General features: G+C 34.4%; 15 protein-coding genes, 2 non-coding genes and 1 pseudogene across 24 annotated transcripts; 11 read left to right on the top strand and 7 right to left on the bottom strand.

The window, feature by feature from the left end:
* Positions 1-675, top strand: part of LOC117915076 — a 1079-nt pseudogene extending 404 nt beyond the window's left edge.
* A 1586-nt stretch (positions 676-2261) lies between these two features.
* On the top strand, positions 2262-8898 carry LOC117913663 (E3 ubiquitin-protein ligase RGLG2-like). 6 transcript variants are annotated; one of them, XM_034828713.1, is made up of 14 exons: positions 2314-2332; positions 2602-2661; positions 3147-3489; positions 6118-6202; positions 6287-6427; positions 6527-6640; positions 6745-6842; positions 7120-7199; positions 7268-7373; positions 7475-7602; positions 7693-7876; positions 8047-8103; positions 8205-8376; positions 8487-8898. In XM_034828713.1, exons 3-13 carry the CDS (start codon positions 3238-3240, stop codon positions 8286-8288), a joined length of 1329 nt encoding a protein of 442 aa, XP_034684604.1. In that variant the 5' UTR covers positions 2314-2332; positions 2602-2661; positions 3147-3237; the 3' UTR covers positions 8289-8376; positions 8487-8898. The 6 variants fall into 6 exon arrangements, with proteins under 6 accessions (XP_034684629.1, XP_034684604.1, XP_034684595.1 ...); XM_034828704.1 differs by lacking the exon at positions 2314-2332 and adding an exon at positions 2345-2480; XM_034828738.1 differs by lacking the exon at positions 2602-2661 and having other exon boundaries at positions 2262-2332.
* Positions 8899-9024: 126 nt separating this feature from the next.
* Positions 9025-21925, bottom strand: LOC117913639 (protein GLE1). The gene is made up of 15 exons (XM_034828671.1): positions 21683-21925; positions 21362-21532; positions 21106-21261; positions 20644-20755; positions 19561-19709; positions 19052-19220; positions 17229-17469; positions 16887-16996; positions 12150-12220; positions 11171-11252; positions 10995-11075; positions 10358-10441; positions 9954-10085; positions 9648-9770; positions 9025-9560 (listed from the first exon to the last, which is right to left on the bottom strand). Coding segments are annotated over exons 1-15 (1989 nt in total). The 5' UTR covers positions 21685-21925; the 3' UTR covers positions 9025-9254.
* Positions 21926-28568: 6643 nt separating this feature from the next.
* Positions 28569-31370, top strand: LOC117913645 (glycosyl hydrolase 5 family protein-like). Its single transcript, XM_034828681.1, has 3 exons — positions 28569-29019; positions 29829-30597; positions 30684-31370. The coding sequence occupies exons 1-3, from the start codon at positions 28615-28617 to the stop codon at positions 31166-31168; spliced, it is 1659 nt and encodes a 552-aa protein (XP_034684572.1). The 5' UTR covers positions 28569-28614; the 3' UTR covers positions 31169-31370.
* Positions 31371-31868: 498 nt separating this feature from the next.
* On the bottom strand, positions 31869-38509 carry LOC117913693 (proteasome subunit beta type-7-A). The gene is made up of 9 exons (XM_034828753.1): positions 38405-38509; positions 37833-37985; positions 34251-34392; positions 34014-34110; positions 33844-33913; positions 33647-33751; positions 33305-33403; positions 33095-33182; positions 31869-32128 (listed from the first exon to the last, which is right to left on the bottom strand). Exons 2-9 carry the CDS (start codon positions 37974-37976, stop codon positions 32052-32054), a joined length of 822 nt encoding a protein of 273 aa, XP_034684644.1. The 5' UTR covers positions 37977-37985; positions 38405-38509; the 3' UTR covers positions 31869-32051.
* A 10109-nt stretch (positions 38510-48618) lies between these two features.
* LOC117913653 (cytochrome P450 86B1-like) lies at positions 48619-50483 on the bottom strand. Its single transcript, XM_034828693.1, has one exon. The coding sequence runs from the start codon at positions 50405-50407 to the stop codon at positions 48827-48829; it is 1581 nt and encodes a 526-aa protein (XP_034684584.1). The 5' UTR covers positions 50408-50483; the 3' UTR covers positions 48619-48826.
* A 7090-nt stretch (positions 50484-57573) lies between these two features.
* On the top strand, positions 57574-61118 carry LOC117913621 (protein SIEVE ELEMENT OCCLUSION C). 3 transcript variants are annotated; one of them, XM_034828651.1, is made up of 7 exons: positions 57574-57788; positions 58415-58522; positions 58593-59032; positions 59235-59347; positions 59429-59556; positions 59778-60266; positions 60348-61118. In XM_034828651.1, the coding sequence occupies exons 1-7, from the start codon at positions 57615-57617 to the stop codon at positions 60969-60971; spliced, it is 2076 nt and encodes a 691-aa protein (XP_034684542.1). In that variant the 5' UTR covers positions 57574-57614; the 3' UTR covers positions 60972-61118. The 3 variants fall into 3 exon arrangements, with proteins under 3 accessions (XP_034684542.1, XP_034684534.1, XP_034684550.1); XM_034828643.1 differs by having other exon boundaries at positions 58593-59038; XM_034828659.1 differs by lacking the exon at positions 57574-57788 and having other exon boundaries at positions 58443-58517; positions 58593-59038.
* Positions 61119-81706: 20588 nt separating this feature from the next.
* Positions 81707-85460, top strand: LOC117904794 (protein SIEVE ELEMENT OCCLUSION B-like). The gene is made up of 7 exons (XM_034817592.1): positions 81707-81969; positions 82051-82158; positions 82421-82869; positions 83204-83313; positions 83459-83601; positions 83852-84343; positions 84667-85460. Exons 1-7 carry the CDS (start codon positions 81745-81747, stop codon positions 85282-85284), a joined length of 2145 nt encoding a protein of 714 aa, XP_034673483.1. The 5' UTR covers positions 81707-81744; the 3' UTR covers positions 85285-85460.
* Positions 85461-86145: 685 nt separating this feature from the next.
* Positions 86146-87186, top strand: LOC117915065 (protein SIEVE ELEMENT OCCLUSION B-like). The gene is made up of 3 exons (XM_034830634.1): positions 86146-86364; positions 86480-86581; positions 86911-87186. Exons 1-3 carry the CDS (start codon positions 86146-86148, stop codon positions 87184-87186), a joined length of 597 nt encoding a protein of 198 aa, XP_034686525.1.
* On the top strand, positions 86484-89736 carry LOC117910616 (protein SIEVE ELEMENT OCCLUSION B-like). The gene is made up of 6 exons (XM_034824747.1): positions 86484-86581; positions 86911-87349; positions 87697-87806; positions 88056-88198; positions 88315-88809; positions 88954-89736. The coding sequence occupies exons 2-6, from the start codon at positions 87228-87230 to the stop codon at positions 89578-89580; spliced, it is 1497 nt and encodes a 498-aa protein (XP_034680638.1). The 5' UTR covers positions 86484-86581; positions 86911-87227; the 3' UTR covers positions 89581-89736.
* A 108-nt stretch (positions 89737-89844) lies between these two features.
* Positions 89845-89990, bottom strand: LOC117926324. Its single transcript, XR_004653110.1, has one exon. It is a non-coding gene; the product is annotated as a small nucleolar RNA snoR137 (small nucleolar RNA).
* A 512-nt stretch (positions 89991-90502) lies between these two features.
* TRNAT-UGU lies at positions 90503-90574 on the top strand. The gene has a single exon. It is a non-coding gene; the product is annotated as a tRNA-Thr (tRNA).
* Positions 90575-94214: 3640 nt separating this feature from the next.
* LOC117909164 lies at positions 94215-97792 on the top strand. Its single transcript, XM_034823108.1, has 2 exons — positions 94215-94707; positions 97774-97792. Exon 1 carries the CDS (start codon positions 94291-94293, stop codon positions 94702-94704), a length of 414 nt encoding a protein of 137 aa, XP_034678999.1. The 5' UTR covers positions 94215-94290; the 3' UTR covers positions 94705-94707; positions 97774-97792.
* Positions 97793-108944: 11152 nt separating this feature from the next.
* LOC117910953 (protein JINGUBANG) lies at positions 108945-110504 on the bottom strand. The gene has a single exon (XM_034825129.1). It carries the CDS (start codon positions 110430-110432, stop codon positions 109134-109136), a length of 1299 nt encoding a protein of 432 aa, XP_034681020.1. The 5' UTR covers positions 110433-110504; the 3' UTR covers positions 108945-109133.
* A 3521-nt stretch (positions 110505-114025) lies between these two features.
* On the bottom strand, positions 114026-119031 carry LOC117912944 (ABC transporter B family member 15-like). The gene is made up of 8 exons (XM_034827763.1): positions 118849-119031; positions 118604-118658; positions 118004-118188; positions 117468-117925; positions 116663-117203; positions 115419-116577; positions 114638-115295; positions 114026-114542 (listed from the first exon to the last, which is right to left on the bottom strand). The coding sequence occupies exons 1-8, from the start codon at positions 119029-119031 to the stop codon at positions 114167-114169; spliced, it is 3615 nt and encodes a 1204-aa protein (XP_034683654.1). The 3' UTR covers positions 114026-114166.
* Positions 119032-121858: 2827 nt separating this feature from the next.
* Positions 121859-122782, top strand: LOC117926109. Its single transcript, XM_034845190.1, has 2 exons — positions 121859-122039; positions 122468-122782. Exons 1-2 carry the CDS (start codon positions 121935-121937, stop codon positions 122552-122554), a joined length of 192 nt encoding a protein of 63 aa, XP_034701081.1. The 5' UTR covers positions 121859-121934; the 3' UTR covers positions 122555-122782.
* Positions 122783-122958: 176 nt separating this feature from the next.
* LOC117926099 (vignain-like) lies at positions 122959-128446 on the top strand. The gene is made up of 4 exons (XM_034845184.1): positions 122959-127224; positions 127424-127659; positions 127750-127890; positions 128026-128446. The coding sequence occupies exons 1-4, from the start codon at positions 126777-126779 to the stop codon at positions 128278-128280; spliced, it is 1080 nt and encodes a 359-aa protein (XP_034701075.1). The 5' UTR covers positions 122959-126776; the 3' UTR covers positions 128281-128446.
* A 2736-nt stretch (positions 128447-131182) lies between these two features.
* On the bottom strand, positions 131183-134149 carry LOC117915031 (protein terminal ear1 homolog). Its single transcript, XM_034830583.1, has 6 exons — positions 133699-134149; positions 133477-133638; positions 132505-133189; positions 132247-132366; positions 131957-132098; positions 131183-131791 (listed from the first exon to the last, which is right to left on the bottom strand). Exons 1-6 carry the CDS (start codon positions 134147-134149, stop codon positions 131432-131434), a joined length of 1920 nt encoding a protein of 639 aa, XP_034686474.1. The 3' UTR covers positions 131183-131431.
* Between the last annotated feature and the right edge of the window lie 7956 nt (positions 134150-142105).

The following is a 142105-nucleotide window of genomic DNA, read 5'->3' as shown; positions in this document are numbered from 1 at the left end:
TTGGCTTGGAGAAAAGAGTTCGGAGCAGATGACGTCGCTGAGGAGGACCTGGGGTTTAAGGAGCTCGAAGGTGTTGTGGCTTACATGCACGGGTACGACAGAGAAGAACACCCATTTTGCTACAACGCCTATGGGGTTTTCAAAGACAAGGATATGTACGAGGGAATCTTCGGGGACGAAGAGAAGTTCAAGAAGTTCCTGAGGTGGAGAGTTCAAGTACTAGTCCTCGAGAGAGGCATCAAACTTCTGCATTTCAAGCCCGGTGGTGTTAACTCCATCATTCAGGTGACTGATCTCAAAGACATGCCCAAAAGAGAGCTCAGGGTCGCTTCCAACCAGATCCTCTCTCTCTTCCAAGATAATTATCCAGAAATGGTTGCCCGGAAGATTTTCATCAACGTCCCCTGGTACTTCAGCATCTTGTATTCAATGTTCAGTCCGTTCCTGACCCAACGAACCAAGAGCAAGTTTGTGATCTCTAAGGAAGGAAATGTTGCAGAAACCCTTTACAAGTTCATAAGCCCAGAGGATGTGTCGGTGCAGTACGGCGGGCTGAGTAGACCCAGTGATTTGCAAAATGGCCCCACCAGCCCCTTTATATCGTTCCCACTTCTGCATGCAGGCATGGCTCTCTTTCTGTTTTATTTTGAGAGACACGTGGCTTTCCTTCGCTAAGATTTCACAATTTCATATCACTCGTCTGAAGATATAAATATAAATTTATTAACATAAATATATTTATTTAAATTAAGTTTAAATAGAAAAATTAAAACACAGAATAAAAATATTCAAAAAATGATTTTTAAATCATACAATAATTTTTTAAAAATAAAAAATTAGTTCTCATATGAAAATTTTAAAAATTAATTAAATTTTTAACATTATTTTTTTATATTAAAACATATGTTCACAACAATTCAATAATTCAATCTTCTGGAGTATTCAAATATTATTTTTGAAATTCACATTACATTAAAGAATTTTAAAAAAATGCAGAAATACTAATGTGAAGCCAAGGTGTAATTTGGAAGCGTTTTTGAAAATGATTTTAAAAAGCAATATTTAAGAAGAGTTCCTAAAAACTATTTTTTGATGTTTTATAAAATAAAAGTTGATTTATGAATTAAAATATTCTCAACTTATTTTCTAATAAATATATTTTTAAAAATATTTTTTTCTATTTTCCATATATATAATTATTTTTTGGAACGGATTTTAGAAAACAACTTAAAACAACTATTATTCTTGGAAAACACTTTCAATTTTTTGGTTTTAAGAATAAAAAATTATTTTTATATTTTTTAATTATCAAACATGTTTCTTATTTTTTTTATTTTGAAAAACAAAAAAGTAATAATAAAATAAAATCTAATTCTATCATGTACAGCGTTGACATGATCCATTTTGGTGTATTAAGAAAATTCATTTAGTTAAGTTTTCTTAACAAATATTTTAGAAAACAAAATACTAACATATTAAAATTGGTACATGTCACACTTGGAAATTTAGGTCATGGAAAATATATATTGAAACTTGAGTCATTGAACAAAATAACAAAACATAAAGATATTAAAAAACAATGGATTTTTTATAAGAGTACGATCATAAATTTCTTACTTGATTTTATTTTTATTTTTATATTTTTTAAATCGTCTCTGGAAGATACGATTTATTACTTCTTAATTTTTTTATTTTTTTTAAATTGTCTTTTAATTTTTTTTATTTTTTGAAAATCATTTGGAGACGATTTCTCATTTGATTTTTTTTTTTTTAAAATCATTTTTTGAAAAGACGAATTTTCAATTTCAATTTATTTCCACTCTTCTTGGACAAAACTATAATAGATTTGAAATTATCTTTTTTATTACTATAATTTAAAAATTATTTTTTGAACCTATCATACTCTTATAAAAAATCTTGTAAACAACAAAAACTTATATATCATTCGTTTATATGGAAAGTGATGTGGTAGGTCTAAAGTCTTATAATATTGATTGCTGATGGAAAAGTATCATCCAATATAATGTACCGATTCCACGACTCTACTCTACCTACCCCACGTGATGCGAACATACGGAGAGAAACAGACAGAGCCGTCACAAGTACTGTTCCCAGAAGATTCGGTGGTGGGCCGGTGCCGTGACGGGGCATTCTCCGGGCATCCCTCTTTTTTAATTTCAAATGACTCGACTCCAACTCGATCCGTTCGAAAAAGAAAAAGATATTATTAGATCAAAAGCTCAATTATGAAACAGTTTTAAAAAGCAGTGAAAAGCTGGCAAGGAGGGTTCAGCTCCACTCAAGGAAGCTTCCCAGAAGCACTGATTTTGAGGTCGTGCCCGCCCTTATCGGTTCTCATTTAAATCACATTGACTTGGTGCTGACAAGTTCACACTTCCGACCAGATTTTCGCTTGTTTTCTATTTAACATTTTCCTTCCTTTCCCGGTAACCAAACGGAGCGGATACAGTCGATGTGATGTCAGTGACAAAACCATGGCTTTTGCTTTAGTATCCAGGCCCGCCGTTCCGTGATTTCATTTGGCTTCGCTACTATTTGATTATTATTAATCTGTGTATTATCATTATTATTTGTATACAGATGCTGAAAATCGGAAGAGTTGTTGTTGACCAGCCCTATTCAGCTTTTCTTGCGCATTAGGTTACGTATATGATTCACGTTTTTACTAATCTTTAGCAAAACAAACAAAGGCATTGCGTGCTGGGAAGCCACTTGGCCAGCCCTAATAATTCTGTAACATCTTCTTCAATAGCTTTCTTTCTATGAACAATCCACTTGTCAACGTTTCTCAGAAGGTCGGCAGTCATTGAATGGGTCAACTAGACAACTACGCCGCCTCTTTTATTATTAGTCTTTGTTTTCATATTCAGTTTTTTACCTGGAAATTTTCCGCTTGAATCCTAATTCAGCCGTCAACCATTCCATGCTGATATCTCCCTCACTCCGTTTATATACATCTGTGTAATTCTTCATCTTCCCCAATTTCCCGAGTCATATATTCTACAGAAATCCGAGAAAATTTTTCGAATTTTGGTATTTTATGACAATCAAATTTACTCCACATACATTTTTCTTTTAAATTCCTGTAATTGGTGTGTTGAAATTCGATTTGATTTGGAGTGCAGGGGAGATCATCCAAGTGGTTTTGATTGATAGAGTGAGTTAATATTGAGGTGTGTGGAATTGGGAAGGAGTTGTGCAGAGATTGCATAGGTGATGGGAGGGAAAAGTTCGAAAGGGCGGAGTGGGAGACAATATCCGTCGTTTGAATCGTCTTCATTCAACAACCATGGTTACTCACAGTCACAGCCTTATGAGGAGGCCTATCCAGCCCAGCCATACTACACGCCGCAGCACCACAGCCCTCCTCCACCTCGCTACTACAGCGGTGCTCAAACCCCTCACCGGCACGCCCAATTGGACCGGCGTTACTCCAGGATAGCTGATAATTATAATAGCTTGGATCAGGTTAGACCTATACGCCTTCTCTTATTATTATTAAGAAATATTTGGTTAATTGGGGTGAAATAATCCGCTTCTTAGAAATCTAAGGCTATGTTTGGTTCCCGGAAAGTACAAAGGAAAGAAAAAAAATGCTAAGGAAAATGATTTTCTTATGTTTGGTTGTCCAATGAAAAATATCAAAGAAAATCAAATATAATTAAAACTAATTAAAAACTTATGTATTTTTAAATTATTTAATCTTTATATTGATGAGTTAAAATAAATAAAATGAGTTTGAAGTAACAAAAAAAATAATTTATCAACTTTTAATCTATTTTTTTATTTTCCTTCACTTTTTCTTTCCTTTTACTTTTTCTTTGTATTTTCTTTCCCTCGCATTTTCCCTCAAATTTTCTGGGAACCAAACATAGCCTAAGGCTATGTTAGTTCTGTTTTTAAGAACTATTTTTTGTTCTTGGAAACAGAAAACACAAAAATCTTGTTTGGGAAAGGGGGTATATTTTTGTTTTTTTTTTGTGTTTTCCTGTTCTCAAAAACCACTTTTTTTATAACAATAAAAAAATATTTTCATTGTTTTTCACCGTTTTCATTTTTCAAAAAACTTTTCTTAAAAACTATTCTCAAAAATTATTTTTCAGAACAGTTTTAAAAAATAACAACCAAACAGGTCCTAACCATTTTCATTTTTTTTTTTAAAAAAAAGTAACTCATTTTTGACATAAATGATATTTTTTATTTTAAATATTTATATATAAGTTTTAAAAGAAATAATTAATTTCACAAGAAAATAATAAGAACATTTTTGTTCAAATGATGTCAAAAAAAAAAAATATTTGATTAAATTTCAAAAATTAAATTTTGAGAGACCCTTTTAATCAAATTACCCTATTATTAATATGTTGACATAAAAATGGAAGCAAACTATTTACGTATACCTTTTTTTCTTTTCCCTTTAATTCTTTTATCGGTTGATTTTATTGAAATAGCTTATGATTTAAAACAATTTTAATATAAAAATTAGAAAAATATTTAAAAATAAATTTAAATAGCTTATGAAATGTGTTTTTTATGTTTAGATATGTTTTTTTAAAAGTCGATCTGATTTCATTTTCGTGTGGGAATCCATAAAGGATATTTTAAATATGATTTGATAATTGAGTTAAATATTTTACTATTTGATATTAATTATATATCAAATTTTGGATTTTTTATCTTAAACACGTATTTGGTTTCGCATCCTTTACGCTATAAAAATCTTGAAGGACAAGTGTCCTGATTTATTTTCTTTCTAACATAAACCATCATTTCAATAAATTTTGATAACACCCTTTTTTAATCTATCCATCTTTTTTTCTTAATCTTAAACTTTACGTGTAAGTACATAGTTTCATTTGTTTTAACTTTCTTGTTCTCAAACTATTAAGCAATTCCTTACCTTTTTTTTTTTTACTAATGAAAAACAATTTGAGAGAATCGAGGTATGTTGTAATATTGATTTTGAAACAATTTCTTTTTACTAATGATAAAAAAATAAAAATAAAACTATTATGTATTTTTTAAAAAAAATTGATGGATAATGGAGGAATAGGAATGACAGTGTAGTGAGTTTTTTCATATGCTCGACATATTTGAAATTTAAATAAATTGATTATAATGAATTTAATTTTTTTTAAAAAACCTAAAATGGGTCAAAATTGATTTAAATATTACCTTATTCCATTCTATCTAAATTATATATAAAATTAATTTTTTTTTAGTATTAAAATAATTATAATAATTTTTTTTAATAAAATAAGTTATAAAAATTATAATATTTTAATTATTTATAAAATATATTTATTTTAATGTAATTGAAAATTTTTAAAAATATATTTTATTTTATTTTTTTGAAAAAAATTAAACGAATTGGACTCGACCCATTTAATTTTTTTTAATGGGATAGAACCCATCCTGTTGCCATCCTGTCGGGAGCGGCCGTTCCACCTCCCATAGCGTAGCAGCATGAGAGCGCCAATCACAACCTTCTGTCCCCTCTTTGCCCTTTTTCCTTTTTTCATATATATATATATAATGTGTTAAGGGTTTTCAAACTAAAAATGATGAGAAGGGACTAAGAAGAAAGGATGAAAGAATTTGTTAGCCGGTGATTTCGTCATTTCACAGGAAGCGCAATTTTGTAAGAAGAGCAAGGGAAGTTGTACTTGTACTCTCTATACGACCCACCGTTTTTGATATAAAAAAAAAAAGAAAAAAGAAAAAAAAGAAGAGAAGTGCAATGACCATATTGTTCTTTTCTTCCCCTTATCGATGATTCCCTTCTTCCTAAGGCAAATAACATGAAGACAATATTTCATAATTACTTTTATTTGAAAAAAAAGGTGGAGTGTGTGTCTAACCATGGGGAGTACAAACAAAACAAGTTGTATGAACTTGGCAATTCTCACTTTCTTCTTCTCATCCACAAATTTTTAAGCTTCCCTTTGTATGATGTCCTTGCCTGCTTCAAGCTCTGACCTTATTTTGTGATATGCCTACACATCCTACCGTAGGAAATTCAACTTATCTTTTACCTTCATAATAAGCTTTAGCTATTCATCATTCTATATAAGTACTGAAGATGATCACCCACAGGTTACTGCTGCTCTTGCTCAAGCTGGCCTAGAGTCTTCTAACCTCATTGTTGGTATTGACTTCACCAAGAGTAATGAGTGGACAGGTTTGATCCCATCTGCATTCTTGTAAGTTACAACTTCTTCAATTGCCTTATCATGGAAATTGCTGAACTTTTATTGGAAATCAGGTTCCAGGTCATTCAATAGGAAGAGCTTACATCACATTGGAAGGGGTCAAAATCCATATGAGCAAGCAATAAGTATTATTGGGAAGACCTTATCTGCATTTGATGAGGATAACTTGATTCCCTGCTTTGGATTTGGAGATGGTAATCTCATTTAGAGCATCACCTTAAGTTATTTATTTAGAGTTTACCATCACAATTGTGGAAAATTGGAAATCAATTTTTTCTCACATCTCATTGCAGCCTCAACACACGATCAAGATATCTTCAGTTTCTACCAGGACGAGAGGCCCTGTAATGGATTTGAAGAAGTGCTGATGAGATACAGAGAATTGGTTCCCAGCCTTCGACTTGCAGGTTCTGCTTATATTGATTCTATCTACTTGGCTATTCATTGGATATGGTGCTTTGGAAATTTAGCAGTTAGTTCTTACAGCAAAGGTTTGTTTTTCTTATTGCAGGACCCACCTCTTTTGCACCCATCATTGAAATGGCCTCGACCATTGTTGAGAAAAGTGGTGGCCAATACCATGTTTTGCTGATAATAGCTGATGGACAGGTAATTCAGTTCTGGACCAAATTTTATCTATATAGGTTTTGCAAGCATCATAAAATATATAGTTCATTTCAACTCTGTTCAAATTAGATGTCAGGAACAAAAATAAAAACTATGTTCATAAGAGCATTTGATGGTCTTCTTTAATAACAAATCCCCCAACTCTGTCCCCCTCGCCAGTTAAAAATATACATCTTTCGATACTAGAGAACAATAATCGTGTGTCCATCCTTGGCTGCAACATGGAGTTGTGACTGACTGAGGTTTTCTGCTGCCTTAGGTGACACGAAGCGTTGATACACAGCATGGCCAGCTCAGCTCTCAAGAGCAAAAGACGATCGATGCAATTGTAAAAGCAAGGTAGGTATTCATAACTCGTTTGCTTTTGATTGTCAATCCACATTCTTATACGCTTGTTTTAATTGCAGTAAGTACCCCTTGTCAATAATTTTGGTTGGGGTTGGAGATGGGCCTTGGGATGTGATGAGGGAGTTCGATGACAACATCCCTGCTCGTGCCTTCGATAATTTCCAGGTAAGGGATTGTCATTGTCATTGTCATGTACATACTAGGTGCCATGTTCCTATATTCAAACATACTAAATTCGGAAGGACTGTTTTGCTTTGTCTTGTTAGTTCGTGAATTTTACAGAAATTATGTCAAAGAATGTTGATTCATCGAGAACACAGACAGAGTTTGCTCTTGCAGCCTTGATGGAAATTCCTTCCCAATATAAAGCAACTATTGATCTCAATACACTGGGGTAATGATTGAATCTTGTTTTTTGATGTTTCTGCAGGCTCTTAGTTATTCAAATCTAACTGGCTATATTTTCTGTTTATTCATCAAGCAGTGTAAGGAGAGGGAATGCTCCTACTAGGGTTCCTCTCCCCCCACCCCAGTATGGAACACCTTCTTTCAGCAGCAGCTCGAAACCTTACCACTCAAACAGTTTCCAAAAAAGCGTTGAGTCTTATCCTGAAGATGAGGCAACAGTCAGCACAGGCCCATCTTCTAATTCTCTTTATGATAACAAGGTATATAGACTTGCTCCCCAAATATGGCTATGCTTCATTTTCTCTTATCTACTTCATGTGGTTATCAGTAAGACAGTAACCAAATCTATGTAGCTGTCATTTGAATCTATTTGAAGAGAAGTGATCTTCTTTCTCTTTATCAATTACTTATTTGGTTTGAACTTGGACAGGTTTGCCCCATTTGTCTCAGTAATCCAAAGGATATGGCTTTTGGTTGTGGTCATCAGGTAAACTACTTTCCATGTGTTAACTATTTCTTCATGCCCTGAGGTCCAAGGATGACACTATGCTGACCACCTAGAAATTTTCCTTTTCTTTAAACTGGCAGACTTGCTGTGAGTGTGGAGTAGACCTCAATTCATGCCCCATTTGCCGAAGCCCGATCCAGACTAGAATAAAGCTGTATCAATAAGCTGTTGTGTTCATGTCCTTAGATCCCCCTGCTCTCAGATTGGAACTCTATTTGTCCTGGCAAATGCTCGCCAAATGCCAAAGTCAAGGTCTGCAATGGCACAGTTATTCATTTGCTATTATTACTATTAATACTTTTTGTTTTGAAAAATTAAAATTTATTAAATAGATATAGGTTAACTTTTTCTGTGATTTACAGGGATGTTTTGCAACTTGGTGAAGGTGCATTTTGGCCTGGGACATGAACTCCTACTGAAGAGTTACTGTAACACTACTAGCTTTGTATGTATATATATATGAAACGTGATGCCTCGATGGAAGGAGAAATTCCTCAGAGATTTATCAACCATGACCTTCAGAAGACCGAGGATCCCCCATACAATTACACCCTTCATTAGGAGAAGACTGTTTGGATTGGATTGCATTTTGCGTGGACAGAGGCATTTTGTATTTTTTTTTTCTTTTTTGTTCATTCTTTTATTGGTTTGTATTGAAGCCCTTTTCCCCCCTCTTTGAAATGACGATAGTTTGCAGTGTGTGTATAGCACAAATTTGTTTGCATTGTTTTGAATTTGATGTACAAGAACGCATTAAGGTTTTGGATTATTAAATGCAGCACGCCTCCTTGATGTTAGATGTGGGCTGGTAAAGTTATAAATACTTACTATACCTAAAAAATAAACAGTAGTATTCTAGTATTCAGCTCAATCCTTACATTAAACGAACAGACAGTTTAATTCCAGTTCAATAAAGAAAAATTATGAACAACAATTATACTGGAGCACAATGTATTCATTGCTGGAGATTCAAATTTGATTTCCTTTCTTCCGTTTTTCTTGGTTTACTGTCTTTTTGTTTAGTAGTATGTCATTTGCACTAGGTGACTTGCTCTTCATACAAATCCAATACATTGGAAATTCCCTTTTTTGTTAAAAAAAAGCTATAATTTAATTTTAGCTGTTAGTCATCAGTAGTATGATGAATAACGATAGGAACCCGAGTAATTCGATGGATGATGATAGGAATCTGGGTAGTCTAGCTCAGGCACCATAGAACCCGATAATAAAGAACCCTGCATCCTCCATCCTTCTGGTTCCTGAAGGAACTCGTTTTTTTCCACATAGTACTGAATATTTCCAATGACTTGCTTCAACTTCGGTTCTTTTACTTTCTCTGCTTGTGCTTTAAGTGCAACCAGAAAGTTGCCAGAGATGACCTTTAGTATCTTCCTGAACTGAGATCTGTACTTTCGAAAGAGAGCAAAGCCTGCCACCTGGGGAATGCAGAAATGTTTTAATTCTGTGGTATTTGAAAATCAGTTCAAATGGCTAAACTATAATAAGTTTCTATGTTGGCTTACTTGCAGGAACACCTCAAGCGCAACTGCGGTATATACATTGGCAGGGAGAGCATTTAAGAACCTTGCCAGCCATGCCCAACCTTCCTTTAGACCATGTGGGTTTTGAACGCCATCAGCTTCAGTCTGCCAAAACAAACCATCTTAATCTCCTGCTAGGGTTTTAAAAAGTTAAAAGATGCATGGAGTAAGTGGGACAACAAATCTCATGATGGAGAAAGTAGATTATAAAAAATAAAATTCAGTTTCAGCATAGAGAAAACTAGGGCCCTCAAATTCATTCAGTGCATAGTATGATAGTAACAAAACCTGAACCAGTGCCGCATATAATTTCATGTAACATGCCAGTCGTTTCAAATAATCTTCAGTTCTTTCAATTTTCCCATTTTCTTCTCGATAGCCAATCATTTTGTAGTAATCCTCTTTCGATTTGAATGCTGACTGAAGAAGCAAGAAAGGTTTTAGAATCTATGCAAGCAGTGACACCAGTAACAATAAAAAGCATGACACCCATCTAAATCTTTCTGAACCTTCACTTTGCATGGCTTGTCCATGCAAGGGTTAACTGATCATGGAAACATAAGGATATTCCAGGAGGCAAGTTTTGTCAAATTCAATTAATATCCAAGGCACAATAAATTGTTCCCTCAGATGGCATGTCCCCACAGAGCATTAATGAAGAATGGCTGGTGAGAGTTGAAAATTTGAGTCACCTTTGAGTAATCTATATGCTTTGGCACAGTATATATGCAAACTCGATGTAATTCAGCAAGAAGAAGATCCATTGCATATGGAACCTGATTCATAAATTAAAGATACATGCAACTCATTAGAATAAACCCAAGAACACCAGTGGTATGAGACACATTTAGATAACATATATGCTTTTTCATAGGCATGACACATTTAAATAATATACATAATTATGTTGTGTACAAGGGCAGCAGCTTGGGAGGGCTACCCACCAACCTAACCAATGACCTAACAGGTATTTTCAGACTAAACAATTGGAGATTGACTCTTGAGTCAATGCTTTAGTACCCCAACCAGCAATGCCAGTATATGGATATAACTTCCCTAAATAGTGTCTACATCCTGTATGATACCAAATAGACTTCTTTTGTAAATACATACATTGTGTGTTTGTATAAAATGACATGAATGATGACCTAATATCTACTTCTCCAATTACTGCAATGTTATTAACTTCAAATGATCCAAGAAATCATGAAATCCTGCTTAATATTAGACACTGCAGATAATTCTCCCCCATTCCAAACCCCACAGACAACCCCTTTGTGCTGACAATTAAGGAGGAAAAAAAAAAGGGAAGTATGAACAACATTGTACCTGTGAAGTAACAAAAACAATGACATGACCACATGCATAAGTAACCTTACTAGGCTGATCCACTTCAAAGTAGGAAACAACCTGCAGTATCAAAAAATTGGAATTGCATATAAACATACTATCAACATGCAGTGGGAGTGAAAAAATGTGATTCCAGACCAAACAATAGACAATACCTTCTTCACAAATATTGCAACATTGATTGGTTGAGGGCAAAGAGGATCGTTGAAAATCTTAATTAGTTCATTCCCTTTTGTTCTGCAGAAAGTAGATCAATAGTAGAAGTTGCATTAATATGTACAAGTATTTCAACATAAATTGGAAGTATTGAAAAGAAATGTTTCAGAGATGTGGTCATGTCAAACTTATGCAAATTGAGAAACCAAAACTGAGAACAAGTGTAAAAAATATTAACAAACTTATCTTCTTAAATCATGTTATAAGGGCTAATTTGAAAGTTGTGAGATAGTTATTCTTATTGGTTGAGTACCCATGGCCTATTGATTTTAGAAACTACCACAACCCTCATTTCAGCGAGTACAAAGTCACAGAAATAGGGCGTAAAATCACACACATAAAAGAGAATCACCTCAAATCAAGAAAGAACTCATGTGCCTCCTTCCTAGTTTCCAACAATGTTTTTCTTTCTCATAAAAAAAATATATATACAAAAAAAAAAAAAAACAAAAACAAAAACAAAACAAAAATGAATTCCTGTGAGGGTGTGCATCTCCATCCACATGCTCCAGCCCCCAATCCCACAAGTCATACATGGTAAGCAATAGGAATGCTGGGAGCCATTATTGAAAAATATTCTGTCCAAACTCCCTTGAGCTATGACAGAAATAAGGAAGCATTTAGCATTAGGTTGCCAGACCTTCACAAGGTGCAAAGGCTGAAATCATCTCCATATAGACTTTTGTCCTGTGTAAGGTCCACCTCCAAGGCAAGGATAGAATAGTTGCTAGATTTTGGTGGGCATTGGGTCATGTATCTTGCTTAAAAGCATGGTTAAAGTCAAAACTTTCAAAACTTGGCAAGTTCCTTCAATTTATTGGTTACTATCATAACACATTGCAAACACGCAGAAATTACATTTAAAAAACAATAATATACCATGACAATCCATGAACCTAAATGAAAGTCTCCACCTACCTGACATTCTCTTTTGTCCCTGATATTTGTCTTATTCGCCTAGCAAATTGCTGTTCATGTCTATGAAAATCCTGCCCATACATGAAACCAAGTGACAGAATGGTTTAAGGGAAATAAGCCAGCATTTAAATTCTAAATATATCTTTTTTGATAAGCAACAAAACTTTATTACAGAAATTAACCCACTGAGAATAACAACCACCAGCATCCACAAATAAAGAATTCCAAGAAAAGGTTCCTTGTTCGGGCAACCTGTTAGCTATCCAATTTTGTGACCTACACAAATAACTCAAAAGAGCAACCGAATCTCTAGAAAGATCAATTATCTTACAGATTAAAGAATCCAATTGTCATGGCTCCCTCATCCCCTGAGTAACCTATGAGATAACTACAGCTAAGATCTCCCTCGAGAGGACATCTCCATCAAACCTTCCAAATAAGCATGACACTCTACCTAAATGGCCAACCAGAACCAACCAATTTGGAGAAGGCTCTAACCTGGAAACCTTTCCAGCTTTCCAGTCAATGCTACCTTCTAAACACCCCCTGCCTTCATTTCACAATCCTCCACAATCCAATAAAATCATAATAAAATGCATGCCTTAAACACAAAACTCCTGAAGAGAAAAATGGTAATAAATGGAATCTCATGAGATATCTAGTCCTACACAGATCTTCAAAAACCCTAGTTCTCTTATTGATCCAGAGCACCCAGAGAATGATTAGCACAGGCCCCTAACATAGTGTTCTCACCTAAAATTCCTGCAAAGTTTCTCTCCATTACCACCACTTCTTTTATTTCACTCTGTTCAAGAAACCCGTCATGGCGGTGTTAAAGTGCATTATAGGGCTCCAGTTTGGTCCTCCTTCACCTATTGGGTCATTGAGTATGGCAAGTTGAATTCAAGTGGGCAAAGCATGATCTAGAAAGCTTTAGGGGGTTAGGTGTGGTGGTTTGCTTTCACTGGAAACTTTCTACTGATCACTTGGCTGCGTCATTCCTTGGATTCTGCGCTGAGTTTTCCTTCCATAATTTCAGTTTTTAAATGAGTGCATTGTAAATTAAATGCCCATTTGCATTACACCTTGACAAATGCACTGTGTCTACAATGGAAACTCTGTCTTTCTCTGACTACCAAGCCCTGTACAGTATTTCATAACATCAGTTGCCTTGTTTTTGAATAGCTGATGAACTCTTTTGGTAGTTGCATAATTGTTGTGAATGCAATTGTACATGGATCAGCTTGTTTAGACTGATTGATTGAGTAGAAATCCTGGAATAACGGTTGAGCCTCTAATTGAGTTTTCCTGTTCACAATAGTCAGACCTAATGGTAATTGAACTGTGCTTGTTGAACATCACTTAGCAGCTTATTCCAGAACTATAAAGCATGATTTTGCATAGAACTTGCAACCTGAACTATGTGTTTGATAATGAAATTTTGGTTTATATGAGTGATAGCAGTTTTGGTAGTATAACTTGTGCACAAGTTGCTATAATTTTGGGACTTGAATTTCAGACACTTGGTTTTGGCATTTTAAGCTTAGAATTGTGGATTAGGATGGGTGATAAACGGGAAAAAAATTTAATTGTTTTTCCATGCATTTGTGACTTGTTAGGGTATTGATTGTGTTGCAAAAGGAAATGGCCTATTGTGTGTACTTTTAAGTGACAAATGAATGATCAAGACAAGTGAAATGCATTTGGTATTCATTGAAATGACTTTCTGGGGCTGTTTTATACTGCATGTAGGTATGTATAGGATGTCATTGAGTGCCCTTGGAAGTTGCCTACCTATGCTCCTGAATGGGTTGGGTGATTTAAGGCGGGGTAGTCTAGGCTGAATTCTACCTGATATCTTTTGAGCCACAAACTCAGACTTAGGACTATGGCATTAGGATTTAGGTTGGAGTGGTGTGGCACAAACACAATTGTTAATTGTGCAGGACACCCTCTAGATTTTGCAAGAGTGCACCTAAGGGTCACTTTGGAATACTATTTTCAGCTTTCTTGGACCTCCATTTTACCCAAAGGGATCACAAATCTAAATCCAATAGAGCCTATCATTTCCACACCTTATTGAGCTTTAACATACCCTTCTTGGCCTCCAAAGTCTGTGACTTGCATTGCATAGATTCCAGTATGCATTATGCGCATGGTTGAGCATTTGCATTGAATCAATTCTAAATCAACTGACCACAAGGCTGTACATGTTTGAATAGAGCAATTTGCATTGCTTTGATTCTAAATGAACTGGATGTACTGGTTTGAATACCAGTTTGGGGTCTATGTAAGGCTTATTGTGTTAATAGTTGATTTGGTTAGCCACTTTGCTACTATGTAGCTCTTGGCATTACTATTCAAGCAAATATCAGCATGTGCTGCTCCTACCTTGGTGTTTTTTAGGAAGGCTGACTGAATTGGATTTTTCTTTTTTTTTTTTTTCTGTTTTTCTTTTTTCGTTACTTTTTTTTTTTCTAGCCTGTTTAACTGTTGTAGTGTCAAATTTTTCTAGATTGTATTTTTGTTGGAATATCTGGATTATGGACTCAATGATTCTATCCATAAAATGGCATGATGGGATTAATTAAATGGAGGCTTTGGAAGCTTGGTTGATTTCTTTTCTTCTCTATGCGCTTCTGCCACCAATGCCTTTGAGCACAAATTTGAGTTTTTTATTCCTAAACTGAAGTGTCAAATATTTCTAGATTGTATTTTTGTTCAAATATCTGGATTATGGACTAAATGGTTCTATCCATTAAGTGGCATGATGGGATTATTTAGATGGAGGCTTTGGAAGGTTGGTCTATTTCTATTCTTCTCTATGCGCTTCTGCCACCAATGCCTTTTGAGCACTCCTTTGGGTTTTTTATTACCAAACTGGAGCCTGGCCAGCAATTTCAATGGGTTAGGTGGTAAGAGAAGTCCTAAGCTGATATTGGCTATGATGAGCCCAATAAAATTAGATTTTGTCGCTATTCTTTTGTAACCTAGGACAGCTAGAGCCTAGAGGAATGCTTCAGTATCACACTAGTAACAAGTAAATTGTTGAAAGTTTTTTCTAAACCTGTTGGAAAAGATTCGGCTATTGAGGCAGATACACCAACACTTTTGGAGCCCTGCTGCAGGCTAAGACTTTAAGCCTTCCTAATCTTTAGGCGGAAGGAGACTCAAGTATTATCATCTTAAAAATGTCCATAAAGGAAAGAGATCCATAGAAGGATGCTGGAGTGGCTTTGCCAAATTTCTGAAGTCACTAGATACTTAGGATGCTAGTCTTTTAAGGCTACAAGCATAGTTAATAATTCCATGCTTGGTAAGTGAGAAAACTGTTGGTTTTGTTTATTAGGGACTCTAAGTTCTTGAAGCAGTTTTGAGATTGAACATTCTTTTGGTTTCCTTTTCTAGTTGTGCAACTTGTTTTAATTTCCTCAAAAAAAGTCCATACATATTTTTTCCTCTTTTTTTTTTGGGAACCTTTATTTATTTATTTTTGGAAGGATTTCTTATCCCTTTTTGTACTTACTATTTCAATGGAATAAATTTGTTGTTTCATGATTAATAAAAAATGCATCTAAGATTGCAAACCTACTACTAACTATCAAGTGATCTCTCCTCCGAGCCTGGCCTCAACTAAAGAAAATTTGTTTGAATTTTCTTAATCCTAAATGTAACAACAGATGAGGCCTTGAAGATAGAAAGGTAACACAAACAAACAGAGTGACAAAGACCCTAAATGATGGTAAACCCTGTCTCAAGAAGACAAGAAATCCTTCTTCTAATCATCCACCTGCAAGCTTCTTACAGCCTTAATGGACATAGAATCCACTTTTTTACTCCTGGAGACACACCAAATCAACCTTTAAGGAGAAAAACAAAAATTTCACCACCCTTTCTTTTTCCAATTTTCAATAGATAATTATAACCAACAACTCCCAGAAGATCCTTCCTTAAACCAGAATACATGAATACCAAACCAATGATCCAAGTTTGAGTAAGGGGACCTATGTCTTCTCATTTAGTAGATGTTAACTTAGGCATGGATCAAAGGGATCCATGGTCTTTGAGGTTCAGTAGCCTAATGTTTAAAGTGGACAACAGCACTCTAGCTACTCCAATCTCATTGGATAAAAGGCCCTTTATGGCTAATCCATTTATTAGGGATTGTCATTTGATAAGTGTTCTAAAGGAACTAAGTTTATTACATTCATTAAAGAGTCCCCAAAAGGAGTAATCACAGTAGAAGTGTCACAGAAGCATGAACACAGACTACCGCAGTAGACTGATTACAGCCAACTTCAGGGTTAGGAGGAATAGCCAACTCCCTGAAAGGAAAAGGAATATGTGTAAAAGGAGAGGCAATAGGCCATCCATGGATAACTTAAGAGGGATTAAGGGGAGATGGGTTCTCTATGTCCATAAATTGAACTAAGACTCGAGGACCAAACCTCCACCTAAGCAGAGTTTGTCGTATGGGCCAAGATTCTTGAAGGAGATGCGTGGACATTTGAAGCTTTAAGCTTGAAGTTTGATATTTGATAGATATCAAAATGCATTAGAATATTCCACTACAAGGCTGTAGTTTCAACACCATGGATATTGCAAATTGAGTAATTTAAAAAAAAAAAAAAATTAATGCAGTGTGATAATGCTATAAAATTGTAGAAGACTAACCAAAACAACCAGAAAACTAAGCATATAAATTATAAATCACAAAAGCAATATTTCTGGCATTACCTTATTGGAACTTTGTCCTAGTGCCTGGGTTTTTTCATCTAACTCCTTGTACTTCTGTAGTCTCCCTTGCTCTAATTTTAGGGCACTCTCTGCAGACTTAAGTATATTACCTGTAATCATATTTGTGAGTTGCATTCTTAGATAAGAAAAAATCTTATGAGAAGCATCTAAAAATAACTTAAAGTACTGCTAAGCAAGAAATTGTATTAAAGGTGTTGAAATTTGATAGAAGACAGCCATGGTGTTGGCTTGATTTAAAAAGAAAAACTACCATTAGATTCCTTAAAGTTTTGGCTGGTAGAAAGAAAAAGTCATGTCCTTTCAATTTGGAAATAGAAATACCTGCTGATTGTGCTTTCTTAGTTCCATCAGTTTTGGATCCATTCAATTGAGCATTTAAAATTCCCAAACTAGCATCTATCTGGTGCCCTGTAGCTTCCTTTGGGGCAACTTCAGTAGCATCTCTTGTAGAGGCTCCAATAGCTTCCCTTTCTGCAGCTTCTTTTGCTGCTCTTCTCTCATCTTCCAAAGCTGCTATTTTTGCTTCCTCAGCTCTCTTCTTTGCCGCCAACTCAAGTCTAACCTGCATCCAAAATATAAAACTTACTTCTGACAAACTAAGTATTATCATCCTAAAGTATATAATAGACAAGCACCTATGCCACAGACGCCAAGTGGTTTTGACTCTTGTCAGATCAGCCCTGTTTCAATTTTGGGACAATTTTAAACAGTCTTAAATTTTTTGTTGTTTAGTGTATAAAATCAATATCTGAACAGACAAAATATCATATAAATTTAAGTTGTCATTGGGAATATGTATCCAATTGCGTATTGAGGGTTCTTTTTGTATAGATTTTGCTTCAAGGAAACTTCTTTTGGGGTTTTCAAGTTGGGATAGAAGTTGCCGACTTTCTATTCCTTGCTCAATGAGGACTTTGGGTTCGCAACTATACAATTTAAGGGGTTCAGAGTGTAATTTGGTTGTACCTAAAGTAGAGATGTCCTACTTTAGGAGAGAGCCTTCTAAGAAAAATCATTGTGACTCTTTGAGTATGGTTTCTACAGTGGAGAGCGGTTCTCTACACAATTCTTGTTCAGGTTTGTTTTGGGTACTGGTTTCCATGATTGTCAGAACAAATCCATTTTTTATGTCAAGGACGCTTCTTGTTTCAGGCTCTACAACTCTATCAACACACCATTTTGGTGGTTTTTGGTGAAAATCCACCATAAATAAGTTATTTTATTAAACTTTGTAGATCATCTTGGTGAATATAGCCTATTAAGTGAATCATATAAATCCTTGAGCTTGGTGTTTCTTATTTTAATTTTTAATTTTTAATTTTTTGATAGGTTGGTGTTTCTTATTTTAATAATTCTCTACTTATTTTCAACATGCCAACCAAAGTTGGACCAAATGCATTTGCAGATCCAACAGGCAGTATCAGATCCAACAAGCCATATCAGAATCCAAATTTGGGCTCTTTGCATTCCTGTGAAGCATTCCAACTGAAGATTTAGTCTGAGATATTTTCTATTAGAGGTCAAGGCTTGACTTAGGGCACACTTACTACAACAGTGGTGAAAAATTGATCAATTCTTGATTAGGTGAGAGAAATTTACTGAAAATAATAGGTTTGACCTGTGGTGAGTCAAAGTATGAAATTTGCACAAGATTCTAAGAGAAAGACAACATGCGTCTGATGCTGGTATGTGTCTAGGCATCGGATCTTTCACATCCCAAAATTTGACAATACAATGATTCGGCTTAAAAGGATCTCAATAATGGATATAAGTAATTGGATACAGCATAATAAAAATTAATGCAGAAGTGTTAAGCACTTCTTGAATGAGTCAAAATAGTAGGAAAAACATGGATAGCTCCAAAATCAAGACATAACTGCAGTGATGGATAACCATGCCAGAGTAAACAGATGGCAACAAATTGATGTATGAATATCATTCTTTTGAGTTTAAAAGCAAAAACATCCAAGTTTCAGATGCCACAAGGAAAAAAATAAAGTCATTTAGAATACAACACCAATAAATAAATAACCATTTCAATATACCTGAATAGATACCTAAAACAGTAGTAATATGTCACAAATACTACAACCAGAGATTCACCAACAAAACATCAATGAAACTGGAATATCAACTAAACAAACCTTTGCTTCTCCTTTAGCCTTTTCTTGACGTAGCTTTTCTTCTTGAAGAGCCTTCTCTTTTCTTGCCTCTTCAAAAGCAGCCTCATTCCTTATTCGCCTTTCTTCTATTTGGGATCTATGTTCATGGTCCCTCTGAACAGCAGTCATGTGGTTGTCAAGCGCTTCTGCACTAAATTGTTCCAATTAAAAGTCAAGAATGCCACTGAACTTCTGTAATAATTTAGCAAGCACAGAACCACACAAGGCATAATTGATGCAGTAGGTAATCCAAATTTCAATCTTGCCAAACAGGAACAAGTCAAAACAGTTTAAGTAAGGAATGACCATAGTTGCCAACCAAAAATTTAAGACCAAATGTAATGATGCTTTGACATTTTGGAAAATAGCCAAACTAAATTATAAATATGAATAGCTGACTAAAAAATCCAGAATGATAAGCCAAAGACATGATTAACCTTGTTTCAGGATTAAAAAAAAAATGCAATAAAGAACCAGAACGTGAAGCTTACATATTGCGCTGATATTGAATATCAAGTTTCCTATCCATCTCCCGCCTTGCTTCAATATATTTCTCAACCCGAACAATTGCAGATGTAGATTTTTTCCTTTCATGCACTAGATCTGTCTCCAATACTGAAATTTGGGTGCTAACTTCCTCCTGTTTATCAAAGCAATTGTATGTCATTCCAGCAAAGAAAAACAAACAGGTAAATACAACCATTGTCCATGTGCATATAGAGGGGGAGAGGGTGAGAGAGAATAAAGAGTACATTGCTAATATGCATTTTGGAAGCTCAGTGCTCAAACAGAATAAGCCACTTCAGATAACAACACAGAGAAACCACTAATGTTATCAACACAGGGGAGTGAGAAATGAAAAAATAAGTTTCAAGAGATTGTTATCATGAACCCTCTTGTCTACTTAAATTCACATATCAGAGAGAGAGAGAGAGAGATCACTGTCATGAACAACTCTTGTATACTTGGGGCAGGGATGTGCAAGGTTCTAGGTTTGAGTCTCAATACGAACAAATAAAAAAATTAAAAGAAAAACATTGCCTATCAAAAACCAAACACACATACATAGTTACATATATGCATATATATATATATATGCAAATACACATCCATCCATCCATATACACATTCTTTCCATGTTTCTTCAGCTTGGGAGTGGTATGTGGAAAATTCTAGTTTCGAGTCTCAATAGGGACATAAAAAAAATTAAAAGAAAAATGTTACCTATCAAAATATCATTCAATCATATGTGCATACTTACATACATATATATATACAAACATGCATACATAAGCATATTTTAGTACTCCTATCATCTTTCCATGTTTCTTTGGCACCATGACGAAAAAATAATAATGAAGGAATGTGCAATCATGATTTTCATTCTATTGCAGTGATCTTGCATGGTATTTACCAGGTAATTGCCATCAAATATAGAAATAGAAGTTGGATCATCCGCCATACCAACATCTCTAATACCTTAACATGACACCCCCCAAACATAAAGATCAAAAATCCAAAATGCTGATCAGTTTCAAGGTTATCAGATACTTCAATTAGAACAAGTACCGCACCTTAACTGCAAGCTGATGCTCGTGAGTTAGCTCAAAAAATGCACCTTCTGCTACTCCTGCTTTATCCATCAAGTGGAATTGGTCATGAAGATTTGACTCATCATCACTATCACTGAAAGGCCATTTGCACAATCTCAATTCAGAATTACAAGCCCAAAAAACAAACACATCAAGTTACTAAATTAAAAATTCATTGAGGCAACAAATTCTACAACAGGTATACATGTAACATAAATGCTCAAACCACATTACAAAGTAGAATTAAAAGCAATTATTCACATGGCTTTTGTAACTCTTATCTTCAATAATGAATCCTAGATTTTTCAATATTTAGGCCTGAAGAAAATAAATTGATCCACATATTCAAGCCTAGCAGAACTATTTACATTCACTTTCAGTCACTTCAACAACCAACACTTTATGCCTCAGATAAAATTGATCACTGACAATATAGTTTCATACCTCAGATAAAGTTCATCACAGGCAAATCGGCTCCCTGCAACTAAACTCCGATCATAAACTTCTTCAACCCCACCCTCTCTTTCCACATCCTCCATCTCATCATCTGATACCCGCATTACAAATGCGGTTGGGCCCTTCTTCACATTGGAAAGTCCTCTAAGCACAAAACAATGAAAAGATATGAAAAGTTCAATAACAAATATTCTGAAAAAAATAATTAATAAATACAATGCCACCAGCAAACAAAATAGAATACCGCGACTCTGTTTTAGTAAAAGGGATAGGAAATATTGACGATGAATTGAGCTTCAATTCTAACGAATTCAGCTCCGACACAAGAGCTTCGAAGCTCCAATCTGGTTCCGGATCGGCGGCGATAATTCCGTTCTCATTTTGGGGACAGCGAAGTTCTAATTTAACAGCTCCCCTAAATCAACAAAACCCCACAAGATATTATTGTCAGAAACATAAACCACAACAAAATTCCTAAAAATTCAAACTAGAATTTATATATTTGAAAATTTTGGGGGAAGAAACCAAAAAAGAAAAAAAAGAAAAAAAAGAAAAGGAAACCTACATCGCTAACAATGCGATCCCAAGTTCTTCAAAGTCGAAGGTTTTTCTCCACACTCTCGAATTGAGACCGTTCGAACCCAAGCTACAGCTGAAACCCTAGAAAGTGTAAGGGTTCTTTTTGGTGGCAAGAGGGTTTGCTCGAGTTCGAATTAGCGATTCTTGAATCGCCTGGATAATTTTTCTTTGAGCTTCACAGCATTCGTTGGCTTCAAAACCATCCACAAGGGGGAAAGTTAAATATTTGTTTGATTTAAAACTTGAAAAGAAATATGGCAAGAGAGAGAAAAACCAAAAAAAAAAAAAAAGTTACTACATGTTTGGTAACGGTTTTCATACTTTTTGAAACCTAAAATTCTTTTAACATGTTTTAAATATTTTTAAAAATAAATTTTATTTTATTATTTTATTTTAAATCATTAGAAAACATTTGAAAACAATAAAAATAATTAATAGATGTTTTATGACAATATTGTCTGTTTGATAATTGTTTTTAAAAACAATTCTAAAAAATAATTTTGAAAAATAATTTTTTAAAATTGTTATTTGATATTTTATAAAACAAAAATATATTTGAAAATCGAAAATATTTTAATTTGTTCTTAATGTTTTTAAACATATTTTAAAAATAAATTTTATGTATAATGGTTTTTTAATCATTTATATATTTATAAATTTATTTTTTAAAACAATTTTCAGAAAATAAGTTAAAACAATAAAATATAATTAAAAAATATTTTTTGAAAACATTATGTTTTATGTTCTTTTATTATTAAATGTGTTAAAATAAACTATTTTTCAAAACCATTAACTAACAACCCCTAACTATCACAATTTATTTATTTATTTAGAGAAAAAGTAGGGATAGGAAAAGAGTCCCTCAAAACACCATTTAGGTGAGTGTTGGGCTAAAATTCCAAAATTATTCAACTAAAATCTTAAGATTCAAGTACCAAATATTCTACAAAGTAAAACATATCTTCCTCGCATTTGGATAGTTGTGGAAGTTCCCAAAGGAGAGCACTCTTCCTACGAGAAAGGTGTTTACAAAACCATCATAAATCCAAGAATGTTTACACAGGAATCTCATACCAAATCATATGAAGAAATATGCCTTCATTTTGAGTGAATCATACCTGAGTTCATTTTGTTTTCGTTTGAACAAGGTATGGATCTTCTAAGACTGTGGAAGGCACCACCTCTTTCTGGATTCTCTTAGACGATGGGAGCTGAAAAGAAACAGGTCTATATTTATTCCAAAACTGATGTATGTTCTTATTTCAAAACTAATGTCTGTTCTTATTCCAAAAATGATGTCATCTAAATGAACAAACACACACTATGGATTTATACCCTCCTGCCTTAGGGACCATACCCTTTGGCTATTGGGCCTCATGAGTCTTAGACACATCATCTAAGGCTCGTGATGGCTTTGGGCTCTACACATAAGGTGGCCCATACTGTGGAAAATCGATATAAAATAAATATCAAAGGCGAATAGCTTAGTCATGTACCATTGTTAAATATGTGTGAGTCCATATCTTAACAAAAGGAAAAACAGAGGCACAATGGATGAGGATTTTCTGCTCAGTGTTCACATCTCCCAATATCATCTCTGGAAACTCACTCTTAATTTCAGTCAAAAATGGGTCTATGGCACTCAAATGTCTGAGTATTTTGTCGCCCACAATACGGATGACATGGCGAAGTCGATATATGTTAGAGCGTATTTAGAACTGGATCAGTCATTAAACTAGAAAAACTATTGGTTCATGATTTAATAGTCGAATCGATGGTTGAATAATGAGAACTTGATGATTCTCAGAGCTTCATGAGGGTGAAAAATGGTTCAATCTTAGTGGATTTTTTGAAGGTGATCTTGATCCATGGATGTAGGATTCAATTTTAGTTTCGAACCACGCATATCCTACTTGTTTTGTTCTGTTTTGATTTCTAGTATTGTTTTCTTTGTCTTCTTGGATTGGTGTTCGATCTCAAGTCATTGAGATATTTATATATTAAACATTATATATGTTATATTTAATAAAATTTAAAATATAAATATATTTATATTTGTCTTTATCATTTAATTTGATATGTCAAATATAAAAACAAAATATTATTAAAAGTTTTAATTATATATAATTCTAATTTTTATAATTATTTTAAATTTTATATAATATATAAATTATATATTTATAACATCATTGGTTTGACAACGGTTTAATTACCGGTCAAACTAGTGAACCGTGAACTAATAATTTTTTCGATTTAATCACTAATCTGATTATGAAAGCATTGGTTTTAACTAAGTATAAATTTATTATCATCATCATCTTCATCCTTGTCAACGATATTATTAACTCCACGAAAATTGGCTAAGATTAGCTCAAATCGAAATTTTCCACACATTGACAATAGAAACTTTATGGATATAAAAAAACTTTGGTTATATGAAAAATGAGGTGTACCCAAAGAGCTTACCTAACTGTAAAAAAAATGTAAAAGATGATTGACAGAACTAGAAGGAAGCTCTCCGAGTAGGGTTCATCCCCCAATCATAACCAAACCAAACTATTTCTAAATCAAGAGCTCAAACATTTTTTGCATCAAGAAATTAGACATTTCAACATGAAAAACAACATGAGGATCGAGAATTCATCTAACAAAAATGAAGGTCTACTCCATTGTTCAAGGTCCATAGCTCAAGAGTTGAAATGGTTGAACTAATCTTATTACCACAAGCATTATTTAGAGTCAAGAAATAGACTTCATTCAATAAATAATAATCTTTCACACACTTCACAAAAATTTCAAAATGATCATAAACATGTACTAAAAGCTTAAAATACGCTTTGATCCACCTAGAAGAATAGGGTATTTATAAGCATAACTTTATATCCTCCACTTTAATCTTTGCTTTGACAAATGGAGAGTAGTGGAGACACTTTGGAAAGTTATCTCTTGTGATTGCTTATACTTATAAGGATAACGTTCTTCAATTGATCAATGCATTGGCTATTACTCACCTAGTTCGAACCATTCATGTTTACCTTCTCAAACAAGCCATAATCAAGGGATGGGAAATTAGGGAAACTCTTTCTACGATGAACTCAATATCAATCAACAATCTTCTCTATAAAACTCTCAAGCTTCAAAGTAAAGTAAATAACCTTAAAGATAGCAAATAATTGACAAGGTTTCAGGAGACATTGGCACCTAATTTAGCCAATGGTTAAATGAGAATCATATTTTAAGTCCAAATAAGTCGCTTCCAACTCATCTATTTTATCTCAATTCCTAGTTCAATTACTTTTCTTTGGAAAAAGAAACAAGTGACATTGAGAAATCAAAGCCTTAAGGTTAACATAACTCAACTTGAAAAAAATAGGGTTGGATAAACTTCCAACCTGAGAACAATGATTCATGATGATATTACTCAAAATAAAAACAAATAAAAATATTAAAGGTAGTGTTACCAGGAACCTAAGAAGAAGCTTTGACTCAAAACTTACTCAACTCTCTCAAGAATCACTAGATCAAAGTTTGGCATAACCCCATTGCAAAAGAATAGACTAAGATTTAAGATTGGTTTATAAATAGTCAAAATAAATATTTGCACAATAAACCTTCATGAGTATACACCACACCGTCTTTACATAAATTTGATCACTGCACAACATCCTATTTTAAGCCAGGTAGCCTTATTTGAAGGCTTTTACATATGCCTACAAGTAGAAAGGAATAATCACACTCTAACTCTTGAAGGAAAAGATTTGATCAACTACCTCCAAAAGAATATGTAGGAGAGTATAAACTTCTTCAAATTAGAAAATGAAAATAAAACACTAGAATTGAAGACATGTTAATAAGCACTACAACAACTACTCACTGATTCTTAATGGAATGGTGAACCTATAAATCTAATAGTAATTTTCACATTAAAGTTATAATATTCACTATCCTAACCTCTTTGAAAATACCTTTATGGTTAAGGTTATTCCTATACTAAACTAAACTCCATGGTTGCAGGTGAAGGTTTTAGTACAAACGCCTAAGCATAGATCATCTCTATTTTGAGTTGACATCCACATCTTTAGGCTTACATCAGCTTTGCACAAAACCAATCTCCACACCTACAAACATAGCCCATCCCTATAATAAGACCTCCAACAAAAAGGCCCTTAAATGTGTCCTTGAGCCCATGATTTAGACTTTCATTAATAATTCAAGTTCGAAAAGTTTAGCATCAAACTGTCTCAATATGAACAATGTTCACCTATATCTTTGCTAGTATCTTGACTTTGATATGGGAAATTCCCAGCTAATATTGCAAAAGTGGAGCTTAACCCAAAACTAAATCCTTAATTCACTAAAAATAAAGAAAGGTTACCCCATGAAAGGATTCTTAAGGTACATAATCAATTCTAAGATATATTTTTTTTTTAAAAAAAATTCTTATTCAATCATATGAATTTTATTTTATTTTTTTGAGTTAAAATATGTTGCTAAACTACCTAAGTACAAAATATGAATGCGCAACTTACAAGCACTATTACAATTATTTCTAAAACTCTTAACTACGTACACAAACAAATATAACCTCCAACAATTGCACACATAACTACATATCATCCACAAAAGGATTGAATGATCTAATAAAAATAACTTAATTGCAAAGTAAGATCACATACATCATGTCAAGAGAAAGTTGATAGTTACCATAGGAAGAACAATTCAAAGACCGCAAAATAAAATAATTGAGTAAGAAAAATGTTTAAAAGAGTCCCATATGTTAAAAATAAGATGTGTAATAAGTAAGACAACAAACACAACTTGAAAGATAAAAAAAAAAGAAATAAAGCGTAACATGTGAAGCTATAAACACAATTAAAAAAAGATAAACTACAAATAAAATGCAACCGGTCAAGTTGCGAAAACAACTTGACAAGCTTAAACTAGCAAAATAGTTTGATGACAATTGTATTGATGATGATATTAAACAATTTTCTAATGCTTGACAATTGTGACACCTTTGTATTGTAAATATGCAATACACAATGCAAGAAAAATAGGAATACCCATTCTTTTATCCAAGAAATTCTACTTCATCTCCAATTATATGCCTTTTATCATTTGAAACAACTTCACAATATCCATATCTTTTACAGAAAGTATACTGCAGACATGAAACTTCCTTTTTGCCCAACCTATTTCCTCAATGAAAGTTCAGTAGATATCTTTTCTTATTAGCTAACCAATACTCTATGCTGCAATCAGTTTTTAATGAAATTTAATACATAGTTCATTGTTTGTATAATAAAAGAAAGGAAAAAAAACCCATGTTATGAGTTCAAAAAAGCTTTACCACATTATTTTATTAGTCCCTAAGTAATACATTGGAGTAAATATCCAATACGACCTTTATATATACAAAAATGATTAAAATTATATATTAATAATAAAAAAAATTCAATGACCCATTAATTATGCTTAATTATATTAAGGGAGAATGACATAAAAAAAATAAATGACCGAACACTAAATGAAAAAACATGAAATGATAAAAGATGAAATTACAATAATAAAGAAAATACACAAAATAATAATAAAAATCAACTTCAATCAATATTTTTATAAGTTAAGAATAATCAAATATTAATAATATTAAATTCTCTTAATTTAAAAAATAATATTTATCTTTTTTTAATTTTAATATATTTATTATTTCTTTTTAATTTTTATAAAGAAATAATATGACATAATCGCTTTCCTTCCCTATCAAACTTTTCAAATTGTACTTTTTTTTTTTCAAACATCAACTATTTTCGAATAACAATAAGATTATGCATGAAGAAGAAGGGAAATGATCGTATTCATACCTTTATACCAATATATATATACATATATAATGATAAAAACTCACATGGCCAAAAGGATTAAACACAAGGATGGAGAAAACAAAAGCAATTAGATGTGATTTGCCTTCAACGTTAGCTAAAGCCCCAAACGTCCAAAGGAAAAATCTTACTCCTCAAGTGACCGAGGTGGCAACCGTCTTGGCTTTTTCACAGGCTATACGACATGCGTCACTACATGTCTGTAACTTGGCGTGTTTCCAACACCAATCAGAATGCTCCCATGCCCTGCATTACGCCAAAAAAACAAATTTTATAAGATCTCCTCTTTTATGATACCCATCTTTTCTTTTAAAATCCCCTTTTTTCTGTGTGTTTGTTGATACCCATCTTTTGTTTTCAAATCCCTTTTCTTTTCTTCATTGATACCCATGTTTATTTGAGTAAAAGCAGTGCCTTAATTAATTGCTGGAAGCATTATTGTGTGATCCATAGAGCAGGGGTGGTTAAAGATGATACCAAAGATGATGATGGAGTCCTTAACTTGGCATTGGCTTCATGAAATCCTAAATAAGAAAGTGGGGAATATCCTTGTTTTGATCACTTAGGAGTTCTTCCTAATCTTAAAGTCAATAGGATCAAATTAATCAATTATAAGTGAGATTAAGTTAATCATTTTTATATGATTCGATGTTATATTCATATTTGGGTTTACCTATATACAATACACCTATTTTGGGTCTGGGCTCTTAGCTCAAATCTAATCATCTCTAAACCTTTCGTTATAAACCTATACTTCGATCATTTTTCAAACCTTTTATTTTTTTTTTTAATAAGAAAAAGCATTGTCGAATTCTTAACAATTTTAACAATCCAAATACTGATCACATGCTCAACAAGGCAAGTGATTTTAAACTCAAGGCCAAAACCTTCTCCTTTACCCCTATTTGAAGGCTTGCTGGGAAAGACAGAATTTAAAAGGAAAAAAAGGGGGTCATGTCACCCAACCCCAATATAAATAGAATACTATGGGGCTCTTCTTCCATCTATCCAACTAGCAGTCAATACAAGTCCCACAATGGGGAAGTTCTTCTTCTGCTTCTTGTTTTCCTTTCTTTCTATTCTACCTCTTCCACTTCTGAAGCCTGTGGTGGCTCTTCCACTCTACACCAATTCAAGGTGGATAGTGGACGAAGATGGTGCCCGGGTGAAGCTGGCATGCGTGAATTGGCCATCCCATCTGGAAGCAGTGGTGGCGGAGGGCCTCAGCAAGCAGCCAGTTGCCATGATCTCCAAGAAGATTGGGTCTATGGGGTTCAATTGTGTCAGGCTCACTTGGCCACTTTTTTTGGCCACCAATCAATCGCTGGCCTCCCTCACTGTTAGACAGTCCTTTCAGAGGCTTGGCTTGCTTGAATCCATTGCCGGCTTCCAAGCCAACAACCCTTCCATGGTTGATCTTCCTCTCATAAGTGCTTACCAGGTGCGCCAGTTAATTTCTTCATTATTGACCTTATTTGTTTATGCAATTAGAAAAATGAAAAGCAAATTAATGACAGTGAAAAGCACTTTCTTAGGAGGAAACCTTATCTGGTTTGTAGTCATCGTGTTGTCTAGAATCCAGAATCCAGATACCCCACACTCATTGAAAAGATGCCAAGGATTTTTGGAGCCTTGCATAAGGATTTTCACTCTATCAAGTTTATCGGCAATAATTTAAAATTAGAAAAAAGTAAACAAAAGAAAAAAAAAAGGTGGGTGGGGTGGGGGTGGGAAAGAAATTGAGGCATGGAAGCAGACTCGGCAAAAGACCAAACAGCAGTAAGTTGAAGGGGCTCCAAGGCTCCAAGGCCCCAGATCAGGAAAATTAAATGAATCTATTTTGATTGGCTAATTAGTATTTGAAATCTGTCTCTTGTAGTTAGAACTTAGAAGTGAAATGAATTGATCTGTTTTTCTTTGATTTGATTTTTAATCACTTTCCCAAGTACATCTCCACAATGCTCAGGAGTTTAAATTTTGATTAGGGCATGAAATTATTTGAGTTTTGTAATAAGTTAAGTCGATATATTAGCATAAAGACTGACATTCACATATTAGCATAATTTTCGTCATACTGGAATGATGGCTCCATTTCACACCAACAATTATGCGCTTAAAAAAGGCCATATGCCACGTACAGTGCTAGTAGATAAGATTGGCGGTTAGTCGATGATGATAAGACACCGCAAATGGCAAGAAGGCACCAGACCAACGCCTGTTTTGTATTGATCTAACAAGTTATTATGGCAGGCAGTGGTGTCCGGCCTTGCGGACAACAATGTGATGATCATACTAGACAATCACCTAAGCAAGCCGGGCTGGTGCTGCAGCAGCTTCGATGGCAATGGCTTCTTTGGCGACCAGTACTTCAACCCAGACTTGTGGGTCCAGGGCCTCACCCGGATGGCCACCATGTTCAGGGGCGTCACCAATGTGGTTGGCATGAGCTTGAGGAATGAGCTCCGAGGCCCCAAACAGAATGTGAAGGACTGGTACAGGTACATGCAGAAAGGAGCTGAAGCAGTGCACTCAGCTAACCCAGATGTTTTGGTCATAGTCTCGGGCTTGAGTTACGACACAGACCTATCGTTCGTCCTGAAGCAAGAGTTGGAACTGACATTCACAGGGAAATTAGTGTTCGAGATGCATTGGTATGGATTCACGGATGGGAGCGCTTGGGAAACCGGCAGCCCCAACCAGGTGTGCGGGAGAGTGGTAGAGAGCGTAATGAGGAGAGGAGGGGTTTTGCTAGAAAAAGGGTGGCCATTGTTTGTGAGTGAGTTTGGGGTGGATCAAAGGGGTACCAATGTGAATGACAATAGGTATTTGAATTGCTTCTTTGGCCTGGCAGCTGAACTGGACTTCGATTGGGCATTATGGACACTGGTAGGGAGTTATTATACGAGAGAAGGGGTTTTTGGATTGGAAGAGTTTTATGGTTTGCTGAATTGGAACTGGTGTGAAGTCCGGAACTCAAGCTTCTTGCAGAGGATTTCTGCCCTGCAGTCTCCTTTTCAAGGTATTGTTGGTACTCATGTGTAGTGGCCCCTCTCAAGGCAAATTTGCTTATCCATAGCTAAATTTCTTGTTTCATGCGAAATGCAGGGCCAGATCTATCCGATGCCAGGCCACATAAAGTAATTTTCCATCCTGCAACGGGTCTTTGCATTGTATGGATGTCAGTGTTTGAGCCATTAACGCTGGGTCCCTGTCCGGAGTCGGATGCCTGGAGCTACACCCCCCAGAAGACCTTGATAATGAAGGAAACGTATTTCTGCCTTCAAGCAGATGGGCCAGGGAATCCTGGAAAACTTGGTATAATATGCACTGAACCTGGTTCAAAATGGGAATCCATTTCAGATTCAAAGATGCATCTATCAACTAAGCTGGGAGATGGTACCACAGTTTGCTTGGATATAGACTCCAGCAACAACATTGTCACAAATGCTTGCAAATGCTTGAGTGGGGATAATAAGTGTGACCCTGGGAGCCAGTGGTTCAAGATTGTCAACGCCACAAATATTTCAACAAGACCTCTAATTCAGATCAGCTCCAACTTGGATTTGAATGGAGCTGAACATGCCAGCTAAAAAAAGCAAAAAGGGTCTGTCGTACGCCTATACGTCCTGAAAGAGGGAATTTTTTAAAAGAAAATACTAAATAAAAAGAAGCTCAAAATCACTTTATCAAGCCTCATTATCTCCCTCAGCCAAGGGCTTTTTAAACTAAAAAGTGTTCATTCTAATGGGCTCACCTACATGCCATCAGTTATATATCTTTCTTGTTTTCCAATTCTTGCGAGTACAATTCTGGATGCCTTGGCCCAACCCATCTACTTGGAAATGCAAAGGAAACTAACTCCATAACAATTATGCAAGAGGTCAAGCAGCATGTTACTGCCGTTTTGATCTAACTTTCAGAAATCACAAATAGGGATGTAAAAATGCTCAAAAACAACCACCAACTCCACCCTCTTGTATCTGTCATCCGTACTTCCCTTTTAACAAGCCCAGGCTGAAGCCCAGATCTGGTCCTTAAGAGTGTGCAGTGGCTCAGGCTCAGTCCAATCAAGCCTTACATTTACCTTCTAAGACCGGTTCAATCCAATTTATTTCCCACACCAGGATCTGATGATTTTGGCCCAACCAAGCCTACATATGCGGTCTAAGAGTGCAGTGCTGCGGCTCACATCTTTTCTGCATACAACACTAAAATCCTAATAGATTCAATTATACAAGTTCGTTTTACCCTCCTTAATTTTCCAGAAAATTTAAGGATGTACGCAAATGATGAATCTCAAATAGCCCAGGTTAGCAAAATATAATATATGAAAAACTGAAAACTGACAGTTGAAATTCGATGACAATTCATCCAAATCTCCAACTAGATTTTAGCATACATAATGAAAAGCTTGAAGAGATGGAAGCATAAAGAAATTGATAGAAACCATACAACTTAGTTCAATCACAAAATTCACTCTTCCATTGCATCCCCACCTTCAATCACTTCAACCTTTTCTTTCAGTGGAGTAACCTTGGTCAAGAGAACCTCTGTAACAACAAATAGTACGGTGACATCAGGTTTTTTTATAAAATCCAACTGAAAAACACATTAACTTGCATACCAACTATATAGTGTGGCTTACTTGTAATTTTTCATCCCTTGTTACATTTCAATCGAGATACAATTAGAAAACATTATACTACACATTATATATGAGAATATAGAATCAGGGGCATATGTATGTTCTGGAACAGAAAATAGGATTGGTTGGCCATGGCTCTAAAAAAGATTTGTAGGGAGTGGCATCAATCATTATAATTTGTCCAAAATCAAATAATTGTCTGTTTGATACACTTCCTAGTTTCTGTTTTTAAAAATAAAAAATAGTAGTAACTTCTATATAAAATATAGTAACTCTTATATAGAAAACATGAACTTACCTTATGGCTTAAAAAATCACTTCTAAAATTTTGAGTAAAATTTTTTAACACCTTAATTCTTTTATCCAGTTTTTAAAGTAATTATCTTCTAAAAGTAAATCTAAAAAAATTGTTACATTTTATATACTTGTGACTATCAATTTTTATTTTTAAAAACAAAAAACAAGGAGTGTATCCAAACAACACCTAATTGATAAGAAACATTGAAACACCAAAGAATTGTAATTTTTTGGCAGGATAGTTTCAAGGCAGTCACAAACAATGTTGGAATAGTAGATGGGCCACTAAGTGGCTAAGAGCTGAGTTTGATCATGTCAATGATAAAAAGTCAGTTGTCCCTTTTGATGGGCAATTTATTAGCCTTATTTCTTATGATAACCAATTAAACCTAATCAAGGTTAGATGTACCATTTTTCCTAATGAAAAAATGATTTGTTATATCGTTTATTGAGATTCAAAATAATAAGGCCAAGCCATACAACTAACAATACAAGATTGATTATAGAGTTATCTGACTTCTCTAAGGCAATAATAGGTAGTAAGCCAAAAGTGATGTCAGGTGAAGTTACTAACCAATTGGCTTGGGAAATGAATATCCTTTTGAACTCACGTAGGTGCGAGGATTCGGCAGCTGGTGGTTTCTAAGGTACTCCTTATGGCCCTGTACCAGCAAGCAACTTATAAAGGGAGTTCCAGAGCAAATCCCAACAAACAAGAGAAAGGATATATGCATACAAAATGAGCATCACTCTTCTTAATGAGATTAGGGAAGAATCAACAAACCTTGGTTATTACACAAACATCTACATTGCTTCCACTCCCCAAGTCATTGAATATGCCAGAGCAAATAGCCTCGCTTACTAAATTTATTCCATCTTCCCTCTGCAGACAAATACTTGGAAACTCATTTTCCATGGAAACAAACTAAATGCATCATCTATTTCTATAACAAATAGCCATCACTTGGTTTTGAAGAAGCTCAGCTGTTCCTTAACTATTACCAATGTATCTTCCACAGAAACTCATAACAATACATAATTAGCTTCCATTTAGTAATGAGAAGCACAAAGTTAGACAAATTAAAGCTAGTTCTAAGAATTACCAAACTAAAGTATGACAACTTACAGTCAACCCCTCATGATACTTTGACTCAAATACGGCCATTGCAGCAAGAGAACCAGAGCCCATTGTGGCAAAGGGCAGTGTGTCTGTAGATCCATGGGGGTAGATCTGTACAATCAATAATTCAATAATGAATGCTAATACCATGTAAAAAAAAAACAATATACGGTTCATATGCCCATAATTAGAACCCAACTCACAGTGTGCAAATGTGGTCCAGTGCAATCAACTCCACCAAGCACCAAAGCAGCTTGAACATAGCCTTGATAACTGGACAATTAACAAAAAGTTAGGCCATTTCAAATCATCATCCAGTTACACATGAGTAAACATCTAACACTACCAACGGCAATACTCCCAAAATACATACCTAAAAAGATGAGACTTCAGAAGGGTAAGAGCTGTCACAACCCTTGATTCTCGACCAGTATGATAACGATGTAACTGCAGCTGGGAACTAACCATGTCTGGGAAGACAAAATCAAAGCATACAAATGATAATGATCTTATGAAGAGTGATGTAAACCTTTAAAACTTTAAAAAGAAACAGAAGTGAGTAGCACAAATAACAACATGCCAGTACCATCATATAGAACACAAAAGGTACCTGTTACTGCCTCTGTATCAGCTGCAGTTCCTGCTCCACAGCAATAAATGTTAGGTGCCATATAATGAATTTTTTCACAATTCTTATCACAAACTATGGGTCCTTCAGTGGCCCTTGTATCTGCTCCAAGAATGACACCATCCTGAAGATAGATTGAGAAAACAGTATTAAAAAGTGAATGGAAATAGAACTAAAAGTACAATTTTTTTTTTTTTTGACAGATAAAGAATCAAATTGTATTAAAAGGAGCCCGCCTCTAGGGCTCAAACAGGAGAAAAATTTACCAAAAGAATTAGGGCCTTAATCCGGACTGATCAAACAAACTCGCTAAAGTCAGAGGACAATCATCCATAAACAATTCAGTCTCTAACTAAAGGAAGCAAATAAAAAAAAGTCAAAGTACAATTTTACTTCAAATTCCAGGTAGGGGTAATGCAATCAAGAGAGAAGATTTAAAATTCATTCCTGCTTGCGATACCTTCTGGTATACACTTCTAGAACCACCCAAACCCTTCCCAACCCCAGGCAAAAGAAACACACCAAAGACAGTGAGACAGCCTGTTAATTTAAAATAGGGTTTGAAGTGATACAACCTAATTAACTAACTGTTAGGATTAGGTCCTTAATGGACTACATGGTTTACAACTAAACAGAAGTGGGCAGTGTTAAACAGTTCCTGGAAGAAGTCCAGTACAAACATCAGACTAGAGCAAAAAGAGAAAAATAGGGGGAAAAGAGATAAGAATGACCTTTCTCTGTGGATATACTTAAAAAAGGGTTTAAGGAAGACCCAGAGTATAAATTTTTATAGAGCCACCAACATAATAAATTAAGGATAAATTCATGTTCATCTCTATAAGGGCCTATAAGCATGCATGTATTTAGAGAGAGGCTTTCAAAGTATTTAGGGTACTATGGAGAATCAAAAGACATCTATTTCAATGGATACATGCAGGCATATGCTTGTCCATGAATCATGTGTGTGCCAAACATTTGAATAATGAACACACCAAGGTGGCAATACAAAGAGATAGGGAGCAAGGAAAAATTGGAAAAATATGAATTGCATAGATTTAGACCACATAATGTAAAAACACAAAATATGACCAAGCCAACTACTTGGACTTAGCTCACAACTAAAGATCACCACACCTTCAATAAATTTCTTCTTCAAATAGGTGCATTATATACAGTGCTGATTCAGCACTGATTCAGTCTGTCCACCAATTTATTTGCTGGCCCTTTCATACATTTTTTTTTAATAGGTAAAAGCAAATATATTAAAAGTGCCACAGGCCCTTTCATACATCATTTGAAACTACGTTTATTAAGGATTTTCTTTATTGAACAAAACTCAAGACTTGACAACTAGTTGAATGTCATAAAGAATGTCCATTTTATTGTTTTGAAGAATAGAAATTCTTCCCCAAAAGTGGTGGAGGACCAAATTGTGTCTTCTAATTTCTTTAGTGATCCAGAAGAAAGGATTTTTTTTCTGTTCTTCTTTCTTTTTCAGGGAGCATGCTTTAGATTTTATTAGAGCCTAATCTCCTTACTATTTATGCCAGACGTACTGTATGTCTTTTGTAGACCTCCGATGTAATTCTTTTTGTTAGTTAAACATGTATAGATATAAAGAAGGAAATATCTATGAAAGGGGTGGGAAAATTAGTAAATGGGGAGTATACAAGGAACTGTAAAAGAAGAGAAAATAAAAAGTTAATCAAGGAGCTCTCAGTGAACTCAATATAAAGCAAGCTCTCACCCCACTGACGGCCTAGACCAAGAGAATGACTTCCGAGTTCCGACATAAATCTTTTCCCACAAACACATTATGTCTCTGCCTTTAAAAGTCCTCCATCACTCAAAGACACCAAAACAAGCTTTTAGAGGCAATGGGTTTCACGCTTTCCTCTCACATTATGGAAAAAGGAACCATAACAATAAGCCAAAGCTTCCTTCAGAGAAAGAGGCAATGCCCATGAAATGCTAAGCATGGAGAATAGATTTTTTATTTTATTTTATTTTATTTTGTCATTACTATTTTCTTCTCTTCTTTTTTCCTTTCACTCTTCCTTTCCCTAGTATTTCTGAGATGCAAATGAAGTCCTAAATTTTCACAAGAAATTGAAAGCAATTGGAACAATATGAGCAAAGATCTACCTAAAAGATTAGATCCATAGATAATAGTGGTCATTTATATGAAATATTTAGCACAAATATCTTCTCTTTTTTTCTTTTTAACATTGAAAATTTAACACAGCATAAAATAACTACTCATATATATCCTTGTGTTAATAAAGAGAAAATGAATGCACAATTTCACAAAATGAAGAGTCAAACCATAGTTGTCAACTCATAAATGTTATTGTGTAATTTTTTTACTATTCTTTTGTATCATGAATCATATTACATAATGAAAATCAAACAGAAAAAATATCCAAAGCAATAGTAATTTCAGGAATTTACATCAACGGCACAAGCCTTTGACAAGAAATTATAGTGCTTTCACATATAATCATTTTCTTTATTCCTTTCTATTTTGTTATCCGTTTCTAATTTTAATGTACATTCTAAATAACTAATATACTAATATTTTCTATAAGAAAATCCAAAATTAAATTTTCCTCAAAAACAATTTAAAATAGTCAAAATTGCTTGTATTGCAGTCAATGTTTTAAAAGGTAAAATGTGGTTTTGAGGTGTTTCGTCCAATTGATGCGAGGTGTAAGCCTCAACCTAAATAAATAAGAAAAAAGAAAAAAAAATCTCAAAAAAAAAAAAAAACTAATACAATAGCATGAAAATTGAATAATAAGAAAACCATACAATTCATAATAACCAAGTCAATTGTTTATCATCATCACCTCCTTCTCTCTTTTAAAATCCAATTCTCTTTCATGGCTTCATCAAATGATCTTCAGGATAACCATTGTTATCACCATTAGGATCATCCAAGGAATCATAATCATATCCAATAACTCTATTATCCTCCACATCAGTGCTAAGTATAGGTATTCTTCTCCATTCATCAATTGCAATGGTCTTTTAACTTTATTCATCAACAATATGAAATTAATTATAAATGAGTTCAATCATTACAATGGCCAACTACTCCTTTATTTCTTTTTCTCAATCTCTTTCTTCCCTCTCCATTTAAAAAATAAACCGGCAACTAACTAAGCCCCTTACTTCATAAGAGGTTTAACCCTAGTATTTTTTCCCCCTTTTTCTTTTGGATAGGCAAAACCAAGTATATATTAATAGTGGCAAAGAAAAGGGTGGACTGGAGAACAATATATACAAAAGGCGCTAATAGGCAAGCAAAAAAGAAAAAAAGAAAAAAGAAAAGAAATGAGATCTAAACCACAAAAAGAAAGTTGATGCCCAAAAAAATGAACAATTAATAGGTGGTACACAAGAAAGATGCCAATAATTTCTAAACCATCATATTTTCCCCTCAGTTTTTATGCTTAATCATTGTTAATAGAGTGATCACCATGAGATCTAGAACAAATTAAAAAGGAAATGAACAAGTAAATTAAACTGATACAGGCCTTATGGATGGAAAAAAAAACATACCTGGAAAACTAGCCCAACAATAGTGGTTCCTGTCTTCCGAAAAGGTGGAGTCTGAACACCTTTTTTCAACAACATTTCATTCCTTCTACATAGGTCAAAGCTAAACCCACCCTTGGGAGGAACATCTACAACTGCCTTAGACATCACGCAAACCTAAAAGAAACGAAACACAAGCTAAGTTTACCCTTAGACGTTTAAAACAATTACATTGATCAAGATTAGACAAGTTCGAATCGAACAAACCTAGAAGAGAACCCTATGCAGGGATTTCCAGTATATAAACCCTAACTTCAGGATTTTTATGTTCAAACATGAATTGAGATAAGTAAAGCCTAAACGTCTGCTAGGCTGATGGAAAAATGTTCTATAGATTCACAAATAGAATAAACAAATTATCTCAATCGAATCTTGTATGACTATTTACGAAGTTAACAAGAGCATTCGATTGGTTGGGTAACAATGTATAACCAAAAAATTTCTTTTCCCTTTCTTGGGTTTCTCAACATCCAAACAGATGTTAAAGGTTTCTCAATTACTATGACAATTAGAAACCTAGAGATACAGAGACTGACCTGAAAAATCGACGAAGATCTGAGTCTGAGGAACCAGTGAAGGCTTCGCAGCTTATTGGCAACGAAAGCTTGGGGAGTAAGAAAAGCAAGGGATTGTACCCTCGACGATCAAGATTTCATTTTAGTCTCTGGCTTTTTGCACTTTCGGCCCCATATTTTAACTGAATTCACAATTATGCCTCCTATCTTTCAACTTTTTCTATTTCAAGCCCTAGCACTCGAGGATGAACGAGTCAGGACATGTTTGAAAAATGTTTTTGAAAACGGTTTTATATTTTTTAAAACAAAAAATATAAAAAAAATAAGTTTGATAATTAAAAAATATTTTTTATTTTTTATCTTAAAAATAGAAAATATGATATTTTTATATAATTTTTTTTTCCATTTTTTTTAGAAAACTATTTTAAGAAATAATTATATAAAGATTAAAAATAAAACAGATATAAAAATTATTTTTAAAATATATTTAAAAATATTTTAGGTTTTTCTTCTATTAAAATCACGGAATAATTTTTAAAAATTATTTTGCAAAATTGTTTTCGAAAACAACTATCAAATAAGGACTATTTTTGAATTTTTTGAAAACTAAAACTAAGATAGTGTCTGTTTTTTTTATTAATTTTAAATAAAAATTTAATGCTTAATAATGTTAAATATTGAGTTGTTTATTTTTGTAGTATTTTATTTCTATTAAGTATTAACAAATAAAAAAAAACTAATATGTTATTTTTTCTATTTAAAAAAAGTTAAATATTTTGATATTTTTTGTTCAGTAAAAAGTTTATAATAAGTCATAAAAAAAGTAGAAAAACAAATCATCTAAATTCTAAAAACAAATTGCTTTTAACAAAAGAAATAAAAAAATAAACACCTTCTAAGTTTTTGCCCATTTTAATATTATATATAATTAAAAGAATGTTTAATTTTTTATTTTCATTTTCTTACAAATAAAATAGAAAAAAAATATTTCTCTTAACAATAAATTAAAAAAATTTTTAATATTTATTTATATATAGATTATATTTATTTGTTATATAATTCAATTTTTTTTAAAAATTTAAAAAATAATTATACAGGTATAATTTTAATTCCTTCGCCAACTCATTTCACCACATTTAAATTTTACTTTTATTTCTATTCAATTAAATTTTTATATTTTGGATAAAGAAAAAAAAAGATTTAAATATTTTGGATAAATTTTTATAAAAAACGGACCCGACTACTTGCTTTTCCTACTAACATCATAACATACATTTTGGAGTCCCTATAGGTGATAAAGTGAGGTGGGTAAGGACCCAAAGCGTAGGCCCGGGTTAGGCTTCAAAACCTTAAGCCCAAATGAATAGTTTATTTTTAAAAAAACAAGAGAAGAAAGTTTGGGCCTGTTTGGGAATTGTTTTTGAGATCTTTTCTGTTTTTCAAAACAAAAAACATAGAAAACATATTTTACAACAAAAAATTGTTTCTCATTTTTCATTTTTAAGAAAAATAAACAGGGTGTTTTCAGATAACATTTTTTTAGTTATTTTATATTATATTTATTTGTTTTTTAAGAGTTGTTTTAATAAATAATTATACAAAACCATAGAATAATTAAAAAAATATTAAATATAAAATTTATTTTTAAAATATATTTAAAAATAAGTAAAAAACATTTTAAGTTTTCAAATAGACTTTTGTTCTACAAAAATCAAATAATAGTTTTCAGAAATTATTCTAAAAAACTATTTTTCAAAATTATTTTTGAAAATAGTTACCAAACAGACTCTTTATTGTTCTATTTGCTTTTAAAGAACTGATGACATCATCAAATGTGAAAATTATTGGTTTTCATGAATATATTAGGAAAGATTAAAAAAAAAAAAAAAAAAGTAGAATGAAAATTAATCAAAATTTATAACAATATTAGAAAAAAAAACTCCAAAAATAATAGAAAAATAATAATTTATATATTGAAATTGTTTTAAGGAATAAATTGATATATGTATAATAAATTTTTCATGACTAATAAATTTGGTGAAAGAAAAATTACATTATTGAGTCTTCATTTGCATATAACTCATTTTTTTTATTTAAAAACTTTTATATCAAAGTAGAATATCTTATACAAAAATTGTAAATTTACTTTGTCTTTAAAAATCATTTTCAAAAATTTGAAAATTTGTTGTGGTAAATTTTTTTATATCTACATGTTTTTAAACAAATTTTAAAACTATTATTTTTCAATATCAATCTCTAAGAAATCTTATATTTTATATAAAAGCTACTATTATTTTTTATTTTAAAAATAAAAAATAAGAAGTACGTGCAAACGGATGCTAAGAGATTGATTTTCTTAAGAATTAAATAAATTTTGTTAGGATTTTAATTATATCAACTTAAGATAATCACCTTAGGGTGAGTGGATCGAAGGGAGAGGGGTGAATAGGGGTGATGGTTACTCATTTGCAAATCTAAACTTAAAAGAATACAAATGACAATTATATACAATTATATAACAAATATAATAAAATAGCCATTTACATATAAAATAACAAGAGTACGGAAAAGAAATTCAAACACTAGTTTTATAGTAATTCAATGTAATATGGCCTATGTCTACTTTTTTCAAGCACCTAACTAAGTGAGGATTCTATTAACAAGACTTTTAACTTGAGTCTTTAAGCTTTATAATTGAATTATGGTTCTAATAAGTCATTTTTTACTTTTAGCACTAAATACCTTCGTAGATTATGGTTCTAAGCACTCTTTACAATGAAACTTTTCAAGATAAAGTCTCTAAAATATTTCCTTTTTATTATGGTTTCAAAGCACCATAGAAGATATAAAAAAGAATAAAATATTCCTCATATACAATATTTGCTCAAGTAGAATACAAAGAAATATTGATGAATGTTGCATTAAGATAAAAATGCAAGTTTGAAAGCAAATGCACTCTAAAAACATTTCCCTTAGGTTCAAATAATTTTCAAGAATACTTAAAACTCTTTCTTCCAACTATACAAAAAGTTTAAAGTTTTTAAATAAGAGTTAGAAGTCTAAACTAGTCGATAGACATAGTTTGAGTTTAACTGATTGGTCAATCAATCAATTGACTATTAGTTGTTGAGGTTATTGTTACCCAACTAGCTCAACTGTTAAATCTCAACCAATTGAATACATGCTATTGGAAGAAAGAGAGTGCAAGGGCACATCAATTGATTGAACCCAATTGACTTAACTGGTTTCTCCTTACCTTAATAGATTGTACTATAAAGTGCACAAAAGACCTCAGTTTTAGGGTTAGAACCTTTGACAACTTATATTCAACTTCTTAAAACCTTTTAAAACAAATTTAGAAAGGATTAGAAATAGGGTTTTTAATAAAAACATGAAATCATCTGATTTATGAAAGAATAAAATTGATATGAGCATTTGTGATTTTAGGTATTTAAGTAAAAATGATATGTATGGTCTTAATGCACCAACAACCTTCCAAAGAGATACTAAACAAATGGTCTTGATTGATTATTTTTTTTAAAGATTTTCTCATTCTTCTTGATTTCTTTTTGGTTTGATATGTCTTTGATTGTTTCTTTGGAAATCTTCTTATTTAAACACACTTATGATAAATCATTAATTTTGAACATTATTTTGTTATCATCAAAATCAAAATTAACTAAATCTTGGTTTTATAATCTTTTCATTTTTTATGATGACAGAACTAAGGTTGTTAAAATACTTCACCTTAATATATGATCCTTAGTCTTAGAGAATATTTAAGTTTAAAAGCTTCGAAGAATATATTAAGGATACTACATAATCAATTATAAATAGTACAAAAAATAATTAACACTATGGCAAGATGTAGACATTATCTGTGATGCATACATATATGATTAATTAAGCACATAACATTAATATTGATGGGATTGCTAAAACAATTTAGTATTACTTTTCTCTCAAGTTAATTAGTAACCTATTATTATTTTTTTCCCCTTTTTGTCATCAATAAAAAGTCTTAATAAAGCATGAAGAGGGAATCATAATATCAACTAAAAATGATTTTATAAATGTGAGTATTAAGCATACATCATTTTTCATGAAAATATGCAAGATAAAATTATTTTACTATTTTTCCCCTTTTTTCATTCAAAAAGATTTTTTAAATAAAAGTTTGCTCCAACTTAGAGCATTTTCTAATTAAAGTATGATTTGAAAAAATAATGTAGGAGAATGTGAGAACATATACATTTAAAAGAAAAATGCAACGTAGTATGCTTAGGATAATACCACAAAAAGAACAACATATAGCATGCAAAATACAAATGATATTTTCAATTTTACCTAAGGTGTTTATAACAAAATGTCTTCTTTTAAATCCAAACCTTAGGACAACAATTATACCAATTTCATCAAAATGATTTAACATTTTTTCTTTGTATGACCATATATATGTATAATTTAAAAATAGTTTTCTATTTTTAAAAATAAAAAACCGTTTTTAAAATATTCTAACGTTGTTTGGCTGTTGTTCTCTAAAAACAAATTTTAAAAATAAAATGAAATAAAGAATAATTTTTAGAGAACAAGTAAGAATTTGTTTCACTAGTTTTTAAAAACAAAAGGAATTTTTTCATATTTTCTAAAACTTGTTTTTAAAAACTATTTTTAAGTTAAAGAATAAAATAGTTTTTAAAAACAAGTTTAAAAAAAATAGGGTTAAACGGACCCTTAATTTTGCCACATCAAAATTTCAATTCAATAAAATAAGATGACAAAATCAAATTTAAAGCATTCTAAACTACGAATAAAAACGTTTACCCCTTTTATACATATTTGGTCATTTGATTATAATTGGTATTATCTCCATTCCGTAGGAAGATTTTTTAAGTGTTTTATCAAATTTTCACAATATCTCATGACATGTTCCTTTTTATGGTAGTAGTAAAACTCTCTAAGAGTGTAATTGGAAATGATCATCTCTCATATCATGATATCTTCCTCACAGTTTATTCCTACCTAAAATATGATCTAGTCTTCACCACAGGATTTTGTCAAGTATAAGAGGAATTACTTAGTTGTTTAATATTTCAATAACTGAAAGTGCAGTTGAGATCTCATTCATAGTCAATGTCATCTTTCCAATTAAAGTTGTAGTCACCAATTTCTTATATAATTTCGATAGGATCATTAATGAAACAATAGCTTGACGTTGCTTATTAATCTTGACCTCTACATGCACTTAATAATTAAGTTATGCACTAATTGATAAAGTCACATATATAAAGAGTCAAATGGGTTAACCCTTGAGAATAAGTTTCTCAATCTTAGTCAAACTCAAAAAAGTAATTTACCTAACCTTTAATTCTATAAATATCAACTTTTTTAAAAATAAAAATAAATAATTTGAGTCAAAATTACTAAGAGAAATCACTCAAAAGTTCACCTCTATGTATGAATATTTGATCTCTATTGATTTATTTTTCTATGTCAAATAATGTATGATGATTAAAATTAGTATTGATAATTGATTTGTGCCCATGGTTGTCAATTCTCTTATCTAATGTGATACATAATTAATGGAATTAATAACTTATCATCTATGAACTTTAAATGAATGAAAAATTTCACATTCACATTATGTCTTAGTTGTAGTACAAGTAACTTAATGCATGTTACAAGCGGCTTAATACCTCTTAAGTGGGTAGCCAACATGTTGAATTGTATTTAATTATTTTTAAATTTTATATACAAAGAACTCAGTACCAGTTACATTCAATTTTAAAATTTTAAATGTATACTTCACTTACTTCATTTAATTTTTTTTTTAACAAATAATTCCACTTAAATTTAATCTAAAATTTCATTGTTTCCCCAAACCAAAAGAGTGTGAAGAATAGTAAAACTAATGTAATATTTTTGCTTTATGTTAGATTACTTACCTTGGTTCAACCTTGCCATCTATTTTTACTTATTTCTCTCTCAAAGTTGTGTTACAAAAGAGATAAGAGAGTATTGGCGATGAGAGAAAAATCAACTCAATCATGATGGTAACAAAAAAATTGAGTTGAGTTCATGGGAGAACAAAATCAATTAATGTGAATGAGAAGGTTGGACAAAATTGAAGAAATGATAGGGAAAGATATTTCACAAGGGAGACAAAATGTACAAAATTGAAGACATGATAGAGAAAGGTAATTTATGAGAGACAAGAATAAACCGTGAATAAGAAAAGTCATAAAGTGAAAGAAATAATATTTTTTTTAAGAGTAAAATAAATAAGAGTAGAAATATCCAAATAATATCATATTTCAATAAATTATTAAATGAGATTATTTTTCCTATTTGCGTTCATTTGGAGTCAACGGTTGAAATAACCTTCTAAAAATCATTGTCTATTTTAAGGCAATTTTGTATTATCTATGTTACCATATAAGAATTCTTATGTTTTATATATGTATTATTACAATTTTCAATTTCTAAAAACATAAAATAATGTATCCAAACCCCACCTTAGGAATAATTATAAAACATTCCATGTGATTAATTAAAAAACAACTTTCAATTTTTTAAAATAAAAAACTGTTTTTAAAAATTCATAAGAGTGTAATTTGACCGTTGTTGTTTGAGAATAATTTTTAAAATCAAAGTAAAATAGATAACAATTTTTAAAGAATAAGTAAAAATTGTTTTTATCAATTTTTTAAAAACAGAAAGAAAACATATTATTCTTTCTCTTTCTTCATCATCCAATACCAATGCTAAAAATCTTTAAATATGATATTCCTTTCACACGAGCTTTTCTAATTTTTTTTTTCTAAAATTCTTCATTAAACAAATAAATTATAAATCAAACTATATATGATACATGAAAATTATTTTTAAAAATAACTTATTCAAACAAGTTTTTTGTTTTTTAGAAATAATTGCCAAACACATTAATTTTTATAAAACACTAAAAAAAAACATTTTTTTTTTTTCTTGAACTTAAAAACAGTTTTTTAAAACAAGATTCAGAAAACACGGGTCATATACTTTTTCCACAAGTCTAAAGAAAAATGAACATTTCTTCCATCTTCATACCCAGGGATTTTCATCCATGTGAGGCCCCTTCTTATGACAAAAAAAATACATGTAATACTAAATTAGGTAAACGCCATTAATTTGAAAGGTGTATTTAATTAGCATCAGTTTTAGTATAGATACTGATAAAAGTAAAGATATATTCAATTGCACTGACGTTTGGTTGCTGAGAAACTGAATGAAGGAAAAAGAAACTAAAGTTGAGGTCTTCCATATGTATATAAGATCAGCTTTTTCCTTGTCACTCTCATACCAAACGCCCCATTTTCAACCTCCACATTGACTCTTTATTCCAATGCTTTGATCACTTAATCATTTCTACTTAACTTTTATAAAACATTGGCATTTATAGATAGCAATATCTTGGTTAGTGCAGAGGGAAATATTCTTAGCAGATGCATAGATTGGAAGGACCCAGATGGCAATAAGATGCTAATCCTTTCAATTTAATGAAGAAACTCATCTTCCATCTACCTTGTCCTTCGCCTAACCTTAGAAGAAACCAAAGGCAGACACCCTTTTAATTGATACCTTTCTATTGTCCCTACATCCAGACAGCCATTCTTAGTGCAGAGGGTAGTGGTGATTTTTAGAGCAACCTTTCCTCTGCATGTTTGGCAATCTTTTTACACCATGCAACACATGAGGATTGAATTGATTTTCACTCACTGACTGCACATTTTTTTTTTATCTATTTGAATTCCATGCAGGCTTTTTCCACACGTGGGCTCAATTCAAGCCATGGATAGAAGATGGAATAGCTATCAAGGATGAGCATTATGTGAGTTTTTCTGGTTCCATCCGTGTTTCATGGGACAGGTTTGGAATTAAAATTTACAAGTTAGGGGCGAGTTTGAGGTTTTTTGAAATTAGGACCACCAATTATATATAATAATTAAATTAAAAATATTTTAATATAATTTTTTTATTTTTCATTTTTAACACATAAAATAATAAAAAACTAATTTCCAAATAACATATTATAAAAAATTTAATATATTTATTTTTAAATTAAAAGATAAATAACATGGGTGTGAGAAATTCTTATACCTGCGTGTCTTTGTTTAAATTTTTTATTAGGATAAGGATGAGAATTAATTTATATAAATCAACAAAGATTAGACTAACAAAGTGGGATCCATCCAGCCCTATTTCCATCCCCAATAGCTAGTCTCACTTTAACTAATGTCCCCTCTGCTAACACCCACTCGCTATCTACATTAATAATCAATTAGGTGAAGAAATTTTTTTGACTTTTAGTTTATACTTTGGCGTCGGTAGGGAACATAGCAGGGCTTTCAATTAAATGACGATGGCTTTAGAAACCAGGGGTTGGTACCACAACCTCCCACAGGGCCATGGCCATAAGTCATGACAACTGACAAGGAGGCCTAACCACAGTATTCCTGCATTGATGGGCGAGCTGTGCTATTACAAAATTGTAAAAACAGTGCTACGCGCCTCATTAAAATGGCTTCAAGACCAGGTACACCAAATCATACCTTATCATAAACCCTCCTTGTCCATTGTATGTCGTTGGCTTCCTAATTGATTGGACCAAGTCATTTAATCTTACAAGTGCTATTTAAACCTATTAGTTACCATAGTATATGATTTAAATTATGAAATATAATTTATTAGTAGGATGATGTTAAGAAATCACTTGACTAAGAAAGGATCATAATGAAATGTTGACTCTCATTGACTTACATTAGATTTTTGTGCAATTATTGTCTAAGCTGAGGCCAGCTGATAAGATGGTCATCTAAGCCTCAAATAATTTAATTAAAGAAATTAAGCACCCAGGAAAGAATGACTACGAAAGAACAACCTATTCTACTTAAGTCAATAATTATTGGGTGAAAGATTAATAAAAAAAATGGATCACCAAGACGTGTGAACAAGGCCTCTACACCTTTTGCTTGGTAAGTCTCAAAAAGAATGAAAGCGATTGTGAACTCCTAGAAGCTAATTAATTGTAACAAATTAAGCAATCCTTCCATCTTCAATATTGCTCATGAGATTCAACATCAAGGGCTCTACTTAACAATTTTTTGACTTTATAATTAGCATGATTATGTTATTAATTAATAGAATATTTGAGAGCATCTTACTTGAAGTGTTTTTAGTTGAAGTGCTCTCTTTATAAGCATTTTTTGAAGAATCATCAATTAATGCTTCGTCGATAAATAATATAAATGATTTTTCAGTTTTTTAAGAGTCAGTTTGATAGTAATTTTAATCTAAAAAGTGTTTTTGAAATAATATTAAGTATTTGATAAAATTTTGGAAACACGTTAAAAATTTTGAAAAATCACTTGCAGCATTAAAAAAAATTATTTATAATATTTTCTAAAAAAATATTTTATAGGTGATTATTTTAAAAACACTTTTTGAAAAAACATTCCTATTAATAGTGCATTTAATAGTATTTCTAATTTTTTTAATAATAAAAAAAATTAATCTTTCAAATATTTTCTAAAATCACGATAAAATGTATTTTAAATACTTCAAATAGAAATATTTTTAAAAGCACTCTAAATTTTATGAAACATCTTATTTTTATAAATGTTTTTGGAAAATACTTTCCAATAATGTCTAATATTACTCATAATTCTTTAAGTGTGAAGGAAAGACGACAGGAAAAAAAGAAAGCATCCAAACCAGCTCAAACACATTTTAATTAATTTGTTTATGTTAAATATCCAAGATTATTATACCAAAAAAAATAGAAGGACATGCACGATGAGAATTCATGCACGTTTGCAGGATGACTCTTAGGCATTCACAGATGTATATGATGTAGCCTTCTCATTAAACTTAGAACAGGCTTCTTAAAGCCAGGCCCCTCTGGTGGGTGACTGGTGGGCATGCAACGCAAATCTACTTCGTCGTCTGTGTCGTACTCGTACCTGACACTCTATTTTCACTTACACACTGTCCCTGTCCACCGCATTTACAGTTAAGTTTCCACTTTCCACCATTATTAACCCTAACAAACTCATGAACAAGATATAAAATAATTCATGCACGTTTCCTTACTGTTTGACCTACCTCAAATATTTATTTTGAAGCTATATTTATTATTTATTGGCATTTCCATTTTGCAAAGTAAATTTTTTTTTTTTGGTTAGTTAAATTTCACATTGTACGTACAAACTTGATGTGTAAAATTCATTAGTTCACATATATTGTACAACATGAGAGCAAACGAAGACGTACGTCCATTTATTTTCCTCCTACTGCTACAACTCATTACACGGAGCTATTGAATTTATTTGGCAGTGATTTTAAAAAGGGGTCTTTAGCACTTACCTTATTATGACCTGACCAATCTTAGCTTAATCACTAGCTAGCTTAGCTCACCAGGCTCAACCTAGGCTTGAAAGTCACCAATAAGCCATTCTTCATGTAGAGTGTGGTTGTCATTTTGGGAATAACGTTATGACCTTCAACAACCTTAACCGAGTACCTCATCAGGATCGAAGCAGCCACCATTTTCATCTGCATGTAGGCAAACTTTTTCCCTATGCAAAGCCTGGGTCCAGCATTAAACACTGGATACTTAAACTGATTCTCACTCACAAGCTCCCCGTCTTTGATCCACCTCTCTGGCTTGAACTCCATGCAGTCTTTCCCCCATATGGACTCGATTCGAGCCATGGAGAAGATGGAGTAGAGAACCCTTGCCCCACGTTTGATGGGTGTGCCGTCTGGGAACACGTCATCTTCCATAACCTCTTTGAAGTCGATTGGCACTGATGGGTAGAGCCGCAGGGACTCTGTTAAGGCCGCTTGCAGATACACCATCTTCTTTAGTTCTTCCACTGTAAAAGCTCTCTGACTTAGGTCTTCCTTGTTGGAGTCGTACGGACCCAAGACTTCTTTGATCTCGCTGAGAATTCTGCTTTCCACTTCTGGGTTTTTGTGTATTAACCAGAAGAACCACGCCAGTGCAACAGAGCTCGTGTCTCGCCCAGCTAAGATGAAGCTAATGCAAAAATCCTTGAGAAACTTATCAGAGAAGTTGTTGTTTTTGCCTTGTTCCGAGTACCCAATGGCCACAATCCTGGACAAGAGATCACATCGGTTAGTCGAACTGCCGGCCTTACTCAATTCAATCCTCCGTTCTGTCACCGTCTTCTCAGCAAAATCATGTACAATTCGCACTGCTTCCTTGAGCCGCTTCTCAGTTCCTACTCTAAAGAACCTCATGGGCTTCCACACAAAAGGAGGCACAATGAACCTGAACAATGTTGATTCCGTGGCTTCCTCGAAAGCTTTGGCAAAAGGAACTTCGGGTAAATCTAGAGCCAAGCACCCTGGATCAACACCAAAAGCTGCAGTGCAAATATTATCAAATGTAAAACGAAGAAGCACTTCTTGCAGATCAATACAATCTCCTGACTTTGCCAGCTTCTCTATCAGTTTCAACAGCTTCTGGTGGACTAAACCTTGTATGGTCTGAAACGAGTGCGCCACGAACGGACCCGAATGCATCTCAAAAGTCGCAAGTCGCCTTTGCTCCTTCCATGATTCATCATCTACATTGAAGATGCCACCCCCGAGCAAATCATTGAACCTCTCTCTATAGTAATTGCCTTTGGGGAAGTTCTTGAACCTTGTCTTGAGCATGTACTCAATGTTGGCAGGATCAATAGTCATAATCCCGTAACTACCACCCATCCACATTCCCCTATAGTAGAATGTCCCCCCAGCTCGGATCAGAACTCTGGTTCCCCAATTGTAGATGTCGTTCATGTGGAAGAATACTGTTGGTATGATTCCCATCACCGGCCATAACATGGGACCTTTGTTGGTGAGTCTATGAAGTATAGAACTGAAGATGAATATGCTCGACAAAGCCACAGCTATGTCAGAAAACCATATATGATGAACCACCCAGTCTACTGCAGAGATAACAATCCTCCCAACCATTCTCTAATGCTTTCAGTTCTTGGAGAACCACGAAGAACGAAAACGAATAGGTGGATAGTAATGGAAGCCTGAGATGCTTTCTCTCAGCTAATATATTATATAAATATTACTTGACCTATTGATGGTGGAGCAAGAGAGCCTCACCAGCTTTTTTGACCCTCATTAGGTGGGTATTAACTGCAGTCGCTGACCCAGCATGCATGTCATTAGGTGGCTATTAATACTTATAACTTTTTAAAAAAAAAAAAAATATTTATAAAAAATGGTAGTTGTAAAATTAATTTGAAATTTATAATAGTTGAAAATACATCTCAAAATCTATGGTGGTTTTTGAAATATTGAAGTTGTGATCAATTTTAATTTAGCTAAATCATATTGAAGCTGTTTTATGAAAAAAGAAAAAATTTAACATAAAATTTAAAATATGTCTTACACAATAACAAGAGTAGATAATAATAATAAAAAAAAATAGAATAAGAACACAGATTTACGTGAAAAAACCTAGATAGGAAAAATCATGAAAAAAAAAATTCATTATATCAAAATATTAATACAAAAAAAGATAAATGTGAGTAATTCGAATATAAGCATTATCATTATAACCCTAAAACTATATAATATAAATATAACCAAGCAGGTTCACACCGCAGGGGGTTACGAGATCGGGCTTATCAGGCCTGATCCCTCTGCTACCATTACAAACCTTCAAATATATATATATATATATATTATGGTAAACTTTTTAGTTTAGACCCAATAGATTTCAGGTCACCAAATTCCAAGAATATGCAGTATTCAAGTTGAAGTTGGCTCTTCAATCGGTGTGGGATGTCAATATATTGCTTTGCTTAGGTCATATCTTTGATTTATATTCATATTAAAAGCATACAAGTTGAACATGCACTAGAGTCACAAGAAAAGGATAACGCTAGGGACAATGCAAAATATTAATGCCTACTGCAGAGTCTATATTTAGTCAAGTTTCTCAAATTTTGATGAGTGTAAGGCTGGTAAGATGTCTTTATTATCTTTCTACGATGTCTACATCTACATCTTTGTAGCCATAGGCAAACCAAATTATTCCTTCAAAGAATCAATTCTGTCTGAGCTCCAAATTTATCAAGCAGTCAGATCAAAGTTGGGAAATAATGTTGGTTAGAAGCTATTTCTTGTAAAGCTGTGAATTCTACGGGTCTAATGACTAAAAGAATAAAACTGCATTAAATTTCAGCCAGAAAAGGAAAAAAACTAACTCATCAAATCGATATCTACCGTACTTCAAATTTAGGTTATTAAAAATATATAATAAAGTTAAAATAATTGAATAACGATATAAAGAAATGAGATTGATATATAACCCATTAAGATCAAAGTATAAAATAAATGGACTTAATGTATAAAGAGATAAGACTAAGACATATTGTTACAAAGGAATAAGACTTAATATTAAATAATAAAACCCGAATTAAGAAATTGAAAGCAAACATAATCAAGTGTCCATCAGTTGCTTTGCAAGTCTAATCCTATGATGCATTCGGTCCACTCAATTTGAACACAAAATCCAACTGCTATAAATATGCATTTGGCAGATTTTACCAATGCAGTTAGGTGTTAGGAATTTAATTAGTGGCATTCATTGCTATATCATCATCCTTGTCCGATAGGAGTTCAAGTTTGATGGATATCATTCAACCATAAATATTGACTTAAGAGTTAAGTTTGTGGGTTCCTCGTATGATCTCATCGTGAGGATCCAAATTCCAATCTATTTTCCTTTTATCCAATCAACATCCACTGTGCATCTACGAATAAACCTTTATTTTCAAAGCCTTGATGAGTACGTTCAAGGTTAAATTGCCCTCCATATGATTGTGGTTGATTTAAAATAGTTATTGCACCGAAAACTAAGTACTTTAGTACGGTTCACAAGAGAATCGAAATCTAATATGTTTTTCATATGGATTTGAATTGAATATAATAAGGTTAGAATCAAATTCATGTCGATTTGTATAACACATTGAATAAATAAATAATTTTTAGATTAATCTGCATGATATAAATTTGATCCAAATTGATCTATTCAACAATCGGGCTTATTAGTCTAATTATTATTTTAGATTATTTAATTCATATCTAACTCATTAAAATTTTGTTTTTAAATAAATACGTCAATTGAATCATAAACATGTTTGATTGAAATATTAATCTTGTAAGTTTATACAAAATCTAAGTCAAACTGATTATTAAGTAGGATGACTTATATTATTAAATGAATTATATGATCAATTTTACGATATATTACTTGTTTAATAATTAAATAGCATTTGATTTTATATTTTTAATACAATTATTATTTATGTTAAATGTGAGTTTACCTATCAATAAAACACTTAGATTTTGACAAGACATAAACACGACTCATTGACACAAACTATAAATATAAAATCCAGATATATAACAAGAAATTGTCTATGATTTAATGTTGAAGCATCTTATAAATTTTCACCTACAATTAATGACAACCCTGGATAGAAGAACCTGACACAACCAATGTCAAGTTCTTCCCTTCAAGAAAGAAGGAAAAACATCTTCCTAATTCTACCCAATTTTCTGAGGCATACCAAACACAGTTTGTAACGAATTTATTTATTTATTTTTTAAAATTTTGTTTGGGTATATAAATAAATGAGTTTGGTATTAGGTAAGTTCTGAGTTGATATACATGAGAGAAGGAAGTGGACATGGTAAGAATGTGGGAAAAGAGAAGATAGTAGTTGCAGGCATTAATAAGGAAGAGTCATAGGGTTAGTGTGCTTGTCATTTTTTGAAATTTCAATTAATAAAGCGGCTCCTCAATGTCCCAATATGTAGAAGCTTTGGACATGATGAGAATGGGAAAATAGAAGAAAGTAGTTGCAGACATTAATAAGGAAGAGTCATAGGGTTAGTGTGCTTGTCATTTTTTTAAGTTTCAATTAATAAGGGGCTCCTCAATGTCCCCATATTTAGAAGCCTTAGAACGTGCACACTTGTTAGGTATATTGGTCATGATCGAAAGATAATAAGAGCCACTTGCTAAAGATGTCCCTCTTGCATTTTAAAAACATTAAGGCCCGTTTGATTAAGTTTTCTAAAATTATTTTTTTATTTTTTAATTTAAAAATAATTTTAAAAACAAATTTTAGAAAATATGATCAAATAGATTAATGTTTTTTTTTTAAAAAAAAAATTAATGAAAATAATCTTTACTTGTTTTTTAAAAATAATTTTTTATTTTATTTTACTTTTAAAAATTATTTTTAAAGAAACAATGTTGAAAAAATTTTAAAATAATTTTTTTATTTTTTAAAAGGGAAAATTGTTTTTACATCTTTAAAAATTGGGAATAAGATTCACCACATTCCATATCAAAAATCCATAAAATCTTTCCTTTTCTATCCTATTTGGGTGGACCAATCTTCTCTTTCTTTTTTATTTTTATTTTTATTTTTATTTTTTAATATTAGGTGAGTGGTCATTCCACCTGACAGAACCACACCCAACACAAAAAGGAAAAAAGAAAAAGAAAGAAAAAGGAAAACCTCAGGTCCACCCATGGAAGAATCTGACTTGAATTTTCTTGAAATTGAGATCCAAGAGACTTATACATTTTATTTTGCTGCATAAATTTTCACTTTAGAAGAAACTGGACGTGGTAGTTATTTCCAATGATGCCCTTACTTCCATTGTTATATGTCTTATTCTCCTATTCACTAATGTGATAGCTACTGTAACATTATCAAACTAATTAATTCATTTTTAATAATATCATATTTGTCAACTCAACGGTTGATTTGAAAGGTTAAACTTGGCATCCGACCAAATATATGGGAGAAATTAATGGACTAGTAATGATTAAGACAGAACATAGTAATTTAGAGTATGGTCTGATTTAAATATGAGCTCCTATTATTGTAAAAAATATTTTTAATTTTTCTGATACCAACAACCAACTCTTACAATAAAAATTTATTTTTTGAGTGTTAAAAAAGATAAAAGAATATTTCTTGGAACTACTATCATAGTGATTCTAAATCCGAGAAATAGATCAATAATGAATAGTTGTTTTTTAAATTGGTATTTGAATTTAGAAAATAAAAGGTTGGAATAAAATATTATAGGTGATAGAGTTTGATACGATTTATTAATATAATATGAACCTAACATGTTTTTTCATGTCTGATCTATATAACCTATTTAATAAATAGGTAATTTTTTAGTCAACTTATAGAATATGAATTTGACTTGAATTGATCCATTTAATTAATAACTTTGTTATTAGTTTAATCATATCTTAAAACTATTTAACCAATATTTGACTTATTTTAAATTTATTTTTAAATAAATAGATAGTATATATTTAGGTTTAAATTTTTTACACCATTATTATTCATATTAGGTTTGGATTGAGTTATATAATAAAATATTTAAGTTTTGACACAATAGGAACACGACCCATCAACACAAATAGTCATCCTTAAATATACTAATATTTTGATAAATTTTATTATATTAGTTAAGCTAGAGATGAAATTGAGGAGTTTAAATTATTAAATTTTTAAGTGGTGTTTGATTTTTTACTTAATTTTAAATAGAACTTTAATACTTAATAGTATTAGGTTGTTTTTTTTTTTTTTTAATATTTTCTTTCTATTAAACATTAAAAAGTAAAAAAAAAAAATCAACATGTTTATAGAAAAATAAATAACTTTTAATCTAAAAGCAAATTATTTTCAATAAAAAAACAAATATATATATATATATATATATATATGACTCAATTAAACCTATGGTATCATAGTACTTATTTCTTAGCACTGCGCTTATAAATTGCACTTAACTCAAGAAGATCTCCATATGCCTGTAATTTGTAGTAAAATGAATGGAGTGAGATCTCTCTCAGGGTACATCATCTGATTAATCCAGTGCTTTGATAATGGCATGTAATAGAGTTTCATTTGGGTGTAAATATCATTCTTCACCTTTTTACAACATTTTGTTATGTGTTTTAATTGGATGTAAAATTTTACTTTTTATATTTAATATATACTAATAAATAGAATGTGTTTATATTGTTGAAAAGAATAATAAAAAATAAAATTAGAAACTAATCAGATGATGATTTTTCATTAAAAATATTGTTTTCTTATTTAAAATTTTATGGTAATAATATTGGTTGTGTTAATTTCATTCACAACCCTTAAGGTTTTGGTTAAATATGTATAATCTGAAATTTCATCAAATACTTCTCTTATTTTGAGTAAGAGGAGAGTCGGGTGGAAATTAGAAATGAGAATGATGTGAAGGGTATTTGATTAAATTTCTATATTTTGATCAATAAATTCATTTTAGTTATATCGGTTGATCTCAACAAGTTATTTTTGACTGAATAGTAAAAGTCAAAATAAACACCATTTAATCATTTGTAAAACTTGCTATTTATGACTTCAAGCAATAAAAATTTAAAATTTTTTCTAAGGTAAGAAATATTATACCTCATATTTTTTCCTTATAAATTATATATTAAAAAAATATGAAAATAGAAACTTTAACTTTAAAGACATAATTAATTTTAGAGTAATTAATAAGTAAATAAATTGTTTAAAAATCTTTATAAAAGGAATGATATATTAATGAAATATGTGAAGAGGAGTTTAAATAAAGACATGGAATAAAAATGAATGATATATTAAAGAAATGTGGAAATATAAGGTGTAGAGAAATATGAAAATATAAGAATAGGGAAATAAATGATTTAATTCTTTATAAAAAAAAAGGAATATTTTAAATTAAAGAAAAAAAAAAGAAAAGAAATATATTAAATAAATATATAATGCATGAAAATTAAAGAAATAAATAAAAAATTTATATTTAAAAAAATTAAGAAAATAGATATATTAAAGTAATAAAATAGGAAGACCACCCATTTATTAAATAGGGATAGTAAATTATTTAAGTTCAATGAAATTAACTTTAATTTATTAAGTAGCATTATAATTGATGAAAATCAACAAAGATTGTGGTGGGTCCACCCATAGCCCTTTATACCACAGTGTAGTGATATAGTGGGAAAAGTGGAAGCCACATGGATCAACCGGAGGGGAAAGCTCATGATTTTGGTGGACATTTGAAAATGGGATCAAATATTTATGAAAATATAAAGGCCCAACTGCTGAGTTGCATAACAGTGAATGGAGTTGTGAGTAAATCAGATGCATTCTTTATCTATAAGATTTGCCATTAATAACATCATGTTGAAGGCTCGAGTCTCGAAGCATAAGGTTCTAAGCAGCTGAAATGGGGCAATGGGTGGGTCTCACTTCACATCTTCCATGACTTTGGAGTCACCTTCAAGATAACAACCAACCTAAAGAACTAGCTTTAAGGGCAATGGCCAATGCTTTTTGTCATGAAAAGTATCACCCCGAATAGCTTTAATGTTAAGTAAGGTTACTTTCAGTGATTACGAAGAGGCAATTTTCCTGTTAAATGACCAAGAGTTCATAAAATGCAGCAAAATACATGGGAACAGTTATAAACCAGACCTTTTCTTATCAACAAAATAAAGAGAAATCAAATCTTGACTCACTAAGAAAGTGGGAGTGTCCCTTTGGCCCTTGTGTGATTTTCAGAACTTCTACATGAAGATCCGTTTTCACTTTGTTCTAATGGCTTTTCTTTTTGTCCCTTTCCAAGTTATAAAGAAAGAAGGTTGAAGAACGACTGCTTCCACTACCCACCTCCCTAGCTCCCTCTTATACATATAGATCATATAATTTCATATTGAGGCTCCATTATTTCCTTCCACAACTAGTACTAATCTCTTCATAATCAGAAACAGAAAAAGAAAAAGTGCAAAGGGGAGGAGGGCATCAAATTTGGTTCAGGTTCATGGTTCAAAAATCTTTAGGAACCTCTACTTTTGGTGGTCTCCACCTAGAAGATGTTTTGACACCTTCTTGTTGTATTTTACAAACCATGTGTCTCTCTGTGTGTGGGACTGGGAGAAAGAGGGAGATAGGTTATTATTTGTCTAAGCAAAGTAGATTCTTATTTTTCACTTTTTTTCAAAATCATCCCATATATACTATAAAACATGGTAATGAGTATCCATGTACCTTCTCAACCACATGTGTTTTTTTGTGTTTTGCTCACCATCACTTCCGCCATGAACGTGCCTGAAACTGATAACGTCTTGCCACACTCATCATCGCCTTTGGAACAAGATATTCTGATAAAGAATATCCTTCTTACCCATGACCCTAATGGCTGTTTTCTTGATTCAGAGCTATTGCTTTGTGCTATGGAGAATATCATGTGTCATACTACATCAGAAATAAGAGTAACTCAACTCTCCTGTTGGCATCTCTATCTTCAATGATTTTAAATGCTCTGGGTTTTGCTTTTTAGTCTATTACGATTTTGTATATATCAGCTTGGTGATGCCTTGAAAAATGATCAAACATTTTCAGTAAACATTGCAAATTCTCACAGAAAAATGATAATGTAGCAAAAGATTTAAAGCTCAGAGTTGATGTGTTTGTTCATGATCTAGGTGGCTTCTTAAACATCTGGCATCATTTTACAGATTATAAACTTACTGGAAATTTAGATTTATCAAATAAATTTGGAATAATAAGTTCTATTTTGAATGGAAAAGAAAGTGACAATGGATTCAGTTTCTTATTGGGTATGAATAATTTTGATAGGATGAATTGCTTTGTTGTCACAGAACTGAAGCAATAGGATGTACTTTTCTAAAGTTGTTAGCTATTTTCTGATAATAATTTTTGACAGAGCCGGTTAGCCCTAGATTTCAATGGGTACGATTCACTAGTTTGTAGAAACCCCAGGATGCAAATATATCTTTTTGTTGATTACTCATGTTAATGGGCATAACATGCTTGAAATCAAATGTTCAACATTCCATTTTTGATATTTTAATAGATCTATAAACTATTGTTTCAGGTTCCTGGTCTATATTTTGATGCAATGGCAAGGAAAATTGTACGCGACATTGAAGTAGTTGGATCACAAGAGCCGCTGGGATTGATCATCCATAAAATCTCACGTGAGGTAATCCCTGATCTATCTCTTGATCTTTCTCTGTCTCTCATTCATCTTTGTGCATTGGTTGTGATAACAGATACTCTGCAAATGCTCTGTGGAAGGGGATTCACATACAAGAACAATGGTCCTGTTCGATATGCTGAGGAATTATAGATGGGATGCAAAAGTGGTTCTAGTACTAGCAGCCTTTGCAACATGCTATGGTCAATTATGGCTGTTAATGCAGCCATGCCCTGTCAATCCCCTGGCAATATCAATTGCAATGCTTAAGCAGCTGCCTAGCAACTTCAGTGCATTGAGGCCGCGATTCAAGGCCTTGAACTTGCTGGCTAAGGCAATGGCTGATGTGGCCAAGTGTATAATCAAGTTTGAAAGCCTTCCAATCAAAGATGTAAAGCTGGATAAGGAGACAATGACTGTTACCAAGTCACAGATTTATTTATCTGCTTACTGGGTCATTAAAAGCACCTTGACATGCTCCTCTCAAATCAGAGACTTGACAGCCATGAAACTTGAGCAAGTGCATGTTCTTTCCCTTCAATCAGCCCACAGATATGCTGATCTCTGTTGTTTCTGTAATTTTTTCTGTTAAACAAATAACTGATCTTCCAAATAACTATTTCTTTTACTTTTGATGATTTCATTTTAGATTTCAGATCATCCATAGATCAAACTTAGCATGCTATAAGCCTTTAATGTTCTCTGAATTCCATTTCAGGCATTCAAGTTCTATAACCGTTGCAGCATGGGAGCTCTTAAGCTTGGTGTATAAGTTGGGCAGAATATGCAGTCAGCTCAGATGGCAGGTGGATGTGTGTCATCAACAGATAGGTTGCTGCTTGGATTCTTCCGAATGATTTGGACAATGAACCATGTACAATTTTAATTCTCCATGTTTTCTATAACTTACAGAGACAAAGTTGCATCAAAAGCTCATGGATCTCTCTAAGGAGACCCAGGTCGACAATCAAGAGGTGCTTCACATGTTGTTTGCTTTAAGGGATGACACACCACTGATAGATTGCTCCTCTCAGAAGAAGGTTGGTTTAATCTTTTCCTCAGTAAAGATTTCATTCTGTCTGCAACATACAACACAATTATAATTTCATAATTTCTTCAATTATAATCATAGTCACTGGGATCCTAAAGCATGTCCTGCACAAATGAACAGAAACCAATCCAGACCTTTCAATTTCATGAATAGAAGCCCTTCTCTTCACAATACAGTACATTATACAATCTTCTTTGAATTTATTGGCAGCTTGGGGTCTCTGAACTGAAAAACAAGGTAGTCATATGCATGGTCTCAAAGCCAGAACCCCTCCCTATTGAGGAATTACTCTTCCTGGTTCAGCAGACATATGATCATCCCCACCACAATAAGTTAGAGAGAAGCTATGAAATTGTGTGGGTTCCCATTCCATCTTCTGATACATGGACTGAGGCAGAAGAGAGAAGCTTTGACTTTTTATGTTACTCTTTGCCATGGTACTCAGTTCGGCAACCATGGCTGCTTTGCTCTGAAGTGGTGACTTTTATAAAGCAAAAATGGAACTTCAAAGATGAGCCCATAATGGTAGTTTTCGATTCACAAGGGAAAGTTACAAACTCAAATGCAATGGATATGGCACTGATTTGGGGTGACAGGGCATATCCCTTTTCAGCTTCAGTAGAAAAGAAGCTTTGGGAAGAGGAGAAATGGAACCTGCAATTTATGATTGATGAAATCGATTCCCTACTGACCAAGTTGGTATGGTTCTAACTCAAATTTTGTATCTCTAGACAATGTAGAAATTTTCTTCTTACTGCAGTGACATTTCACTGATTTCAGGTACATGAAGGGAGAAATCTATGCATTTATGGAAGCCAAAACCTGGACTGGATTAGGGAATTCAACTCTAAGATGAAAGAGATAACAAATGCAGGCTTGCAGCTGGAGATGGCCTATGTTGGGAAGAGAAATCCAAGTGAGCATGAAAGGAACATACTAGCCACCATTGATTTGGAAAAGCTGAGTGGTTCCCTCTCCTTCACAAAGATACATCTCTTCTGGCGTCGGTTGGAGAGTATGAGAAGATCAATACTCCGACTTGGAAAGACGGCAAACACCGATCATATTCTAGGAGAGGTGGCAGCATTGCTAGACATGGATGATGAGAATGGCCAGGGTTGGGCAGTGATGGGGTCAGGGTCTTCAATGGAGATTGTAAGGCTTCAAGGGGCAAGGCTCATGGACTGCTTAAACCTTTTCTCAGTATGGGGTAAAAATGTGGGAAAGCTGGGACTAGTAGGTGCAGTCAAGTCTGCCGTTGAGCCTCCTGCTCTTCCAGGGCATCGCTGTCAGTCCAGAGTCAGGCCATTTGCTGAAGGCTTAATAGACGAAACGGAAGTTTGTAATGAGTGTAAGCGCCCTATGGAGAAGTTTGTGCTTTACAAATGCGATACAAGAGAGTAGAAGATTCCAACCTCACATCTATTGACTTCTTAAAGCACTTGATGAACTAGTGATAACAACTTTTGTTTTTTGGTGAGTTCCCTTGTATCTCAACTTTCCACATTTTAAGCATTTGATGAGCTGATGAAAATGGTCGTTCTTCCGGCATGTGATCTACTAGTATTCACTTCTTTTTTAATGGCTTCTAAGTGATGTCTAAGCCAAATCATGTTAGCTTTTTTCCTATAATGTGTGGTCATATATAATTACATTTGTGTAAATATTATTTAAGGGTATCAATTATTAGGTAGGTGAATCAATTGATTGGGCATCCAAGAGTCTTATGTATGGAAGACTCAAATTATAAATGGAGAGTTAGAAAATTTAACTCATATGAATGTGGTGTTACAACTTTTTGTAACCCCATCATTATGAAATTTATTTGGTACATTATGTTTATGAATAATAGAGGAAAATGGAAAAATATATAACCTATACAATTATAGAGATGCATTCAAGTTCATAACCCACCGTTACCCATTAATTTGTACATAATGGGTGTAAATAATGAGTATAACTCTCATATAGTCTTTGATGGGAAGACTAAGAAATGTACAACTTTTTATAAGTTGAAGTCTCAAGCCACACTCTTATTCTTATGTCTTTTTTGTTGTTTTATTTTTAACAATATACACCACACAAGTTACACATCCACTAAATGAGAGTAATGAGTTGAAGACCTTGACAATACAATTCACAAAGTGACTTCATCTCACTTCAAAAGTGTTATTGGTATCATGGATCAAGGTAAGAATATGATCATTATTTTAATACTTCCATTTATTTATTTTTATGCGTCCAAAATTGTTTTTTTTAATAATTATTTCCACATAAAGTTTATAAAAGTGTGGTTAACAATTGGTATCAGAGCCAACCAATTTTGGATCATAAAACATATTTTTTTCGTTTTTGATTATTGTTTGATCTTATGGACAATTAAAATATATATGATGTGATGCATATAAATGATGTAGTAACACACATTTTCAATGTTTCATGATTTTAATCATATCTATTGCATGATTTTATGAAAGTTGCAAAAATATGATTAGTAATTTAATTGTGTGATTATGGAAATCTCAAGAAATAACTTTTCTAGTATGTATATTTATTTACTTGTTTGTTTGAAGATGATCATATATATATATGTGTGTGTGTGTGCTGTTCAACTTATGAAACAAGTGTTGATCAACCCAACAGAGGATCGTCATCATGCATGTTTGATTATATGACAAGAGTTTAATAATAAAAGGTTGATGAGGTTTTTACCTAAACTTCTTTACGTTTCAATACTTTATTTTAATAATTATGTCATACCTATATGATTTATAAATTATTATAATTCAACCTAACGAAGGGATTATAATAATGTACTTTTGAATTATATGATTGTAGTTCAGTCCAACGAAAGAATTATGATATGATCTATTATGTTTATAATTAATGTGATATCTAACTTAATATTTTTTGTGATTAGATTATTGTAAAGTGTGGTGTTAAATATTGTCATGACATAAAATAATTTTCCTTTTGAATTAAATTTTATTTTGCAGTAATGAATCCTACTGCTATTACAAGCTATTTGTCTAGTATTGAACAATCAAGTGGGGCAAATTTTAAAAAATGGAAAGAACAAATTGGAATTGTTCTTGATTGCATGGATTTGGACTATGCCTTAAGAGAGCCTACACCCACAAAGCCTACTTCTGAAAGTACAAATGAACAAAAGGCTTTATAGAAAAAGTGAGAGCGCTCTAATTGCATGAGTCTAATTATTATAAAAGGTTCAATCACTCCTGCGATTTGTGGAGCAATCCCGGATTTAGATAATGCAATGAGTTATATTAAATCAGTTGAATAACAATTCTTAGGAACTTCCAAGTCCTTGGCAAGTACTCTTATAATCAAAATGATAACAATGAAATATGATGGTCATAGTGGTGTATGTGAGCACATCATGAAGATGAGTGACATGGCTTCTCAATTGAAAGGAATGGACATGACAATTTTTTAAGGTTTTCTTGTTCACTTCATAATGACTTCCCTTCCTTCACAATTTGGTCCTTTCAAAATTAATTATAATACTCAAAAGGATAAGTGGAAAATGAATAAACTAATTGTCATATGTGTTCAAGAAGAAGAGAGGCATAAAGTGGAAAAGCCCGATATGGCTCACCTCACTATTGGTCTAAATAAAAAAATCCTTTAAGAAAGGTAAAGGTAAGAAAAAAAAAAAAAAACAAGGTAATGATGTATCTCACAATGGGCAAAAGGACGAAAATAAGATACAATGTCATTTTTGCCACAAGAAATATCACAAAAGAAGATATTGTTCTGACTTTAAGGCTTGGTTGGAAAAGAAAGGTAAAACTCAATGCTTAGTGTCCTATGAATCTTATTTAATTGATATACCACCAAACTCTTGGTGGATTAACACTAGTACAAGCATTCACATAACAAATTCATTGCAGAGATACCTTACAAGCAAAAGACTAAGTAAATGAGAGTGAACCATTACTTTGGGAAATGGAACAAAAGTGAAAATTGAGGTTATTGGTACTCTTCGTTTAATTTTGGATACTGGTTTCATTATGGATTTAGTAGATACAATTTATGTTCCTATTTTTTACTTGAAACCTAATTTTAGTTCCAAGATTTGATTCTTATGGTTATGAATTAAAGTTTGGAAATAATGGAGTTTCCTTGTTCTATAATTCTTGTTTGGTTGGCTCCGACACTTTACATGGTAATCTTTTTTCATTGAATTTAGATTGCAAATATTCACAGTCTCTTTTATCTTATCATGTGTATGAATTCTCTAACAAACGAAATCGAGTGAATGAAAATTCATCTGTATTGTGGCATAAGCGATTGGGTCACATTTCAAGAGAAATGATGAAACGTCTTATTAAAGGTGAAATTTTGACTTCATTTGATTTTTCTAATTTTACTAGTTGTGTTGAATGCATAAAGGGAAAATACACTAAGGTTAAGAAAAAGGGTGCCTCAAGGGCTACTGAATTGTTAGAATGTATTCATTCTGACATTTGGGGACCTTATTCAATTCCAACCATCAATGAACATAAGTACTTTATTAGTTTTATTGATGAATTTTCAAGGTATTCTTATGTGTATCTTATTCGTGAAAATTTTGAAACATTAGATGTTTTTAAGATTTATAAAGCTAAGGTTGAAAATCAACTCAATCGGCAAATTAAAAGTGTAAGATCTGATAGAGGTGGTGAATATTATGGTAGGTTCACCGAATCAGGTCAACATCTTAGTGTTTTTGCCTTATTTTTAAGAGAGCATGGTATCATTGCAAACTACACAATACCTGGAACACCAGAGCAAAATGGTGTAGCAGAGCGATGAAATCGTACTCTAATTGACATGGTGAGAAGTATGATGAGTAACTCAACCTTGCCTGAATTTTTGTGGGGTGAAGCATTGAAAACTGTTGTTCACATTCTCAATCGTGTTCCTAATAAGATTGTACCCAAAACTCCTTATGAGTTATGGGTAGGTAGGAAACCAAATTTGAATTATTTACATGTATGGGGATGTCTAGTTGAAGTTAAAATTTTTAACCCACAAATAAAGAAATTGGATTCTAAAACCATAAGTTGTAATTTTATTGGCTATCCTGAAACATCAAAAGGTTTTAGATTTTATTGTCATGATCAGGGTCCTAAAATTGTTGAAACTAGACATGCTGTATTTTTAGAAAATGAATATTTTAGTGGAAGAACTGAGTTTAAAAAGTTAACATCTAATGATGTATCAATGATTCATGCCTAATTGGTGTCTCAACTGGTTCGTGTCCAGCTGGTGCTCCTTGATGGCGAGAGTAATCAACAATATTTATAACCTATAACACCATGAACTAGGGTAGCAAAGACAAAGCTACTATAGCATAGTGGCTCTAGGATCGTTCACTAGGATGGGTTTTCACTTCACAAATGATATTAATTCAAAGCTGAATTGGTGCCTTTTCATTTCAAGGTTAGCTTTAAAAGAAAACATAAAGATGTTTGAATGAAAAAGGAAAGGTTTTAAGCTAACCAAAAGTAGTAACTGATTTTACTTAGAAAGAAAAGTGTTTCTTGGAGTTTAGATCACTAGGCTCAGATTCCTTATGCAAAAAAAAAAGAGTTCCGGTCACTTGTTTCTTTTCCTCGCATTAGAGAATTAACATATAGTTCCTTCTCCAACCGGTGTTGTACAGATGCTTCCCATTAATGGGTTCAAACACTAAATCCCTCTCACTGATGCAACTTGCAATGGCTCATACCTCTCACTTAGCACTTGCCATTCAAGGTGATCTTTAACCTTGGATTTCCCTTCACAAGCTCGCAAGAGATAACTAATGGATGTCTCCTTGGAGTCCAAAAGTTTACCAAGTGTTGGCAATTCTAGAAAATCCTACCTTCAACTCACCTCCCAAAGGCTCGCAAGGGGTAAACTAGTGAATCTCCATGGATGGAGATCACTTGCCTTACCAAGTGTTGGCCCAGGTGATTTAAAGGCGTTTTAAGTTAACTAAAAAGATAAAAACCATCAAGGAGTCACACTTTCTCTTCATTAAAAACTAAAACAACAAAACTTCCAATTTATGCATGTGGAAACTTACCCGGTTACCTTAGCTCCAAGAGACAAAGAGCCTAGCCTCTCATCCTCTGAGAAAACATCTCAGAGAATGTTTGGCTAGCAAGAAAATGAAAATGAAAGAGAAAACAAAAATATATATGAAAAGCAGAGCAAGTGCTCTGTATTTTACTTCCTTCCCAAAATTGTACAAAGGATGCTCTGTAACCAAAACTCTAACACCCCCAGAACAGGCTCCTCGGGCTCCCCTAAAACCAAAATTACAATGATAGCTATTCCCTCGATATTTTGCCAAATTCCTAGCTTAAAAACTAAGGAAACCTATCATTGGTGACTTACAAGGAGAATTTGGGCATTTGGGCAACAAAAATCTAATGAAAAATATCTCCAAGTGTCGGTTACAAATATCGGGAAGCACTCAGGACCACTTCGCAGGTGCACAAGAAGAGCTGCGAAATTTCTTCATAGCAACCAGCTGCTTCAACACCTTCACAAAGTTGACTTCCATCTTGTGGTGCTTGGCTTCCATCGCGGCGTGAAGCTTCAGGGGAAGACCATAGCACTGTGCAAAAAGGCTGCGAAACCATTTCGCAGCACTTTTCTGAATCCTTCCTTCAGCTTGGAGCAGTTGTCTTCCAAAGGCTGTAACTTCCTCATTTCAGATCCAAATTTCACACAATTTGAAGCATTGGATTGTTAACTTCCTAAGCTTTCAAATGACATATAGTATACATAATTTGGACTTCAGGAAGTGCTCCAAAAGTGGCTGCAGTGACTGTCATCAAAAATGCTTCATGGCTGGATCCTCTTTGCTTCCCCTTGCATTCCCACTTTGCTTATGGAAAAAGAGCTTCAAAGCTTTGATTCTTCATGCCTCTGAGCTTCCCATTCTTTTCCAAGGATTCCATAAAACTCTCCTCAATCTCATAATGCTTTGGTGATCAAAATACTAACAAAAACACCAAAACTTACACAATTTGATTAGAATTGATTGCAAGGGGCCTTAACATGCTAATTGGGTTAAAAGGCACTAACTACTACTCAAAAGTGTTAAAAAGGATTAATTAGAAGCTATCAAATAGCAATACTTACTTCCGACAACGGAACCCTCATTTGATTCATGCCTAATTGGTGTCTCAACTGGTTCGTGTCCAGCTGGTGCTCCTTGATGGCGAGAGTAATCAACAATATTTATAACCTATAACACCATGAACTAGGGTAGCAAAGACAAAGCTACTATAGCATAGTGGCTCTAGGATCGTTCACTAGGATGGGTTTTCACTTCACAAATGATATTAATTCAAAGCTGAATTGGTGCCTTTTCATTTCAAGGTTAGCTTTAAAAGAAAACATAAAGATGTTTGAATGAAAAAGGAAAGGTTTTAAGCTAACCAAAAGTAGTAACTGATTTTACTTAGAAATAAAAGTGTTTCTTGGAGTTTAGATCACTAGGCTCAGATTCCTTATGCAAAAAAAAAAGAGTTCCGGTCACTTGTTTCTTTTCCTCGCATTAGAGAATTAACATATAGTTCCTTCTCCAACCGGTGTTGTACAGATGCTTCCCATTAATGGGTTCAAACACTAAATCCCTCTCACTGATGCAACTTGCAATGGCTCATACCTCTCACTTAGCACTTGCCATTCAAGGTGATCTTTAACCTTGGATTTCCCTTCACAAGCTCGCAAGAGATAACTAATGGATGTCTCCTTGGAGTCCAAAAGTTTACCAAGTGTTGGCAATTCTAGAAAATCCTACCTTCAACTCACCTCCCAAAGGCTCGCAAGGGGTAAACTAGTGAATCTCCATGGATGGAGATCACTTGCCTTACCAAGTGTTGGCCCAGGTGATTTAAAGGCGTTTTAAGTTAACTAAAAAGATAAAAACCATTAACGGGTCACACTTTCTCTTCATTAACAACTAAAACAATAAAACTTCCAATTTATGCATGAGGAAACTTACCCGGTTGCCTTAGCTCCAAGAAACAAAGAGTCTAGCCTCTCATCCTCTGAGAAAAAATCCTCAGAGAATGTTTGGCTAGCAAGAAAATGAAAATGAAAGAGAAGACAAGAATATATAGGAAAAACAGAGCAAGTGCTCTGTATTTTACTTCCTTCCCAAAACTGTACAAAGGATCCCCTTCCTCTCACCCCCTCAGAACAGGCTCCTCGGGCTCCCCTTATACCACAATTACACTTACAGCTATTACCTAGATATTTTTGCCAAATTCCTAGCTTAAAAACTAAGAAATCCTATCATTGGTGACTTACAAGGAGAATTTAGGCATTTAGGCAACAAAAATCTAATGAAAAATATCTCCAAGTGTCGGTTACAAATATCGGGAAGCACTAAGGACCACTTCGCAGGTGAAAAGTGAGGTCTGCGAGATTTCGCAGGTGCACAAGAAGCGCTGCGAAATTTCCTCATAGCAACCAGCTGATTCAACACCTTTGCAAAGCGGACTTCCATCTTGAGGTGTTTGGCTTCCATCGCGGCGTGAAGCTGCAGGGGAACTCCATAGCACTGTGCAAAAATGTTGCGAAATATCTCGCAACAAAAGGGTGATTCAGCAACACTTTGCTGAATCCTTCCTTCAACTTGGAGTGATCATCTTCCAACAGCTGTAACTTACTCATTATAGCTCCAAATTGTACACGGTTTGAAGCATTGGATTCTTGACTTCCTGAGCTTTGAAATGGTATATAGCATGTAGAAAATGGACTTCGGGAAGTGCTCCAAAAATGCGAAGGAAGACTGCAGCTGCAGTCCTCTGTTTTCTTCTTTCTTTGTTTTTCTCCTCTTTGCTTCTCTCCTTGCATTCCGGATTTGCTTATGGCAAAGGACTTCAAAGCTTTGGTTCTTCATGTTTCTGAGCTCTTCATTGCTTTGCCATGGATTCCAAATAACTCTCCTCAATCTTGGATTGCTTTGGTGATCAAATTACTAACAAAAAGACCAAAACTTACACAATTTGATTAGAAGTGATTGTAAGGGTCCTTAACATGTTAATTGGGTTAAAAGACAATAACTACTACTCAAAAGTGTTTAAAAGAGTTAATTGCAAGCTATGAAATAGCACTTTTTGAGTAGTAATCACTCCCCCCAACCGACATATTGCTAGTCCCTTAGCAATGAAGGAGAGAAAAATAAAATAAAAGTACCATAATTTACAACATCATGCTGATCACTTCAAAAAAATGTTTAAGTGGCATGACTGATCAAACTCTCACATGGAACATTAAAGAAATAAAACTCAAACTTCAACAAGAGTTGTCAAATAATTTGTCTAATCACAATTCTTAAAGAGAAGACATTATGCAAATTTAAGCTTCAAAATAATTTCCACTCCCAAAGGTCCAAACCTTACTCTTCCACAAAAATCTAAGTGTTACTTATTAGTTTCCGAATATAGTATGTCAAACTAATCTCTCCCCTCAACCTGGTTTTTTTCAAAGCTTAGCAAACTAATCAACCTCCAATAGGCTAAGAACGCACCTCTTTTTTTTCACAATTTTTTTCATTGTAGGAGTATAAGGCTTAAAGGTATTCTTTTCTAAATTGTCCATGTAACGGGGGTCCATCGATGACTCCCAACCAATCAAGGTTTAGGGCATCAAGCTTTAAGGATTTTTCAACCACTAACTCCTCGGATTTCACCCCGGACTTTTGAGAATGAATTTTTAATACCCAAGCACCTACAGTATGTTAAACTCCACCTATTCACCCATGTAACGAGCATTGAGGTCGGTGACTCCCAACCAATGAAGGCTTAGGGCACCAGGTTTTAAAGATTTTCACCATATACCCCTCAGACCTTGCTCGGGTTTCAAGGCAGGTAAACATTTTTCTTTTTCTTTTTTTCTTTTTTTTTTTTCCAAAGGCTCATTGGCCTTTTACAAGGTGTCCCAACACTATTAAATGAGGTCAAAGGTACCAAGTCTAAAATTTTCCTAAGTCAAGAGGGAAATAGTTTTTCATCTTATAATCGGAACCTAGTGTGCACAGCGTGTGGATAGCTTAAAGTGGAAGAACTAAGGTTGAATTCAATAGATGTTTCAACAATTCATCAACTTTAGTAAGCATAATACAAACTCTAAGTCAAGTAAAAAGACAAAAATTCAATTTCTCCCTTTTCATTTTGAAAATTTTTCCTTAATAACCATGGAGAGTAGAATAAAAAACTTAAAAATTTTAAAAATTAAGCAAAAAGCAACTAAATTACCAAAATAACTTAGCATTAATAGCAATACTTACTTCTTCAACTCTCCCCCCAACCAAGCTGAACATTGTCCTCAATGTGACAAAAGCGATTAAAAAATAGGGAGGAAGTGGTACCTCTTGAGTGACATGGAGTTTGAGTCGTATAGGAGAAACCACATGTTTCAAAAAAACAAAAGAGTTAGTGAGTAGAGAAAATAGAAAAATGCCAAGTTTAAACAAGAATGATGTCTATATATGATGTATCATCAATAATACATCCAATCCCAGAATATAAGACATCAAAACATGGAGCTATGTATAATATATAAAGACAAAAAGTAAAGAGATGATCAAGTAATGGTAAGGTCCTGTGGAGCTGATGCATCTGTGGTGGCCTCTTGAGTGGGTTGGATCAGAACTTCAACCTTTGTTCTGGTAGTCTCCTTAGGTGGCATAGTCTCCTCAACTGGAGCTCTCAGTTGGTAGCTATGGGATTTGATGGTTTAAGAAGGTAAAAAATGGAATGAGAGGCTTTATGTGTATGATCTCAGGGTGCGCGGGGCTGTCTTCTAGTATTGGCCATGGCTGAAATGGAGAAAAGTGGTTGTTCATGAGTTCCAGAGGGTACTCAGCTGGTGCGCAGGGCTCTGTTGGCATTTTAGCAACTTCCCTTAGCTTTGCAAGGTGTTTTTGCAAACTTCCCTCCATTTTACATGTCAATTTCACAATTTGAAGGCCATTTCTAAGCTTGGAGGTGATTTGGCAGCCATTTCTAAGCTTGGAGATCATTTCATAACCATTTCGAAGCTTGGAGGTGATTTTGCAGCCCAAAAGTGCCCTGCAAAATGGAGCTTTGGCTGCGAAATTGGAAGTTTTTACGCTTCGCAGCCATTTTGCAGCTGTAGAACACCCTGCGAAATTGGGACTTTGGCTGCGAAATTGGGAGTTTTTATGCTTCACAACCGTTTCGCAGTTGCGAAATAAGGGTCACCGTGCTGCAAAAATGGCACTCGTGTGCCAAAAGTTGGTTTTGCAGCTTCGAAATCCTCTGCGAAATGGAGTTTTCCCTGCGGAAATGGGATCTTTCATGCTTTGGTGGTTCGCAGCCCACTTCGCAGTTGCGAAATTGGGGTCACTGTACCGCGGAATGGCACTCGTGTGCCAAAAGTTGGTTTCGCAGCTGCGAAACACCCCGCAGAATGGAGAAATCGCTGAGAAATCGCTGCGGAATTGGGGCTTTTTACGCCTTAGTGGTTCGCAGACCACTTCGCAGTTGCGAAATGGGGGCTCCTGTGCTGCGAAGTGGCACTCGTGTGCCAAACATCAGTTTCGCAGCTGCGAAACACCCTTCCAAATGGAGCTTTCTCTGCGAAATGGAGGATTTCATGCTTTGGAGCTTCGCAGCCGCTTTCGCAGCTGCGAAATGGGGGCTCCTGTGCTGCGGAATGGCACTCGTGTGCCAAACATCGGTTTCGCAGAGGGCTCAAAGATGTTGCGAAGTGATTTCGCAGCAAAAGGCCGATTTCGCAGAGGCTGCGAAATCTCGCAGACCCTTGTTTTTCCCCTGTTTTTTGCTCTGTTTTTGCTCTGTTTTCGCTCCGATTTCTTCCCGATTTCTTCCTTTGCATTTCCTCTTGATTTTGATCATCCAAAAACCTATATTACATCAAAACAAAGTAGAATTAAAGCATTAAAATCAAAATTAAAGCATTGAAATCAAAATTTAAACATTGAAATCAAAGTTAAAACAAGTAAAAAAATAAAACAAAAAGCTATGGACTAGTTAGTCTTTAGAAAGACTAAGTCCATCAAAAAATTTGATCCTGATTTAGCTTGCCCGGATCCCATATGAAGTTTGCATCTCTCACTTGAGGCTTGCTGAGTATGATGGCAACAAAACCAATTCCCTTTTTGCCATACAAAGCTTGGAGAAAAAACGGATGCATGTGTTTCTTCATTTCTTCCTTGATGACTATCCTCTGTGGTTCTCCTTGTACATTAACATCATAGCCATCTTTCTCTATCCTTTTCCCCTTTCTCTTTCCTTTGATTTCCTCCCTCTTTTCTTTCTCTGTTTCACTCTCTACCTCATGCTCTAGCTTGCATGTGGGTAGATCAACCTCTTTATCTCCCTCCTTAGCCTCCATTTCATGGATACTCATGGAATTTTGATAAGGTTGAGAAGGAGAGTTTTCTTTCTCTTGCACTGTGTTGAGGTTAGCAAACCTTGAGATTGAATCTTGGAGATTATCTATCTTCTGAGATAGATCATGTTGCACTTCATCCTTTTTTTTTTTTGTTCAATGAACTCTCTACACTGTCAATTCTTTGACTGAGCTGAGCATTGATAGATTTGTTAGCTTCAACAAAGTCTTCCATGACCTTGTTAAGATTCATCATAGCTTGTTCAAGGTTTGAGGCTTGCTGAGGTGCTTGAGCAGGTTGCTGGTACTGAGGTGGCTGTGGTTTTCAAAAGAATATTGAATGGTCCCTCCAATTGGAATTGTAGGTGTTGCAATCACCAAACATTTCCCTCTCCATTGGAATGATAGGACACTCTTCAACCAAGTGCTCATAAGATAGACAAATGGCACAAGGCATAGCTTGCAATGGTGTCTGAGAGATGGCTTGCACTTCTTGCATGTTCTTCATTTCTAGCTCATCCAATCTTCTTTCCATGGCTGCAATCTCTGCCTTCATGTCCATGCCATCATTCAAAATATACATTTCACCCTTAGCTTTAGGTTGAGACATCATTCTTCCCATATCTCTAGCATTTGGTTCATCCCATCTTCTTGAAAATTCAGCCACATAACTCATGAAGTTCATGGCTTCCTCTGCTATCTCGTATTCAATATGACATGCACAACTAGCAAATTGTGAATTAAGAACAGAGAACATAAAAGAAAACAAAAGAAAAACAGTTCAAAGAATTAAGACTAACTAAAACTAGCTGAAAGGTTAACTAAAACATAAATAAAGAAAAAAAACAATTAAAAAGAGTTAGTAAAAAGAAAAGAAAAGTCACCAAACTTGTGATGAAGATCACAAGTGTTCTCAAAAGATCATATCACTGCAAAGTGGCACCATCCCCGGCAACGGCGCCATTTGATTCATGCCTAATTGGTGTCTCAACTGGTTCGTGTCCAGCTGGTGCTCCTTGATGGCGAGAGTAATCAACAATATTTATAACCTATAACACTATGAACTAGGGTAGCAAAGACAAAGCTACTATAGCATAGTGGCTCTAGGATCATTCACTAGATGGGTTTTCACTTCACAAATGATATTAATTCAAAGCTGAATTGGTGCCTTTTCATTTCAAGGTTAGCTTTAAAAGAAAACATAAAAATGTTTGAATGAAAAAGGAAAGGTTTTAAGCTAACCAAAAGTAGTAACTGATTTTACTTAGAAAGAAAAGTGTTTCTTGGAGTTTAGATCACTAGGCTCAGATTCCTTATGCAAAAAAAAAAGAGTTCCGGTCACTTGTTTCTTTTCCTCGCATTAGAGAATTAACATATAGTTCCTTCTCCAACCGGTATTGTACATATGCTTCCCATTAATGGGTTCAAACACTAAATCCCTCTCACTGATGCAACTTGCAATGGCTCATACCTCTCACTTAGCACTTGCCATTCAAGGTGATCTTTAACCTTGGATTTCCCTTCACAAGCTCGTAAGAGATAACTAATGGATGTCTCCTTGGAGTCCAAAAGTTTACCAAGTGTTGGCAATTCTAGAAAATCCTACCTTCAACTCACCTCCCAAAGGCTCGCAAGGGGTAAACTAGTGAATCTCCATGGATGGAGATCACTTACCTTACCAAGTGTTGGCCCAGGTGATTTAAAGGCGTTTTAAGTTAACTAAAAAGATAAAAACCATCAACGGGTCACACTTTCTCTTCATTAAAAACTAAAACAACAAAACTTCCAATTTATGCATGTGGAAACTTACCCGGTTACCTTAGCTCCAAGAGACAAAGAGCCTAGCCTCTCATCCTCTGAGAAAACATCTCAGAGAATGTTTGGCTAGCAAGAAAATGAAAATGAAAGAGAAAACAAAAATATATATGAAAAGCAGAGCAAGTGCTCTGTATTTTACTTCCTTCCCAAAATTGTACAAAGGATGCTCTGTAACCAAAACTCTAACACCCCCAGAACAGGCTCCTCGGGCTCCCCTAAAACCAAAATTACAATGATAGCTATTCCCTCGATATTTTGCCAAATTCCTAGCTTAAAAACTAAGGAAACCTATCATTGGTGACTTACAAGGAGAATTTGGGCATTTGGGCAACAAAAATCTAATGAAAAATATCTCCAAGTGTCGGTTACAAATATCGGGAAGCACTCAGGACCACTTCGCAGGTGACAAGTGAGGTCTGCGAAATTTCGCAGGTGCACAAGAAGAGCTGCGAAATTTCTTCATAGCAACCAGCTGCTTCAACACCTTCACAAAGTTGACTTCCATCTTGTGGTGCTTGGCTTCCATCGCGGCGTGAAGCTTCAGGGGAAGACCATAGCACTGTGCAAAAAGGCTGCGAAACCATTCCGCAGCACTTTTCTGAATCCTTCCTTCAGCTTGGAGCAGTTGTCTTCCAAAGGCTGTAACTTCCTCATTTCAGATCCAAATTGCACACGGTTTGAAGCATTGGATTGTTGACTTCCTAAGCTTTCAAATGACATATAGTATGCATAATTTGGACTTCAGGAAGTGCTCCAAAAGTGGCTGTAGTGACTGTCATCAAGAATGCTTCATGGCCGGATCCTCTTTGCTTCCCCTTGCATTCCCACTTTGCTTATGGAAAAAGAGCTTCAAAGCTTTGATTCTTCATGCCTCTGAGCTTCCCATTCTTTTCCAAGAATTCCATAAAACTCTCCTTAATCTCATAATGCTTTGGTGATCAAAATACTAACAAAAACACCAAAACTTACACAATTTGATTAGAATTGATTGCAAGGGGCCTTAACATGCTAATTGGGTTAAAAGGCACTAACTACTACTCAAAAGTGTTAAAAATGATTAATTAGAAGCTATCAAATAGCACTTTTTGAGTAGTAATCAATCAACACCAATGATGAAATATGGTGTGACTCAAGAGGTTTCTCGTAATGAAAATGAGAATGTCCCAACTACAGAAGTATCTTTACGTAGATCACAAAAAGAGAAAAGACCTGCTATATCAAATGACTATGAAGTTTATCTTAATGAGTGTGATTATGATGTTAGCTTGGAAAATGATCCTACTTCTTATAATCAAGCCATCAATAATGAAAAACAACTCTATGGCTTTATGTTATGGAAGAAGAGTTGAAATCAATGAAAGATAATGAAGTTTGAGATCTTGTAGAATTGCCCAAATGGATTAAAACTATTGGTTGTAAATGGATTTTTAAAACCAAACATGATTCTAAGGGCAATGTCGAAAGATACAAGGTCAGGTTAGTTGCAAAATGATACACTCTAAAAGAAGGAATCGACTATAAGGAAACATTTTTTCCTGTTTCCAAGAAAGATTCCTTAAGAATAGTTATGACTTTAGTAGCTCATTTTAACTTAGAGTTACATCAAATGGACGTTAAAACTGCCTTTTTGAATAGTGACTCGCATGAAGAGGTTTATACGGATCAACCTGAGGGTTTTTAGGATGAAAGGCAAGGCACATATGGTATGTAAACTTAAAAAGTCCATATATGGTCTAAAACAGGCTTCTAGACAATGATATCTTAAGTTCCATGAAATTCTCATCACTTTGGGTTTCAAAGAGAATCTAGTGGATCAATGTATATACCTTAAGATCAGTGGGAGCAAAATTTGTATTATTGTATTATATGTTGATGATATGTTGCTTGCTAGCAACAATATGGGAATGATTTTTGAAACCAAATAATTTTTATCAAAGAATTTTGATATGAAAGATCTTAGTGAAGCATCTTATGTGATAGGAATTTAAATTCATCAAGATAGGTCACGTGGATTATTAGGATTATCCCAAAAGAACTATATTGAAAAAGTTCTTAAAATATTCAACATGCAAAATTGTTCTAGCAGTGTTGCTCCTATTGTGAAATGGGACATATTTTGTGAACTTCAATGTCCCAAAAATGATCTTAAAAAGAAACAAATGGAAAAAAAAATTCTTTATGCTTCTGCAATAAGGAGTATCATGTATGCTCGAGTTTGCACTTGACCAGACATAGCTTATGTGGTAAGCATGCTTGGTCGATACCAAAGTAATCCAAGTATTGATCATTGGAAAGTAGTTAAGAAAGTATTGCGTTATTTGCAAGAGACTAAGGACTACATGCTTACATATAGAAGAACAAATAATCTAATGATTATTGGTTATTCTGATTCTGATTATGTCAGCTATAAGGATACCAGAAAGTCTACATCTGGCTATATTTTTATGTTATCAAATGGACCTATTTCATGGAAAAGCCATAAACAATCATTAATAGCTTCTTCTACAATGGAGGCAGAATATGTAGCATGTTACGAAGCCACATGTCATGCAATATGGTTGAGAAACTTTGTCTCAGGGCTTCATGTTATTGATTCGATAATGAGACCATTGAGAATATATTGTGATAATAGTGCTGTTGTCCGATTCTCTAAAAATAATAAGACTACAGGAGGATCAAAGCACATTGATAGTAAGTATTTGGTTGTAAGGGAGAAAATTCAAAATGGAGTTGTCTCTATTAAACACATTAAAAATACACTCATGTTGGCAGATCTATTAACAAAAGGTCTTCCACCTAAGTTTTTATGGATTATGTTGCGCGCGTGAGCTTGGTGGCAAGTTTGTCAATTTTAGATTGATTGAGAGTGTAATGTATATGATCACATTATAATGAGAATAAAGTTCTTGATTATGATATATTGATGATTATTATGTTACTTTTATACATCCATTTTGTGCACAATCTAGATGTTTAAAAGTTGATTGGACCATTATGTGAATGAATTAACATTATCACCTTAATGTTGCTAATGTCATAAAAGTCATTGATTCATGTTAATGGAGGTGCTAGTACTATAATTCTTGAAGAATATTGGATCGTTGTGTGATCCAATCATTTCAATGATTTGGTGTTAGTGGTTCCATGAAACATAATCTTAACATAAGAGATGCCTATTTTTGAGAAATTGTTATGGTCATATTATGTTTTAATTTATTACAAATATAATTATGTAGGTCGAGTGAGAGATTGTTAGCTTTTTTCCTATAATGTGTAGTCATATATAATTACATTTGTGTAAATATTATTTACGGGTATCAATTGATAGGTAAGTGAATCAATTGATTGGGCATCCAAGAGTCTTATGAATGGAAGACTCAAATTATAAATGAAGAGTTAGAAAATTTAACTCATGATATAAATGTGGTGTTACAACTTTTGTAACTCCATCATTATGAAATTTATTTAGTACATTATGTTTATGAGTAATGGAGGAAAATGAAAAAGTATAACCTATGCAATTATAGAGATGCATTCAAGTTCATAACCCACCATTACCTAATAATTTGTACATAATAAGTGTAAATAATGAGTATAACTCTTATATAGTCTTTGATGAGAAGACTAAGAGATGTACAACTTTTTATAAGTTGAGGTTCCAAGCCACTTTCTCATTCGTATATCTTTTTTGTTGTTTTATTTTTAACAATATATACCACACAAGTGACACATCCACTAAATGAGAGTAGTGAGTTGAAGACCTTGACAATACAATTCACAAAGTGACTCAATCTTACTTCAAAAGTGTTATTGGTATCATGGATTAAAGTAAGAATATGATCATTATTTTAGTACTTCCATTTATTTTGTTTTATGCATCCAAAATTGTTTTTTTTTTAAATAATTATTTCCACATAAAGTTTATAAAAGTTTGGTTAACAAATCATACATCCATCTCCTGGTATTTTTGGTGAATGGTTATAATAAGCACAAGCTAAAAATATTACATGAAAGCATTTGCGAATCAAATGAAATTCTCAACATCTTTCACCATGAAAATTCAGCAGTGGCAATTTTTTTGTGCCAATTCAATTGAGCAATATCATTTTTCTTAGCCGACTATTGGCATGGTTACCCGGAGAGGGAAAAGGAAAGAAGAAAATGCATTATTTGTTGAATTATTTACCATTTAGTCCTTCTATAGATCCATGGTGGTATGTGATGTAACTCATTTTTAAAATGAGTGTCACTTGTAGACCATATGAAAAAAAGAAAAAGAAAAAGGGATTGATCATATACCTCTAACATAAACAAAAGTACAAAAAAAAAAAAGTTAAAATTAGGTTTGTTAGTGATTTAGATTAAGAAGTTTATATTAAAAATTTTGTTCCAAACATTCTTAAATTTGATTCTACATATTTTCTAGGACTTATATTGGCCTTGAACACACAGGATCATTATTGATTCATATATTCATAGAGATGTTAGGGTAAACATGGTTGAGTTTGTTTAGAGTGTAATGGCATACAGAGACGTAATATAGGTTTAATAACATAAAGGGCTTGAAACTAAACTAGAAAAACCAAGTGCCCTTGGAGAATGCTCAAATATTGTTTGTGTTGTGTTTTGCATGAATATTCTATATCTGTTAGCTTTCCAAATTCTTTGTTATTAAGTTTTTATTTAATTACTATACATTGCCTGACCCAATAGGGTTTTTTTAATTGAGTTAATTAATTAATTAAAGTCTAATAGAGTTAATTAATTAATTAGGACACAATGGGTTATATTAAGTGACCTAAACCCAAGATGAACTCAAGTCATGTAAGTCCACAGGTAAGCATATATATAAACACCCTTAAGGTTTTGGGTTTACATTTGTGCTATTTAGTTTTTCAGAGAGAAAGAGAGAGAGTCTAGCCTTCATCCCCGTAGAGAGTATTCCACCATCCTCACATGCCAGGATATAGGAAAAATAGTCATCAGGTGAAGGATCTTAAGGTATTCAAGATCCACGACAACTTCTTTGCTAATTTGAATTGATTTTGGAACATTTAGATTACATTTATTGTTTTGATACTCCTAAATCTACAGGTTTTTAGATGTTAATGTTTCCATTGCATATATCTAAAAATCTTTAGGATAGTTTTGCATGCACCCTAATGATCTAGAGCCTAAAATGATTTTTCTTAGTCATTCCTATGCTTGAAACACCAAATACCTAGAGTTTGAATCTCCTTTGATTTATTGTGTTGTCCTAGATTTAAAAATGTTTTTAACCTTGTATTGAGAAATAAAAGAGAGTTTTGCATAGAGAATGAGAGAATATGGGTTTAACACAACAAGTTTGATAAATGTCTCAAAGGTTTTCAAAGTACAAATCTTCCAATTGGACTTACCATGATGGAATTCATTTGTGTTTTTCAACAAGTCATGCATTGAATCCCATAGAGTGATAATCAAGGCTACATTTCCCTTATTGATTAATCTCTCCATTCTTACAAACCCAAACTTAATTTTTTCATTTTTTATTTATAAACAAATCTTCGTGCCACCATTTTTTTTTTCTATCATGCACGGTTGCATTTCCAAATTTTATTTTTTAAACTCCTTTGATCATATCATTTTCAATCATTAAAGTCAATCCTCGTGGTTCAATACCTGATTCACCTTGTTAAATTATTACTTGCAATTGACAACCCTACACTTGAGGTGAACACCATGCGATATCTATGTTCAAGCATATAATAGCATGTAAAGGCGTAATATGAGCTTAATGACATAACAAGCTCGAGACTAAAATGAAAAAAATTAAAAATTAACAAGGAGAGATCGAGCACTTATAAGGAGCACTAAAGTGATCCTAGTTCTCAAGCACCCATGGAGAAAGCTCCAGCATTTGTGTTGTGTTTTGCGCAAATATCCTATATTTGTTATAGCTTTCCATTTTTATTTTTTTTTTTGTTTTTGGTTGCCTTACATTGCTTGGCCCACTAGGAACCTTCTTCATCTATAAATACAACTTTTGGTTGTGTTTTTAAAAGTTTATTACCATTATTTCTAAGTATTACCAACACTCCCAAAGGTGATACTTTGTTCATATATTGATCGTGGTAGTTGATCACACTCTCTTAAATTGTCGACATATTCACAAAGGAGTATGATGATGCTTCATTGCAGACGTGCAAGTGAGTGTAGGTGTTAACTAATATAAATAAAACCCTTGGAGTAAAGGTACCTTCTAGTCAACATATAACCGTGCACTTATGCTTTCATGTTTTAACTATTGAATAAATATATTGATCAAAGAAAAAACAAAAGTATTACAAATTCAATGTTTGTGCTATATAAAAGAAAGACTACCTATTCACCCATTTTTAGGTAATTTCATAAAACAAGATCCACACTTTCAAGGTTCATAGGATAAAAGAGAATTAAAGATAAAAAAACACGAAAGGAAAATAAAATATAATTAAAATTTATTAAAAACTTATCCAGTTTCAAATTATTTAAATTTTATATAAAAAAGTTAAATGACATTGAAGTAGTCTATATTGATATTTATTAATTTTAAATCTTTTTTTTATTTAAGTTTCCTACTTTTTCTCGGATTTTTCTTAAATTTTTTTTTTATGCATTTTCCCTTGAATTTTCCAAATAACCAAACAAAGGGTAGGACGAATCAATGATGCCCACTAAACCCGTATGGTTCATAACTCAAATAAAGATAGTAAACCCAACCCATTGCTACTGGTTCAGAGTGCGTGCAGGCGATTTTGTTTTGGGCTCAGCAGTCGGATCGGCCTCACCCTTGGGTCGGGTGTCTGCAACGGAGGCGGGACCAAACCCAGTTTAAATTTCAGAGTTCATGATTCATATTGAATCCGCAGTGTCGGTCAGAAAAAATTGTGACGCAGACGTCACATATTTTTAAAACATAGATTTCCCAGCTTTTCCTTTTTCCTTCTTCTACTTCATGTAAACAAGGATAGAAGGATTAAGCATGATGATCAGTGCTTTTCGTAATTCAGAATTTCTCTCACATATGATTATAAAAATTCTCGTTTCATGAATGGAGCATAAAAAAATTTTAGAGTACATGTTACAGTGGAAAAGTGACTGGCCTTTGAAGTGGAGCATTGAAGCAAAGACCCGTATTTGGATATTGAATTAGAACGAACCAGAAAAGGAAAAGAAAGAAATGAAAAAGAAAAAGAAAAAGAAAATAAAATTCCCTCGAGCTCGATCCCTGTTTGCTTTTCCTCACTTTCAATTTGGACCATTGGCAAGAACTGGAGATCGTTGTGGGAGGCTTCAAAGAATCAAACAAGGAAGCATATGTTTTGCGTTATTAAAGTGATTTATCCAGCATACAGCATCCCATAATGAAAGAGCTTTATGTTTGGCTGACGCTTGTTTGCTTGCATACGTCATAAAATCCAAATTAGGGCAACAAAAGGAACAGCAGCCGTCTTAAAAGTTACAAACATAGCCACTGGATAACGATTTACAAGTACAGTTTCAGATTTTCTTGGTACCCACAAATAGATTTGATGAAAGTGTGGAAGTTGGAAGTTGATCAATAGTAAATCCACTTCTGGATTTCCCAATTGGAACCGTCTCCTGAATCTTATAAACACCCGTACGATTTGGAATCAACCAGAACATCCAATCATGGAACCTGAGGCATTGATCTCATCATAATTAATGGCGTTAGAAGACTCGGTTCTCGGGACCCATTACACACCAGCCATTCTTAAAAGTAGAAATTCTAAACCTCAGTACTACTCTGGTTTAAACCATTGCAGAAGCAAGGTAGCTGATTCAATTGACCTTTATTCCACTTGTGAATTTTCAGTTAGCAACTGAGGGATTAGCTATATATAAGGTTCACAGGAGAAGCAAGTCCATAGCAAGACAACCAATTATCTTCTCTTTTGTCCTTGCCATACCTGTAACTCAAAATATGGCAACCACATTCATCCCTGACAAGGTGCAACGAGTGCGACAAAGGAGCGGGGATCGGATGTTTGCATCGGATGACAATGGAATCATGAAACAAATTCATGCCATCCATGTTCCCGATGGCCGCGACTTTGATGTGAAACCTCTTCTTCGCATTGTTGAGAACATATTGCTCCGTACAACCTCTTCTACAACCCTCACTCCTGCCCTTCCTGGCGTTCCTCTGGTATAATTAAACCTCCCTACTTGCTCTTTCACTTGATTTTGTGCATGCCCAGTCATTTAATTTATTTTATTGCTGGTGTAGGGATCAACTCAAGCGCAGCTGGATGCTTTGGAGGATAAGACCCTCCAAGATGGCTCCAGCAACATGATTGATCTTTTGGCGCACACGATAAATAAAATCTCTTGCGAGGTTTGTTTTGTACTTCATGTTTTGTTAGTCACACTTTCAAGTACAAGGATATCTTTCATAGTACACGACTATGTAGGAATTTAACAAACCCGCACGATGTCATACTTTAATTACCTTCTACAAACCCGCATTCCTTTCAAAAGTTTAAAGGCATGACGAAGGAACTATATATAGCTTTATTCTTCCATGTAATAACAATTAACAAAATTGTGTTTTAGAAATATATTTTATTTCATGAATAAGAACTCATTATATATGATAGATATCGTGCAAATGTACGAGTGGTGGAGATGCACATGCAACGGCTGTAGCAGTATTCAACATATTATCGAGCTACTCATGGGATGCTAAAGTGGTGCTAGCTTTGGCAGCATTTGCTACCACTTACGGAGAGTTTTGGCTGGTGGCCCACCTATACCCCACGAACCCACTGGCCAAATCAGTGGCCATTCTTAAACAATTGCCAGACATATTGGAGCATACGGATGCCTTGAAACCAAAGTTTGAGGCACTTAGCAGCCTTATCAAGGTTATGGTGGATGTGGCCAAGTGCATAGTTCAGTTCAAGGAGCTTCCACCCCAATACATTACCCCTGACACTCCAGCGATGGTAACTGCCATTGCTCACATCCCCACAGCTGTTTACTGGACCATCCGCAGTATAGTCGCCTGCGCATCACAGATCGCGTCCCTCATTGGCATGAGCCACGAGTATGTTCTCCTTCTCGATTTCAAGCTTATCCACTTCTTAAATACGTGTTCTTAATCAGGCAGGACTATCCTGAAAACATTATATTATGTCAAATTATGACTTTCCTAAACTTGGCACAGAAGTTTGTCCAAGCTAGGAATGGAATTGAAAGATATCCCTATATTCTCATCACTTCACCAAAATCTAAGCAGTTTGTCCTTTCCGTATCATTCCATATTTGCTCACTTGAGCAAACCACATAAGAGCGATTTGGAATGGTTACTGCTTCTTCACCTGAAAGTGCACAAAACCATGTTACGTTTTGATTTCTGGTCTCTCTTTGGCTGCTCTCAGGCACATAGCCTCAACAATGGATGCTTGGGAGCTCTCAGGCTTGGCTCATAAGGTCAGCAACATGTATGGTCACCTCCAAAGCCAGCTATATCTTTGCCAGCAACACATAAGTGAGTCCTACACTTTTTTTTTTTTAAATACGAAGTCATACGGCTATATCATGCAAGTAGTAGTTCAGAAAATATATACTAGCTAGCTAGCTAATATATGCTGCTCTTATTTGACCAAAAAAATTATCATGGTCATGTACTGCAGACGATAAGAAACATATTGAAGCATATATGATGCTTGTACGGCTGTTCGAGACCCCCCACATTGATAACATGAAGATTATTAGGGTGTTGATTTATGCCAAGGATGACCAGCCGCCGCTATTTGATGGCCTCAGCAAGAGAAAGGTGTGGCATATGACTCAACTCTCTTCTTCTCCCACATGCATCTCCCGGTGTTTATTAATATGGTTAAATTAAACTGTACTGAAGAGAAGGTAGTTAAGGACAGAGATATGAGGATGTTGATCATGATTAATTAATCATGAACCTTGAACGACACTACGTCCAACATTAAGGCTGTTAAAATTTTCACTGAAGTTCTTCTCTGGAGGACGGTTACTTTGCTAAGATTTTCTCAATTTGTATGAAAAAACAGGTTAGCCTTGATATATTGAGGAGGAAGAATGTGTTGCTATTTATTTCAGAGCTTGAAGTTCCCCATGAAGAGCTTTTCATTCTGGATCAGATGTACCAAGAATCACGGCAGGATCCAACCAGACCAGAGAGTCAGTATGAGGTTGTGTGGATGCCAATGGTTGATCGATCCACTCCTTGGACAGAGGAAAAGAACAGGCAGTTCGAGACTCTAAAATCAATGATGCCATGGTACTCCGTGGATCATCCTTCATCGATCGACCTGGCAGTCATCAAGTACATCAAGGAGATGTGGGGCTTCAACAAAAAGCCTCTGCTAGTGGTGTTGGACCCACAGGGAAGAGTTGTCAACAACAATGCCATCCACATGATGTGGATCTGGGGCAGCCTGGCTTTCCCTTTCACTAGCCTGAGGGAGGAAGGACTCTGGAAGGGAGAGACATGGAGGATGGAGCTATTGGCAGACACCATTGACCCTATAATCCATAACTGGGTACGTTCATCATGCTAAGATTATACTTCCATGCATGCATACCCGCCAAAATACACATGAGTAATGCCATGATCTCTGGACAGAGCATGAATTTGTTCCTAGAACCTATCTGTTGCACAAATGCTTTTCCTTCTATAACAAAAATTATGTAACATCATGTCAAATTGATAGGAGGAGCAATTCATAAAGTAAAACATTCTGTCGATCTGATCAAAACCCTAAAACCATTGAACTCTCTGTACTCCATCATGGTGAAAAATTATGGTACCATCTTATATATCTATCCATACCTAAACCTTGGCTGGTGGTACTTCCCTTTTCAGATCTCAGAAGGAAGTTACATTTGCCTGTTCGGAGGAGAGGATATGGAGTGGATCCGGAAATTCTGTATCCTTGCAAAGGCCATTGCAAGAGCTGCTGGCATCAGGCTAGAGATGCTTTACGTGGGAAAGAGCAACCCCAGAGAGAAAATTCAGAAGATTAATGCAATCATTTCTACGGATAACCTGAGCCACACATTGCCAGACCTACATCTAGTATGGTTCTTTTGGGTCAGGCTAGAGAGCATGTGGTACTCTAAGATGCAGCATGGCAAGACCGTAGAGAGCGACCCCATAATGCAGGAAATTGTGTCAATGCTTAGCTTTGACGGCAGCGACCAAGGATGGGTTGTATTCAGTAAAGGATCAGGCGAGATGACTAAGGCAAAGGGTGAGAATATTGTGAGATGCTTGAGCGACTATGATGTTTGGAAGAATAATGTATCAAGTAAAGGGTTTTTGGGTGCATTGAATGACTACCTCCGTGAGATCCACACCCCACACCACTGCAACCGTCTAATACTGCCAGGAACCACAGGCAGCATTCCGGAGAGGGTGGTCTGTGCTGAATGTGGGCGTCCAATGGAGAAGTTCGTTATGTATCGCTGCTGCACGGATTAAACCTTCGGGATCATGCAACAACTGGTTAATTTCCTAGTTTATTTGATGTTTATTGTGTTTTGTTTGTAGGGTCTAATCTCTTTAATTTGCTTGTAATGCTGCTGATGAGTGTGTTGTAAGATGTGATATTGTTATTATGACTAAATTATATTACTAGCCCTTTTCTCTCCTCCCAATTTAACAGTCACTAAGATGCTTAATTTTGGATATCCATGCTTTCACATCACATTCCAAATCAGTGAAATCACCCATGCCCCTTTTCCCCATTGGGTTCTCAAAAAATTGTCATTTTTATAAATGTTATCCCAGCAGGCCTCATTCCAATTGCAGGCTCCATTGTTTGGATGCAGAAGTCTGACTTCTTGGAAAGGACAGGTGTAAACTTCAACTTACCTCTCCACGGCTGGACAGGCCTTAGGTAGCCACATGAGGTTCTCCTTCTTTTCCAATATAGGATTGATATCACTTTCCCAACACACATTCAACATTCTCAATCCAGCGCACCAAAATTAAGCTTCCAAATCTTTGTTAAATTTTCGATGTCGAATTGTCCGAGTACAAGGGCATTCGTTGCGTAACATGGGCATGCTAGTGAAAAGAAAGAAAATTTGATTCAGCCGTGAGTGGGGCCACGGTTATCAACGGGGTCCGCCATAACCATGGCCTCACGAAAGGTACAATTCTGAGTCTCATTAATGGTACTAATAGTGTAACATACTAAAAGTAAGGTAGTTGATTCCACTGACCTTTATTCTTCACGTAGCAATATATATGCAAGGGTTCATAACGAACCAAAACTAAGCCAACCCAACCTATTCTTCTCCTGTGCCCTTCCCCTAAAATTTGGCCTGTGACTTGGAAATGGCAAACACGACCACCTCTGCCCAGATGCAGCAAAGCGTGAGTAACCGATTAATGTCAGCATCACTGATTGACAATCCAATCATGAATCAAATTCATTCCATCCATGCTTCAGATGGCAGCAGCCGCCACATTGACATGAAACCTCTTCTCCGCTTCACTGAGAACATCTTGCAAAATGCTCTGCCTACCACCATCGACACCCCTGCCACCCCTCAGGCATATACCTCTGTCCTGACTCTTGACCTATGCTTTAATTTATATCCCATCATTTAGTATTATTAGTTATTATTATTATGAATATTGTGGATCATTAATGTGACTCCATGTTTAGGAAGCTCAAACACAACTCAATGAATTACTGGAGGATTACGACGGCCACTATGACTTCCTCAAGCTCTATCTCGCACAAATCATAAAGAGAACCTCCTGCAAGGTTTTTTTTTTATTCTCAAGGGTTATATAAATAAGATACCACTTAATGGCAAAATTCTGCCTCCCCGTCAACCACATTTCAAACACTAGGGCACTATCTATGAAAAATTGACATGTTTGCAAATTCCAAAATTCAGCTCGGAATCCTATAATTAAAATTTTGAGATTAATGTGGTACATTTTCATGTGTGGATGGCACAGTTCACTTCCTTCTGTGATTCTGTAACATTTTTCTCTTGCTTAAAGGCAGAAGGAAAGAACCGTACGCATAGCTTTGTTCTTTGAAAAAGTTGTGATTCAAGTTCATAAGCAAAAATTCATTACTGACAGATATCATGCACGTGCGGTCAAAGTGCATATGCAGCGACCTTGGAGGTATTCAAGACACTTTCATCCTTCACCTGGGAGACCAAGGTGGTGCTTGCCCTAGCAGCTTTCTCTGTGACCTATGGTAAGTTTTGGCTGGTTGCCCAGCCATCTCCCACCAACTCACTCGCCAAATCAATTGCCATCCTTGAGCAATTACCAGACATGTTGGCGGATAAGGAGCCTTGGAAGCCAAAGTTTGAAGCGCCTAGCAACCTTATCAAGACAATTCTAAAGTGACCAAGTGCGTAGTTGAGTTCTGGGAGCTTCTATCAGAATACATGACTGACGGGCGACGAATGCCAACCGCGGCTGCTCATATTCCCACGGCTGTCTATTGGACCATCCATGGTATGGTGGTCTGCACAAAACGAACCATGTGCCTTACAGACATGGGCCAAGAGTACGTTGTCCTTGGCTCTGCCATTTCTGAAATAATTCCTTATGCCATATCTCACCACTTATCATTCAAATGACTGGAAGAGCATCCCCATCTATGCACCAAGTAGGGTAGCTGTATCTTCCCCATCCATTAACTTGAAAATTTTCCATTTTTTCTTAGGCTAGACGGTATTTGTTTTTTTGATTGAATAGAAAAGACTAAATATTTTAACTTCTTCTATGCAATAAAAAAAACAAACACCATCCAATCTAAATTATATATATTTTAAAAGGACAAGAATCAAGATAGATGAAATCGGGCACAGAAGGAAACCAATTTTCCCCCCTCATCTCCTTGGCTTCTTTCAGGGATATAGACCAAACAATGGAGGATTGGTACCTATCCAGCTTGGACCACAAGCTCAGCCAGATGCATGATTACCTTAAAGAGCAACTAGCTGTTTGCCGTCAACACATTCGTGAGTTCCATACTCCTTTTATGTCATTCAGCGCCTCTGCCCTCAAAATAAACCTTTTATCATATTTACTCTACATAAACTAAGTAATAAAAAAATGAATCTCAATAGCTTATCAAGATTTGGTGTAGGTTTAAATTTATCGGAGTTCTTGTGTTCTATTTCTACCATAAGCTTTTGCATTTTTCTCTTTTTTGGCTGGAAACTAAGGTTAACAAATTTCCACTCGTATAAATTTTTAATGTAATGCAGGTGAAAGGAGAGAGATTGAGGCATATAAAATGATTGAGCACCTCCTCAAGACTCCCCAAATTGATAACATGAAGATTCTTGGGGCTTTGATTTGCGCCAAGGCAGAGCAGCTGCCCCTATTTGATGGTTTAAACAAGACAAGGGTTTGCGAACTGTGGCCTACTTTCCTTCTTTCCTATATTACTCAATTCTAGACATGGTTAAAACAATTTGTGAAAGGCTAAACCATATTTTCTGAGACTGCTTTCTGAAATCACAGGCTAGACTCGACGTACTGTGGAAGAAGAATGTGTTGCTATTCATTTCAGAGCTTGAAGTTCCCTACCAGGAGCTTTCCATTCTGGAAAAGATGTACCTAGAGTCAAGGCAGGATCCAACCAAAGAAGAGAGCCAGTACGAGGTCGTGTGGCTTCCAGTGGTTGATGGATCCACCCCATGGAATGAAGAGAAGGACAGGCATTTTGAGACTCAAAAAGCATTGATGACATGGTTCTCTGTTTTTCACCCTTCACTGCTGGAAACAGCAGCCATCAAGTACATCAAGGAGGTGTGGGGCTTCAACAAGAGGCCGATGCTAGTGGCATTGGACCCAATGGGAAGAGTCGTCAACCCTAACGCTATCCACATGATTTACATTTGGAACCCTACTGTTGCCTTCCCTTTCTCCAAGTCCAGGGAGGAAGGACTCTGGAAGGAAGTAACATGGGGCATTGAGCTACTGGCAGCCGCCATCTACCCAATGATAGTCGACTGGGTATGTTCATCGTTCCAATGGGTCTCTACCATTTTTTGTTATACCATTTTTGAGAATTCCACTAGTAATCCTTTGATACAGTCCTAGCCATAAGGGAAAATTGTGACACTTCTAAACTTGCCAAAACCGTTCTCTGTTTTTCAGATCTCGGAAGGCAAATACATTTGCTTGTATGGAGGAGACGATATAGAGTGGATCCGGAGATTCACTGACGTTGCAAAAGCTGTTGAAAGCGCTGCAGATATCAAGTTGGAAATGCTCTATGTGGGCAAGAGCAACCTTAGGGAGAAAGTTCGGAAGAACAATGACAGCATTGCCCAGGAAAACCTGAGCCATGTACTGCCAGACCTAAATTCAGCATGGTTCTTCTGGGCCCGGCTAGAAAGCATGTGGCACTCCAAGGTGCAGCATGGGGAGAATGCAGAGAGAGATCCTATAATGCAGGAAATCGTGTCAATGCTTAGCTTTGACGGTGGGGATCATGGATGGGCTGTGTTCGGCAGGGGGTGGGGGGAGATGAGTCAGATGACTAAAGCAAAGGGCGACACTATTGTGGGATGCTTGAGGGACTATCACGTGTGGAAAAATAACATAGCAACCAAAGGCTTTGTGGGTGCCGTCAATGACTACCTCCCCCAGCTTCACACCCCCCACCACTGCAACCGTCTCGTCCTGCCAGGAACCACCGGCAGGACCCCAGATAGGGTAGCTTGCGCAGAGTGTGGCCGTCCTATGGAGAAATTTATCATGTATCGCTGCTGCACTGATTGAGGCATTATTATTATCAACCGGTTTTGAAACATTCCTGACCAATCACTACTATCAGTTTGCCTATGCTGCCATTACTATTCATGTGTGAAATCTAGATTGTTTGTCTATGATGTATTATCATTAGTCATTACAACTAAATAAAACATTTAGTTGTCATGTAAAATGGTTAAAATGCTTAATTTTGAGGACCTTTTTCTTGGGACTGAAAACCCTAATAATGTAGAGGGGTATAATAAACCCAAAAATACAAGGAAGAAAAGGGAAAAATGTACCAGGAGACAGGTAGCGCGGTGGTGAATAAGGATAAGCACCAGGCGCTGTTTAATACTGGCAAAGATGATTGGTGTATGCTTCGGAAACATGAACATCCCTCATTATGATCTAGAGGGAGTTCACCAGTAAGAAGCAACCATAACTACAGACCCAAAAAAAAATTTAAGAATTTTGAAGAACAAAAATGGATATTTACTTGTTTGTAGCCAAAGCCTGGATCAAGCTACGACAAAAGCGTGGCTCTGAATGAAAAAAAAGGGAAGACAGGCATTGACAGAGTTTGATTTACGCTTTCGTTGACGCGTCCCTCTGGATATTGAAATCCACCGAAAAACGCAACGCCTATCAAAAGCGATTTCCCCCAAATATCTTGCATTATTATCCATCATACAAGCACTACTGATAATCAGAAGAACGCAGATCAAAAGAAAAACGAAAAGATTTCAAATTTGTGCAAAATCTTGAATGAATTGGTAGAAGATTTTGAAAGTGCGGCGTTAGGGTTTCTAATGGAAGACGGGATCCGGGTGCTTTTATAGAGCTTCTGGATTGTGGCCCTTCACTTCAATCAAATGACGAAAATACCATTAAGCAAATAGGTTCATATCTTACAACATTGGTATAAAAAAGTATCACTCCTGAGACAGGTGCCCCTATAGCTCAGTGGTAGAGCGTCAGTCTTGTAAACTGAAGGTCTGTAGTTCGATCCTGCATGGGGGCAGTTTGGGTATTTTTACATTTAGTTTAAAAATTAAATTGGAATCATAAGGCGACCGGATGTACCTTCCTATTATTTTTAATCTTGAGACTAAGGGTGGCAAGTAAGAATTGAAAATTCGATGGGAGGGATCCAACTCAATTACAATTGAATAGATTGGTTAAATTTTTAAACAATCATGAATCAAATTACAAAACTCCATTCGATTAGAGAATTCTACAGACTAATTTAGTAGATTCAATTTTCGATTTTCTTATTTTATAACAAACAACATAAAATCAAATCAATATTCTAAAACTTGCATTTGTGTTATTTATAATTGTTTAATATTAGATAAGTTTATTTATGATCATTACTACATATATTATATGGACTTTCTTAATCTAACAAAATCTCAAACCTTTTGACAAAGAGTAGCTTGGATCTAATTTGATGTCTTAAACTAATACATAGGCATATCGAGGAATTTAATGTTAGATAATGCTACTCTAATTCTATTTCAAGAGCAAATTTATGTCTTCAAATAGTGTAATTCCTCGAGCAAAACATGGCATGTCTAGGTAAATGCTTTTGTATTTTCTTTCATTGGGTAATTGTTCATGTGTTAGGACCCTTTGCTCACATTAGGTTCTTTTTTTATGCCTAGATTCAAACTTGTTAATCTCTAAACTTGTACCAAAGTCGATATAGAAAGAATAAAAATGATGAGTCATTAGGAGTACTTAAACTAACTGAGATAGTAAGTCAGTCTATTATGAATTCAATCAAGCCTAGTTTGTTGTCAACTAGAATATCAAGGACCGATTAAAAATGTGACAAAATGATTTTATATTACTTTAATAAGAACATTATACTGAAGATACTTACTAGCTTTGATTAGACCACATTACACAAGACTCTCCTAAGGGTGATTGCCAATAAGCAATATGTTGGATGTTACTCCTCCAATATCTTGAGCCTAATCTTCCTACTATTGAACTTCATAATTGCCTTTAAAGCTAACTAATGCAACATTGATTAGTCCACATGTCATCGTTAGGGAATGTATGGTATTTTTATTATTAACCACTCTCCATTAGTGCATGCACTCAAATGCACTTTCAAGAAATATTTTCAAAAGTTTTAAATTGAAAATAAAAACTAGTAAATGTTTTCCTAACCAAATGCAATGTAATTTTTTCACAAATTTCAAACTTTTCTCTTAGCTTATCAATCTCTCCTCAAACCAAGTTTCATGAGATCATTACAAAGTTCTTCGATGACTTCCTATATTTCTCATAGTTTAAGTTAAAGTTTACCTCATCATCTTCCTCAATTTCTATAAAGTACATGTTAGCTATTTTGTTTCATTCACTTCTTTGATATCACACCATATAATTATTATTATTTTCTGACTTCCCTTTTTTACTTCATTCTTGGTAAATAAGTAATCATACTTGATACAACCAATTTCTTGTCATTTATATCATATGTTATCTTTACTTTCGAAAAAAAAAAAAAATGATTCCTCAAGAACTCAATTTCATTTGGAAATACTTACACTTTAAAATGAAGAGGAAAGAATGTAGAAGATAAGAGTTTTTATGATATTTGGGTTTGTAATAATTTTCTCATAGGAAATTAGTGAACTCCAACAGTGAAGACAATGATTTAAATTTTTCATCACAATCTCATATAGATGATAATATCACCATTTTTTATATTATGGGTACCACCTTGCTACTAATGAGAAGAGTTTGAACTAAAGATAAATGAATTTGAAGCAATTTCAAGAAGTTTTTAAAAAGCCTAAGACTGATTTAAGGTGGGTTCGAATGTAACTTTGTCTCGTCCTATTCCAATTATATATAATTTTAAATAAAAAAATTATTTGAGTTGATTTTTCTTTTTTTCTTTTTTCAATTTTCAATTTTTTTAACATAAATAAAATATTAATTTTCATAAAAATAAATTATATTTATTTTTAATAAATTTTAAATTTTTAAAAAAAATGAAAAATACTAAAAAAAAATAAAATTTAAATGGGATGGGATGATTATGAAAATTTCCTATACTCTCTTCGCCTAGCTTTGCCTTATTTAATTTTTTTTTTTGTGAACAATGAAAAAAATTAATGTAAATAAATGGGATAGGGTTAGGATAGGAGTGACTTGTTTCGAACTCACCCTGTTTGTCATCCCTATATAATTGCAAGAATATTATGTAAATTATTTTATAATTATTCCTTGGGTTTTGCAAGGTTGCATCTTGTCATTTCCATCTCCAGAACTTTTTAGTATAGTAGCTTGGAAAGTAGTTTTAGAAACAATTCTAAAAAATAGTTTTTAAAAAACTTTCGATAATGTTTTGTAAAATAATAGTCTTTTTAAAACTAAAATATTCTTAACCTATTTACTATAGTGCAGATGATTATATGCATTCTTATAATATCGTGAACATAAGATTTTAATCTCTAAGGGTTTCTTAAAATATCGTGAACATAAGATTTTAATCTCTAAGGGTTATGCCCCTATGGGAATGAAGTTCTAACAACTTCGTTATTTTGTTCTGTAATTAATATTATCAAATGCATCATCGAAAAGTTTTTTATGTAAGGAAAAATTATTCTATTTTTTGTATTAAATTTATTTTTAATTTGATAAGTTATTCTCCTAAAAAACATCGCAACATATTCAAATCTCATAACAACTTTGAAAAAATAATAATAATTTTTCGAAAAATCAATTTAAACACATCCATGAAATCCTTTTACACTGTCAATTTCTTGCACAAAAACTAATTTATTCTTAAGTGACTATTATCATAATGTTTATTTTTCAAAAAATCTATATCATTATATCTTCTCTTTAGGCTCCTCAACATGAAAAAGGTATACAAATTATAATGAATTTCTTTCAAAATTAAGGGGACAAAAATGTTAAAACCTTATTTTGATGAGAGGAAATTATTATTTAATTTGATTTGCATTTTATTCCTCTTAAGACATTTTCTATTATATAGGCATTGGTATAATATTGTCACATTAACATGACAATGGCAAGATTTTATAGTATTATGATATTAATATATTTTCAAATTATAAAGTTTATATGCTAAAAAAATTATGATATAATAAGAAAAAAATAGGAATTTTTTAAATACAATTCATATTTTTTATTTTTAAAAATAAAAAATAAAGAAATATAAAAATTTTATATAAAAATAAAGAATTTATGATGTATTTATAATTTTTTTAAAATTTAAAAGATGTAAGTTTTTTTTGTTTTTTATTATTACATTGAAATTATGATATTTATTATTTGAATTTATATATATATATATATATATATATATATATATATATATATTTTTTTTTTTCTAAAAAAACTATGAATTTTGAATCTTATAATTCAATAAACCAAAATAACTCATCTAATTGATTAACTTAGATTTAACTCAATCAATTTATGTTTAACTTGATGAACCTGAATGTTCGATCTGAATTTATAAAAATGAGATAAATTGGATTTGGGTTAAGTACATATTGAGCTAGAAGTTGGACTAGATTGAACTCGAGTATATTGTCAACCCACTTATGCCTCCCAAGTTATAGTCGTCCAGATAATAGAAAATGTACCCGAAATGCACTTAATTTTATTTTTATTTCTATTTTTTTTTATCCGAAGGTGAATTCTGGAGCCTGTGCCCTTCGAGATTCGAAGGAAAGAAACAGTGTAACAATGGCCGCCGCTGTGCGGAAACTGCTTAGGAAGCCATCGTACCAGAGAATCCTTCCCTGCCTCAACAATGGAAAATCGTCCAATCTTGTAGCTCCTCCACTGCTTCACAAGCCCTATCTCCCAGAGACCAAATTCGACGCTGAACCTAACCTAAACCCTTGCCAGGGTTCATCAACCACAGAGAATCATACTCATTACAGTAGCTTTCAGATTTACCCTAGTTTTCCATTTGGGTATTGCTTGAACCCCATTCCATCACCCGTGCTCGAACAATCTCAGCCATTGAAGGTCGAGGAGGTCGACTCCGATGACTCGCGTACGATTTGGGCTGACAGTGTCAAGAAGAAGAGGAAGAAGAAGATGAACAAGCACAAGTACAAGAAGCTTCGGAAGCGTCTTCGCCGCCGAACCTAAGAAGTGAGAACTGGGATTTGTTCTTGATCAATAATTAATTTGAATATGCCTCTGTTTTTTAACCCTAGATTTATTTACATTGTGAGATTATCATTTGAGGCTTTAGTTGGGGTTCTTGTTTGTGGCCAAGATGGATTATTCAGGAAATTTTGAAGTGATCTATATTGGTGGTTGCTTGTAGGATGCAATTCCGCGCTTAATTTGATCATATTGTCTTTTATTTATTTATTTATTTGATTTTAGCTTAGGTTTATTTGTTCAAGACTGTAAGAATAACACATCTAAATGTAGAGAACCTTGTGGTTTTTCTGGAAATCCTTTGTGGGTAATTAAAAATGCTAGGATTGTCAGAAAGATGATCCCTACAAGAATAAATGTGAACCCTAAACCTTAGCTCATAGGCGATCTTCTAATAGATAAACGGAAGTACTATTGCCACGGATGGTTGGTTACTTGTTTTTTCATTCAATGGAATGCTTTGCATGTATGCTCCAAGTATATGTTTTTGATAGAGTTTGTGAAAATGCATAATATTGTGAGATGCATCTCTTTTTCTGGTTATAGGCATTGTCGATAGAGGAATGCTTTATTAGTGAAATGCAAAGATATTCTAGGATGCAAAACTGTTGTGTTGTGGCACATTATGGGCTGTATTATTGACCTGGACGTTGGTTAGTGTCATATTTCTATATCCTAAGATTTAAGAGTTTTGCGAGTGGAAATTCTCTTTCACCTGTTTTTAATCAGAAACAAACAATTCATTTATTGAATTGCATAGGTTCTAAACAAGCATTTTTAGCCTTTAACATAAAGTTTCTAGAATATTTTTCTTTTTGGGTTAGAGTTTGAGGCAGAAGTAGTATAAAAATTGGATACATTATTTCTGGAAAAAGATCATTTATCTCATTTTAGGTGCTCATGTGGTACTAGTGCTGCTTGAGTGTGCCTATTTGGAAAAGAGAAGTTTAGATGGTCTAATCCATAATTGTCACATTACTAATTCATTGCCACATGGTCTATGAAGCAAATGCTATGTGGGTCTTCCAACACCTCTCTCAAAGAAGTGTCAGTTGGCCTAATATAATTTTTAGTCAATTGGTAGACAGATGTTTCATCTGCGAAAGTGAGATAGAATCTATTGATCACATTCTTCTTCATTGAGGTAGGAGTTATGACACTTGCTATTTTCTCTACTTGGAGTCGTTTGGTCCTTTCTTTTACGGTTAGGGAGAGCCTGTTAAGTTGGCACAACTTGATTGTAGGAAGAAAGCAAAGGCAGATCTGGAGAGCCGCCCTGTTGTATATTTTTTGGACATTGTGGAAAGAAAGAATCCAAAGAAACTTTGAAATGCGGAACAATCAGCTCAGTCATTGAAGAGCACCTTTGTTAAAAGTTGGTCGTGTTGGGTTAGGATGTACATAGCATAAAGAACAATGCCTTTAATCAATTTTGTAGATTGGGTGAGATCTAGATGAGAGAAGGAGCACCTTTTTGTATTTTCCCTGTGTTGGGCGATACTTTTGTTTTCCCTTTGGATACAACCCATGTACCTTGCTATATAGCTCCTTTATCTATCTATCTATCTATCTATCTATCTATCCATATATATATAGTTTTTGGGCCAAAGCCTCAGCTGCTTGCATAAGCCAATTGCCCCTTTTTCGTGTAGATGTTGTGGTGTCGCAATCATTTGGTCCTCCTTAGCAGTACCAGTTGACCAGAGACTGCTGCTTAATCTCTGATGCTTCTTAGAAGAGTTCTACCATTCTGCCATGTAGGGGACTGCTTGGTGCTTTGTGGCCTTGTGGTTGTGGGTGTTGTTTATTCTACCTGTTGATTTCCTTTGAATATACCTTCCAATTACATGGGTTGCACCACCTTATCTGTTAGGTGCTTTTCTAATAAAATTTTCTTTGCCTATGAAAAAGGTCATTGTCCCATCAGATATCGGAAAGGATCAAGGCCTGCAATGGGTTTCAAGTATGGTCTGGTAGTTTTGTGGTTCCTTCGTGATCAATGCTAGTTTGAGCTGCTTCAGCCTGAGATGGAGGAAAATAGAAAATTGAAATCTGAGACTGCATCATGTCCATGGAAATAAACTTGGCTACGTGCACTCTTTGTTATTTTATAAGGAGGGGATTTTATTTTGTTCACATTGCCATATTAGGGGTTTTGACTTGATATAAGCAAAAATCAATAGCATAGTTATTAAAGGCCCAAGGTGCTACAACTCCCTAACTGTAGCAACTTGGCAAGGTGTGCCTCGACTATTTCTTTTTCTATTTTTAGAATTTTATTCTTGAAATTTAGGACTTTATGATTGAAATTTTACATAATTGCATCGATGTTTCATTGGATGCCTGTTTACATGCTTGAAATCTTGATTTTTTTGTCATTTGGGTTGGAATTTTAAATCATATTTGGTCATTACGAGTGTATATCAAATATTTGCACGTCCACATTTACAATATTTTATAAAAATTGACATGTACTCATATTTTGCACCCCATTTAGCTCAGCTGCGTGCCTTGTGCCTTGGCCCTAGGTGACATTTGAGGCTTAGTGCACCTTGTGCCTTTTAGAATGATGATCAATAGAAGTTCAGATTTAATTAATTTAATACCTGGCCATTTGAAGCTAGCTCCCCTAAACCATACTAATGGCTTACTGGATGCAGATCTTTGGATTGAAGCATCTCCTTGTCATCTCTAATGGCTTTCTAATCTACTAATTGCATTGGGACTATTTAATTTTTGTTTTGATCTCAGTTTATTTAGCTACTCCTTTTCTTTAGTCCTGTGATCATAATATCTGACATGGAACATTGGTGTGGCAAAAAATTATCTTCTCTGTGTACCCTCTTAATTCTTTTGGGGACGGTTACTGCTATATGTTTTGCTTCCATGGAAGTTTGAAGCATCTTATTAGCATTCGCTCATGAAAACTTCTAAATGAATAACATTTTTAGATTCTCTCAGTTGCATTCTCAAATATCATTCCCACCTGTACAGAGACTGCAGTTTACAGATATCCAAATGGTTTGATATTACATTATATCCTTTTTTCAGAGGTGGCTTGTGCCTCAAACATTCATCCAAAAATGCAGGTCTGAATAGAAATCTAGGTATCAGTCTGGTGCTATCCTGGTATTAGTCAATTATCCCCTGTGGCTGTTTGAGGTCCTTATGATATACCACTAGTGGATATAACTCTCAATAACTTGTGTAAATCAGATGAAATTATCTTTTTGTGCAAGAAGATCTTTGAGTTTCTAATTGCCGAAGGTGAATGAATGCTGAAACGAACTGAAATGCTTGTGATTAGGGCTCCTCATTGAAAAGGGCTGTGCTGTTTTAAACATATTTCTTCTTAGTCTTGTGCCATTGCAGGGTTAAATTAGGTGCAAAGCCATTGAATTTCTATGTAATCTGTTTGGCAAGTAAAATATTATTAGCTAGTCAGTAGAGGTCATTCCCCATCATATTTGAATTCATAAATTATTGGGCATATGGAATATGTAGCAGGCTAGTGTTTCTGCAGAAATTAAACTTTCCTGCAATCTATTTACTCATTTTCATGACTCCTCTTCTGAACTGAGGGTTGAGGTTGGATTAACGCTTTGCATATCTTTCCACTCTGACTTGCGAGATATATCCGGATGAACATAAGTTAGTTAGGAGAAGTAAAACCCAGCATGAGCTAAACTCCATTGAGGCTCTGTGACTCTTTATTCGCCCCACAAATGGGCAGGATTTAACTTGGAGTTTTAGATTAGAGTTAAGGGGCACGGCTCGGTTTATGCCCTGTTTTAACTGATGCGTGAGTCTCAACAAGTTGGTTGGTTTTAATTAAATTGGTAAAAAATTATTTATTGATTCAAAATAACTTAATTTAATAATTGTTAGATTTGCTTCTAATTAATTGATTTGATTTAGGTTAAAATCGTGCATGTGCATTCTTGTGGAAAAATGATGGACATGGATTCACTTGAAAATTTTAAGGGCTTGTTTAGTAAATGGAATCAGTGTTTTAACAAGCAATTGATGCTTATGGCTCAGGGCAAGGTAATGCAAATTAGCATTAAAGGCTGTAACTTCAATATAGTTGATCAAGGCTTAAGCCTCACCCTTTTGTGGCTGCCTCGAGGATATTGAGGGTTAAGCCTCAAATATTTAAAGGATTTTGATAATTTTAGGATCTTTCTATGTATTTTATAAGAGGTTTAAGTCTTAATATTCAATGGTTTTAATGAATCATGCGTTTCTTTTTTTGGGATTGTGGAGTGGATTTATAAGTTTCGTCGGAGGTTCAAGACAAAGATTTAGTTTAGTTGACTACTGATCAACTTTTCAAAACAAAGGGAAAAAAGAGATTCAAGAGAAGAAATAAAGAAGTTGTTAACTATTTTAATGGTTGAATTCCCTATATAATCTTTATTGAAAGACCCATTATAACTGATAGATGAAAATGGTCTAGATATTAATATGATGGGAAGGATATAACAATTGTATATGATTATAACTTCTTGGAAGATCCTACTAATGTTAGTGATGGTAGTGCTATAAAGGCATGAGAGGATTAGATTTAGAAAAGACAAAATAAGGACCTACTTGTTAAATGTTTTCAAACATAGTTTTCTGATTTTTAGAAGAAAAAAAGAAAAACAAATATGTTTAACAATCAGAAAATTAAAAATGGTCTTTTTATTCTTAAAAAGAGAAAACTATATATTTTTTAAAAACATTTTTTAGTTATCTCAAATTGTTTTCACTTGTTTTTTTGAGGGTAATTATAAAATATAATTATACAAATATGAATAATAATTAAAAACAAAACATTATATAAAAATATTTAAAAACATAGAAAACAAGTTAAGTAAATTTCAAAGTTTTCAAATATGTTTTTGTTTCATAAAAACATCAAAAAAGTATTTTAAAACATCAAAAGGCATTTTAAATTTGTTTTAAAAATCACCCTACTTTCATGGTAAATTCTCAAAAAGTTGTTTTCAATATCAAATTTTCTAAATATGTTTTTATAATTGATTTTTGTTCTAAGGAACAAAAAATTGTTTTTTAGAATAGTTTCCAAATAAGTATTTATTTTTTTTAAGCAACATAATGAGAAAAATATATGATACATTTTAGGAAGATATTTGGATTCAAATTCTTATTAAGAATTATTATTTTTTGTGATAATTGTTATAAAATGAACATAAATATTAAGACAAAACAAGACGAAGAAAATAAAAGGATAAAGGAAGTTATTTATAAGCTAGTGATAATCCAAACTTGGTGATCGTATCATTCATAACTTTTCATAAGAATTTATAACTCTTCATTCGATGACCATCATATTAGAAGAATATATCATGTTAAAGTTTTGCTAGACAAAATCCTAGGGAAAGAAAACGAGTACAATATTATTTTATTGCTCTTGAATTGTTGATTGCCTCGATCAAGGGGCAAAGAGTATAGTGCAATAACATTTTTATTAATTTGTTCTTTGTCATATAGATATATAATTATGCTTTCTTGTCGTTAGAAGTTGCTTCAATCCTCGCATTTCAATATTGTATAAGAGCTTATTAAATCTTATAGTATATAAGATTTTTCCAATAAAAAGTTTATTTGTATAAATTATTTTTAATGAAATATACTTGGTTTGGTTACTTTTAGTATATCTTCCTTTGATTTATAGTTTACACAAAATTCATGCAATCAAGAATTTCTAAATATGTAAAAATATCCTTAGACAATTCAATTACAAATAAGATCTACTTTATAACCATATATTCCACATATATCAAATTAAAATTTAAGATATCATCAAGCACGAGTCTTATTAAAATATGCTATTAATTTAAATAAATATTTATATATTCATATTACATGTCAAAAAGTAGAACAAGATTATTCTATCAATTTTAAATCTCCAAAAATTTTAAAATATTCGAAATAAAGAATCATGCACAAAATCTTTGGAAATATTATGTATATTTTCAAAGATATACTAAAAAAACCACACAATATTGAAAATAAATCTATACATATTTTAATATATTTTTTCAAAATTCAAATAAGGAAAATCATATATACCAGTGTATGCATATCAATGTATAAAAATATATAAGATTTTAAAAATATCCCCATAAAAATATAATATTTATTTCCATATTATTCATAAATAAGATGCCTAAAAGAAAAATCAAATCATAACAAAGAATCCTTATTTCAAAATCATTTTGTATTTTATATTTTTGATAATATGAGAACCATATATTATACTCATAAGATTATTCTAAAAGAAAAAAAAAATGAATCATAACAAAAAAAAAAAAAAATCTAATTTTTCTATTGATGAAAAACATATATCAATATAATATATCACTTTCAAAATATTGCAAAAGTCTTAATCTTTCTACAATTGGGAAAATTTCTTAATTATTGAAAATTAAAATATAGAATATTCCAAAATCAACCTTAACACAATAATTTCAAGCATTTCATAGTTTTTGGTTAATAGCTATTTTTTACATAATTTTATTACGATAAAAGAAAGAAACAATGTTTGCATAATTTCAAGTCATAAAATATTTTTGCAAACCTGCATGTATTTTGAGATAATGTAATGTATTATTAATCAATTAAAAAAAAAGTATCATTTTCTTATAAACCTTTTGAAATAAGAGTGTAAGAATAAAGTAAGATGATGCAAATTCTTCTTCTTTCCTATTGAAGCTCTCATCACTCTAACCTTCATGGGTGGAATATAATGAATAGAAATTATAAAGAAAAAATGAGAAGAAAATAAGAGGAGAAAAAATGTTAGTTGTTCCATCAACTTCATTAACCCTCCATCCTTAGTTATAAGCTAATGGTAATTATAGAGTGCTCTACAAATTGCCATAAGAATTTATAATAATAAAAAATTTGTTCAATAGCTATATATTCCTTTCTATTTTTTTTAATAAAAATATTCTAAAATATATGGTAACAAAAATTTTGAAAGTAAATATTTGAATATTGTTAGAATATAAGAATAAGGAGGGTGTTTACTTTCTCTCTAACCTAGCTCTCTTAGGTGGCCCACATAGCATTGGGTCTCACTAACAAATTCTGCAACTATAAAAATATTCTTTATTATACTTTGTCTCACTTGTCTTCTTCTTGGGATTTTTAAGTATACAAATGTCTATCTTAGATTGGTTTTCTATGATGAATTTCCTCTTATATGTGTGAACCACTTCACCTTTGAGGTGTTTTTTTATCAATAAAACATTGTGATTTTTCAAGTTGGTATTAAAGCTCGCAAAGACAACACCTCTCTTCTATCACCTTGACGGAGCCTCAAAATGAGCCTCAAAATCGAAGCATTCTACCTACATCAACTTCCTCATCATTGATAATAGCTTCAATGTTGTAGTAAGTAGGTAGTAATAGCTTTGGAAGCATGCCTATGCCATTCAGAAATATTATTAGTCATGTTATTTTAATTAAGTTGGATCGACATAATTTCCTTTTCTAGAAAATGATGATTACACTAATGATTTGAAGTCACAAACTCGATGGTTATATCTTGGGCACAAAGCCTTGCCCAGAACATATTCCTCTCTTAGTAACAACAACTCTTTCTCCTAGGTTTAAGCTTCGACCTAATGAGTAGTAGATAACAAATGACCAACTACTCTTGGGTTGGCTTTATAGATCCATGATAAAATCAATAGCTTCTCAACTGATAGGTTTCACAACCTTGGTTGAAATGTGGAAAGGTCTTAAAAGATTATTTGGCTTACAATATTAAGGCTAAAACAAATGGTACTACCATTCAAACCACTCAAAAAAAAAAAAAAAAAGAATAAGACTAATCTTAAAGAATCTTAATAAGATGAAGTCATTTTTTGAAGGCCTTGCCATGGTAGAAGAACATTTTCTTGGGAAGGATCTTACATCTTGTGTTCTAGCTAGACTTGATTTTGAATACACTCCTACTGTGGTTCAAATGAGTGCAAAAGATTCCATCTTATAGCAAAAGTTATAGGATATTTTGCTGAGTTAGGAGAGTAGATTGGAGCAACTTAATACCTTGACAAACAAAAGACCTCAAGGCTGAAGCTCAACATAAGGAGGTCATTTCAAAGGCAAAGAAGGATACAACAACTCAAAACCAACATGTTAAGTTTGCAACTAATATGGGTACTCAATTGCAATTTACTATGATCGATTCAATCAAAATTATGCAGGAACAACTCCAAATCAAAACAAGACATAACCATCAACTTTTATTGCTTCCCTAGAAGTGGTTGCGAATCCAAATTGGTATGTTGATAATAGAGCTTCAAATCATGTGATAGGAGACTTGAAGAATCTGAATCGAAGTGTTGAGTATGGTAAGAAATGTCTCACAATTGGTAGGTAATGGTGATTAACCAGATAAAACTCATGTAAGACACTCATTTACCATCCGTTGGCCACAATTACCCTTATTGTCTCTAAAAAATATACTTCATGTTCTAACAATTACCAAAAATTTATTATGTGAAAACTAATAATAGATGATGATGTTTGCCTTGAATTTCATTCTAATGTTTGTTGCATCAAGGATAAGATAACCAAGATGTTAGCATTTTAGCTATATCAATCTAAGGTAGTCACCATCTTTTTTTGGCCCGTAGGAGAATGGGTTAATGATATATTTTTCTTTTTTTGTAAATTTAAACAATTTAACTTAGGTGAATATAAGAATCGGAGTATAGAACCCTCACTCAAGTATGTTGAAATAGCTTGGTTAGAGTTTTTTCTTCATGAACTAGATTTTGATATATTTTCTTGTCCAATCATTTGGTGTGATAATCAAAGTGTAAATTCTCTAATTGCCAACCTGATTTATCATGCTCAGACAAAACACATTAAGTTAAACATCCATTTTATGAAAAATAAGGTTGTGGAGAAAAACTTGGAGATTTGTTATGTTCTTTCTTGTGAACAAATAGCTTATGGATTAACCAAAGTTAGATCTTCAACACATTTTCGTTTTCTCAAACATAGTGTGGTTACGGCACCCTCAAGTTTGAAGGGTGGTGTTAGAATATAAGCATAAGGAGGTTGCTCACACTTATCTTTGGTCTAGCCCTCTTAGGTGGTCCACACGAAATTGGGCCTCACCAACAAATTTTACAGCTCTAGAAATATTTTCTAGCTTTTTGTTATACTTTTTCTCCCTTGTCTTCTTATAATTTTCAAGTGTATAGGTGTCTATCTTAGATTGGTTTTCCAATGATGAATTTCCTCTTATATGTATGAACTACTCTACCTCAAAAGATGAGGTTGTTTATCATCAACAAAACATATGATTTTTCAAGTAGTATCATGCACCATATTGGTTTCGAGTCAGTCGGGTTCATATTGGCTTCAAGTGTTGGTAACTTGGAAGCCAAATTAAAATTTTGATTTTTATCAAATTAATTCAATTAAAATAAGAAAATGTGAAAAAATCAACTTCATTTAGTTGAGTTCTTTGAGATTCATTGGAATGTCACCTTTTCTCGCAACTGCTATAAAGTACAAGTGGCAGGCGGAAAAACTGGCTAGGGGCACTGGACTTGAATTTGTTGAATGGCGTCAACCTGCTTTGGGATAAACACTTTGCTTGTATCCTAATCCTTGGCCAAATTTTTCTTCGAGTGACATAAATTCAATGCTAGATGTTCCTTGTCATAGACTCATAGTTATGTGGGGAGCATGATGTGATCAGGCTTCGACTGGAACTCTTACAAGTAAATGGAAGGTGTAACATGGTTGGATTGGTCTCCCAACAACTCCTCGTCTTGCGTATTGCTAGTTGATGCTTGGTGATGGATACATGACTAGATAAATTTTGACCTTAAAACAACAAAAGAGGGAGAGACATTGTACCTGCAGACTGGTCTCCATGACATCATCAAGCACCAACTCTCACTCCCTAAACATATTTTCAATCCGGCATTTTTTGAAACTTTTCTTTAAACCAATCAATAAAAAATTGTTAATTAGGAATATATTTAAAAGTGATTTTAGAATCAGTTTTTAACCTTTTTTTTTTTTTTAATATTTTGAAATTTTTTATCATTTAAATGTTAAAAAAACTAAAAATATTTTTTAAAATTACTGTGAAACATATTATAAGTTTTTTAAAAACACCTTTTTATTTATTTTAAATAAAAAATTATTGTACAAAAGTAAATTTCTTGTTACTTCCAACTTATAAAGTATATATTTATCTTATTTCTTTAAAAATTATTTTAAACTTTTTTAAATTTGACATAAATTTCCTTTTTATACCTCAATTGTTAAACAATTCTTAAAATCATTACATTTTTCATATAAACTTTCAAGAGTTGTAATATTATCTTATATTAAAATTATTTTTATTATTTTATTTTAAAAATAGAAAACAAAAAAAAAAAAAAAGCATCCAAATTGTAGCTTATAAAAAATTTATTTTATAATTTTTTTGAAAAATTATTCTGAAAACTAATAATTTTTTAAAATAAATTTAAGATGTTTGCTAATGTTTATGTAGAGTGTTATAAGAATGATAAAAAATATGAATAATGTTGTAGAAATTTTTGCAATGTCTGCACACTAATTAAGCATAATTTTTAAGAATAATTCTTCAAATATATTCTATGAGAATTATTTTCGATAATTTTGGCAACAGACCTTTCTTTTCTTTTTGACACATCTATTAACTTTTAATCAACAAATTATCCCCACCTTTGTGATTTGGTTGCATTTCCTGGTTTAAAACTAGGGAAAGGTTTAGGGTATATAGTTCCTGGGGTTGCGGGGACCGTGATTGGCTAGGTAAAATGGGTTTTTCCATCTGAGGGAATTTTTTTTGGGAAGCGACAACCATGAAGAAAAACTTGGAAAGCAAAACGTGGATGAATGAAATAGCTTTCAGGGCTGGGCAAATCAACCTTCCCACCTCTTTTTCCAGCACATGATATCAAACCCGTCTGTCTTTCTCCTTTGTCCCATCTTTTTTCTGCTCTAAAGAAAGAGAATGAATTGTTGGATACAGCATAGACTACTACTTTGTTTTGCTTGCAAGGTTGGGAAAAGAATAATTAAGGCAGGAGGTGGGTGCGGAGAGACAGGGATAACTGGATAAGGATGGGTTGTTTTGACTGAAGGGAGCCACTCAACACCAAATTCTGTAGAAAAACTGACCGCATTCTGATTTTTTTCATTGTCCCAAAGTCTAGGGTGCACTATTATATATGAAATCTACCCTTCAAAGTAGTACTCTATTTCTATTATAATGGCTGCAGAGCTCCTTTCACCTTCATCGAAGCAGGCTCTTGAGGCGTCGCATGAGCAAGTTGGCAAGTTGGAGCACCCTTATGTATTGTGGTGGCGAGGTCAATGCACATGGTTCAATATGATATTCTTGTGGTCATCGCTCATCTACAATTATTTTCCTATTAAATTTGATGGTTCGTTTTCTATTATGTGAGGCCAAAATATTAACTTTTCCTCAAACTACTAAAATAATTTTTTGATACCTCTCAATGTGGTTTTTCTCTCTGTTGGGCAATGTGGCAAGTGCCATACCCACACCTTGATGAGCCGTTCTTTAGAAGTCGCTTAGATCAATGGTCTGCTTCTTTCCTTTTGTTTGTACTTAGCACACGGTTTGGAGGCCTTTAAAATTGTAGTTTTTGTCTTGGTTTGACCTTAATTAATCATTTCTTAATCTATCATTGGAAACTAGTTTAATAGAAATGAGCAGTTAAATCTTCGATCGAATGGGGACAAGGAGACAGTTTCATGTGCCTCTCATTTAAAATCATTGGTTTTTAATCTGTCATAAACCCTATATCAAGACAAAAAGGAAACTGCTACCATTAAATTTTGGTTCAATCTTTGGGGTACAAATTTAATTAGCCCATGGAGACAAGCGAAAACTGAGATTAGTTTATACTACCAGCTAACACAAAAAACACTACATATAAGCTTGGATTGTGTGCAAGACAAAACGAAGCTGAGCAGGCTTGTCTGATTGAAACATTGAATCATGCATTAGAAGACCTATTAATGTATTTAAATTTCAATGTATATTCATTGTACAACCATACGCATAAATAGAAAAAAGAAAAAAAAAAAGGAGATTTCAATGTGGTTTGATGATCATCTCTATATCCATAAAGTTCTACCTCCGACATCTTTGTGTAACTTAATATAAGACTGATCTAGGATTACACTCCAACAATCACTTAATTACCCAAACTTCATCGGGAAAGAAAACATACTATATGACTTATAAATACGGAGGTGGAATCTTTTGTTTAAGAATGGAAATATAAGGTATCAAAGATAAAGATTTGCGGACTAATTGTGTGTGTTAGTGACGATGGCTGACACAATTCATTTACTTATAAAGTCGAGGCAAGAGAACTCGGCATGCAATTGGCTGTCCAAACGGTGCATGGCCACACAAAAGATGTGAAAATATCAATATTCTTAAATTTGAATCCATGGATTGAACTTTGGACCATGGTTCCGACTGCTTTTTGCCAGCCTCACCGACATACCCAACTTGGCAACTTGCACTACTGACACCAGTCTCTATCTCTTTCTTTCTACCTCCAATGGTGGGAGGAGCTCCAGTTATATCATTATGAACAGTGGTACAGTGGTACTGCTACTACAATAATGTATGGTGGTCGGACTCCTCGCTATTACCAAGCTGCCTCATTGCTTTTTTATTTTTGACATTTGCTTAGTTCTTCTAAATAAAACAAGGAACAGGGATAGGAATGGCCATGATTCATGCACTTGGACAGAACTTTTTTGCTGTACTCCAATGCGATCGCTTTTAGAATAAAACAAGTATAAAGAAGAAGAAGCTTCCTTCAGATCAGAAGAGAATATCAGAGGGGTGGGCCTTCACTTGTAGTCTTGTGTGGGATTGTAAGTAGTGTAAGATATTGTGGTAAGACGAAAACCAAGAAAACCAAAAGAAAAGGCAAATGATGCCTGCCAAAGTTTCGATTACTACTTGTTTTTAATGGTGAGACATATGAGACTCAGACTGAAAGCATTTCCCTTTTTTCTTTCCATGGCTGGAAACTGTGACTTGAAAGGCATATCAAATCTGCCAATGACCAATTTTCTTGCGTAAGGTAAAAGCTTGAAGTGTCATGAATGCATCATCTAACCTATTAAAGTTATTCAACAGAGAGAGAGAGAGAGAGAGAGTAGATTTCGTGCATTTTTACTTTGGCAACAGGTTTAATTGCTGTTTCTGTTGACCTTGATCCTCATGGAGTTATTGATGGATAATAATAAATTAATTGGAGCACTGGGTAGCTCTTGAATTAAGCTGTGTAGTGGGAATCATAATCCAACTCTGCCCGATGATGTGTGTGATGCCATCAGCAGAATGCATGTGATTGAACCCTGGAAGCTGCTGGGGCTTTGAGGGCTCTGGTTTTTGGAAGAAATCAATTCAAATACTTGAGAGGATCAGTTGAACGAGCCAAAAACAAGAATTGTAATTAGGGCGCAGATGTGGGGAAAGCATTCATGAGCAGACCTCGTGATCACCCACCAACGGGTGTTTTTCATATGGGAGTTGGTTAACAACGTTGTTTTATGTGATCCACAACAAGAAAAATAGAAAATGAATGACACACAGGTTTTCAAAGGGGCAAGGGAAACAAGATTTCCAAATGTGCAATTTAAAAAGGAAGTGAAGTGTGGCGTTGGACGTGTTCATTTTGAGCCCAAGAGGAAAAGGTTATTGTGTACAATGTAGATGCGTCATGCACGGCAACCAGGCCTACCTCAGATCTATAATGGAAATTAATGTGTAGCAATATCGCGACCTTTCCAAATAAAACCATTTTGGGATGATTTCTGTTGTGAACAAACATGGTCTTGGCAATTATGTATTTGTATCTCCAAATTTAGAGCTATTTTTTAAAATGTTTAAGAAGAAAAATAAAGTATTTAATAAAATTAAAAAAATTAAAAAGTCAACTATACTTCTTAGAAACAATAAAAATGTTGATTAGGACATAAGAAACAAAAACTTAGAACATCGTTTTATAGTGATTTTAAAAAATGTTTTTAACCATTTTAGTACTTGAAATTTTTTATCATTAAGTATTAAAAAAATTAAAAATATTTTATAAATTTACTGTCAAACACACTCTTAATTGAGCTTAAACACATAGAACCATCAACCAACCTGATGTGAAATGGTTACAATGAATTGATTCGGTGACAATGGTTGGCCAACTCATCTATTGTCATTATTTGTTAAATGCTTCACAACAAAAATGAGACTAATTAATTATACATGGATTTATAATAAAATTAACCAACCAATCAACGCCCTCCAAGTCATAATTATCATTATTTTATAAAATTATTTCGATTCAGAAAATCGGGGTCAAGGGACCATGGTGACTAGAAACGGATACCTGCCACACCTTAATCTCACCGTCAAGGCTGCCACTGAATACCCTGATTGCACCGGCGACCTTCGATTCCCCATCGGAAACCGCCACCAACGCCTTCACAGGTTTCTCGTGTCCTTCCAAAACGCTCAGGCAACAGTAACGTCCGTCACTTCCATGTTGCCATATTCTGACCGTTCGATCAGCTGATCCACTCAAGAGCAGATCAGAGACGCTGATCAAGCACAATATGGCCTTACTGTGCCCTCTCAACGCCCCCGTAACCACCATGTGATTCGCGCTGTCTTCCCTCTCCCACACCAGAATGGAACGGTCACAAGCCCCCGAAAATAGGATCGAACCGTCGACGGTCAATGCTAAAGCATTGACGGCCGATTTGTGCTTCTCTAGGGTGGCTACCACAGTGTGCCGTTTCTCCCCTGACGCTTTGGCCCAGACCTTAATCCGGCAATCTGCGGATCCTGTGTATATAATTCCGTTACCGGAGATGGCGACGGCGTTAACGGCGTCTTGGTGCGCCTTGACAGACTCCAGGCAGCGGAGATCGGAGGCTCGCCATATCTTGAAGCACTTGTCCCAAGAAACGGAACAGATGAAACCGTCTGAAACAGAAAGGCCGGAAACGGCGTCAGCGTGATCAATCCAGAGCCGTTTCTTGTGACGTCGGACACTTACGTAGTTCTTCGGAAGCATGAAGTGTCGTAACCGGTCATTAACAGTGGGGAGAGTGGCCACTAGCTGGTGCCGTTTACTGATGGTCATTTGCCAGACTCGGATCTTGCCGTTCTGGTGAGAAGTGAAAATTTTTCCGTCGCAGAAAGCAAGGGACTTCACTGAGCCAGAAGAGGAATCATCAGTGTTAAATGTATCCAAGTGAGCGTAGTTTTTCAAATCGAAGACGTGGATTTGATTGCCGGAAGCTGCATAGAGGCTGTCGGCGGAGACGGCAAGGCAACCGATGTGGACAGGGCGGGGCTTAAGAGTGGCGACGCAGAGGTGAGAGACGGAGAGGTTTAGGGCTTCGGGTGAGAGTTTTTGGAGTGAGGGAACAGATGGCAGAGTTTGGAGAGAAAGACTGCTTTGGAGGCCACTATCGCAGCTGGTCTCTCCGGAGGTCGACAAGCTGCCCAACATTTCAGGGGACCTGCTATTATCGGAGGCGAAGAGTTTGGGGAACGATTTTTGGATTTCTGGAAGAGAAATCACAGAGTCATCGGCAGTGGAGGTCCAGGCGGGTAGACATGATCGGACCCTCATGCCGCCATAGCATTGAGAGGGAGAGACGAAGAAAGAGTGAGCGTGTGTATTTATATAGATACCGAAGGAGAAGTAAAGCCCTGCCACGTGGAGAGAGGGAAGGGTACGTTTTGTCCGAGGTTCCGAGCGAACGAGAAAGGACATGACATGGAAAAGAAAATGGAAGGTACAGTAACCAGTGAAGAGCCTCTAATGAAATCGCGACTCGTAAACGCTTGAGGATGTTTGGGTAATTTGAGAGATGAACATGTGGACTCAAGGGCAGCTTAGCTGTACATCACAAGTAGCTCTACCCTCCACAGTTCACATCAATGCGCGTGGGTAGTTGACGCGTCCGGCGTCTCTCATTGAACAGCAAGTAAGGATGGGTTTTTGTTTCATTATGGAAGCTGCCTCGAATCGCTCGCCAATCTAAACCACGCAAGGTCATGTAGCACGAAACTGAAACACTACACACACCCTTTGTTTTTTTAATCATTTTTAGCTGCATAATTCTTCTAGGGGGGTTTGGCCCGGTCATCGAGATTCGAGTCATAAGACAATACTTCTCCTACAACAAACACACAGTGTATATACAAACTAATGACGGAAGTAGAAGTGACCGGTAAGGCCATAAATGTTCTTTTATGGTTGATATGTCATCATGTTTTCAAATATGAAAATGTAACTCCAATGCTTAAAATCAATTTGTTAAAAATAGAATAGAATAGTTATTTTCTTTCATGGTTGCGCCCAAGGGAGTCTGTTGTTATGATGTCAGTGACATTGATAATATAAGTTATGCCAATAATAAGGACAATAGTGTTAGAAAGCTTTTATTAATTCACAAGGCACATTGTCCTATGTGATGAATGATTAACCTTTTTTATTCCTTTTTAGTGTTGTCTTTGTGTGTGATGTTTGCTACGCATGATTAACCACTTCCTGCTAAATATCTTTACTTAGTGCATAAATATCCTTCCTTACCATTTTTAATATGAATTTTGGAAGAGGACAGTACAAAGAAAGAAAGGGGCTGTTTTGGAATGTTTTCAAAATGCAGTTCCATAATGCCTATTGAATCTCTTAAGTCTCTTGATCAAAGCAATTTAGCTTCATCTACGTCTCTCACACACACCCACCCACATAGAAACACACAAATTGAAGTTTATAGTAGTCAAAATGAGAGCTTATAATATTTTCTAGCAAAGTATATTCCCTCTTTGCCATTACTACCCATTTAGCCAAAAAATGACAAACCTTATTGTGAGATGAACAATAGCTTACAAAGAGAAAAGTTCTCATTACTCCTTCCAATACTAATCAACCCTTAAATTTTGTCACTGAGAAGGGTATATATGCGCCTTTGTAGTGACACATAGCTACATCCAAATGAAGATCTGTAATTGCTGATGATGAAGATTAGATATAATGATATTTAGTACAAAAGCTTATCATATTTTTCTCTTTTGTGGGTTTATTATCACTTCCATGGATGTATGTTTGAAGTGTTCTCATTTGATTAAATGGAATGTTGGTTGGGATCGTGGCCCCTTTTAGGCTGGCAAGAATATTTGTTTCCATGGCACTTGCAGCATATCTCTATCGGTGGATTTCGTTTTGATTTATCAATCCCTTGAGTGCAAGATGTGATGTGTATAATGTGTATGGAGAATGTGATCTTTATATAGAAGGGTGATTTGGATCCTGGCTCAAAATAATTATCAAATTATAAATATAATTTTTCTTAAAAATGTTTTGAATTTTTTTTACTTCGTCCGCAACTGCAACTATAACTACGATTTTGAATTTTTTTCAAAGTCACATAATCACAATTACCAATTATAATTTAAAATTAAAATTAAATAAATTTATTTAAAATCGTAGTCACTAATTATAGTTTTATATTTTAAAAAAATTTAAAACTATGATTATTAACTATGATTTTGTGGTGTATATAAAAAAAATTCGATGGAAAATGACATTTACAAGAAAACAAATAGGGGCAAAACTGTCCAAGATGGGCCACTTTTTTGAAAAATTGATTGAGGATGTCATTTTCCAATTTCAATAGTATTTTTGGTATTTTAACCGGATATCTCCAATATTAAAATTCAAATTAGAGAGTTAAATGGAAGCACTGGGCCTCCATTCCATAGATGCCTCCAAGCACTACGTTATATTTATATTGTTTACCCACCCTTTCATATGGGTTCACTGAGAGGCCCCTGCTATTTGTTGCCAAGAAACTTCACTCTGTTGGGGGTTGCTGGAATCAATGTGCTGTAAAAATGAAAGAAGTGGATTACCATCCAATTCTTAAATCTCTACTCGTATGATTAGGAATGGCAACGGGGCGGGTTCGGGACGGGTCGCCCTCATCCCAACCCCGTCCCGTTTATTCAAAATAAATCCCATCCCCGTCCCAAACCCGGGGCGGGGCGGGATATGTAATCTCATCCCCGTTTTGAAATAATAATCAAAATCCCATCCCCGGCCGTTCCAACCCGAGTTGCCCAAAAACAGGTGAAAAGAAATGAGTTACAGACTGCTGAAATGAGGAGAATAAATTAGCAAAAAAACCACCTTGTTGCTATCAGATTACAAATCTGGACAATCCCAAATATCACCAACAAATTTCTCATCTTTTGCCCAGAAATTGACAAAAAAACACCCCAAACCAAACAAATCAACATTCAAATCTTTCATCGTTTGCCCAAAAACTACAAAAAAAAAACCCCAAACCAAAAAATCAACATTCAAAAAAAAAAAAATACCTAAAACGATTCCCATAGAGAAAATGGCAGTTTCGGATGATTTCTGCATTGAGTACTCCAACTGTCCCAAACACACCATCTTTTAGCATTTTGACGAACACTTGAGTTGCTGATTGCATATTAGGGATGAGTTTCAGGGACGAGAACGAGGATGGGAGGGATTTGCGGAAGCCATTTCTTCACATTGGAGACTGGTACAGAAAGGGGTCAAGGCAATCTAGTATGATGAGGTCGTCTCAGGTGATTCGAGATAGCTCCGCCTCCATCATCGCTTGTGTTCTCATCAACAACCCCAGGGACGAGAACCCTAAAACGAGAGAAAAAAACCTAAAACGGGAGAGGAAACGGGAGAGGAAGACCAGAAAGGATAGGAAGTAAATATTTATATATGGGGGGTAAAATTGTAATTCCATATTCGGGGCGGGGCGGGGTATATTGTTACTAAACCAGATCCCGCCCCGAACCCGATTCGGGTTTTTTAAAAAAACCTGAACCCGTCCCATCCCCGATTGTTGTGCTCCCATACCCGTTCTAATCGGGGCGGGGCGGGGCGGGTGACCCGAAAAACCCGCGAAATTGCCATTCCTACGTATGATTAAAAACTTCATTGGTAGTAATGTGGCGGCGCTATATAGAATATGTTGAATTGGGTCCATTGTTTTGAAATTTTGATCTTCGACTACACACGACTCAACCAGCCTCTTGTGACTGACTCTAAGCCACGTCCTTCTTAGCCTTACATGAATGCAATTGAACTTCAGAATATTGCTTAGATGGTCATAGATTATATAGAATTATTCATATCATTGTGCAGGGACTTCTATTGGAGTCGTCTACTGCTCCTTCAGGGTAAGCAAATGCTGAAACTTCATAAAGGTAGGCTGCTAAGATAGGAAGAGGTCATATTCCATTTGTAATGCTAATATTCATATTTGAGAATCATCTAAGCATAGCTTTCCGAAGAACAGTTGCCTTGGCTCACCGATAAGGAGAATGATTGCCCTGTAGCTTTATTAAAGAGTAGTAAGTCCCGCCATGTCCAACATCAAGTAGATCAGAATGGGAGCCTTGTTCCACAACCTTCCCATTCTTTATCACAGCTATGGTGTCCGACTTCTGTATTGTGGATAACCGGTGAGCTACAACTACACAAGTCCTGCCAACCATCATCTTCTCCAGAGCTTCTTGAACTAGATTTTCTGACATACTGTCAAGGGCACTGGTTGCCTCGTCTAAAAGAATGATTGCCGGGTTCTTCAATATTGCTCGAGCGAGTGCTATCCTTTGCTTCTGACCCCCTGATAGCTGGACTCCTCTTTCTCCACAGTAAGTTTTGTATCCATCTTTCATAGAACTGCATTACACAAGTATATTTATGCCAAAAGGGAATTAAAATTGTTCTTTAATTTTTATTTTTCTAGCAGCTTGGAGTATAAGGTGAATTCATACCTTATAAATTCGTGAGCATTAGCAAGAAGTGCAGCCCTCCTTATTTCAGCTTCTGTAGCATTCTCTTTCCCATAAACAATGTTCTCATAGATGGTTCCTGCAAAGAGAATGGGCTCCTGACTCACCAAGGCAATATGTGACCTCAGTTTTCTCAAATTATAGCTCCTGATGTCATGTTGATCTATCTGTACTGATCCACTGAGTGGGTCATAGAACCTCTCAATCAGCCCAATGACAGTGGATTTTCCTGAACCACTCTCTCCCACAAGTGCAGCTGTTTTACCAGCTTCAATTCTGAGAGAGAGCCCCTTGAAGATCATTTGGTCAGGCCTTGTTGGGTATGAGAAGAATACGTTCTTGAGTTCTATGCGGCCCTTAATTGCCTTGTTAACCATGATTCTTTCTGGATCTTCAGGTTCAATCTTACTTTGCCTGTCTAGGATTGCAAAAACAGATCTCATGGCCCTGCTCCCTTTGGCCAAATCAGAAGTCATGCTTCCTGCATCTGCAATGTTCTTACCGGTGCTCATCAGGATGAAGAAAGCTTGAAACAGGTGCTTTGGGGTTATTAATCCATGAATCATTAGCCTCCCTCCATACCAGTAAGTCAAAGCTATAGAGGCTGTTGTCAGAAACTGTGAGCTGAAGAGACCAAAGCCTGAAAACCATGACTGTTTGATATTCTCCTTCTTGGGGCCTTCCATTGTGGCTCCAAACAGACCCAACATTCTTTGCTGAGAGGAAAAGGCAGTGATGGTCCTGTGGTTAACAGCTGCTTCACTTGCTAGTTGGCTTCCTTCATTTTGTGCTTTCAGGGCCTTTTCAGACATACTCTTCATCAGAACACTCTTCGAATAGAAGCTCCCAATGAGTAGAGGCTGCATGGCTATCATTACAATAGCTAATCTCCATGTGACTATTAATCCAACCATAAAAGCGAGAGAAGCACTGAAGAAAACCTGAACCAGCAATGATATACGATCTCCAATCAGCGACCGAACCATGTTGGCTTCAGTGGCTAACCGTGCACAGATGGCTGCACTTGTATTCTCATCTTGATCGAACCACCCAATCTCAAATGTAAGAACCTTTCCAAGCATCTTCTCCCTCACTCTTTTAATTAAACGCTCTCCCATGATTGCAAAATTGTAATGTTGGAGGAGATTTGCTATGAAGCTGAGAACCGCCAGGCCTAAGAAGATGAAGCAATAGAATTTGGTTTGTGATTTGATGGATGAATCGTCTTTTAGGAAGTAGACTGAGACAACTGTTCCCAAGCAATAGGCATGGGTTGGCTGAATTGCTCCAAAGACTGCAGCCCCTATACACCCAAGCAAGCCTCTCTTCCACTCTGGTAAATTCATTTTCACCAAACGCCATTGCCAAGGAGGGTAAGAAGATTTCTCCAGGTTTTCACTGTCACTTTCGTCGTAGGAATGCAGTTGGATGGAGGGTGCCATGCTAATGGAAAATGCTGGGCTAAAGAGGAAAGCTGGACTGCTTGGCAAGCTTGAGGTCACGCTTACCGGAGTCTGGGCACTCATCGTTCTGCTATGGCTTGTGCCATCCGCTGGACGATAGAAACTGGAGTTACTTTGCATAGCTGATTGCTGCAATTGCAACATTCTGCTATAGGCCCCTCCTTGTCCATTGTTTATCTGGATCAGATCATTGTGAGAACCCGATTCAACCACTCTTCCTGATTGAAGAACCACTATTATGTCGGCCTTATGGATCGTCGAGAGGCGATGGGCAATCATGATTGTTGTCCTTCCTAAGGAAGCTTGATCCAGTGCTTCCTGTACTATTCTTTCAGACTCTGCATCCAAAGCGCTTGTAGCTTCATCAAGAAGAAGGATTCTTGGGTCTCTTATTAAAGCCCTTGCAATGGCAATCCTTTGCTTTTGCCCTCCAGACAACTGAATTCCAAATTGCCCAACCTGAGAAATCAATGGATCACAAAAGTAAAGTTCAGTGACAGCAATTAAATTTCCAAGAAATGGGAATTAGAAAACCATGTCTTACTTGAGTTTCATATCCTTGAGGCAATTTGGAGATGAAACCATGGGCATTTGCTGCCTTAGCTGCTCTTACAACAAGTTCCAATGGAGCTCCTTCTTTGCCAAACAGAATATTCTCCTTTATGGATGTGGCGAAGAGGACTGGTTCTTGATTGACCAGACCTATTTGAGATCTCAACCACTTAAGCTGAAGCCTCTTTATTTTGTGTCCGTCCAGGAGAATATTTCCTTTGACAGGGTCATAGAATCTTTCAAGCAAGGAAATGATTGTGGACTTGCCCGAACCACTACCTCCAACAAGGCCTACTGTTTTACCAGCTTTCACTTTAAGATTGAACCCTTGAAGAATCTTGGTAGTGGGTCTTGATGGGTAACTGAATTCAACCTCTTTAAATTCAATTTCTCCTCTCACATATGCAAGAATTTTCCCTTTTTCATTTTCAGAGTCTATTTCTGGAATCCGGTCAGTGATCTCAAAAATTCGGGTGGCTGCAGCTGTTGCCTCTAAGATGAAAGAGAGATTTGGGAGTGCATTCATAATAGACCTGAATTTGCAAGATTGAGATTGTGAGTTCTGACCATGATCTTGCTGAAGGCCAGTGAATAGCCTTAGACAACATTTGTTCATTTCCCAAACCCAGTTTTATTTAGTATATTTCAGTAATTCAAAGACTATTCAAGAGTATCCTGAGTATGTTAATGATTCCTGATTTGTTTGGAATAATTCCACTGAGACAGACACATAATAAATTACAATCATGAAAAGAAATAATAGTACTTATTTTCAGGCTTAAATAAAAGTAACTCACAGTCCTCCCAGGATGACGCAGACTCCAGAAATGAAAACAGAGCCACCTCCCTCTCCTTTCTCAGTAACAAGAATAGTCCCAACCCAAGCCTGAAAAGCCCAAGCTGCATAAATCGTTCCCATACTTCCTATCAACAGCCCCTTTGTGAATCCTAGCTTTATGCCAAGCTTCATACTTTTTTGAAGGGCATGGCTGAACCTGTCTAGAGTTTGACACTCCCCCGCATAAGAATAAACTGTTCGGACTGATGAGACTGCTTGCTCTGCAATCTCACCTGCAACCCCATAAGCTACCTTCATCTTCATCCCCAGGTTCATCATTAGCTTTCCAAATCCTACCCCTGGAATGATGAACATTAGCGAGAACGGAAGAGCAGCAACTGCCAATCGCCAAGAAAGAAAGAAGGCAACTATGAGGCAGAAGATGAATGATGAGAGGTGAGCCAAGCAGTTGGGTATCTACAACAACAAAAAAATGCGTAAGTCATGTTACTGAAGAAGAAGAAAAAGAAAAGGGTGTTTGAGAAAACCAGAAACCTTCTCAGATATAACATCTTGGATTGAATGAGCATCAGAAGAGATGGTGGATATGACTTGGAAGGTAGTAGAAGAAGCAGCTTGTTTGTCAAAGAAACCAACTTCTTGCCTGAGGACTGACTTTAGGTATTCCATTCTCATGCGGGATGTCTGCCTCTCTGATGTTCTTGTCCAGCAAATTCCTTCTGCAAAAATGAATGCACACAGGTACAGTATGAAGAATATGAAATGCTGGTAATTCAACATTTGTCTAGCCCATATGTTGCTGATGCTATATATTAATTGTATTTCACTGAGAAAATCTAACAGATTTGAATACTCGACATGCTAAATTTAAGGATGATGGAATACCAAAATTTGATCTCTACTTGCCTGATCTAAAAAGGTTTTGAGTTTTTCGCTCATACCAAGTGACTCATGCCTAAATAAACTTCTGGTCTTTCCAATGTTGTGATGAGAAAAATTTTGGAAACCTGATAAGTTCCTAGCATTAGCTTTAACTTCGAGAAAACAATGGGTTCATGGAATGATTGGTAACAGAATTACAAGAAAAGAAATTGGGTCGGTTCTGTTAATATGTTGTAATTTAACTATACATACCAATAAAAGCAGATATTCCCACTCCAATAGCAACACAGAACAGCCAGAGTGAGTGCTGTAAAAAGGAGACAGTAGCTTGTTAACAATTTGCTATGAAAATGAAACTTAAGACCTTGATTTGATGATTTTTAGCCTGAGATCTTTCACACTCTTCTGTAAGTCTATCAGGTTATATATATGATAATCTGAGATGATGATCCCTTTTACTAATAGAGACATTAAACGTAAAAACACTCTAGGCGCACCTTGTCCACCACTTGGATGGAGAAAGATGGGTCAACATCTCCATACTCGTTGATCACATCACTGAGAACGAGCATGGTGAGCGGTGACATCAAGCCATCTCCAATGCTACCCAGAGTTCCAAGCAGCATCAGCAACATGTCTATGCCATTGGCATAGCGGAACATCCCACCTTTCCTCCCCATATCGAATGCTACGTAAAACAGACCTCCAGGCCTCAATCCTCCTCTCTAGTTTGATCAAGCCTCATCCGAATTCTTCAAATAACAATGTTGTTTCACTGTCCAAACACACCGGACACAAATACCCATGTGACAGTATCAGAGAGCTTAGTAGAGGAAGCCGCCCTTAGTTATTCTTCTTTTCATTTTTATTATCAAGTGGACTATCTGAAAGGCACGCTTCAGATTAGCCGGCACCTAGTTTTGACAGTTAGTCATTTTGGGATGTTGGTTTCCATAATTCCAACCAGGTATGCTCATCTTTTGCGGTTTCTCTTTGGCCGTTTGGCTGCTGTGGGACTCTTGGAAATTAGTAACTCTCATCTTTTACTCAGTCATTGGTAGATGCCCCAGAGATATTTGGTTTTTATTTTTGGCAGAAACTGGAATAGTTTGGAAGCTTAATCAATTGAAGGGCTTCTTATAATGAGGGGAATCTATGAACTATGGGTACCCGGAATCAAGCATCAAATAAATGGACAAGAGTTGGATGAATTCCCCCATCATATCCATCCTGCCTTATTTAAATTTTTTTAATTACATTAAAATAAATATATTTTATAAATAATTAAAATATTATAATTTTTTAACTTATTTGATCGAAAATAAATTTTATTATAATAATAATAATATATAAGAAAACAAAAATTAAATTAAATTAATTTTTAAAATTAATTTTATATATAATTGGGATGGGCCAGAACAAGACAATACCTAATCGATCCTAAGTTTTTTTTTTTTTTATAAATCTTCCACCATACATAATTATTATACCGTGCCACACTATGAATTTTCTTAAAAGTTTAAATATCATTTAATTTGGACCATAACATATATCATACTTTACAGCAAATCTATGACATCTATTAATTCTACCAATCCATGCAATGGGTTAGAGAATCTCTCAATCAACCCAACAATAGTTGATTGGCCAGAACCACCCTGGCCAACACATGCAATAGCCGTTCCAGCTTCAACTTTGAGATTTAAACTGCTGAATAGAATTTGTTTGGGTCTTGATGGATAAGCAAAGGACACATTTTTTACCTCTAGGACTCCGTTTATCTTTTCGTGCCTAATTCCAGCTGAGTTATCTATCCCCATCTTGCTATCCCTTTTCGGGACTGTAATAATTGATTTCATACCATCGGTGGCCTTTGATAGGTCTAAAGCCATGCTTCCTACTTCTGCAATGACTCTCCCCTGTTGTCACCAATATGAAGAATGTCGGAAATAGATGCTCGTATGGAATCTCATTATGATATAACAATCCTCTCCATGCCACTCTGTTGGCAGTACGTAGCTAGGAGCTGAGAGAGAGATAGGACAAATCCAGCATACCATGACTGCTTTAGGCTCTCTTTCGGAGGTTCTGTAAGTGTAACCTCAAAGAGCTTCATGATTTTCTCCTCAGCAGAGAAAGCTGCAACCGTTCTATGATTCCCAAATAGCCTCACTTGCTGATTGATTCCTCCTACTATGTGTTTTTAAAACTTTTTATGTAAACAAATTAACCTTCCAAAACATCATATTAGTGAAGCCATAAAAGTAAGTAGAACTAATAATCAAAAGAGGCAGACAAAACATAACACAAATTTGCTTGGTTCACCCAAAAAAACAACCACAAAAGAATCTCAGTACTTTTTCACTCAAATAGTTATACCACTCTTTTTCTCTCAACTCTGGGATGAATAGAATGAGGAGAGGGTGTTTCTATTTATAAGCTCCTACCACCGCTAGATTTCCGTCCATAATTTCTTTATCTAATATTCTTTATATATATCATACACGCATGTAAGACTTTGAGATTCTCCATGTGCATTCCGTATCCTTAAATCAAGAACTTCACTACCAACACTCCATGACATCTTCCTCATCAAAACTACTCTAACGTACAAAGAACCAATGATTATTGGTTTCAAATCAATAATTTGGATTGTGAGTAATATCTATTGAACTACCAATTTTTTTAAAAGTTTAAATTTAGGATTTGAGCTTAACACACATACCACACTTCTTAATACCATCTATCACAAGCACCCCATACTTACACGTAAAAAAATACCATAAAATTGGAAATTGGAAATTGGGGAGAGAGATACCAAATGCATATCATATCATGCTTCTCAACAATGAAAACATCCTATCACATTATTATTTCAGTCTTTGCATGTTGATTTAAATGATTTTACATAGTTTTAAAAGTACTTTTTAGTGCTTAAAAAAATAAGGTGTTTGAAAATTTAAAGAATTAATTATAGAAATTTCTGAATAATTATTTGATAGGCAATTCCTTTAAAATTTGCTTTTTTATCATATAATATATTACAAAAATACTATTAAAACAATTTTTTAAAAATAAATTTATATTAAAACACTAAGTGTCTCTTTGGATTTTTTGTTTTTAGAATTACAAACTTAAGTATAGATTTTCCTTGTACAACGTTTCAAAAAAAATTTAATTTTAAAAATTAAAAGTTTTTTTATATCTAAATTTTTTTTAAACAGTTTTAAAATTTTTTTTTTATGTGACATTTTTAAGATTTGTTATATTTTATATAAAAAATATTATATTTTTTAGAGTTTAAAAACATAAAATTTAAAATGTATTCAAGCATGATAAGTGGCGCGGATAACTGTAACTGAATCACCCAAAAGGCCCATAAATGAGGGATGGGCTTTGGAGAATTAGACAAAATCCATTCAACCTAAAGAGAAGATGCGGGCCAGCAACCGGCCCACCAGATCACAGACCCAGATGAACCCAATAAAAGGAGATTGACACAGTCGAATGACTACTGCCCCTGTATCTGTATCCCCATTCCCCAGAACTGTCTGCAGAAGAGGAAGAAGAAGTAAGGACAAGTATGGTGAGACTCGTCACCGCTTTCGGGATGACGGTGGCTGCCTTCATGTTCTGGGAGACCATGGACAAGGTTCACGTCTGGATCGCTCTACGCCAGGACGCGAAGGTACCCCCTCAATCACCATTCCCTTCTTTTCATGTCGCTTCCATTTACTAGTTTAATTTCTACTCTTGTTTTTGTTCTTATTTTCAAGATAGAGGGATGACCTTAACCCTAGATTATATTCGAATCGTCGTTATTGCAGTATGTCAAATTGAATCATTTGCGTAGTTTTAGATCCAGGCATAACCCTAGTCTGGATGATTGCATCCAGAATGGTGTTGACCCTGTTATGTTTCTCGCTTTTCACCATCAAGTGTTGCAGGATCCAATCGTATATATGAGAAATTTAGGTTTCAGGCGCAATTTATGGTGAAAGTTGAAATTCTGGTGTCGATTCTGTATTTGTGCTTGTGCCTCTTTTGGCTTATTGTACTTAGGTGCTTGCTGCGGCTAGTTTGGTGTTAAAATAATGATATGGTATTTTTTTGCAGAAAGAGAGAATAGAGAATGAAATGGCAATCAAAAGAAGGCGAGAACAGCTGATCGAGGAAGCCAAACAAAAGGGGATGCTTCCATAAGCTTTGTTGGTGCTCAAACGCCAATAGTGTCATTGGGCTACTCTATTATTTTTGTTGTTTTCTTGAATAATTCAGCTCAAAAACTTTCTCGTGAAGCATAATTGGTTTATGACTTTTTACCACCGAGGGAAAATTAAATTGTTGTGTTTCGGAAACAGCTTTGCCTCTGTCTGATGTTGGTTTCACATGACTAATGCTTGGGTGATTTCCCATGCGTTTTTTCTTTTCTTTTTTTCTTTTGAAAATTGGGATTGCATTACAATGGATTTCATGCTTTTGTTGAATATTCTGTAACTGCTTCTGTTGTCATCTCTTGCTTCCAATACTCACCATTATTCATGATTCTTCTACTGACCTAGATAGAAAGCTGTTAACTCATGAACACATTTGTGTACTCAGGTTATTATGCAGAAGTGAAGATATGGTGGCAACGAGGGAGCTCCTCCCTATGGGTTGTTCTTAGACATTACAAAAGATGAGAATCAGAGCACATAATATTTAGGTTTAGAATTTTTTCTAAATTAAAAGTAATTTCTATATTTTCTGCAGTATCCAGCGAGGAAGGCCCATCTCCATTACTCCTATCTCCTCCTTGAGTGAAATCTTGTTTCATACTCCTTTGTCTCGCAGCCACAAAAGGAAATTTATATCGTTGCTTGATGCCATCTGATACAACTATCTCAAAGAAAACTGTGTAGGAGAAAGCAAGCAGAGAGATTTATCTGCTTTTACACATTGTCTTGCCACATCTTGTAATCAAAACCAACAAGCAGTTTGCTAGTTGAACTCAATCACTTGCTGCCTTTGTACTTCATGTGGAGGTCTGTCCTATTCTTTTACTCTAGGTTGAAGACTTTGTTCCTGATGGCTTTGAACATCTTCTTTGAAAGGGACCAAACTCCTGCTTGTTTGCATGATTTAATGAGAAAGCAAAGTTAATATATCCAAATGTGCCTTTGGTTTCCATTACCTGTCTCCAGACTATATTACCTTGTCCTATTGGATGTGATTTCCCATATTTTCTCTGAAGGGTAAAATGACAAGAGCAGGGAGGAATGAAAAATTGGATTGAAAAAGAGGAGTTTAACTGTAGCTGTTTGAATTGAGCTTTCAAGTTTTGGTTCTGGGGCTTGGTTTTGATTTGTGTTTTAAAATCATATTAGATATTTAGATCAGTTTTAAGTCTGTAAGATACTGCTGTTGTGGTTGATACTTTTTCTATTGGACCATAGAATTGGTTGCAATCCTTCCACATCCTGAGTTTATTACCTTTTTCATGGCAATTATTATCAGGAAATTTGAAGCAATTGCCATACATTTGACTACTTTTGTGTCCACTATGTGCACCACATGCCTCTAGCATGGTGATATGCCGGAAACATCTAGTATTTATAAGTTGACGAGTTTATTATGTCTATATCACATGATTGAAGTTGCTTTGTTTTTCTTTTTTTGCTCTTTAGCAAGTTGCCACTATTCGTCTTTTGCTATTTCGTTTATATAGAATTAAGTATTTATGAATCATATGGAGCATTGACTTCAGTATGTTTAGGTCTTAGGGAGTTCTATTTTAGATGCTGCACAAATATATCACATTAGAAGATGAGAAACAGATTAGAAAAAATTCAAAGAGGTTTTTTGTGGGGAAATATTTGGGAAGACAACAAGATGCACTTAGTGAGCTGGTCTAAGGTTTGCAAGGAGAAAAAGTCTGGAGATTTGGATATTAGGAGATTGGAGATTCTCAATTGGGCCTTACTTGATAAATGGTTGTGGAGGTTTACTCTTAAGAGAGAAAACTAATAGAGGAAGATCATTAAAGGGAAATTCAAGGAGATGGAAGGGGGAAGGTGAAGGAGTCTTTTGGTGTGAGTACGTGGAAAGACATTAGAAAAGATCAGGATGGTTTTAGCCATAGGACAATCATCCGAGTCAAACATGTTAGAATAACAAATTTTTGGAAGGACAATGGGGTGGGGGAGACTAGTCTGAAAGAAGCCTATCCTCTGCTGTTTAGTTTAGTTTATCATAAGAATGCCATGATGGCAGACATATGTGGGAAGGGGGGAGGCAATGGAGGTTTAGTGGTTAGTGTAGTTTAGAAGATCCTTCCCAAATTAGAAAGTGAAGGGAGTCTCCTGTTTTATGGAGCTTATTTATACAGCAAAGTGCAAGAAGCAAGGGAGGCTATCTTTTCCAAGCCAAGGAAATTTGGGGTTCTCATGCAACTATGAGATCTCGTTTCTTTGCCTTGGAAGCAGTTTGGGGGGAAATCCAACCACTAACATGTTAATGAAGAGGGGGGTCAATGGTTATGGACATAGTCTTCGTACAGAGGGAGAACTGAGAAGAGTTTGCTAACCATATCTTGATTCCTTGCAAAAGGACAAGGAGCTATAGATATTTCTCTTAGCAATCTTTGGTTTGAAATGGGTATTTTTAGCAACTATGAGAAATTTGCTTCTTGACTGGAAGTTTAAGGGATTGGATAAGAAGAGATATCATGGCTCCTATGTGTTTGTTTTGGTACATTTGGAAATAGTGCAACCACCGGATCTTGAGGGGTGCAGAGCTCTCATATTGGAGGTTAAACCTCATTAGAACCCTCTTGGAATGGACAAGTGACTCGCAATATTTGGGAATTTTGTCAATGCTTGATTTTCTTGATAACCTTAGTTGTGAGTAGCTGTGGTTTTTTGGCTGGCTTCTATTCGTTTTTCTTTGTCTTTGTTTATGCTTCTTGCATACATAGGTGTGCTCCATTCTTTGGCTCTCTTTTAATAGATTTGCTATGTTTGCCTGTCAAAAAATATATATCATATTAGGAGGGGTATGGAACTGGCAGACCTTGTGTAAGTGCTGTGTTGGATCTCAATCCAGCTGTTATGTGGTTTCTAGGAAAAAAAGAAAGAGAACAATGGGTGGATGAGTCTTGAACACACAGTTGTGGCCTCTTGATTAAGAAATGCTGCCAAGATTAATGTTTGTCTACCATGTTGGTTTACTGCCGGGTCATCATCTTATAATTGCCAGGGCTGTCATTTTTACCGTAATTTTTTATGGTAACTTCATCACCCAAATTTGTTTCAGTAGGATTGTAGGATTCCATGCAGGGCCCAAGGATGTCCTGAAGCAGAGAGATCTACTCTGGTACATGGACATAACCTGGCAAATGCCTGCTTCCGTGCCCTTCATAACAGAGGCTTACCAGCCCGGTCAAATCTTGACAAAAGTTGGCACAGCGATGTCTCAAAACTTAAATGTCAGCACTGTTGTAAAGTTGACTTGCAGTGCTCAACACTAGTACAGTACAACGTTATGAAAACGCATCCTTCTTCAATCCATGTGAACTGCTGCCTGCAGGCGTATTTAAGAAATAGTTGTGCCGTCAGAATAGTAGTATGATAAATTTTTCCAGAAATATGGATTTTCTTTCAGGGTTGGTCTCCATGACAAAATTCAAGGCCTATGTCTCATTGTTGATTGTGCAGTAGAAATTCTTCTTCTGCCTGGAAAATATGATTACATACCAATACAGGATCATCGAAGTTTCAAGCACAAAGGCCAATCCCCTGAATAAGATGATTTGCGTATATAATCGGACGGATGAGTCACATTCAACCCAAAATCTTAGACTTGTTCTCCATACAAGTCGAGCTCTTCACCACATTGGGCAATGCATGATCTGAGGCTGGGAGTACTCAAAATGTTGCAGAACAAGCACACACAAGTCACTCCACTAGAAAACACTTTTCAAGTTTTGTTGTTTTTCAGCAAAAGATAAGCGGTTTAGAGCACTTTATCTCAACACTTGAGAGAAATCGTGTACCAAAGCGGCTGTACCTTACAAGATAACCACTCTTGTCACCTCTTATGAACAAGTTAAACAAGGTAACGTGGTTGGCATGTATGAGAGGTGCCCCAACTCTACACTGTACAAATCCCACCTCCAAATATGTCACAATGGCCTCTAACAAGAATCCCTCTTTTTCCCTTATTTTCTGGTTAAAGCTCTAAACAGCTGGGACCCCCCATTGCTCATAGTAAAATCCAACCCACCTTACTTATATAAGGCCATCAGCGCTGCAAACCAAAACCAAATCAAACACCATCTTCCATACTTGTCAATTTCTCCATATTTATTGATGCCCACAAGTGAACTTCACCTTCACTTAGTTTACAGTATCTGAAAACTCCCTTCTGGGGTTCCAATTCTGCAGCTATGAAGATGGAAAAGGTCATCCTCGTTGCTCTATCACTTGTTCTAGTGTTTGGTCTGGCTGAGAGCTTCGATTTTGATGAGAAGGATTTGGCTTCCGAGGAGAGTCTCTGGGACTTGTACGAGAGATGGAGGAGCTACCACACAGTTTCCCGTGACCTTGAAGAGAAGAATAAGCGCTTCAACGTGTTCAAAGAGAACACGAAGCATGTTCACAAGGTAAATCAGATGGACAAGCCTTACAAGTTGAAACTGAACAAGTTTGCAGACATGACCAACCATGAGTTCAGAAGCTCCTATGGTGGTTCTAAGGTTAAACATTATAGGATGTTACGTGGTGACCGGAGAGGCACTGGTGGATTCATGCATGAGAAAACCACCTATTTGCCACCATCTGTTGATTGGAGAAAGAAAGGAGCTGTCACTGGAATCAAAGATCAAGGCAAATGTGGTAAGTTTAATTGAAGAATACTTGTTGCTCAGTGTTAAACCATACCACTTGTATATGATTTCATACAATGTTTTAAAATCAGTACAAGATTATCCTTGAAAATCATTGCTAGTTTGCTAATATTTAACCCACCATGAATCCTAAATTACACACTTGTGGTTTCATCGGACAATTTATGCAATCTTGTTTGATTTCACAGGAAGCTGCTGGGCATTTTCAACTGTAGTTGGCGTGGAGGGCATCAACCAAATCAAAACAAAGGAACTACTGTCTTTATCGGAGCAACAACTGATTGATTGCGACAGATCTGATGACCACGGTTGCAATGGAGGGCTAATGGAAAGCGCATTTGAATTCATTAAAAAAAATGGAGGAATAACAACAGAGAATAACTATCCATACAAAGCTAAAGATGAGAGATGCGACATGTTGAAGGCAGGGCCATTTAACACCACCAAAAAAAACAAAAACATCATAGGCATGCAAGTCACATATTCCTTATACTGTGTTTTTTGTGTTTCTCAGATGAATGCTCCCGTGGTGACAATTGATGGGCACGAAAGCGTACCAGTGAATGATGAGAGAGCCTTGATGAAGGCAGTTGCTCATCAGCCTGTATCGGTTGCAATAGATGCTGGTGGTTCGGATCTGCAGTTTTACTCAGAGGTATGTTTGCGGCTTAATAAGCAACACACATTAGTACTGAGGAAGCACATACGGGAGAAACAAAAAAAAATAGTATTAGTGAAGTTTTTGCCTCTTACCTTGTAAAACTAATATGATTGTTACGGGTGAATGCAGGGAGTGTTTGACGGAGAATGTGGGACAGAGCTAGACCATGGGGTGGCAATAGTGGGGTATGGAACAACCCTGGACGGAACAAAGTACTGGATAGTGAAGAACTCATGGGGAGCTGAATGGGGTGAGAAGGGTTACATAAGGATGGCTCGGGGGATCCAGGCAGCCGAAGGACAGTGTGGTATAGCTATGGAGGCTTCCTACCCAGTCAAGTCCTCCAACAACACTAGAAGAGGATCAATAAAGGATGAACTCTAGAACATAAATTCGGTAGGTTGTGCTGCTACTTTGGTAAATTAGGTGCTTTATGGTGGAACAGTTTTTAGGCTTTGTTTTAATTGATAATAAAAGCTCTTGGGTATGTGAAATAGCTGTATCTCCAATAACTTAATATATTATATGCAGGGAATTTCCAATTTCAATAGGGCTGTTTGTAATTAACCTTGTCAGAACTTGATTATGATCTGCCCAACACAGCCAAGGGCCATGTCATTAACCAACATGCACACCTATGTTTGGACTCTGAAGCCCCGGCCTTAACCAATTTTATAGATGCTGTGGTATGTCTACATTATTCAATTTCAGGGTCCTAAAAACCCTAATGACGAACACGCTTCTGGGCTAACCACAGTTCCATCTAGAGACCATGAGAGCAGATGACACCCAATAGATTATAGATCAATACAGGGCATCATCTTTGGGAAGATGTTAGTTGGATGACATGAAACTATGGGCAAAGAGATGAGAGAGAAAAATAGCAAGTATTAGAGTGAGTGGAAGAAAACAAGAAGAAAAAAAAATGGAAAGAGCATACTGTGGTTGTGGATAGCAAAGTCAAATTAAACTGAAAAAGCAAAACCAAAAGATTTTGCTGGAATTGAGAAAAAGGACAAGAAGGGCAAGCAAAATATTATAACCATTATATGGATGTTCAATTTGTCATTATTTTTTCATAATCAACTCCTTAATTTCATTTATGCAATAGTGCTAGTAGTAGTGTAAGTTATTTTATTACAAGATGATTATTCTCTCATGGGAATTTTGGATCCTTGAATATTCAAAAATAAGCAAAGAAATCAAAACAAAATAGGTCATCGACTTGTCCATGCTTTTGCATGATGTTCAATAGACGGTTGGTAGAACGCCATTTTCAATATCTAATAACCCTCTGGCTAAGCACCTAAATTAAATAGAACTATATATGTAGGAGATAAGAACATAAGTTATTGATCAACACAAGATTAAGAAAAAACTTTTTCTCCTTCAAAACCCTAAAATTGGTTTTTAAGGTAGCAATTAGTACTTGGTATGGTGGGTGGGTGGGTGGAATTAGGAGGTGGAAAATGCAGATTGGAGTATTGATTAAGAGATTATGGAAAAAAAATGAAGGAAAAAGATTTTTGTCTAGAGTAGAGTTGGGAGAATGGTCAAAGAGAGAGTAACTGCATGTCACCAACAATACAAGGTTGACTTGTGCAAAACATAAAATCGGGAAGTAAAGAGGACTTGGGAATACTCCCCCTACTCTCTTTGCCTAATCATCACTTTCCACCATCCCATGAGCCCATTGCCATGTGATCCCCCCTCTCTCTCTTCTCTTGTTGTACTATATTCTTTTATATATGTTTATGTACTCGTACACACAATATATATTGTAAGAATGGGAAAGAGAGCTCAAAGTAGATGACCAAGCAAACCTTATTAAACTACTCTCCTATTCAACATGGATGATGGAACACAACTCCTATATTGGTAATAAACACTTACCCTTCCGAATCTCTCACAACAATACCCTTCTTCGTTTTTGTAGAAACAAATGTTGCATGTGAAGTATCCCAGATTCCCAACCAATCTTCTATGCTTGGTTCAACTAGTAACGTAGCCCTAAACACCCTTCACCTCCTTCTAAGAGGGGCATAAAAAGACATACAATCTAATTGTATGCACGTAAACCACCAAGGTTATATAATAAAGGCAATCATGGTTCATGACTACCTCCATGAAATCTTTCCCATGTTCCATATTATGTACATTTTCCCCATTTTGGCTCAATAGAAACCTTATTCCTCATCATTTCCTTACTGAAATCGAATGGCCAAACGCAATCCTATTTGAACTACGTACACAATAACTTATCGATGATTAAAGTAGGAAAAAAGGACTACAAAACCTTCGAAAATTGCTTAGACCCCATGAGAAGAGATGTGATAGAGAGGGCAGTTGGGAAAAAAAATTGCATAATTCACACCAACTAGGCTCATGCACGTGAAGTATTTTCCCAACTAGAACCTCAAAACTATGAGGTCAAGCCCACCTTAGATGAACTCTCCAAATAATACCTTGGTCAAGCATGAGAAGGAGAAGCTACTATTTATATTTTAAATTGTATCTATTGATTATAATACTGAATGACACAACTAGGTAGTTATTAATTTTGGATTGACTAACAAAAACAAATATATTTGATTACGAAATATCTGTCCAAAATGTCCATGACTTTCACACCATTAATAGAAGCAAGAGAGGTAGTTCCCTACTTGAAACACATCTTAAGAAACTCGATTGAAGCTAAGTTTTTTTTAATAGGAAACCATTTGAAAGAAACTAAGAATTAATTTATAGGCCCCTTGAAACCTGAATTTTATCCTTCCACCACTAGGGGATCTTTCCTAAAAGGATATGGTCACTGGTGACAACCTGAGAATTTATTATTTAAAAAGAAAGACAAATAATTAAGAGAGGAGTGTGTGTGGGGGGGGGGGGGGGGGGGGGGGGCGGCGCCGAGATCTTTTCGTAGACTCCTACCACATCACATCCAGTATGGTAAAAAGGGGTGGTGCAAGCTAGTCTAAAGCCATCTACCCACCATGAAACGACGGTGTGGGGTGGCTCATCCTCATGTCCCATGGTCTTTCTCCATCTCTTTTTTCTCTCTCCTTTATTAAGATTCAAAACAAAGCTTACGATGAAGTGATGAAAAACAAAACCTCACTTACTCCTTAATATAATAATAATAATGACAATTAAATAGTACATAAATTAAATAAAATTTGATTCTCAACAAACACTCGATCTTCAAAATTTGTTTAATTATTACAAACAATACAACAAAGAGATCAAAATTAAAGGTAAGAAAAGCAACCAAAATAAAGGGGGAAAATGGGAGAAAACAAGAAAAAGAAAAAGAAACGGGAGGGGGAGAGAGAGAGTAAATGGAGGGAGGGTGAGCGAACCTGAGAACGAGATACAAAGCCTTAGGCTGGAGAGGTTGGTGGTGGCTATATAAGAGGGGGGGTCAATATTCAATAAACAACCCATTGGGTGTTGAAGCTGCTTTCAATAGTAGTAGTCTTGTAATTAAAGAGGTAGCATCGGTACGTAACAATAAAAGATGGAAAAACATAGATCTTTAGGCACTAACACTAGTGCTATCATCTTCATCATCATCGCCACTATCGTCATCGTTTGGACTTTGATTGTGGTCATTGTAATCCTCAACATCATCATCACAATCGCGGACGTGATCACCATTATTCAGCCTATGAGGACCGTCCATCATCATCTCCCATTCATCACCATCATCGTCGTCATCAGAAGCTTTAGTGTCATTGGTGATGATACCGATGATGAGCTTATTGTTGCCAACAATGGGTTGAGGCTCTGTCAGTTGTCTCCCATCTCGAGGCGGTGAAAACACCACTGGTAGGTATGTCTTCGGATCGCACAGGAACTTCGAGTTCTTGAAGTGCTCTTTCAATGCTTCCAAACCCTAATTTTATTTTTATTTTTTAAAAAATGAAAATAGCAAATAGACAATATTACTTTTTAAAATTAAAAAAAAACATATACTTCTACTTTATTTGTATTAGAAACCAACAAACGATAACAAATGTAGACATTTTTTTAATAGAAAGAAAAAAGAAAAAAAAAAAACCTGGATTCGAGCATAAGTAACTTCACAGATTTTGGTGGAGTTGAAAACCTTCCAAGATTGAAGATGAAAGGCCTTGTAGAGCCTCCATGTCGCCTGAGGGGACGTCATGTTCACGAACCCATATCCCACATTGCACTTGTTGCTGCGTCATCCACCAAATCATTGTTTGGTACCACATCACCAATTCAGTGTTTAATCATAAATCAGATTTCAAAATTTAGAGATTGAAACAGGCATCTTTTTTTTCTCTCTCTCTATATGTAAATGTAAAAGATAGAAAAGAACATCACTTGAAATCGATGGGGAGGTATACGAAATCATAGGAGGACAATGGTTGGTCCCCTCCGTCGGGAACCTGCTCATTGCAGTCAATGCAGTGATTATCCAACATGTTCATTAGGAGCTTCTGACTGCACTACCCATGATAAGTCAAAAAACAAATGAAGAAATAGAAAACGATAACAAATCGCAGAAACTTTGTATATTTTTCGTCAAATTTTATTTATTTATTTTTACATGTTAATCGGAGAAGAAAGCAAAACACCAACCTGTACTTGTTGGGTATGTTCTTGATCATGACAGTTGTTCTGGAATCTCTGTAATGGGATTCCGTTTTGGCATCCTCGTTTATTAGAAAACAGGAATCGATGTTCTTCTGTCTTCCCTTCCACGGCCGATTTCTTTGAGCTTGTTGTTGTTGTTCTGTTGTTGAGGAACCGTTTGGGCTCTTCTTGGGATTCCACCTTGAAACTCCATTAGAATCTTCAATTCCATTAACAACTGAACCAGTCAAACGAAGAGATGTCATTGAAGCTTTAATGTTCCCAGCATTTGAACTCCTTTTGTTTATACCAACATTGGACTTTTTTGTGGAATGATGTGTTTGAGAGAGATAAGAATGAGGAGGCACATTGAAATCTGAGCTTTTCTCTGGTAGTTTACAAGGCAATGCTGGTGGGCATCTCGAAGTGATTGTGTGGTAAGCTAGTCTTGAGGGGGAGATTACAGTTGAATTGGTGGTAGAGTAAGTACTTGATAGGGCGGTAGTACTAATGGCATTGAAGAACCTCCAGCCATGACCACCTGGCCGACTAAATTCTATTACCACACGTTTCCCTTGAATTTTCTTGCCATCCATTTCTCTAAGAGCCCTAGCTGCATCTCTGATATCAAAAAACTCCACAAACCTCTGGTGTCGCTTTAATGGTGTCTCTCTCAATTCCTTTATTGACCCTGAATCAAATAGAAGGGAGAAGCCAAAAGAAAAGTGAGAAAATGGGATTGGAGAGAGTGAGAGAAAAAGACCCATCATATTGAATGAAACGCCTACACGGTGATACCCCACACTCCCCACCAAAAGTTATCGACATACACACCACAAATAAAGAAGTAAGTCTAATAACAATGGAAAAGAAGTAGATTATTTAGTGATCTTCCCTTTCAAACTTCTTTTAGATCTCATATATTACTCAAAATTGTTAACAAAATAAAACCTCGAGACAAAAATGCATTCGCCCTACCAAATGTCTCGAATATGTCCCTCAGACTGCTGGTGGAGACCTCTGAGTCCAAATTGAAAATCACAAGAGTTCCTTGATTATAGTCGTCCAGCGTGCAAGTGCTCACTGGAATCATGAATTGAGCCCAAACTGCACGACCTGCAATAAGCCCACGTGCCGGCGGTGGTAGTGGGGCAAGCAAATGCTCCACTTGAGAAGCTAATTTTCGTGTTAACAAGGAATCGTAGTGCTTCTTCAGCCTACTTTGTTGTTGCATGTGTTGTTCTCGTACCTCCGTCAAACACGCTTGTGCATGCCTTAGATCATAGAAACTAACAGCCACAATTCCATCACACACTCTCTCGATCTGCACTGACCTCACCTCTCCAAAGGCCTCCAATTCTCTTCTCACTGTCACCTCGCTCACGTCCGTCGGCACCGAACTCAATAGTAGCGCCCTAGTAGGTGTTGCCGACAATGGCGACATCAGCGGAGAGAGAGGCGGCTTTCCGGCGACAGGTCTCACGTACGCCGATGAAGCTACAAATTGTGGGTGTGGATGTGTGTATGGATAGTAAATTTGGGTTGGTACAGACAAGCTCATCTGGTTCTGGATATATGGGTTCCTCGGCCTGAACTCCTGCGCACTTGGGTCTAAGTTTCCCAGAAACCTAGAGGTCCCCGTCCCTCCCATGGCTGTTTCTCTGGCACCACCTGATCAGATACCCGTTTACACTCACAAAGCAAAAGGCTAAAAGAAGAATAAATAAATAAATTATTTTCCGGTAAAGTCACGTCTGGTCAAGTACTGCATATTAATTGGAGACTGTCTTCCTAACGCTCGTTAAACTCTTTCTTTCTCTAAAGTCTATACTCTTTCTCTCTCTCTCCTTTTATTTCTCCCCTCCTCTTTCTCTTTGAAGCAAAAAGAAATGCAAAATGGTTTTCCCTTTTTCTCTATTACCTTTTCAAGGCAAAATTGCTAAAATTGTTGAAGTCGTATTACCATTTAATAACTTGTAAAATTACAGGGAAGTCTTGGAGGGATTGAATGTAGAGCGGAGATTTTCAAAGCTAACAGAGTAGAAGGGAGTTTGGTCGTACACACGGCAAGAGATCAAAAAGGGTAATTGGAAAAAACAAGAGACATAATAATGGGTCTGATTCATGCACTTGTGTTGTTGGCATTTTGACTACTCTCATGTGCTTTATTTTTGTTTCTCTTCTCTAGCCTTTTTCTACTCCAATAATGAATAATCAATCTCCATTTCTTACTCTTGCACCATTCAAACCTACTTCTCTTTTGCCTATCCTCCCAAAATCCCAATATTGTAGACTTAGATTTGTCTGTATCCCCTCTCCACATTTTTTTCTTTTTGTTATTTTTGGTACTTAGATTTGTCCATATCCCCTCTCCACATTTTTTTTCTTTTTCTCTTTTTGATATAATCATTTTGATAAGGAAGAGAAATTAATGTTGGGATCCTCAAAATCCCAACCTCTATCCTTAATATGGTAAACTAGATTCCATTTTTTTCTTATATTTGATAATACATCCATTTCTAAGGATGTCTATTTTTTTTTTCCTTTAAAATTATTATGATTATCAATGTGGTTTTCAAATTAATTAGATTTGATTAATTGCCCATTTTGCCTTTAGGGAGAGAGATTTTATTAGCAAGAGACATAATTCCTTATGCCCCTTCTTCTTTTTTTTTAGCCCCCACCATTTTTACAAATCGAATTCAGTTTCCTTTTCAAATTATATATATGCATACTTTCTAAAGCAAGAGTATAAAAGAAATTATAGGTAGGTATTCAAGAGAAATAACAAACAAATTAATTGTGTACGTTTTATTTTATTTTTATTTTAAAATTTTAATGATATTTTAGAAAATGAGAAAGTAGCAAAAAAAAAAAATTATTTTTCTTTTTAGATATTTTGCATTTAAGATAGAATGTAAAACAATATGAAAATTTTGAAACAATTCTAAATTTGTAGAAATAGTTGTTGCATATGAAGAAACTATATAATACTTTAATGTATAAAATTATAGTTAATTGTAATTATTCAAAAGTAATAATATTAAATGGTTAATGAGAAAGCAAAATTATTTTTTTTAGGGAAAAAAATCTTATTTCTAAGTCGTTTTTTATTTACAAAACAGTGCTCATATTTAGGGGCTTTGTGTAAAATAAAGAAACATATGGTGGTTGCTATTGATATTTTGAATCTTCTAATCAAGTCAACAACCCTAGTTGTAGATTTCTATCATTTCTTCTACTAATTATTGATTGGTTGTGAAGTTAGATTTTGATCATCTGTGGAAGATATAAATCCCTTCACTTAAGAAAATGATTGTGCATTAATCATAGAGTTGGGTCATTCTAAGAAAGATTATCTATTATAGATTGAATTTTGAATTACTTGCATCAATAGAAATTCATAATTATAAGGTTGACTTTTGTCTTTGACTGCATACATGCATGTTTTTTGGTATTTGTAAGTTTCATAACCAATAGGTGAATCATGTTGCACACAATGACAATTAGTTAAGTTGAATATCTTCCCAAGGGGATGATTTTTACACAAAGTAGAAAATGAATAAGTTCTTATCGTTGATCCAAAGATTTGGGTGTGAGCATCCCATTATTAAGAGGTGACATTTAGATTGACTTATAAAATATTTACATTGATTTAATTTAATTACTATAAAGTTAATTTTGTCTTTGATTGTGTACATGTCCTTTGGTGATCTATAAGTTGGTCCTCTAAGCAAATCTTCTCAATATGTGTTTTTGTTGATGTTCTAATTCCCATTATGGTGGATAAAATCTTGAGTGAAATGGGAAATGAGTGAGTTTTGATGGTTGGGCCAAAGATGTGGCAACAAGCATCTCATTATTAAAAGGTAACACTTAGACTAATAATTTGTGAAGTACTTGCACTAATGGAATTTGATAACTATACAATTTGACTTACGAAGTATTTATGTCATTATAATTTAATAATTATAAATTCAATTTTGTCTTTAATTGCATACATAATTCTTAATGTTCTATAAGTTAGTTCTTTGAGCGAATCTTCATGATCCCATTATAGTAGATAAGATCTTGAGTGAAGTGAGAAATGAGTGAGTTTTGATGGTTGGGTTAAAGATGTAATAGTGAGCATCCATTATTAAAAGGTGTCACTTAACTAATTAACTTTTGACGTGTTTGTATTAATGAAATTTGATAACTATATATATGTATATATATAGTTAAAAAGTCAATTTTATCTTTAATTGCATACATAATTTTTTGTGGTCTGTAAGTTAGTTCTTTAAGCGAATGTTCTGATCTATATTCTTATTGGTATCCTAATTCCCATTATAGTGGATAAGATTTTGAGTAAAGTGGGAAATGAGTGAGTTTTGATGGTTGGACCAAAGATGTAATAGTGAGCATCTATTATTAAAAGGTGACAAACTTAACTAATGAACTTATGACGTGCTTGTATTAATGAAATTTGATAACTATATATATATATACATGTAAGTTAGTCCTAAGAGCAAGTTGATGGACCATCTTACCACATAATGACATTTCATGATTTGTGTTGGTAATACAATACCTAATATGGTGAATGTGACCTTGGTCAAGTGGGAAATGAGTTTTGAAGGTTGGTTTGGAGATGTGAGCATCCATTATCACGACATTCAATATCCTGAAGATGTAAGGGTGAGTATCCCATTATTAAGAGGTGGCACTTAATGTCACAAAATAATGATAGTTGACAGTGCTTATGGTGGGTTTCAATTACCTTCATCAAATTCTATTGAAATTAATTAATTTCTAAAAATGAGTTCGTTGAGTATAAATGAGATTTCAAATATTTAAAGTTTTAACAAGCGCAAAGGAGCTAAACCCCATGACTATTGGCTTCATGACTTAGCATTGACAGTACTATCATAATAGAACAATTCTCTCTCTAAAGCTATATTTGATTGACAAGAAATGATGTATATACATGTATATGTCTCATGGTTAATATTGTTTAGATATTTATATATAATTTATTTATAATATAGTAAGTAATTTTTATTTATCTGTTAATAATATTTCTTATTAAAATATTTAAATTATTACTAAAAATATTGTATGATTTTGTTAAATATATATATAAAAAATTTGTATATATCAAATATTATATTAATAATAAATATATTAATATTATTTTATGATATATTTTGTATATATACTTTTAGGTTTTTTTTTTTTTAAAAGCTACAAACTTGATTTTTTTAATCATAATTTTTTATTAAAAATTTGAAGAAAATAGATAAGAATAATAAATTTATAATTCACAACTTAGAATTATGAATATAAAAAAGACGTTAAATAATATACCTCATCATTATCATATCTAATATTTGATTGAATATAAAATATGATAAGTGATAGGATAAATTATAATATCTTAATACCAATCAAACATAGAATATAATATTTCTCTTTAAATAAGAATTTTGGTTATTTTAATTTTTATATTTGGATGCATATTGGAATATAAGGTTGAAATAATTATTTATTTTTATTTCAATGTCAAGTAATAATGAGAATAAAATAAAAAAAGAATAAATTGACAATAATATCTATACATACAATTTAAAATATATTTTTTAATTTAAAAAAAAAAACTCTCACACTATACATATGTTATAATAGAGTTCTTAAAAACATGATAGGATATAATAAATTTGAAATTCATTATTTATTTAATAATGTTTCAGTTTCACTTTTATCCATCCATATTCCATGTATTATACTTTATGAGGATTTTTGTCTACATCTTTTGCATTGTACGTGACTTAGGTACATTAGGAGTTGCACAAATAATCTAAGTCATTAGTTCCTTGTAAATAAATAACTTGTTTACAGTCGATTCATGGGTCTAGACAACCCATTAGAGGTTGTAATGCACCACCTTCTAATTAGAGGGATGACTGGTTTTGGTTCTTGGAATGGGTTTCCCACGGTGAGTGCACTAATGTGTATGGTTGCATATTAAACAGGACCTATGATGAGTTATGATTTAAGGTTATCAAGTAGTCATAGTTCCACCAAGTTGCTTCATTGTATTGTCTCTCAATCTTGAGAGAATATTGAGCTTGTGTCGAAGTTAACAGTAACTTTCACTTATGGGTGAAATTATAAACTGATCATATATTCCCTATGGATTGGATCACTATTGATGGAAGCCGGTAGCAATAAGTATTCTTAATAAAGGCGCAATGATATCTTTTGGGACTGAGATAGTGTGTCCCTTTGAATGATCCTAAGGAGGTGTGTTCATGAAAATTATGGTTATAGTAGTTTCTTAAGTGAAATTTGACATAGACTCTTTCAAAGCTAAGATATGTTAATTAAACACATAGAATCTGTAACTCAAGGATTGTAGAGGTAATCTTGAAAAGTTGATAGTTTATACATTGTTAGACTATGGACACCAATTTATGGGGAGACTGAATACAATAGATAGCAGGTCAAAAACCTGAGCACTTAGTGTTTCGTTGTTATTTACATAAGATACTAAAGTTCAGTTAATTCTCTATAATGGGATGTTGAATCAACTTTGTAATTGAATTCTAAGGGAGTTCGTATTCCTATGGGTCATAATGGTCCCCTCTCTGAACTCATATACCTTGTTGGCATGGGTTACGAGGGTTGGATTGGCTCTAGGTTACTTTTATGCATAAAGGTGTTTTGGTAATTACACAAAATTGCATAGGGGTAAGTGAACAAAGTTTTTGGATTAGGCTAATTGATTAATTAGTAGACCCTATTAGGTTAATTAATCAATTATAACCCATTTTGAGTTAAATTAAGCGACTCAAGCCCATGTCGGCTTAAGTCACTTAAGGCCACTTAGGAACCCTATAAATACCCCCTAAGAGTTATGGTTTTCATAGCTTTTATCTTCCACTATCCAGAGAAATAGAGAGTCATAGCCTCCATCCTCTTTTCCTCTCCACCAAAAATGTGTCAAGATCAAGGTTTGAATCATTGGGGGAAAGACTTCGGGTTTACGAGACTTCTACAATTTCGATCTTTATTTTCACCATATGGATTTGATTCGGAAACATCCGAATCTAAGGTATAGTTTTCATTAGTACTTTTTGAATCTTTTAAAGTATAAAAATGTTATTTTTTTTGTTGTGCATAGGATTTAGAAAAAACCTAGAATAGTTATGCATATTTCTAACCTAATTCGTGTGAAACCAAGGTTTGGTTAATCTTAATTTTGATGATAACAAAACAAGGTTTAGAACTCATGATCATATTTCAAGTGTGATTAGGTAAGACAACTTCCAAAGTGGCAATCCAAAGACAAATCAAGCCAAGGAGAAATCATGAAGCAGAAGACCACCTCAAAGAGAAGAGTTTTTCAAGACCAAAGCTTCTTAAGATCTCGTAGTAAGGTTGTTGGTGCACTAAGACTTTCATGCATTTCATTCTTTATTTATGCACCAAAAATCATCTAAGAGTAATATTATTTTAAATATCTTAAGAATTGGATGATTTCATGTTTTCAACTAAAACCTTGTGTTAAATGATTTTCAAACTTGTGTTAAAAGGTTTTAAGTTGAAAAAAGTTGAGTATTGAGCCAAAAAAATGGTTTAACCAGTTCAACCGGTCGACCAGTTGTGCTCGTCCGATCGAGGACCGGTTGAGGGAGGCCAAAAAGTTTCTCTCTCTCCCAGTGGCCTTCTCTTCCCGGTCAAGGTTGAACCTCAACCGGTCAAGGTCCGGTTGAGGCCCAACGGTCACTTTTCCTAACGGCTAGTCAACCGGTCTACCCCTAGCTCGACCGGTCGAACCCCCAACAGCTAGTTTGGCTTTTTTTCTTCTATAAAAAGGCTCCAATCTTCATTGTTTCATGAGCTTAACCTTTCCAAATCATTATTGAATATATTTGACCCTTGGAAGAGTATTTTTGAGTGCACCATTGTTTCATAACTTGCATATCTTTAGTGCACCATTCAATCCTAGTTTTTTCTTGTATCTTTGAGCCTAAAGTTCTATTACTAGGATTTTGTGAGATCAATCTTTGTATATCTTTGAGATGAATTTTCTCAAGTGAGGGGTATCACTTGAGAGGTTGTTCAAGAGTGGGATAACTCTTGAGAAGTGTAAAAGGTGCTTGGAGCCAAAAGTCCAAGAGGGTGAATTGGAACCATAATCCAATTGTAAAGAGATTGGAAGCTTGGTTGAAGCTTCAAGATAGTGGAATCCTCACTCGATTAGGAGGTTGAGGATAGTGGACGTAGGCAAGGAAGTGTCGAACCACTATAAACTCTCGTGTTTGCACTCTCTCTTCCCTAACTCTTTTAAATTATATGCAATTGTCTTTATTTTGTTTATTATATACTTGCATATAATTGTCTCTTATTTTTGCATAGTTTAAATTTGTGAAAAAAAGACCATCACTCTATTCACCACCCCCCCCCCCTTTAGGGTGATTACCATAAGTTGGATTAGCCTCAAATTCCTAACAATTTGGACTTAGGAAACAAAGATATTTGAGTTTTTTTCCATCAACATAATTTAAAGTAATTTTTTTTTTTTTAAAAAAAAAAACTTATTTAAGAGTTTTTTTTTTTTACTAAATAATAAAAACCTATTTGAGTGTATGATTTAAAAACAAAATTGTTTTTAAAAATTTATATCATTGTTTGATTGTTGTTCTCTAAAGTTATTTTTTAAAAACAAAGTAAAATAGAAATCTATTTTTTTTTTTACTAGAAAAAGAATTTCAAATCAAAGTAGACTTTGTATCAAATTTATTAACAAGTTTAATCATTTTTAAAAATAATTTGAAAATAAAAAATACAAAAAATAACAAACGTAAATAATGTTTTAAATTCTTTAATGAAACTTCTAATTTTTAAGAATAATTTCAAATTCAAAAAATTGATTAATTAATTATAGATTCAATAAAAAAAAAATTGAGAATACCATATCCATCATTGAGTATTAGTAATTAGTAATAATTAATTTTGAATTTATTTTTTTTATATCTTAAAATTTTTTGAATTTGGTTCATTTATAACTTTAAAAATTGAACTTTATTTGTTTTTAAATTCATTTAAAAAAAAGTATTAGTAATTATTAATTTTGAATTACTATTATTTATTTAAAAAAAAATCAATTATACTTTTGTAAAATGTTAATATCCATATTTATATAATATTTATAAAAATGTAATTTATAATTTTATTATAATATCATTATTCATATTTTATTAAAAAATATTTTTCAATTTATTTGTAATTACAAAATTATTTTTATTTTTAATAAGACTTGAATTACATTTAGTTTATAGTATATAAATTGAATTCACAATTCATCTTTTATAAAATCAAAATTAAAAAAAAAATTAAAAACAACTTATCTAAAAAGGATATTTGTTTTTAAAATTTTAAAAGTGCTTTTAAAATACAAAAATCAAAATACATCTTATTAAAGCATAAGTCGGATTTCATTTCCAAACACAAGAATAGATAAATCTCATTATCACTTGAGTCATCCAAACATGGGAATAGATGAAAAAAAGAATGAGATGTTTACTCATAGTTCTCATTTTTTTATACCAAAGATGGTCTT

This window comes from Vitis riparia, chromosome 1, assembly GCF_004353265.1.
Source record: "Vitis riparia cultivar Riparia Gloire de Montpellier isolate 1030 chromosome 1, EGFV_Vit.rip_1.0, whole genome shotgun sequence".
NCBI lineage: Eukaryota > Viridiplantae > Streptophyta > Magnoliopsida > Vitales > Vitaceae > Vitis > Vitis riparia.
The sequence above is the reverse complement of the archived record's forward strand: the minus strand, read 5'-3'. Positions and strand labels throughout refer to the sequence as shown.

Coding starts and splice junctions, on each gene's coding strand:
- LOC117926109 (XM_034845190.1), top strand. CDS start 121,935: ATGGTGAGACTCGTCACCGCTTTCGGGATGACGGTGGCTGCCTTCATG. Junction 122,040..122,467: donor CTCTACGCCAGGACGCGAAG/GTACCCCCTCAA, acceptor ATTTTTTTGCAG/AAAGAGAGAATAGAGAATGA.
- LOC117913621 (XM_034828643.1), top strand. CDS start 57,615: ATGAACGTGCCTGAAACTGATAACGTCTTGCCACACTCATCATCGCCT. Junction 59,039..59,234: donor GCCATGAAACTTGAGCAAGT/GCATGTTCTTTC, acceptor ATTCCATTTCAG/GCATTCAAGTTCTATAACCG. Junction 60,267..60,347: donor ATTCCCTACTGACCAAGTTG/GTATGGTTCTAA, acceptor CACTGATTTCAG/GTACATGAAGGGAGAAATCT.
- LOC117913645 (XM_034828681.1), top strand. CDS start 28,615: ATGGGGAAGTTCTTCTTCTGCTTCTTGTTTTCCTTTCTTTCTATTCTA. Junction 29,020..29,828: donor CTCTCATAAGTGCTTACCAG/GTGCGCCAGTTA, acceptor TTATTATGGCAG/GCAGTGGTGTCCGGCCTTGC. Junction 30,598..30,683: donor CCTGCAGTCTCCTTTTCAAG/GTATTGTTGGTA, acceptor TGCGAAATGCAG/GGCCAGATCTATCCGATGCC.
- LOC117926099 (XM_034845184.1), top strand. CDS start 126,777: ATGAAGATGGAAAAGGTCATCCTCGTTGCTCTATCACTTGTTCTAGTG. Junction 127,225..127,423: donor CAAAGATCAAGGCAAATGTG/GTAAGTTTAATT, acceptor TTGATTTCACAG/GAAGCTGCTGGGCATTTTCA. Junction 127,891..128,025: donor ATCTGCAGTTTTACTCAGAG/GTATGTTTGCGG, acceptor GGGTGAATGCAG/GGAGTGTTTGACGGAGAATG.
- LOC117910953 (XM_034825129.1), bottom strand. CDS start 110,432: ATGAGGGTCCGATCATGTCTACCCGCCTGGACCTCCACTGCCGATGAC.
- LOC117913653 (XM_034828693.1), bottom strand. CDS start 50,407: ATGGTTGGGAGGATTGTTATCTCTGCAGTAGACTGGGTGGTTCATCAT.
- LOC117913639 (XM_034828671.1), bottom strand. Junction 20,756..21,105: donor TGTGATGAACTTTATCTGAG/GTATGAAACTAT, acceptor ATGGCCTTTCAG/TGATAGTGATGATGAGTCAA. Junction 9,561..9,647: donor CGCTTGAGGTGTTCCTGCAA/GTAAGCCAACAT, acceptor TGCATTCCCCAG/GTGGCAGGCTTTGCTCTCTT.
- LOC117915031 (XM_034830583.1), bottom strand. CDS start 134,149: ATGGGAGGGACGGGGACCTCTAGGTTTCTGGGAAACTTAGACCCAAGT. Junction 132,367..132,504: donor AACATACCCAACAAGTACAG/GTTGGTGTTTTG, acceptor TGGGTAGTGCAG/TCAGAAGCTCCTAATGAACA. Junction 132,099..132,246: donor TACCTCCCCATCGATTTCAA/GTGATGTTCTTT, acceptor TGGATGACGCAG/CAACAAGTGCAATGTGGGAT.
- LOC117912944 (XM_034827763.1), bottom strand. CDS start 119,031: ATGGGGAGGAAAGGTGGGATGTTCCGCTATGCCAATGGCATAGACATG. Junction 115,296..115,418: donor TGAAGGAAGCCAACTAGCAA/GTGAAGCAGCTG, acceptor CATGGTTTTCAG/GCTTTGGTCTCTTCAGCTCA. Junction 114,543..114,637: donor AATGCTCACGAATTTATAAG/GTATGAATTCAC, acceptor TGTGTAATGCAG/TTCTATGAAAGATGGATACA.
- LOC117910616 (XM_034824747.1), top strand. CDS start 87,228: ATGACTGACGGGCGACGAATGCCAACCGCGGCTGCTCATATTCCCACG. Junction 87,807..88,055: donor TGTTTGCCGTCAACACATTC/GTGAGTTCCATA, acceptor AATGTAATGCAG/GTGAAAGGAGAGAGATTGAG. Junction 88,810..88,953: donor ACCCAATGATAGTCGACTGG/GTATGTTCATCG, acceptor TCTGTTTTTCAG/ATCTCGGAAGGCAAATACAT.
- LOC117913663 (XM_034828738.1), top strand. CDS start 3,238: ATGGGAGGGAAAAGTTCGAAAGGGCGGAGTGGGAGACAATATCCGTCG. Junction 3,490..6,117: donor ATTATAATAGCTTGGATCAG/GTTAGACCTATA, acceptor GATCACCCACAG/GTTACTGCTGCTCTTGCTCA. Junction 8,104..8,204: donor CTTTTGGTTGTGGTCATCAG/GTAAACTACTTT, acceptor TTAAACTGGCAG/ACTTGCTGTGAGTGTGGAGT.
- LOC117909164 (XM_034823108.1), top strand. CDS start 94,291: ATGGCCGCCGCTGTGCGGAAACTGCTTAGGAAGCCATCGTACCAGAGA.
- LOC117915065 (XM_034830634.1), top strand. CDS start 86,146: ATGGCAAACACGACCACCTCTGCCCAGATGCAGCAAAGCGTGAGTAAC. Junction 86,365..86,479: donor ACACCCCTGCCACCCCTCAG/GCATATACCTCT, acceptor CTCCATGTTTAG/GAAGCTCAAACACAACTCAA. Junction 86,582..86,910: donor TAAAGAGAACCTCCTGCAAG/GTTTTTTTTTTA, acceptor CATTACTGACAG/ATATCATGCACGTGCGGTCA.
- LOC117913693 (XM_034828753.1), bottom strand. CDS start 37,976: ATGTCTAAGGCAGTTGTAGATGTTCCTCCCAAGGGTGGGTTTAGCTTT. Junction 34,111..34,250: donor TGATACAGAGGCAGTAACAG/GTACCTTTTGTG, acceptor TTGTCTTCCCAG/ACATGGTTAGTTCCCAGCTG. Junction 32,129..33,094: donor TTCATTTCCCAAGCCAATTG/GTTAGTAACTTC, acceptor TTGTTGTTACAG/AGGTTCTCTTGACCAAGGTT.
- LOC117904794 (XM_034817592.1), top strand. CDS start 81,745: ATGGCAACCACATTCATCCCTGACAAGGTGCAACGAGTGCGACAAAGG. Junction 82,870..83,203: donor CTCATTGGCATGAGCCACGA/GTATGTTCTCCT, acceptor GGCTGCTCTCAG/GCACATAGCCTCAACAATGG. Junction 84,344..84,666: donor ACCCTATAATCCATAACTGG/GTACGTTCATCA, acceptor TTCCCTTTTCAG/ATCTCAGAAGGAAGTTACAT.